This window comes from Amblyraja radiata, chromosome 19 (genome assembly GCF_010909765.2).
Source record: "Amblyraja radiata isolate CabotCenter1 chromosome 19, sAmbRad1.1.pri, whole genome shotgun sequence".
NCBI lineage: Eukaryota > Metazoa > Chordata > Chondrichthyes > Rajiformes > Rajidae > Amblyraja > Amblyraja radiata.
In genome coordinates this window covers 36056322-36200500 of record NC_045974.1, presented here as the reverse complement: position 1 = coordinate 36200500, position 144179 = coordinate 36056322, and the positions used below count along the sequence as shown (strand labels likewise).

General features: G+C 41.7%; 1 protein-coding gene across 4 annotated transcripts; it reads right to left on the bottom strand.

Annotated features, from left to right (window-relative positions):
* Nucleotides 1-29963: 29963 nt before the first annotated feature.
* msrb3 (methionine sulfoxide reductase B3) lies at nucleotides 29964-127317 on the bottom strand. 4 transcript variants are annotated; one of them, XM_033038236.1, is made up of 7 exons: nucleotides 127176-127317; nucleotides 108418-108544; nucleotides 92797-92905; nucleotides 90083-90160; nucleotides 79749-79777; nucleotides 32483-32580; nucleotides 29964-30729 (listed from the first exon to the last, which is right to left on the bottom strand). In XM_033038236.1, the coding sequence occupies exons 2-7, from the start codon at nucleotides 108491-108493 to the stop codon at nucleotides 30574-30576; spliced, it is 546 nt and encodes a 181-aa protein (XP_032894127.1). In that variant the 5' UTR covers nucleotides 108494-108544; nucleotides 127176-127317; the 3' UTR covers nucleotides 29964-30573. The 4 variants fall into 4 exon arrangements, with proteins under 4 accessions (XP_032894127.1, XP_032894125.1, XP_032894128.1 ...); XM_033038234.1 differs by lacking the exon at nucleotides 108418-108544 and adding an exon at nucleotides 109269-109447 and having other exon boundaries at nucleotides 127176-127297; XM_033038237.1 differs by lacking the exon at nucleotides 127176-127317 and adding an exon at nucleotides 109269-109379.
* Nucleotides 127318-144179: the final 16862 nt, after the last annotated feature.

Sequence of the window (144179 nt, the reverse complement as noted above, 5' to 3'; positions counted from 1 at the left end):
CAATATTCATTCCTTGGTTCATCATCACCAACATTGGAACTGATGTGGCACCTATGGAGGTCATTCGGCCCATCAAGATTGTGCAAGCTCTAATTCTAGATTATAAGCATGGTTTGGTCAAATTTATCTTCCGAATTGGTGAGGAAAGGCAGCTCAGCAGGTCCTTTTTCTTGATCAATGCAAGTGTCGGAGGTGATGGGCAGAAGGCAGGAGAATGGGGTTAGGAGGGAGAGATAGATCAGCCATGATTGAATGGTGGAGTAGACTTGATGGGCCGAATGGCCTAATGCTACTCCTTATGACCTTTTTAGACCTAAATTAAGTAAAACATATTGTTCTTTTTATTGATGCAAATATTGATAGGTGATATGATCCAACATTGATGTTTGGATAAAATAGGTGACCAAGATATTCAGCCATATCTGAAACCACCATATTTAAGGTCAGAGCGAACACGGTTCACCTTTGATGAGAGGTTCATCACCTTAATAATAATAATAATAATATCTTTTATTGTCATTGCACGTCAGTGCAACGAGATTTAGTATGCAGCTCCACCGATGTACAAGAAAAGTAAAATAAATAAATAATCAAGCTGAGTGACGTGACCATCCGAGGGTGACTGTCCAGGGGGGTGGGTGGGGGAGGGGGGGGGGGAACTCAGCAGGGCCGGTTCAGAGCCACTATAGCTCTTGGAATAAAGCTGTTTCTGAGTCTGGAGGTTCGGGCGTAGAAGGCCTTGTAACGTCTGCCGGAGGGAAGTAGTTCAAACAGTCCGTTACAAGGGTGTGATGAGTCCTTATGGATGCTGACGGCCTTCCTGAGGCACCGTGTGTGGTAAATGCCCTCCAAGGCTGGTAGCTCTGTCCCAATGATCCTCTGCGCTCTGTGGACGACGCGCTGAAGAGCTCTCCTCTCCGCCTCCGTGCAGCTGAGATACCACACAGAGATGCCATACGTTAGTATGCTCTCTGTGGTACAGCGGTAGAACGTTGTCAGCAACTGTTGGGGCAGACCAGTCTTTTTTAATGTCCTCAGGAAGAACAGTCGTTGCTGTGCCTTCTTGACCAGCGCAGCGGTGTTGGTGGACCATGTGAGGTCCTCTGAAATGTGAGTGCCCAGAAACTTAAAGCTGGACACTCTCTCCACACTTTCCCCGCAAATGGAGATTGGGGCGTATTCTCCATTTGCAGAGGTCTTGCAGAGGCCTATAGGATATAATAAGAGTACATTAATATTTAATTCAAAAAGCCATTGTAATTTTAAAGAATTAATAACACGGAGGCAAGTGGTGAGGATTATTGAGACAGACATATTATATTTAATTAATAACATGCCAACAAATTCGGATGCACTGATTTGGAATGTATGATATCTTCAAACAATAGTGTCTTTGGCACCAAGTGTCGGCACGTCCACGTCTATCATCATAGCAAGCAGGACATTCATGAACATTCATGAAGATCCATTTGCTTTCATTGCCCAGTTTATGAGCCAAAGTCCGACACCCCTATCACTCTTTGTACTTATATGTTACAATTGAACAAGCATGGGGCCAATTCCTCCTTGCCAGCTGTAAGAGCAAGCTGTTTGTTAGCACATTGGGGAAGATGCTTGGGTCGATTATTAAAGATGTACTTACAGCACATTTGGAAGGCAGTGACAGGATCGGTCAAAGTCAGCATGGATTTATGAAGGGGAAATCATGCTTGACTAATCTTCTGGCATTTTTTTGAGGATGTAACAAGTAGAATAGATAAGGGAGAGCCAGTGGATGTGGTGTATCTGGACTTTCAAAAAGCCGTTGACAAGGTCCCACACAAGATATTATTGTGCAAAATTAGAGCACATTGTATTGGGGGTAGGGTATTGACATGGATAGAGAACAGGTTGGCAGACAAATAGCAAAGAGTAGGAATTAATGGGTTCTTTTCAGCATGGCAGGCAGTGACTAGTGGGGTGCCGCAAGGCTCAGTGCTGGGACCACAGTTATTTACAATATATATTAACGATTTAGACGAGGGAATTAAATGCAACATCTCAAAGTTTGTGGATGACATAAAGCTGGGTGGCAGTGTGAGATGCTATGAGACTGCAGGGTGACCTGGATAGGTTGGGTGAGTGGACAGATGCATAGCAGATGCAGTATAATGTGGATAAATGTGAGGTTATCCACTATGGTGCCAAGAACAAGAGGCAGATTATTATTAGAATGGTGTCAGATTAGGAAAAGGGGAGGAGCAATGAGAGCTGGGTGTGCTTGTACGTCCGTCACTGAAAGTAAACATGCAGGTAGTGAAGAAAGTAAATGGCATGTTGGCCTTCATAGCGAGAGGATTTGAGTATAGGAAGAAATAGGTCCTACTGCTGTTTTAAGGGCCCTGGTGAGATCGCACCTGAAGTAGTGTGCACAGTTTTGGTCTCCTAATTTGAGGAAGGACATTCTTGCTATTGAGGGAGTGCAGCGTAGGTTCATCGGGTTAATTCCCGGTATGGCGGGACTGACATATGATGAAAGAATGGCTCGACTGGGCTTATATTCACCGGAATTTAGAAAGATGAGGGGATCTTACTGAAACATATAAAATTCTTAAGGGATTGGGCAGGCTAGATGCAGGAAAAACATTCCTGACGTTGGTGGAGTCCACAACCAAGGTTCACAGTTTAAGAATAAGGGATGGACCATTTAGGACTGAGATGAGGAAAAACTCTTTCAGCCAGGGAGTTGTGAATCTGAGGAATTTTCTGCCACAGAAGGCAGAGAAAGCCAATTTACTTCAAGAAAATACATCCAGTGAATTATACTCAGAATTAAAGGATGTTCTTTTAGGAAGGAATTTATTTCGTCAGAGGGTGGTGAATCTGTGGAATTCTTTGCCACAGAAGGCTGTGGAGGGAAAGTCAGTGGACATATTTAAGGCAGAGACAGATAGATTCTTGATTAGTATGGGTGTCAGGGGTTATGGGGGGGAAGGCAGGTGAATGGGGTTAGGATGGAGAGATAGATCAGCCATGATTGAATGGCAGAGTAGTCTTGATGGGCCGAATGGCCTAATTCTGCTCCTATCACTTATAACATGTTATTAAATGGTTAAGCATGCTTTGGGGACTAAGTGACCCATTCCCGCTCCTAATTTGTGTGTTTGTATGCATGTTCACATCAGATCTGTCTATGTTGCCCCCTCAGATCAAACAGCTGATTCGGTTTACGTGTGAAGATGACCATTTCATTGAGAGGGGAAAGATAGAGTAAAATCAACTATCGTTAGGCACTTGCTATTGACTTTATGATGAAAAAGCAAAATAATGCACTTATTTATGTTTTAGAAAATGCTGAAATACATTGCATCTGGAATGCATGAAGAAGAAAACGTCTGGCCAGTTACCAACATAAAAAATATTTTACATTTTAGCAGCATAATGTTATTAACACTGCATAGTACTCACCTGTGCCTTTTGAGAGTTAGAATCTCTTTGGACTGTTTTTGAAGAATATAATTCCCCCTCGGATGTTTCTTTATATAAGTTTTGAGCTGCAAAGAGCTGCTGAGAGATGTCCTTCATGTGTGATTATATGTATTAGGCTTGTTGTTTATTTGAATAAAGGAATATTTGCTTGCAGGAACCTCTCCTACTGCCACAAGAAATGATGCAAAGGAAGTTTCTGGATCTAATGCTGAAGAAACAAATCAAAATGGCATCACCATAATTAGTTTTAAAAAGCTCTCCAAGCAAACTTCTCCTTTCTGACACTGGTACCTTTGTTCTGTTCTTGTACAAATCTTACAAATGACTCTGATCAATAGAAATGCTGGACTTTGTAAATTTGTATTTTGGTCCCTTGGGTATAAGTAAGGCCAACTTAAGTCAAACGCCCGTGAACTTCTTTTTGGCTCGGCTTTTTAAACTATTTATTTTTGTTTGGGATTGGGTCATGGATGCTCACAGATCTTTTTACTTCATTTCTTCTTCCCCCTCCTCCCAACCTCTTCCTTTGTGCTGATCAGTAACTACTTCTTCTCCCCAGAGATATACAAAGCAAACTACTGATTTGTTTTATCATAATTTAATGCTTTTTAAATAGGTTTTAAAACATCTTCCCGTTTTAACTGAAAGCACTTGCTCATGGAAGTGGGACACAACATTGCTGGAAGTAGGACACAATGTGCTGGAGTAACTCAGTCGGTCAGGCAGTATCTCTGAAGAAGATGGATAGGCAATGTTTCGAGTCGAGAAACTTCTTCAGACCCATACTACCACCTAGCCATGTTCTTCAGAGATGCTGCCTGATCTGCTGAGTTACTCCAGCACTTTTTGTCCTTTTTGAGTAAACCAGCATCTGCAGTTTCTTGTTTCTTCATTTCTGGAAGTACTGGTTCCATTTGCATTTTGCCCAACAAGATAGACACAAAATGCTGGAGTAACTCAGCGGTCAGGCAGCATCTCTGGAGAAAAGGAATAGGTGACGTTTCTGGTCAGATGAAGGTTCTCCACCCAAAATATCACCTATTCCTTTTCTCCAGAGATGCTGCCTGACCCACTGAGTTACTCCAGCATTTTGTGTCTATCTTTGGTCTAAACCTGCATCTGCAGTTCCTTCCTATGCATTTTTCCCTATGTCAGGGAAGTATTGTACTCATATGTGAAGCCTCATTTAGTAAAACATCTTACCAGGACTCACTTGTAGCTACTTCAACAAGGTGATTTAGTTGCTCTGTTCCTTTGGGCGTGTGGGTTTACAACGTCATTAAGTCAAAGTCATATCGCATAGAAGAAATATCCACCTCAACCATCCCTTCACACCAGCCCTACACCAGTCCCATTTTAATCTCCTCACATTCCCATCAACACCCCTCAGATTCTATCACTCACCTACAAACTAGGGCAATTTTCAATCTATGTTTTTTGGCACGTGGGAGGAACCCAGAGCTCCTGGAAGAAACCCATGTGGTTATAGGGAGAACGAGTAAACTCCACACAGACAGCACCCACTGTCAGCATTGAATTCAGGTTGTTGGAGATAAGAGGTAGCGGGTCCACCAGCAGGGACTTGGTGCTGACATAAAAGGTGTAAAAGCTTTCATGATAGGAGAATGGAGAAGTTAATGGGGCATAAATAGGGACAGCAGCAGAACTGGAAGCTACAAGTTCAATGGGCGGCGCGACTCTCGTCAGCAGCGGCCTCTGCAGTCCGTCTGTGTTTTATTATTTTTTGTCTCGTTTTTATGTAGTTTTTGTTATTTTTGTTGGGGTATGTGTGTGGGGGGGAGGGGGTAACTTTAAAATCTTTCCCCTGCACGGGAGACCCGACCTTTTCTTTGTCGGGTCTCCGTTGTCGTTGGGGCTGCAACGTGGAGCGGCCTCCAATAGGAACGACCTGGGGTTCCAGCTGCGGAGCTGCCGACTACTCACCGTCACGGGGCTGGCCGAGTCCGGAGCGGGTGGAGCTGTGGTGGACGCTGCTGCCACCCGACCCCCGGAGTTTTGGAGGCTGCAACTGCGGGTCTGGCAGACGGCGGCACCGGGAGCCCGCGGGTCCCTGCTGGGAGACCGCTTTTCGGGGCTTCCGCAACGGCGACTTCTCCCGCCCGAGCTGCGGGGTTGAAGAGCACCTGGAGCGAGGCCTTACACCATCGCCCCGCGCGGCTTGGAATGGCCGCGGGATTTTGCGAGCGCACACCGGGGGCTCTAACACCAAGACCCGGTGCGCGACCTTGCATCACCCGGCGTGGCTTTAATGGCCGCGGGACAATCGCCATCGCCAGCCGGGGGCTTTGACTTTGACTCTGACATCGGGAGGGAGAGTGCAGTGGAGAGATAAGTTTTTTTTGCCTTCCATCACAACGATGTGATGGATGTTTGTGTAAACTGTGTTGTGTCTCGGGTCTTTTTGTTTTGTAATGTATGGCTGCAGAAACGACATTTCGTTTGGACCTCAAGGGGTCCAAATGACAATAAATTGAATTGTATTGTATTGTATTGTAAACAGAATGTCACCTGTTAAACGACATCTCAAATCAAATGTAGTGCATCAACAAGTTGTTTGATTATTGAATTAAATATAGTCTTTGATGTTGTACATGTTCATTTTGCAAGAGCGGGATTTGGTTCAGGGATTAGTGAGGAGCAGCTGTATGAGTTTTCCTCTGATTTCTACACTGTGTGGTGTGGGGTGAAAGGCTAACTGGTGAATGTACTCCCCAAAGATCTAGATTTAAGTCTGTAGTTAGTGCAGATCACATTCATTGGTGCATATATCAGAAGTAGTTTTGCATTTAGTTTAGAGATACTGCACTGAAAGAGGCCCTTCGGCCCGCCGAGTTTGCACCGACCAGCGATCCCCGCACATTACCGTACACACGCTAGAGACAATTTTACATTCCTACCAAGCCAATTAAACAACAAACCTGTTCGCCTTTTTGGTGTGTGGGAGGAGACTGAGGATCTCTCAGAAAACCCACAAAGGACATGGGGAGAAAGTACAAACTCCCTACAGCCAATTACCCGTGGTCAGGATTGAACCCGGGTTTTGGCGCTGTAAGGCAGCAACTCTACTACTACACCACCGTGCCAACCTAGTATTAAGGGCTAAGATAATAAAAGCATGGTATTGCTTCTCTGCGTAATAAGCTTGGTGAATTTATATTGAAGGGTATAGTTGGGTTTTTTAAATCCCAAGTTCCCTCGTCCCCGACTGAAGGGATTTCATTTGTCCTTGGTTTTGCAGGTACCATCTGGTCAGTCTTCACATGCACGCACAATGTCTCACCAGAATATTTAACTGCAACAAATATCACCGCTGAAAGTAATCCTGTAATCATTCACACATGCAGTTTCAGCAGAAATGACTGAACAGCAATCAGGAGTGAAACCCTGGCAGGTTGTTAAAGCAATTGCAGTATATTTATCATTTTCTGATCTAAGGTTGGGCAAACTTTGCACCTTCCTAGTACTAAATGATCATCCACATGCCACCTTAATTATCTGAGCTATCAAGAAACCCCACGCGAGTCTAGGTCAGTTAATGTATTGAAATAAGAACAATGTGGAACAAAAGGCATGTGAACCAACATGATCAGACTGTTTGAACATTTTAACACTGGAAATGAAGATATAACTGGTTTTCAAGAGCAATTTCTGAAGATCTTAAGATCATAAGTGTTAGGAGCAGAATTAGGCCATTCGGCCCATCAAGTCTACTCCACCAATCGCGGCTTCACTATCTCTCCCACTAATCCAATTTTCCTGCCTTTTCCCCATAATCTGAAGACCCTTGTTGAAAACCAGGGTTGACTTGAAATTATTATAATTGGGCTTTGAAGTTTCTATAATATAATTTAAATTAGTTTAGTTTAGTTTAGTTTAGTTTAGAGATACAGTGCGGAAACATGCCCTTCGGCCCACCGAGTCTGCGCCGACCAGCGATCCCCGAACACTAACACTATCCTACACACACTTGGGACAATGTTTACAATTTTTCAAAGCCAATTAGCCGACACACCTGTACGTCTCTGTCGTGTGGGAGGAAACCGTAACTCCTGGGGAAAACCCACGCAGGTCATACCAAAAACATCCATTCAATAGAATTAATTAGATTAGATTAGTTTATTGTCATATACAACAGTGTGCAATGAAATTCATTGTTCGCATGAATCTCACAGAGTACACAAGATACATAATCATAATAGATGCAACTACATGACAAATGCAAACCAGCGGAATAATGAATAAATTATGCAAAGATTGTTGTGCAATCTGAGTAGTGCAAAAATATATTGAAGTGCAAGGGCAGAATAATGTGGAGGAAAGAGTTAGGGTGCATGGCAACATCTCCTAGAAGGGAGTACAAAAGAGGTGATTGTTCAGGAGACTGAAGGCGGTGGGGAAGAAGCTACTGTTTGTCTGGGCATCAGGGGTTGCAAGATCCTGTATCTTCCTGCAGAAGGTAGAAAAGGGAAAAGGGAATGACCAAGGTGGGAGGCATCCCTGACCCTGCGTCCAATCTTCCCAATGCAATGCACCTAGAAGATGGAATGGATGGAAGGAACTGATGTGCCTGAGATAGACTGGGCAATGTTCACCACTCTCTGCAGGTTCAGGAGGTCAAGAGCAGAGCAGAAACCAGACTGAATACTAATCGCAATATTTTCTGAAGAAGGGTCTCGACCCAAAATGTCATCCATTCCTTCTCTCCAGAGATGCTGCCTGTCCCGCTGAGTTACTCCAGCTTTACTGTGTCTATCTTCGGTTTAAACCAGCATCTGCAGTTCCTTCTTATATAATATTTTCTATAGTGAATCTGGAGAAGTTTGAGATTCCCCATGGACATGCCAAATTTTCTCAGACACCCAAGGAGATGAATACACTGAAGCACTTTCTTGATCACCGCATCAGTGTGAAGTGACCAGGTTAGCTTGCTGGTGATATAAATGTCCAGGAACTTGAAGCTGTCAGCCATCTCTTCGGCAGATCCATTGAAGAGAACAGGGTTGTTTTCACACCTCGCTTCCTTAGATCAACAACCAACACTTTTATCTTGCTAACATTAAGGACAAAATTGTTATTCTGACAGCAATACTAATATGCCTAGATATGCAAAACAACGCATCTCATAGTGGCTGGTAAACAAAAATGCTGGAGAAACTCAGGGGGTGAGGCAGCATCTATGGAGCGAAGGAAATAGGCAGCGTTTTGGGTCGCGACCCTTCTTCAGACTGATGTGGGGATGGGGGGGGGGGGGGGGGTGGCGGGAAGAAGAAAGGAAGAGGCGGAGACAGGGGGCTGTGGGAGAGCTGGGAAGGGGAGGGGAAAGAAGGAGAAAGCAAGGACTACCTGAAATTGGAGAAGTCAATGTTCATACTGCTGGGGTGTAAACTACTCAAGCAAAATATGAGGTGCTGCTCCTCCAATTTACGGTGGGCCTCACTCTGGCCATGGAGAAGGCCCAGGACATAGAAACATAGAAAATAGGTGCAGGAGTATAGGCCATTCGGCCCTTCGAGTCTGCACCGCCATTCAATATGATCATGGCTGATCATCCAACTCAGTATCCTGTACCTGCCTTCTCTCCATACCCCCTGATCCCTTTAGCCACAAGGGCCACATCTAACTTCCTCTTAAATATAGCCAATGAACTGGCCTCAACTACCTTCTGCGGGAGAGAATTCCACAGATTCACCACTCTCTGTGTGAAAAAGGTTTTCCTCATCTCGGTCCTAAAAGATTTCCCCTTTATCCTTAAACTGTTACCCCTTGTTCTGGACTTCCCCAACATCGGGAACAATCTTCCTGCATCTAGCCTGTCCAACCCCTTAAGAATTTTGTACATTTCTATAAGATCCCCCCCTCAATCTTCTAAATTCTAGCGAGTACAAACCGAGTCTATCCAGTCTTTCTTCATATGAAAGTCCTGACATCCCAGGAATCAATCTGGTGAACCTTCTCTGTACTCCCTCTATGGCAAGAATGTCTTTCCTCAGATTAGGAGACCAAAACTGTACGCAATACTCCAGGTGTGGTCTCACCAAGACCCTGTACAACTGCAGTAGAACCTCCCTGCTCCTATACTCAAATCCTTTTGCTATGAATGCTAACATACCATTCGCCTTCTTCACTGCCTGCTGCACCTGCATGCCTACTTTTAATGACTGGTGTACCATGACACCCAGGTCTCGTTGCATCTCCCCCTTTCCTAATCGGCCACCATTCAGATAATAATCTACTTTCCTGTTTTTGCCACCAAAGTGGATAACCTCACATTTATCCACATTATACTGCATCTGCCATGCATTTGCCCACTCACCCAGCCTATCCAAGTCACCTTGCAGCCTCCTAGCATCCTCCTCACAGCTAACACTGCCCCCCAGCTTCGTGTCATCCGCAAACTTGGAGATGTTGCATTCAATTCCCTCGTCCAAATCATTAATATATATCGTAAATAGCTGGGGTCCCAGAACTGAGCCTTGTGGTACCCCACTAGTCACTGCCTGCCATTGTGAAAAGGACCCGTTTACTCCTACTCTTTGCTTCCTGTCTGCCAGCCAGTTCTCTATCCACATCAATACTGAACCCCCAATACCGTATGCTTTAAGTTTGTATACTAATCTCTTATGTGGGACCTTGTCGAAAGCCTTCTGAAAGTCCAGATATAACAGCATCCACTGGTTCTCCCTTATCCACTCTACTAGTTACATCCTCGAAAAATTCTATAAGATTCGTCAGACATGATTTACCCTTCATAAATCCATGCTGACTTGTCCAATGATTTCACCACTTTCGAAATGTGCTGCTATCCCATCTTTAATAACTGATTCTAGCAGTTTCCCCACTACTGACGTTAGACTAACTGGTCTGTAATTCCCCGTTTTCTCTCTCCCTCCCTTTTTAAAAAGTGGTGTTACATTAGCTACCCTCCAATCCTCAGGAACTACTCCCGAATCTAAAGAGTTTTGAAAAATTATCACTAACGCATCCACTATTTCTGGGGCTACTTCCTTAAGTACTCTAGGATGCAGCCTATCTGGCCCTGGGGATTTATCGGCCTTTAATCCATTCAATTTACCTAACACCACTTCCCGGCTAACCTGGATTTCACTCAGTTCCTCCATCTCATTTGACCCCCGGTCCCCTGCTATTCCGGCAGATTATTTATGTCTTCCTTAGTGAAGACAGAACCAAAGTAATTATTCAATTGGTCTGCCATGTCCTTGTTCCCCATGATCAATTCACCCGTTTCTGACTGCAAGGGACCTACATTTGTTTTAACTAATCTTTTTCTCTTCACATATCTATAAAAGCTTTTGCAGTCAGTTTTTATGTTCCCTGCCAGTTTTCTTTCATAATCTATTTTACCTTTCCTAATTAAGCCCTTTGTCCTCCTCTGCTGGTCTCTGAATTTCTCCCAGTCCTCTGGTAGGCTGCTTTTTCTGGCTAATTTGTACGCTTCATCTTTTGTTTTGATACTATCCCTGATTTCCCTTGTTATCCACGGATGCACTACCTTCCCTGATTTATTTTTTTGCCAAACTGGGATGAACAATTGTTGTAGTTCATCCATGCAGTCTTTAAATGCCTTCCATTGCATATCCACCCGTCAACCCATTAAGAATCAATCGCCAGTCTATCTTGGCCAATTCACATCTCATACCCTCAAAGTTACCTTTCTTTAAGTTCAGGACCCTTGTTTCTGAATTAACGATGTCACTCTCCATCCTAATGAAGAACTCAACCATATTATGGTCACTCTAGCCCAAGGGGCCACGCACAACAAGACTGCTAACTAACCCTTCCTCATTACTCAATACCCAGTCTAGAATAGCCTGCTCTCTCGTTGGTTCCTCTACATGTTGGTTTAGAAAACTATCCCGCATACATTCCAAGAAATCCTCTTCCTCAGCACCCTAGCCAATTTGATTCACCTAATCTATATGTAGATTGAAGTCACCCATTATAACTGTTTTACCTTTGTTGCACGCATTTCTAATTTCCTGTTTGATGCCATCCCCAACTCCACTACTACTGTTAGGTGGCCTGTACACAACTCCCACTAGCGTTTTCTGCCCCTTAGTGTTTCGCAGCTCTACCCATATCGATTCCACATCCTCAAAGCTAATGTCCTTCCTTTCTATTGCGTTAATCTGCTCTCTAACCAGCAACGCTACCCCACCTCCTTTCCCTTTCCGTCTATCCCTCCTGAATATTGAATATCCCTGGATGTTGAGCTCCCAGCCTTGGTCACCCTGGAGCCATGTCTCCGTGATCCCAACTATATCATAGTCGTTAATAGCTATCTGCACATTCAACTCATCCACCTTATTACGAATGCTCCTTGCATTGAGACACAAAGCCTTCAGGCTTGTTTTTACAACACTCTTACCCCTTATACAATTATGTTGAAAAGTGGCCCTTTCTGATTTTTGCCCTGGTTTTGTCTGCCTGCCACTTTTACTTTTCACCTTGCTACCTATTGCTTCTACCCTCATTTTACACCCCTCTGTCTCTACGCTCACACATTTAAGAAACCCTTTCCCTTTAACTCCATCCTCCACTATCCCATTCGACACCCCACCCCCCTTATTCAGTTTAAAACCACCCGCGTAGCAGTGGCAAACCTGCCTGCCAGAATGCTGGTCCCACACCTGTTAAGATGCAATCCGTCCCTTTTGTACAGTTCCCCCTTACCCCAAAACAGACCCCAGTGATCTAAGAATCTAAATCCCTGCCCCGTGCACCAGTTCCTCAGCCACACGTTCATGTCCCGTATCTCCCTGTTCCTGCTCTCGCCAGCACGAGGAACTGGAAGCAAACCGGAGATAACAACCCTGGAGGTCCTGCTTTTCAGCATTTTTCCGAGCTCTCTAAAGTCACGCTGCAGAATATTCATCCCCTTCTTTCCGACATCGTTTGTGCCGACATGCACTACCACTTCCGGATGTTCACCTTCGCCCTTGAGGATTTTCTGCACTCTGTCCGTGACATCCTGGATCCTGGCCCCAGGAAGGCAGCACACCATCCTCGCATCCCATCTGTTGCCGCAGAAACCCCTGTCCGTACCTCTCACAATGGAGTCTCCCACTACAATGGCGTTGCCTGCCTTAGGCTTTTTTGGTTCTGGCTCAACAGCCCTATTCGCATCGCAAGCCAGTCCGCCGCTCAGTGTAAACACCTCTTCTGTCCCGACAGCTTCTAAGTGGGTGAACCTGTTCACAAGAGGTACAACACCCGGGGACGTTGGCATTCCATGCTTCCCTCCCTTTCTCACTGTCTCCCATCTTCTCTCTTCCAGCACCTTAGGTGTAACAATCGTACTGTAGGACTTGTCAAGGAACGACTCCGTTTCTCAGATGAACCGGAGGTCATCCACTTGCTTCTCCAGTTCCCCAACACGGCCCTTCAGGAGCTCTACCTGGATGCACTTCTCGCATTTGTAGCAGCCAGAGGCACCAGCGGTGTCCTTGACCTCCCACATACTGCAAGCATCGCACTGAATCAGCTTGCCTGACATCTTCTTTCGTCTCTACCTCTCAAGCGTATTGCGTGGTCTCCTCTCCTCAGCCTCCTCGCCGAAGACTCTCGAGCCAAAGACTCACACTTTTCTCACAGAGCACTTCGCTCACTCACTGCCGCTCGCTAAGAGCCGTCTTGCTTAAATTGACTGATAAATTGCCTGATTTACCAATTTACAAACCTCAGTTTATAAATTCCTCAGTTTTCAACTGGTTTCCCGGCACTGACTCATTTCTCTCCTCCCACTCGGGCTAGAGCCAATCAGTCGTATCTCTTGCTAAACGCCTGCTGCTGTTGCTCTCAAATCTACAGCAGTTCTGAGTAAAGTCTGCCTGTGCTTGGCTACTACTTTTCAACTGTTTTCACCCCTCTGACTCACTTCTCTCCTCCCACTCGGGCTAGAGCCAATCAGTCGTATCTCTTGCTAATCTCCTGCTGCTGTTGCTCCCAAACCTACAGCAGGACAGAAAGGTCGGATTCGGAATGGGAGGGGGAGTTGAAGTGCTGAGCCACCGGGAGATCAGGTTGGTTATTGTGAACCGAGTGGAGGTGTTGGGCGAAGCGATCGCCAGCCTAGGCTTAGTCTCACCAATGTAGAGCAGCTGACACCTAGAGCAGCGGATGCAATAGATGGGGTTGGAGGAGGTGCAGGTGAACCTCTGCTGCAACTGGAAAGACTGCTTAGGTCCTTGGATGGAGTCAAGGGGGGAGGTAAAGCGATAAGTGTAGCATTTCCTGCGGTTGCAAGGGAAAGTGCCAGGAAAGGGGGTGGTTTGGGTGGGAAGGGACAAATTGACCAGGGAGTTACGGAGGGAGCGGTCTCTGTGGAAAGCTGAAAGGGGAGGCGATGGGAAGATGTGGCCAGTGGTGGGATCCAATTGGAGGTGGCGAAAATGTCAGAGGGTTATTTGTTGTATGTGACGGCTGGTAGGGTGGAAGGTGAGGACAAGGGGGACTCTGTCCTTGTTACGAGTGGAGGGATGAGGTGTGAGAGCAGAGTTATGGGGTATAGAAGAGACCCTGGTGAGAACCTCATCTATAGTAGAAGAGGGGAACCCCAGTTCCCTAAAGAATGAGGACATCTCCGATGCCCTGGTTTGGAACACCTCATCCTGGATGCAGATGCGGCGTAGATGGAGGAATTGGGAGTAGGGGATGGAGTCCTTACAGGAAGCAGGGTGGGAAGAAGGGTGGTGCAGATAGCCATGGGAGTCAGTGGGTTTATATTAGATGTTTACGAAGGAACTGCAGATGCTGGAAAATCTAAGGTAGACAAAAGTGCTGGAGAAACTCAGCGGGTGCAGCAGAATCTATGGAGCAAAGGAAATAGGCAATGTTTCGGGCCGAAACCCTTCTTCAGAGTAGATGTTGGTCAGTAGTCTGTCACCTGCGATGGAGATAGTGATCTCATAGTGGCTTGTCACTTGTAACAATAAAAAGTATTTAATCTAATCTAATCTAAGACACAAGGTTCCCGATCTATTTCCTGTATTCCATTGCATCACTTTTGTTGATCCATCAGACCATAGTGTATAATTGGTGAACGTAAAGATGGAGTTGGCGTTATACTTGGCCACTCGGTTGCGGGTGTGCAGGGAGTCGAGCAGGGGGCAGAGCACATAATCCCGAGGAGCACCGGTGGGGAGGGTCAGGGTGGAGGAAATGTTACTGTACATTCAATTCGAACTGACTGAGGTCTGCCTTCAAATAGTCCAGAAGCCAGTTGCAGATTATTTGGTATTGTGTTGTCAAAGGCTGAGCTGCAATCATAGAGTCATAGACTCATAGAGTGATGCAGTGTGGAAATAGGCCCTTCTTGTCCACAATGGCCAACATGTCCCAGCTGCACTAGTCTCACCTGCCCGCATTTGGTCCGTATCCCTCCAAACCCGTCTTATCCATGTACATTTCTAACTGTTTCTTAAATGTTGGGATAGTCCCAGCCTCAACTACCTCCTCTGGCAGCTTGTTCCATACACCTACCACCCTTTGTGTGCAAAAGCTACCCCTCAGATTCCTACTAAATCTTTTCTCCTTCACCTTAAACCGATGTCCTCTGCTCCTTGATTCACATACTCTGGGCAAGACACTCTGTGCATCTACCCGATCTATTCCTCTCATGATCTTATACACCTCTATAAGATCACCCCTCATCCTCCTGCGCTCCAAGGAATATAGTCCCAGCCTACTCAACCTCTCCCTATAGCTCAGACCCTCTAGTCCTGGCAACATCCTGGTACATTTTTTACTGTACCCTTTCCACATTGACAACATCTTTCCTCTAATATGGTGCTCAGAACTGACCACAATTATCTAAATGTGGCCTCACCAACTTCTTATACAACTCCAACATGACATCCCAACTTCGACACTCAATACTCTGGCTGAAGAAGGACAAGGTGCCAAAAGCCTTTTTGACCAACCGATCTACCTGCAGCCTGACATAGATGTTCGTCTTGTCAAGGTGATGATCCAGAGGAGGTATGGCATCTTCTGCAGACCTATTTTTCTAATACTCAAATTGCAAGGTGTCTAGATTGTCTGAAAGGCTGGAGCAGATATGGGCCATGACCATTTGTTTAATGGTTGCCATTAGAGTTAGTAGATGATAGTCATTGACAAGTCACTTTACTTTTTGGGGGGGACTAGAAAGATGGAGGTTTCCCTCAAGCCGATGGGGACAATAGACAGTTGAAGTGGAAGGTTGTAACTGCAAAGGTCGTTGATTTAAAGATTGACTACAAAGATGCCCTCATTGCTGCAAAATCTGCCTACCTCTCCTCTATATTCACCGATCCCTGCCTAAACCACAGAACCCTCTTCTCCACAGTGGGCAACCTCCTCAAGCCTCGAGCCAACACTCTCCCTACCTCTACTCCGGTTCTCTGCAACTCATTCCTCCACTTTTTCGCTGATAAAATCAGCACCATCTATCAATCTTTATCCCCTGTACCCGACTCCCCAGCATCTACTCCACCACCTACCAAGGCCCCTCCTTTCAACATCTCCACTGACCTCCTTACCCCTCCTCCACACTGCTTCCTCTCCCAGTTTGACCTGGTCACCCCTACTGAAATCTCCAAACTCATCAGCGCTTCCAAACCCACTACCTGCTCCCTCGACCCTCTCCCCACTCCTCTGTTGAAGTCCTGCCTCCCCGTTCTCTGCCCCTACCTCACTAATCTCTTCAACTCCTCATTGTCCCAAGGAATTGTGGTCTCTGCTTTCAAAACTGCTGCTGTCACACCAATCTTAAAGAAACCTGGTCTTGATCCCTCCTCTCTCATTAACTACCGCCCAATCTCAAACCTCCCCTTTCTTTCAAAAACCCTGGAGCGTATCGTTGCGTCGCAACTTCATTCCCACCTCCATGCGTATAACCTACTTGAACCCCTCCAATCTGGCTTTCGCCCCCTCCATAGCACAGAAACTGCTCTCCTCAAAGTCCTCAACGACCTCCTCACCTCTGCTGACACTGCTTCCCTCAACATCCTCATCCTCCTCGACCTGAGCGCAGCCTTCGATACAGTGAACCATAACATCCTGCTCACCAGACTCAAAGACCTCGGCATTGAAGGCTCTGCACTCAGCTGGCTCCGTTCCTACCTTTCCAACAGATCCCACTTCATCTCTCTCCACAACCACACCTCTGCTACAGCCACAGTCACTCAAGGCGTTCCCCAAGGCTCCGTACTCGGCCCCCTCCTCTTCATCATCTACATCCTCCCCCTTGGTCAGATACTCCGCCACTTCAACCTGGACTTCCACTGTTACGCCGATGACACCCAGATCTACCTCGGCACCAAATCCCCCCACAACCCCCCCCTCTCCCATATCAACTCCTGTTTGTCAGCTATAAAAACCTGGATGCAACATAATTTCCTCAAACTCAACAGCGATAAGAGAATTCCTCCTCATAGGCTCCAAAGCCACACTCAGCAAAATTAATAACCCCACTCTCACCATCGACGGCACCACTGTCTCCCCATCTCCCCAGGCCCGCTACCTTGGCGTGATCTTTGATTCCACCCTCTCCCTTGAGCCTCACATCCGCCATGTCATTAAAACCTCCTTCTTTCATCTCCGCAACATCGCCAAACTCAGACCCTCTCTCACACCTCCCGCTGCTGAAAGACTCATCCATGCCTTCATCTCCTCCCGACTGGACTACTGCAACTCACTTCTCCTTGGCATCAGCTCCACCTACATCAACCGACTCCAACTGGTCCAGAACACAGCCGCCCGACTCATCGCCCACACCAAATCCTGGCATCACATCACTCCAGTCCTCAAACAACTTCACTGGCTTCCCATCTCCCACCGGATCAACTACAAAATCCTGATCCTCACCTACAAAGCCCTCCACCATCTGGCCCCCCAATATCTCACTGACCTCCTCTCCCCCTACCAACCCTCACGGTCCCTCAGATCCTCATCAGCCGGTCTCCTCTCCATCCACAAGTCCAACCTCCGCAGTTTTGGGGACAGAGCCTTCTCCAGGGCAGCTCCCAGGCTCTGGAACTCCTTCCCCAAACTGATCCGCAATTCCGCGTCCCTCACCATCTTCCAGTCCCGCCTCAAGACCCATCTCTTCACCTCTGCCTATCCTTAGCCCCACGTCCCCCTCCCTTTTCGTCTGTGCATTAATTGCCTCATATTGTGTTTTGTATTGAATTCTGTCTTTACTTTGTGTACTAGTCATGTCTCTACTATTTATTTTATTCCCCTTACATGTTTTTCCTCTACCTGCTAAATTTTTGTAAGGTGTCCTTGAGACTCTTGAAAGGCGCCCATAAATAAAATTTATTATTATTATTTATGCATGATTACAGAACCCGGGCAGGAAATCCATCCAGACGGCCTGCATTTCCAAGAGTTTACCTGAGATAGACACAAAAAGCTGGAATAACGCAGTGGGACAGGCAGCATCTCTGGAGAGAAGGAATGTGTGACATTGTGTAATTGTGTGACATTGTGTAAGCTTAGTGGATACAAGTCTATGCCGACCATCGATCACCCATTCACGCTAGTTCTACGTATGTTATCCCACTTTCACATCTTGCTCGCTACACACTCAGGGAAACCCACACCAGCTAATTAACCTACAACCCCGCACGTCTTTGGGATGTGGGAAGAAACCTGAGCACCCAGAGGAAACCCACGCGGTCACAGGGAGAAACGTGCAGATTCAACGCAGACAGCACCTGAGGTCAGGATCAAACCCAGGTCTCTGTCACTGTGCACAGCCTTTGAATATTTTCATGACTCTGGTGGATAGATATTTGATAAGCACGGGGTGAAAGAATAAGAAGTCAAAAGGAATGCTTAGTTAAGGTTACAAAGAGACCCACCATGATATTGAATAGCGGAACAAGTCACCCCTCACTCTTCAATGCTCCAGTGTGTGCAACCTTTTTCTCATAAGGCAACTTGCCCATTATGGGTATAATCTGGTAACTATTTTCTGAATTGTTTGTAATACATGTGAAGTATTTGTTAGATCAGGAGGTTGTCACTGTATTTGCTACTCCTGATGTAGTCTCACCAACTGAAGCATAAACTGGTTACTTCTGTATTTAATTCCCTTAATAAAAAAAGGGAATTAGACTGAGATTCGTGGCCTCTCCCTCGCCATCTTGCAGCGACTGAGCCATGTTCGCACTTCTGGGTTTGATAGTCCCTCACCCCCCCCCCCCCCCCGGAAGTGCTGTGTCCTTCATTGCGGTGATTGACAGGAGAGAGTAACACTAATAACTCTTTTATTTTTCATCGTGGTGTGCTGGCCTTTATAAATCAGAGCATTGAGTATAGAAGTTGGGATGTAATGTTAAAATTGTACAAGGCATTGGTGAGGCCAATTCTGGAGTATGGTGTACAATTTTGGTCGCCTAATTATAGGAAGGATGTCAACAAAATAGAGAGAGTACAGAGGAGATTTACTAGAATGTTGCCTGGGTTTCAGCAACTAAGTTACAGAGAAAGGTTGAACAAGTTAGGGCTTTATTCTTTGGAGCGCAGATGGTTAAGGGGGGACTTGATAGAGGTCTTTAAAATGATGAGAGGGATAGACAGAGTTGACGTGGATAAGCTTTTCCCACTGAGAGTAGGGAAGATTCAAACAAGAGGACATGACTTGAGAATTAAGGGACAGAAGTTTAGGGGTAACATGAGGGGGAACTTCTTTACTCAGAGAGTGGTAGCTGTGTGGAATGAGCTTCCAGTGGAGGTGGTGGAGGCAGGTTCGATTTTATCATTTAAAAATAAATCGGATAATTATATGGACGGGAAAGGAATGGAGGGTTATGGACTGAGTGCAGGTAGATGGGACTAGGGGAGAATAAGTGTTCGGCACGGACTAGAAGGGGCGAGATGGCCTGTTTCCGTGCTGTAGTTGTTATATGGTTATATGGTTATATGGATGGGAAAAATCCTCGGGGCCTGATTATCGGAGGAGGACTCCGAGTAAGAAGGCCAAAAAAATCACAGCCATATATGGTAGCGTTTTTTCTAAAATCAAACAACAGAGCAAACAGGAAGTAGTCAAGATGAGACTATTAATTGTATAGAAATTTTGTCATTGGTCCTACACAGGTGGATAATTTTCCACATCATTCTCGATTTGACAAACCTTATTTAATACCAATGTCACTTTGCAGTTTCCTAATGTCCACTTCACAACTTATTTTCCGACCTATCCTTATGTCATCAGAAAATGTAGCAAACATACTATCTGATCCTTGGTCCAGGTTCTTTATGTAAATTGATAAGGCAGCAATACTGATGCTGTGGTGCATCACTCAATACATCTTGCCGACTAGAAAATATTATTTCCTGCCAGCCACGACGTTGATCCTGTTGCCTTCTGTTGATCTCATTTTACAAGATACACATTAATATTTGACCTAGAAATTACTCAGGAATACCTCTTTCTCGAGGTGTTATATGAGTTTTAAACTAATTTTGGAATTATGAGGCAAAACAAAATTTGCTGGAAATCTCATATGAATTCAAAAAATGCTACAGTATAAATGCAGAGAGAAAGAGAATTAAAATTTCCAGTCAAAGGCTTTCTTCCATCAAGAGCTTAATTTTCCAGTCTGAAGAAGGCCCGAAACGTCACCCTTCACCAGAGATGCTGCCTGTCCCGTTGAGTTACCCCAGCATTTTGTCTATCCATCTATCTTCGGTGTAAACCAGCATCTACAGTTCCTTCCTACACAATAGTTTGTAATTTTCTCTCCATCTCCAGGTGTTCTTATTCTTTTCTTCATCCATATAAAATATCCCGTTGAACCAAGATTAGTCTTTCAATTAACACAAAATGCTGAAGGAATATAATGGGTCAGACAAAAGCCATGGAGGACATGGACCAGCTGCATTTCAGGTTGGGATCCTTTTTCAGTCCCGGCCCAAAATGTCGTCTATTCCTGACAGATGCTGCCTGACCCACTGAGTTCTTCCAGTTTTTGTCTTCTTGTTTTGCTCAAGATTCCAGCATCTGCACTTCCTCGTGTCCCTGTCTTCTTGGTCCTTCAATTGTTTTTCGGTTCATAGTAGAACTCTGAACCAAGGATCTGAAATTCACTTCTGAATTTTTGTCTTCATTGATAGAGAAAAAATATTGACGCCGATTTCCCTAGAGGCAGAAAAGTGTTGAAGAATCACATGGTTGAACAGAAGTCTTAGTACTCATGTTTTTCTATTCAGCATGCTGGTGAATATTCTATGCCTTCAGATCTGGGAGCACAAACATGGAGAGATGAGAGCTCAAGGGTAGAATGTGGTAAAAGGTGTATAAAGGAACTGCAGATATTGGTTTAAACCAAAGATAGACACAAAATGCTGGAGTAACTCAGCGAGACAGGCAGACTGGAGAGAAGGAATGGTGACGTTTCGGGTTGAGACCCTTCTCCAGACTCAGGGGAGAGGGAGTCTCGAGATATAGGTGTGAAAACAACAGATCAAACATATAATGATAAGGAAAAGTAGAATGGTTCATTGTTAGCGGAGGGGAAGGAGACATCTCAGAACATTGACATAGAACAAAACATTATGCCTGCACCTCGAACACTTTTGTCTACCTTCGATTTTCCAGCATCTGCAGTTCCTTCTTAAACACCACTGCGAAATCTCCTCAAGGTATGCCTACTTTGAAGAAGTTCTCCTCCTCCCTCCGAAGTGAAGAAGGGTTTCGGCCCGAAACGTTGCCTATTTCCTTCGCTCCGTAGATGCTGCTGCACCCGCTGAGTTTCTCCAGCACTTTTGTATGCCTGCACATAACCCAGATCCTTCCATTCCCTAAATATTCGTATGCCTATCTGAGAGTATTTTAAATGCAAATAATGCATCTGCTTCAACCACCACCCCTAGCAGCGTTTTGAAAGTGCTCACCACCTAAAAACCCTGCCCCCCACATTTATTTTACATGCTGCCACTCTCACCTTAAAGCCATATCTTCTAGTGTTTGATTATTCCATCATGAGAAAAAGATTCAGACTATCTACCCCATTAATGCCTCATCATTTTATATACCTCTATCACGTTTCCCCATAACCTCCAGCAGTCCAGAGTAAACATTCCAACTGTTCAGCCTCTCCCTGTAGTTAATACCCTCTTATCCGGGCATCATTCTGGTAAACTCCTCTGGACCTTTTCCACATTCTTCCTCTGATGGGGTGACCAGAACTGCACACAATACTCCACGTTTTCTTCAAGAATCGTTACAATGTTGACAGCATGAATCTGGAATATTTCATCTCACATGTGCAAGAGGAACTGAGCAAGATTTGAATGCATTTTAACATAGCAGGGTGTGACAATACATACTGTCGCTCATTCTATCCCTCACAAGCACTGGTTCAACTATATCATCATGAGTGGTGCCAGGCAGTGAGAGAGAGGACTTGGTTAACCAGGATTACAGGCAGTGGGCAGGGAAGTTGATCTCAAGGTGCTAACCTTTGCTTGCCAGTGTGCCAGACTTCATAGTGTGTAAGAAGGAACTGCAGATGCTGGTCTAAACCAAAGATAGACACAAAAGATAGACTCTCGTCAGACCCTTCTTACACATTTCGTCTGCTCCACTGCAAAATCTCCTCAAGGTAAGTCTACTTTGAAAAAGGTTTCCTCCTCTCTTCGACGAGAGTTCTGCAACATCCTCTCTCGCTGTTCACCACCCATATATCTTGTTTCCCTTTCCCAAACCAGTCAGATGAAGGGTCTCGACCCGAAACGTCACCTATTCCTTCTCTCCAGAGATGCTGCCTGTCCCGCTGAGTTACTCCAGCTTTTTGTGTCTATCCCCAGGGCTGCCAACTCTCACGCTTTGAGCGTGAGACTCACGCCCTCAAGCAAACTCTCACGCCCTCACGCTCATCAGAAATTTCTCACGATCAACGAAAATGTCAAAACTCGGATAAACTGCATGGTCCCATGGTGTTGGAGAGCCGGGGCTGCGGGAGGGATGGGAGCAGAACCAGCGGCGGGAACAGATGCGGGGAGCCGGGACTTTCGAGTGTTTGCGGCGCTGTCGAGTGTTTGCGGCGCTGCGAGTCGCTCGCTGCAGCTCTGGCCATGGAGCGCCCCGGACAGTGCGAGTGTCCCGGGCCGCGGAGCCGTCGGATGCGTCGCGCCGCTGCTGCGAGAGTCTCTGTGCCGAAGGGACAGACTATCAAAGGGTGGAGAGAGAGGGGAAGGAGACAGGGAGACAGTGGGGAGAGAGAGAGGGGGGTGAGAGGAGAGGGAGGGGAGAAAGAGGGGGGGGGGGGGGGGAATGGAGAGAGAGAAGAGGGAGAAAGAGGGGGGAGAGAGAGGTAGGGGAGAGAGAAGGGGGAGAGTGAGGTGGGAGAGGGGGGAAAGAGAGGGAAGAGAGAGCGGATGGAGAGGGAGGAGAGGGTAGGAGAGAATGGGAGAGAGGGGGAAGAGAGAGGGGGAAAGAGAGAGAGATGGGGGGGGGGGAAGAAAAAGAGGAGATAGAGACAGAGGAGAAAGAGAGGGGAGAGAGAGCCAGGGGGGGTGAGGTGAGAGGGAGATATAGGGGAGAGAGAGGAGGAGAGAGATGAGAGAGAGAGAAGGGGGAAGAGAGAGAGGAGAGACAGAGAGAGGGGAGAGTGTGTGGAGAGGGAGAGAGAGGGGGAGATAGGGAGGGAGAAAGAGAGAGAGGGGGAGAGAGGGGGAAGCGAGGGGCAGAGAGAGGGGGGAGAGAGAGGGGAGCGAGAGGGGGAAAGAGAGGGGAGAGAGGGGAGAGAGAGGGAGAGAGGGAAGAGGGGGGGAGAGAGAGAGGAGAGAGGGGACGAGAGAGAGGGGGAGAGTGAGGTGGGAGGGAGAGAGAGAGGGGGAGAGGGAGAGAGGGGAGAGAGGGGAAGAGAGGAGAGGGGGGGGGAGAGAGAGGGGGAGAGAGAGGGGGAGAGAGAAGAGAGAGGGAAGAGCGGAGAGTGAGACGGGGGAGACAGAGGGCGGAGAGGAGAGACAGAGAGGGAGAGAGGAGAGAGAGAGGGGAAAGAGAGGGGGAGGGGAGAGATAGAGGGAGAGAGAGAGAAGAGAGAGCGGACGAGAGGGGGGAGAGAGAGAGAGTCTCTGTGCCAAATTTGCCCAGGTGATCGGCATGGATCAGGCTGCGGCTCGGTGCATCCTGGAGGACAACCAGTGGCTGCTGGAAGTAAGTACCAAGCACTGGGTAGAAACGGTGGAAGGTAGTGGACTTCAAATGGGGGTGGTTGGTGAAAGCATCCTGCTTGCCTGCTAGAATTTCACTTACTGTAACTGCAGGGGAAATGTTCCCGATGTTGGGGGCGTTCAGAACCATGGGTCACAGTTTAAGAATAAAGGGGGGGGAACAGTTAGGACTGAGATGAGAACAAACTTTCTTCACGTAGAGAGTTGTGAATCTGTGGAATTCTCTGCCACAGGAGGCAGTGCAGGCCAATTCACTGGATGTTTTCAAGAGAGAGTTACATTTAGTTATTGGGGCTAACGACATCAAGAGATATGGGGGAAAAAACAGGAAAGAGGTACAGATTTTAGATGAACAGCCATGATCATATTGAATGGCAGTGCTGGCTTGAAGGGCCGATGGCCTATTCCTGCACCTATTTTCTATGTTTCTATGCTTGAGTATATGGCAATAAAACTCGATCACTTGATTTTGAAGCATTCATGCATGGTGGAGGTATAATGTAGTCATAGAGTGATACAGTGTGAAAACAGGCCCTTCGGCACAACTTGCTCACACCCACCAACATGTCCCAGCTACGCTACCTGCTTTTGGTCCATACCTCCAAACCTGTCCTATCCATGTATTAGTCTAACCTTTTCTTAAATGTTGGGATGGTCCCTGCCTCAACTACCTCCTCTGGCAGCTTGTTCCATACACCCATCACCCTTTGTGTGGATAAAGTTACCCCATAAAAAGTTACCTCTTAAAAATACTTCATACAAAAAACATTGAAATCATACTTCTACAATGCACTATAACACGATTTTAATACCTCAAATTTCAAAAAGTTCCTACCCTGGGAGGGGGGACACCCTTCTTCCACACCCTCTCCCCACTCGGTTGCTCCACTCCCTCACCGGGTACCCCCAAGGCCAGTGATCAGTGATCGCACAGCCTCCCCCTTTCAAAAACGCTCCAATTTAAAGCATATATATTGTATTCAAGTGTGTTAAACTACTCGCTATAGTATGCACCATATTGCACAATTTCAAGCTGAAAAATGCAAATGTTCCGTACCATCTCCCTATGCAGATAAGAGCTCAGGGTGTTATCATACACACTGGGAAAACAACGATAACATTCTTATTTGCCATAATTTTACAGGTACATTAAAGCAATAACACAACAAATAAATATTGAATAGGTAACTGGACCATTATGCTGCAAAACAAAGTATGTTATGCAACCAATAGAAAATCCCATTGTAGATTTTGCTGAGGTGGCATTGTGGTAGGGATGTAGTGGGGATGTGGTAGGTTGTCGTACAGCTATGGTTCAGTGTGGTTCAAGAGCTTGATGATTGTTTGGAAGAAACTGTTCTTGAACGTGGAGGTCATGGTTCTCAGTGGGTGGTGTGGGCCTTACATTATATTAGCTGCTTTTATGAGGCAGCATTTCCTGTAGATCCCTTCGACGGTGGGAAGGTCAATAACCGTGATGGTGACAGCAATGATCGGCTCTTTCTGCAGCTGCATATATTCATGGGCATTTGAATTATCCAACCAGGCCCTGATGCAGTTAGTAACCTCTCTACCTGCACAAGTTTCATGGAGCATTGATTTATGGGAAAGGGGATCTCCTCTGTCATGAGCAGGAGCGCTGTTGGGATTGTTGTCACACTGTGCAGTGACATTGAGCAGCTGGGGAATTAATGGAACCATAATGAAGTTGATACACAGCTTCAACACAGCTACACACCAATACCCTCCGGCAACCCATCTCACAGACTGCACCTGATAGGACTGACAACAAACTTTGTCTCGCATATTTTCATATCCTGCTGAGGTTATGTGTTGAGACTACAAAACATGAGAAGCCATTTTCCTTGTGAAAAATGTACAATCAGTAGATCCTGTCAAGTGAGTGAAGGGAGTTGAACTATTTTGAATGTTAGTCTTATTTTAATCTCACCGGTTAACTGCTCACCAGACTGGAAGGCTCGGACATTGGTCTGACTGATGGATGGGCCTCAGAGCTTACATCCATGAGGAACAGCCCACCTACAGAATGTTCATAGACTGAAAGAACTGTGTCAGGACTTGCATTGTGACACCTTGACCCTTATTGATCTATTCTCAGTTAGATTTAGCTCTTAGGGCTAACGGAATCAAGGGATACGGGAAAAAAGCAGGAACAGGGTACTGATTTTGGAAGATCAGCCATGATTATATTGAATGGCGGTGCTGGCTCAAGGGGCCGAATGGCCTACTCCTGCACCTATTTTCTACGTTTCTGTATTCCTCATATTGCATCAAAATGTAGCAAGATTATCTGCTTCATGGCAACATAACCCAGACACCTGCAGAAAAACAATGACTTACCATTTGGCTCATTGTACTTATACTCGATGCCAATATTCCCATTCCATCCCCTACTCCCAATTCCTCTGTCTATGCTGCATCTGCACCCAGGATGAGGTGTTCCACACCACAGCATCGGAGATGTCCTCATTCTTCAGGGAACGGGGGTTCTCCTCTTCTACTATAGATGAGGCTCTCACCAGGGTCTCTTCTATAACCCGTGACTGCTCTCACTCCCCACCCCCCCACTCGTAACAAAGGCAGAGTCCCCCTTGTCCTCACCTTCCACCCCACCAGTCGTCACATACAACAAATAATCCTCCAACATTTTAGCCACCTCCAACGGGATCCCACCACTTGCCACATCTTCCCATCTCTTCCCCTGTCTGCTTTCCACAGAGACCACTCCCTCCGTAACTCCCTGGTCAATTCTTCCCTTCCCACCTGAATCACCCCCTCTCCTGGCACTTTCCCTTGCAACCGCAAGAAATGCTACACTTGTCGCTTTACCTCCCCCCTTGACTCCATTCAAGGACCCAAGCAATCTTTCCAGGTGCGGCAAAGGTTCACCTGCACCTCCTCCAACCTCATCTATTGCATCCGCTGCTCTTGGTGTCAGCTGCTCTACATCGGTGAGACCAAGCGTAGGCTTGGCGATCGCTTCGCCCAACACCTCCGCTCGGTTCGCATTAACCAACCTGATCTCCCGGTGGCTCGGCACTTCAACTCCCCCTCCCATTCTGAATCCGACCTTTCTGTTCTGGGCCTCCTCCATGGCCAGAGTGAGGACCACCGTAAATTGGAGGAGCAGCACCTCATATTTCGCTTGGGTAGTTTGCACCCCAGCGGTATGAACATTGACTTCTCTAGTTTCTGGTAGTCCCTGCTTTCTCCTCCCCTTCTCAACTCTCCCTCAGCCCACTGCCTCCTCCTCATCCTTTCTTCTTCCCGCCCCCCCTCCCCCCACCCTCACATCAGTCTGAAGAAGAGTTTCGACCCGAAAAGTTGCCTATTTCCTTCGCTCCATAGATGCTGCCTCACCTGCTGAGTTTCTCCAGCATTTTTATCTACATTCCCATCTAATCATCCCTTGCCATCTTGTCCCCTATCCCTCTCTTCTCTTCCTCTCCATGTGACCATCAAGCTTCCCATAAGGGCACCAGTGCTTTCTGTTTCAACCACACCACACTCTTGACAAATGTTTTGTTGGCTCATATTTGACAGGGCCACTTGTTTCAGAGTCAAGACTTAAGGGGTTAAGTTCACTCCATCTATATGTGACGCAAAATTGCAAACAGAGGCGAAGTGCAAGTGGAAGATTTAATGAAATTAAGAGATCTGTTGCCTAAAACAGGCAGATGTTCCAGTTGCCCAAGGGAAGGCTCTATAAAGCAGAGCTGGAGCTGATTAGCCTGGTGACCTCGAGTGTGTAAAAGCAACCCTTCCCATAATGTACAGAAAGTGGTTTTGTATCAGGAAAAGAGAGCAATACTATGCCTAGGTGTCAAAATTAGCCGCTGAGTTTCACTTCCATCAAACCATTGAACTGTGGATGCCTCATAGGCTGCAGAATTGGTGGGTTTTTGGAAAAGATGAGATTTCACAGGCAGGCTGGCATCAGCTCACAGTGTCACTGGGAGTCAGGGGTAAGCACCAGATTAAAGCAGATCTATCAAATCTTTCCAAATGAGCTCACATAGCTCCATCAAAGCATTGCTGCTCAAGTCACGGTACAACCATGATGGAAGAGGCATTGTCCTTTCCATTGAGTGCAATGCAAGGCATTCCATACAAAATCGCCAACTGCACTGAATTGTTGGGTGAAGAGAATTTTCGAGGTAGAAACAAAGAACTGCAGATGCTGGTTAATGCACAAAAGGACACAAAATGCTGGAGTAACTCAGCAGGTCTGGCAGCATCTCTGGAGAACATGGACAGGCAATGTTTCAGGTCAGGACCCTTCTTCAGATTGATTGTAGGGGGAGAATTTCTGGGGTGTTTGAATAAAAGCATATTTGTGGAAGGCTTGGGGAAAATGCTAAGATATAATCATCATATTTTTAACCCAATAGGATAACGCTTGCAACTAGCATTGTTTTTTCTTTCACCGTTTCTCCAAGTTGCACTGTTCAAAAACTCCGATGATTTGTGACAAGTCTTCTTTGCAGGACAATATTTTGCAGCATGCAGCGCACCTGCTATTAGATCCATCAAAGATCATTGAACCTTGATTGTGTTGAGACACGAGCTCTGTCCCGGTTGTTGAAGTCCTGTTTCAAAATGGCAAATGCATGCTCGACAATTATTGCAGTGGAATGCATACAGCTCAACAGCTGGCACCTTTAGCTCCAAATCCTTGGGAAAATCGCTCTTGGAAAAACAGGAGAGCAGCTGGAGGAACACAGTGGGCAGGTAGCATCTGTGGAGGGAAAGTCAGATGCTGCCTGATCTACTGAGTTCCTCCTGCCACTCACTTTGTATGTTACAGATTCCAGCATCTGCAATCTCTTGTGCCTCCTGGGACTTGTTACATTGGAGAGAAGGTGGACTGCTGTAAAATAGGCAGCACGACAGCCACCTGAAAATCAATATTTTGATGTAAATGTGTCGATCAGTTAGAATCCTTTAATATTCACATAGATCTTGGCACTATGAGGGAGCATGTAAGGTAATATAAATGTGATTTGTAATTCTTAAGCCTTCAGAAATGTTGCACTGTGATAAATCGCACAATAGCTTGCTGCTTTTGTAGGGGAATGGGGATAAATCTCTACCAAAACAAACTGGTCATCAGTCACTTTAAGAAAATTACACATGGTTGTTCAGCTAACATTCCTGTTATCCCCATTCATAACCTGGTACTTTTGATCTTGGCAGGCCTTGGCAATGCCAAGCCTGTGAAGAGTTGGCTGCAGACCAGGCAATGTTTCTTTTAAATTGAAGTACCTGCAAACATTGTTCCACTGACAAATGGCATGCATATGCCTTAGTCTGGCGTGAGGCGACTAGCAAAGATAGGAAAAGGGCACTTTGCACATGAAACACATTGTTTTGTTTGGGTAGTAGTGAATAAACGATAACGCTAAAATATCCAATTAGACACTCCTAAATAACTGAAGAGAATATTCTCCAAGAAATATGGGTAACATTTTCTTTTATCGCTAAGTCAGGGTGTATTGGTTATCAGGATACAGTAGAAGAAAGGTTGATAGGAGTGTTTCTCAAATGCTTTACTTAAATGAATTCTTTAATGCTATACTTTAATTGATCTTTCAAATTTTTGCAAAATACACGATAACGTACTTCTTGAATTAGATCAGATATAAAACTCAGAGTCTGTTCATTTAAGAAATCTAGGAATTTCTAGAAGAACGTTTTTTTTTTTAATTGGCAAAACCGTGGAATGCATTGCAGCATTTTTAATGGGATGATCTATGAATCTAAGACAACTTCAATAAATTACTACAAAGGTTTATTTTGTAGTCACTGATCCTTCATAGCATTCCAGAAGAATCCTTACACTACAGGATGACAAATTCTTCATGAAAATCTTCAAAACCCTCTTAAATTCCAGTGAAATTACTCCCATCCTCCTAAATGCACATCTATTGATTAGATTTTATGTGCTCACAAGCACATGCTAAAGGTGGAGAGTTTGTAAAGGTGAAGGTTGAAGCCTTCTATAAACGTCTGCCTCCTCTTGATTAGATTTCAAACCCCTCAAATATTTTCCCAGGAATGAGTGTATGCAGGGAATCTGAGCATGCTCCACTGCTTTGACCCCTGATTCAGGAGACTGCTTGAGATAAAGTGCTGGAAGTACTATATACAAAATGCAGACTGTCAGTAATGGGACCAGGTACACCGAGCTACTCTTGACATACTCCAGCTGTGAACCAAGTGACCTGTGGTCAGCCAGCAAGACACACACACACACACACACATTTTAAGGACTAAATCAGTAATTTTTTTTTATTCGGCAATTGTTTTTTTTTTACAAACAAGTTCGTAGTGAAAGAAATAGGAAAATGTACAATTTACATGTCCATTTCAACAAAATAATTTTTCAGAGTTGAGTAAAATACATAGATTTCAAACATGCAGCAGCTGTCCTGATTTTGTCTGCTCAGGACATTATGACCTGTGCTTGAACTTTTCTTTCTCCTGCCATTGCATTTCATTGTCAAACATTCCTGACAGTCTCCAAATTACATTATGAGGAAACTGCTAATGCCTTGCTTTTCCTGACTGCCCTGTGCCAGGCTATGCTACTCTGGGAGAGTACAATGGATTTTCTATGCTACTTGGTAGCACTCCCACAGTTTACAAAACCCAACCACACTGACTTGCTCCGCAACAATCTACATCCTATGAGAGAAAAAATTACAAGGATTCTCTTATCCACGCTAAGTAAGTTCAATGTTTTATGCAGTAGAGCTTTTACTTGTGTGTATTTAAATAACTTGTTATTTTATTACTTTAAATGCACAAAGATGTTTGTCGTTGGTGCCCAGGCTTGTGAAGTAATAACCCCATTCATCAGCCTTCTGTAGCCTAAAGTTCCGTCTTGCCAGATGGGGCAGGAACGCTGCCTTCATCAGTGGAGTTCTGGCCCGTGGGTATAAAGGATAATGAGGCAGAGTTTATACAATACCGTTTACCAGTTGGACGGGGCCCATCATCAAAGACGTGTCCCAGATGTGCTCCGCACTGAAATAAAATAGCAAAAGTACTTGCTTTTTTGTAACAAGATGGATATTTTAGATTGCTGTTACAGTCGACATCATTCATCACAAGGTTGTAAACTTGAGATAACATCTAAATATTCGTTCAGATCTAACCTTTCACCCATCAATAGCAGCTATTTACTGCGGTTAAAAAGTACTCTCCCAGCAACTTGATAAAGTGATGCAGATTCAGAAATATTAATTATGCTTCCCGCACACCCACCGGGGCAGCATTTAAAGATTTCAGAAGATTTCAACAAGAATGATTATTTTATACCCAAGACCACAGACCAATTCCACAGGAATGTTTTAAACAAAATCACCTTTGAAATGATCACCTTTGTCAGCAGACACTGGAAACAATAAAAGTCATGTTTTAAAGATTCTGCTTGTGTACGCGCATGGGAGGGGGGTGCTGTCAAAGCATGGTGTGCACGCCGCATGCTGAGATCAGGCTGTGTGTCGGTGAAAACAATGGCAGTGTTGTTAAACTGCGTTATGCTACTGTGTCAGCAGTGTGGACCATCAGCAGCCTGACAAGTTAAATCCTCTTGATAGACACAAAGTGCTGGAGTAACTCAGCAGGTCAGACAACATCTCTGGAGAAAAAAAGGTTGATTGAGTTTTCGGGTCAGGACCCTTCTTCAGATGCTGAGTCTTCAGAGGTCACGAGGCGAAGAGTCTCCCATCCTTTTCCTCCAGAGATGCTGCCTGACCCGCTGAGTTACTCCAGTACTTTGTGTCAATCTTCAGTATACACCAGCATAAGCACAGGTTAAATCCTCTCTTTGCTACCAAGGATGCAAAGATTCCACTATTTCCTAGTATTACTAGATTTCCTCGATCAGCTTTAATATTCTGATCCTCGAGTCTAATAAATATTTGAACTCAAATGTTCCAATTCCTGGACAATCAAGCCTCTTTATGGATCCCTTTGTATTAAATGCATAGATAAATCAAGCTTTTTATATAATTTATTGGAGATTTGGAGGTGCAGTCTTGAAGACTCGTACATTCCTTTGTGAATAAAGTATGTTTTTCTTTGTTCTTTGTATCAACCTCCACTTAGACTGCAATATTGAACCCTTGCCGGGTGCATCTCCAGAAGTGCCCAAGTTCATCGATGCACACCATCAAAATAGTATTGCAAATCTTTAACTAAAGGTTTTGTGGCCAATGTGATAATATAACCCAGTCAAATTCCACTCTCATACCTGTACCATGGATTGTTGGTCATCAGGAATTGTTAAACCAGAGGCACTGAGGCTAAATCTGACTTCTCTTACTGCCAGCCTCACTGAGATCAACCGAGCGCAAACCAGATGTCTGATCTGGGATGTTCTTATTCTCTATGGCTCCACCAGTGAATAAACTCCGAGAGTAATTCAAGAAATGCTTTCCGCATTTCCATCTTCTGACCCACATAAATAATAGTTGGTGCACTGGAAACAATTAACAGACTATAAATAGAGCCAAACACAAAGAGCTGAAAGAACTCATTGAGTCAGGCAGTATCTGTGGAGGGAATGGACAGGTGACATTATGGGCTGGAACCCTTCGTCAGACCTGCTAGAATATGTGATGGCAGCTTAATTATACGATTGGCAACACAGTAATCACTGCTAACTCCACTGGGAATCAGCTTAACTGAAAATGATTAAAAAGTAAACTGGTTCCAGAGTAATAACATCCAGTAGCAGTATCAATGTAATACAAGTGACTGTTAATAAACTTACATTGCTGCAGCTTGTCTCAATCCTGTGCATTCCATGGGAAAAGTCATCCACCAGTGTTATTGCACCAGATTCCAGCGCATCGTGGAAAGCGGGCCAACCTGTGCAGCGATAGATTATCATTAATAGCTTGATTATACCTGCACAGCCGTTGTGCTGGTGGAGGTTTGCATTCACAGAATAATATCTGCTGCAATGACTTAGTATTATTATTATTATTAAAGCTTTATTACAGACACAGGTCCATATAACACATCAAACAGAAAAAAAAAAGAAGATACAAAAATACATTAAAAAAATTGCATATTAGCCTATAAAATATACAAGCTATTGCACCAATGCAGTCTTAGCCTAGAAGTGAATCTATAGCAGCTTTTCAGAGGGCTGACTAGGGCTTCAATTATATGGTTCTCTGACTTGTCCAGACGACACATAAAACTAAACATCAGCTGTCTTAAGAGTGCCTCACAGGTTGGCACTCTAGTGGACACAAACAATTGACTGGCACTATGCCACCTAGGGACACAAAGCAGCATCCTCATTGCATCATTGTATGCTACCTTGAGTCTTTGCATACTCTTTTTCTTATACTTCGACCACAATTGGGCTGTATACAACGGTGTGATGTAGGTTCTGAACAGGGAACACTTCACAGAGTCAGAGCACATATAAAACTTCCTTATAAGCATGTTCGCTTGAAGATAAATTTTACAGCGCTGTCGGTAAAGGTCTTTGTCATCCGTCCAGTCATCGGATATGACATGACCTAAGTATTTAATTTCCTCACACACAGCAAGAGGACCGTCTGACAAATAAAAGGTCGGAAAAGTTGATTCCCTGTCCTCAGCGCTCCTAACTACCATTATGCGGCTTTTCTTAGCGTTGTACTTAATGTCATAATCAAGGCCATACTGAGAGCACACCTTCAGCATCTGCTGCATCCCAGCACTATATGGACAGAGCAGGACCAGGTCGTCTGCAAACATAAGATGGTTAACAATAGTGTTGCCCACAAGACAGCCAGTTTTTAACCTATTTATCTGATTTGACAGTTCGTCCATATAAACATTAAATAAAATAGGAGACAAAATTCCTCCTTGCCGCACTCCGTTACTAACACAGAATGGAGCAGATACAACATTGTCCCATTTAACCTGAAACGTTTGATGGGCATACCAGAATACTAAAATTCTCACTAATAATTTAGGGGCACCTCTATCTAGCAATTTTACAAACAAGTGTTCATGATTAATTCTATCAAATGCCTTGGACGCATCAATAAAACATAGAAATACAGATGAATTCAGGCTTGTGTACCTGAACACAATCTCTTTAAGAGCATAGATACACAGGTCAGTTCCATGTTTCCTTTTGAACCCAAACTGATTGTCAGTGGTAAGGACAAGCATTTCCAGCTTTGTCAACAGTATATGACACGGGAGCAGAATTATTAGGCCATTCAGCCCACTGTAACAAAATATATGCAGGATTCAAGGATTTGGATCAATGAATGGAGAAAGCACATGCTAAAGAGCACAAATAATTATTTATTAACGCAAATATAAGTAAAATACAGAAACATTATCAATAAAGTAACAAAACAAAATAACAGGTCTCACGCTCACCTGCTCGTTCAAGTTGCCTGTCATTACACACTTACATTACACCCATCGAGTCTGCTCCGCTATTTAATCATAGCCGATCTATTGTTCCTGTCCCTCTCAACCCCATTCTCCTGCCTTCACCCCATAACCTTTGACACACTTGCTAATCAGGAACCTATCAATCTTCGCTATAATTAAGTCTGTTAATGTTAGTAATGAAAGCTACATGTGATTTCATTCCAAACCTCTTGATAGAAACAATGGATGGTTCCCAACTTTTTTTTAAATAGTCAAGAGTATTTAGTTGCCTAATGCACTGGGATCGGAACAATGAAATGGAGAACTGGTCTCGGGTAGGTAGATCTTGAAGAATTTGTTAAAAATAATTTTGGAAAATTTTATGCGACTATAAACCAATAACTCTCTAAGGCCAGATGACGTGCATCCAAAACTTTTGTAAATGGTGCCAATGGAAGTAATGGATACTGGTTCTTATCTTCCAAAGTTGTATAGATTCTAGAATAGCTCCAAAACACTGGGAGGTGGCAAACATAACCCTATTAGTTAAGAATGAAGGGCAGAGAAAATGGGGAACTTGAGATGAATCAATCTAATATCAGTAATAAGGAAAACACTGGAATCTATTACTGAGTCGTTACAGAGAATTTAGAGAATTATAAAATGATTGGGAAGAATCAACATGACATTACAAAAGGGAAAACATGTTTGACAATTTTTGAAAAAACGTTTTTGAATTTGTAATTTGCTGAACAGATGAAGGGGGAGCAGAAATCTAGTATATTTAGAGTTTCCGAAAACCTTCAATGAAATGCCTCCAAGAGGATATTGAACTAAATTAGGGAAGTTGGGTGTGGCCATAAAATACTAACATAATTGAAATTGATCAACATTTTTGAAGTTTATAACGTGTGAGGGTGCTACAAGGATCGACCTTGGGGCCTCAGTTGTTCACAATCTTTAACAGTGATTTAGAGGACAGTGCAGAGTGTAATATATCCAAGTCTACCAGCAATATAGAATGTGTGGCAATGTAAAGAAGATGCAGAGAGGACTTAAAGCATAGAGAAACATCAACAGAATGGGTACAAACCAGGCTAATGGAAAATAATAGGTGAAAAGTGAGATCATCCACTTCAATAGAAAACATGGAGCAAGGGAATTTTTAATGATCAAGATTGAAAAGTGTAAGAGGAACCAAGAATTGAAGGGTCTCGACCCAAAACGTCACCCATTCCTTCTCTCCAGAGATGCTGTCTGTCCTGCTGAGTTACTCTAGCATTTTGTGTCTATCTTCGGTGTATAACCAGCATCTGTAGTTCCTTCCTACACAAGAACTTAACATGCAGTTATGGAAGGAATTGGGAAAGTAAATGACCTTAAATGAAAGAGTACAAGCGAAAATATACCTTCCTAAAATCATATAGGGACTTGGACCTATAGCAGCTAGTATAATAATTGACTTTCGTAAGGAAGCAAGTACCTGAGAACAACAAAACGTCCTGAATCCTTGGTTCCTGAGATGGAATGAATCATCTAACAAGGATTACGAAGAGTGAGTCTTAACTAAGAGCAATACAAGGAACCACATATGCTGGAATCTTGAGTAAAACAGGGTTGGAGGAACTCAGTGGGTCAGGCAGCATCTCTGGAGGACATGGGGATGGAGTCTGGAGAGGGTCCCAACCCGACATGTCACATATCCATGTTCCTCAGAGATGATGCCTGACCTGCTGAGTTACTCCAGCTCTGCGCACTTTATTAGGTCTATACTCACATCAGTTTAGTAAAGTGAGAGGTGATCTTAATGAGATGTACAAAATTATTACAGGGCTTGACAGGATAGATGCAGGGACAATGTTTTACCTGGTTGGAGTGTCTAAATAACGTATCACTGTTTCAAAAAAAGGGAATAGCTATTCAAGTCTGGGATGAGAAGAACATTCTTTACCCAGAGGTTGGTAATGTAACTTTGGATATTTAGGAAATCAAGGGATATGGATTTTGTACAGGGAACGTGGATAGTGAGGTGGAAGATCAGCTGCCACCAAAAATGGAGCAGGAGTGCAGATCTGAGGGGCCAATTTATTTTACTTATGATGTTATGTCTCTGTACATCAGGTACTGGCCCAAAACAAAGGGAGAAAACGCCAGGGGCTGCTCCAACCACCTGTGTCAGTGTCCACAACCAGAGTCAAATCTTAATCTGGGCTTCATTTAAGCCGGCACATCTTGTCTATTGTGAGAGGGTGGGATATCAGCAGGGCACAATACATTCCCACATCGGATTAGGCCACGAACCTCTTGTGTGTATTTCCCTGTCACATTAATCCATAAATACCAGTAATATAATACTCTTGGAAATGTTCGAAATTCCATGGTTGTTTTTCCAATATTATTTACCATGCCAGTCCAATATTAATGGACATACTTCCAACCACAGTGCAACAAGGAGAATTTGAAGAGCTTTTGTCCATATTTCAATGATTAAGGTGGATAGTAAAAATGAACAACTTGTTAGAACAGAACAGCAGAAGAACAGGCCCTTTAGTCCACAATTCTGCACCAAACTCAATGGCAAGCTAAACTAATCTCCTCTGCCTGCCCGTGATCCATATTCTTCCATCTGCCTATACAAAAAGCCTCTTAAATGTGAGTAATGTATCTGTCTCCACCGCCGTCCCTGGCAGCATGTTCCACACACCCACCACTGAATGTGTGAAGTACTTGCACACCTTCTGTAAATATTGTCCCTCCCCCCTCTCAAAACTATGCTCTCTAACCATAAGAGTATTACAGCTATACAACATGGGAACAGGCCCTACGGCCCAACTTGTCCTTGCCAAAATGAGTGGCGATGCTGGGAATTGAACCCGCTGACCTGGGACTATCTACCTTATATATACCTCTCATCATTTCATCTACCTATCATTTATGCCTCAAATATTCTATCGTGCTGCAGCAAGCAAGAATTTCATTGTCCTATCTGGGACACATGACAACAAACTCTCTTGACTTGGCTTGAGGTTCTCCCCTCAGCCACCCATGTTCAAGAGAAAACAATAAATCTTTGCTAAAGACGATACCTCCAATGAAAGTTGTCACTGCACTGCTTAAGTAAGAAACTTGCTTAAAATTAATAATCCTTGGCCTTTTGCCACTTCTTAAGAACAATGGGTGTTATATGGTTGTACTTTTTTTAAACGGTTCATCGTGGCAACATGAGTCTGTCATCTTTGAAAAGAACACATGCCCGTTCTGGCTCTCCTCCAATCAGCGCAGGACTCCTTTTTAATCATAAATATCATATTTTGCTAACCCTTCCAGTTGTCTGACGACTGCACCAACACAGGCTCTGAAGTTTTGAATCCCCTGCAGCGATCTGCTCAAATAATGACATCACACGTTGCAACAGGATATTGTAGATAGGCAAATCAGATTTTAATGTAAGGTTCTCGGAGAAAGGTGGAATAATGGAGCGTTGGGGGTGGGGGCATTTGGCCCAGTGTATTTGTAGCAGAGGAATTCCCTCTGTCGCAGGAGGCTGGTATTTCCCATTGTCATGAACGTTTTTTTCCTTTCAAGCACCTGGCTGGTCCACTTTACTGAAAGTGTTTCTGCCACTCCTTTATCCACTGCATTCCAGATCACAACAACATGATCCTCACGTTGTTTGTGGTTTTAGTACCAATTAACCTAACATGTCTTCTTCGCCTGCGTCGGAAGGAATTGCAGACGCTGGTTTACACCGAAGATAGACACAAAATGCTGGAGTAACTTAGTGGGACAGGCAGCATCTCTTGAGAGAAGGAATGTGTGATTTTTCGGGTCGAGACCCTTCTTCATACACTCGACCTGAAACGTCACCCATTCCTTCTCTCCAGAGATGCTGCCTGTCCCGCTGAGTTACTCCAGCTTTTTGTGACCATCTTCGAGTCTTCTTCACCTACCAGTCTTTCCAAAACTGGAAACATTTTCTCCCAAATGAGATTGAAATTCTCAGAGATTTTTTAACACTTTTATCAAACCTATCTTGAACTGTTCATGTTCTGGGAAGAGCATCTCCAGATGTTGTTGTGTTTCCCTGCAAACAAAACCCTTCACTTCTTGGAACCATTTCAGTGAATGTCCTCTGCAGCCCACTCTTAATTTGTCTAAAGCATGTCGCTGAGAATTGGTTACTATTACCTTATATGTTGCTTTAAGGAACAGCTACAGTCGTCTTCATAACGCTGCCACGTTTAAAATTATATAGTGCGGCAAATCTGTTACTGAGAATGACAAAGATGTGCCCTTAACTCAGTTATCCCAGAACTGAAGCTAGAGTATGGCTTTCTGCTACGCAGAGCAATGCCTCTACACGCACCTGCCCCTGGAGTTCAACAGGGCAGTATGGACCTCTGCAAATTTCCTGGTTCTCAGGTTGGTAACTCCATCCATTGAACCTGCACCAGATTAGCCAGCCACAGGTACAGTGCACCCACTAAACTCAATCGGAAATATTGTCTGCTGTCAGAATGGTACATAATGCTTAATTTAATTAAGATACTTTAGAAGTAGTTAACTTGCTCTGATCTGTATACGTGTGTGTTTTTAGTCATTTAACTTCTATTTTAAAAACATTTTCTTTAACAGTGATTAGTCACAGTGATTTCTTTAACAGTGGTACAGCAGTACAGTTGCTGCCTTACTGTGACAGAAACCTGGGTATGATCCTGACTACAGGTGCTGTCTGTAAGGAGAGGGAACGTTCTCTCCAAGATAGTGTGGGTTTTCACTAGGATCTCCGGTTTCCTCCCACACTTGAAGACATACAGGTTTGTAGGTTAATTGGCTTCGGTAAAATTTGTAAACTGTCTCTAGTGTGTAGGATAGTGCTAGTGTTGGGGGATCGCTGGTCAGCGTGGACACGATGGGCTGAAGGGCCTGTTTCTGCGCTGTATCTCTAAACTAAACTAAACTAAACTAATGTTTACATAGCAGAATGCAGTGGAAGTCCTACAAAAGATTTTTTTTAAAATAGAAAATGCTGGAAATCTGAATTGAGAAACAGAAAATGCTGTAAATATTCAGCAGGACAGGCAGTATCTGTGGAAAGTGAAACAGGGTTAAAGGGCCAGTCCCATTGTACGAGGTAATTCAAGAGTTCTTCTGAGTTTTCCCCTGATTCGAACTCGGAGAATGTCCGTAGAAGTTCGTGGAAGTTTCGTAGCGGCTCGTACGAGTAAAAAGTAACAATTTTTTTCATCAGGAGTATTTTTTTATTCGTGGACATTTTTCAGTGTTGAAAAAACGTCACATGTTTACCGGATTTGCCGAGTACCTACCGTTACTCGCACGAGCCGCTACGAGACGTCCACAAACTCCTTCGGACCCGCTACGGGCATTCTCCGAGTTCGAATCAGGAGAGAATTCGGGAGAACTCTTGAATTACCTCGTACAGTGGGACAGGCTCTTAACATTTAAAATCTGAAACCCTTCGTCTATTTATCTTTCTGATGATGCGGCCTGACTTGTTGATTGCTTTCAACATTTTCTGGTTTTATTCCTGTAAACGGATAATTGGTCACAATGACATTAATATATAAATAAAAAACTAAGTATAGTGCTACTTTGTGGTGAGTGCATAGAAATGCCTCCATTCATAGTATCCCTTGTACAGACTACTCAATGCGGCAATTATTCAGCCAGCGGTTAAGAAGAAAGCTTTAATTTATTAAATGTTAAACAGGCTAGACATCAACTCAGATTTCAAGTGCAAAGTGCTCATAAAAGATCATTGTAATCCTTTACCTGCTGAATAATCGGAATTCCATGAGGCTGACATAATAATTTCATTTAGATCTTCAATGAGAATGGTGTAGTTGATGACTTTGGCTTGTTTAAATAGTTAAATTGCAAACAGCACACTGCTGAATATATTTTGTCTCTTTGGTATTGCAACAACATAAACAGCAACCGTTTGGCTTCCCTTCACCGGAAATTATTTAGCAATTTCTTTTTCTATATCCTTAACAATGCTTATGCATTCATTTGGCACAGGCTGTGCACAGTTAATAACAGTAGCTGTGTCTTTTACAATTCATGCACTGTCATTTTTTCTTCACCTAACAATCTACAACCTTCCATTACCACAGTACACCACAAAGAGATACAAATCAGCCATAAGCACTTTCTCCCCTCAAAGGTCTAGCTTAGTAATTGCCAATAAATTTGCTGTTCTCCAACAACAAAAGCAGTTGAAATACTTGTGGTTCACCATGACAGCCTCGTGACCTTTTGAGCTTCTCATTATTTTGTTTAGGACTCATTCCAAGTATGTTAAGCAACACCATGCAAACATGCGGTAATACAGCATAAAGGTGCCAGTAGTGATACTCTATATGAAATCAATGAAAATACAAATGTAATATTTATAACGAGTTTCCCAATTACCTATGGCAAGTGCTAAGAAACACTTTGTCATGATGATAAAATCTAAATGATAGCAATTTACATGCTTAAAATGACCCAATAGAGGAAAATAGACTGCTGATCTACTCCATATGAATTGTTATTTTTTTTAAAGGTTTTCTTCAAAAGTCAGTAAAAATCCAGATTGCAGTGGTGTCATCGTATTGCCTGTCAGTACTTTTTCATGATCGCCTGGTTTCTCTTTGCATTATGCAGGACATTGAGGTGTTAGACCCATTACTAACAGATAATAATAACAACTCATGTATATAGCCCCAAGGTGCTCAACCAGATGTATTGACAACATTTTTACACTGAGCCTGGTAAGGCAATATTAGTGCCGAAGACCAAAAAACGTGCTCAAGAGATGTAGAATTGAAAGAGTGGATTTTAGAGGAAGCAAAGGTGGTGATGTGTTCAAAAGGGAACTGCAGATGCTGGAATATCGAAGGTACACAAAATTGCTGGGGAAACTCAGCGGGTGCAGCAGCATCTATGGAGCGAAGGAAATAGGCGACGTTTCGGGCCGAAACCCTTCTTCAGACTGATGGGGGGTGGGGAAAGAAAGAAGGAAAAGGGGAGGAGGAGGAGGAGCCCGAGGGCGGGCGGATGGGAGGGTGGGAGGAGACAGCTAGAGGGTTAAGGAAGGGGAGGAGACAGCACGGGCTAGCCAAATTGGGAGAATTCAATGTTAATGCCATAAGGACGCAAGGTCCCCAGACGGAATATGAGGTGCTGTTCCTCCAAATTCCGCTGTTGCTCACTCTGGCAATGGAGGAGACCCAGGACAGAGAGGTCGGATTGGTAATGGGAGGGGGAGTTGAAGTGCTGAGCCACCGGGAGGTCAGGTAGGTTATTGCGGACTGAGCGGAGGTGTTCGGCGAAACGATCGCCCAACCTACGCTTGGTCTCACCGATGTAAATCAGCTGACATCTAGAGCAGCGGATGCAGTAGATGAGGTTGGAGGAGATACAGGTGAACCTTTGTCGCACCTGGAACGACTGCTTGGGACCTTGAATGGAGTCGAGGGGGGAGGTGAAGGGACAGGTGTTGCATTTCTTGCGGTTGCAACGGAAAGTGCCCGGGGAGGGGGTGGTGGGGGTGGGAAGGGAAGAATTGCCGAGGGAGTTGTGGAGGGAGCGGTCTTTGCGGAAGGCAGACATGGGGGGAGATGGGAAGATGTGGCGAGTGGTGGGGTCACGTTGGAGGTGGCGGAAATGGCGGAGGATTATGTGTTGTATTTGCCGGCTGGTGGGGTGAAAGGTGAGGACCAGAGGGACTCTGCCCTTGTTGCGTGTGCGGGGATGGGGAGAGAGAGCAGTGTTACGGGGTATGGATGAGACCCTGGTGTGAGCCTCATCTATGGTGGCGGAGGGGAATCCCCGTTCCCTGAAGAACGAGGACATTTCCGATGCCCTGGTATGAAATGTCTCATCCTGGGAACAGATGCGGCGTAGGCGGAGGAATTGGGAGTAGGGGATGGAGTCTTTACAGGGGGCAGGGTGGGAAGACGTGTAGTCCAGATAGCCATGTGAGTCAGTGGGTTTGTAATGTAAAACCCCTGATGTGGTGGTGGTGATGTGTCGGGATTGAATTGTAGTATTTGTTTATCTTCACAGCTGAAGCTATAGGTACTGCGGATGGAGAGAGTACATTAGTGAACAAGCAAAGTGTTTGAATAACTCAGCGGGTCAGGCAACATCTGTGGAGGGAATGAATAGGCAAGATTGTGGATTTCTTCAGACTAAGAAGGGCCCCGACCTGAAACGTCGCCTCTCCATTGCCTCCACAGATGCAGCCTGACCTGTTGAGTCACTCTTGCATTTTGTGCTTTGCTCACGATTCCAGTATCTGCAACTCCTTGTGTCTCTAAATTTGAAGGAGAGAAAGGTGGCAGGAATAAAAGCGGCACCGACATCTGAGCAATTAGAGGACTGGAGGAGAGGTAAGATCATGGAGGTATTTTCAAACAATGGTGTGAATTTTAAGAACGAGACATGACTTAACAGGAACCAATGTAGTTCAGCCAGCTCCATGTTGGGATACAGATAGCGGAGTTAATGTAATCTTAAGTTTCTAGAAACGAAGGATGAACACTGACTCGAAACTTATTGGAAGAGACAGGTCTAGACGTAACAAAATCATGGATGATTGTTTCCACAATGGATGGTGTGAGGCAGGGTTAGAGTGGGCTGATGTTTTCATTGATTGAAAGTCACAGCATGGCAACAGGCCCTTTGGCCAACCAAGCCCATGCCGACCATCAATCATAGACACAAAATACTAGAGTAACTCAGCGAGCCAGGGTCCAGGCCCTTCTTCAGCCCAAAACATCACCCATTCCTTCTATCCAAAGATGCTGCCTGTCCCGCTGAATTACTCCAGCATTTTGTCTCTTTCTTCGGTTTAAACCAGCATCTGCAGTTCCGACCAATGATCCCCCGTTCACGCTAGTTGGAGACATTTGTGTTCATGGGCATCCTCAAAACTTTGTACCTGTAACTTCTGCTCTTTCACAATTGAGAAAATACATTGATTTAACTTTCTTGCATTCAGTGTGGCTGTCCTCTCACTATCTCTCATTAAACTCCACCTGTCGTTGGTTCTGCCATTTAATTGGTATATATTTTCCCTTGTTACACATGGCCTCTGCCCATCATTGTGTTACCTTTGCGCAACCAGTGATGCTCAACTTCTTTATTCTTTGACCAAGTAATTGAAACACAGGGAACAACAAACCACAGCTTCTGTGAAAAACCTGGACAAACAGCATTTGTATCATCCCACCAATTGGAGATGCCTCACCATAACTCTACTGTGTGGCATCTTGGTCTTAACCAATTGATAACATGTGTGAAAAGGTTACTTCAACTCTGTGCTGTTTAATTTTTTATGGTAATCTCTTGGACAAAACAAACATGACCCCTCACATATACGACTCGTGACTCTTCTCTGGTACAGGTTGAAACACAATACAGCGATCGTCATCTCCACAAGAACTCTCAACCAGATAGAACATTAGATTGATGAAGTGAAGATGTCTTGGCTGTAAGGCCACACTTCCATCGCAATACTTTGCTCAGTAGAACTGAGCATGACGAGCTTAATGATATTGAGTTTGAAGGCTTCAAAACAAAATAAAAACAGAAAATGCTGGCGGTATTCAGAGGTAACTGGAGAGAGAAACAGATTTCGCTTTTCTGCGGGATGACTGAAGAAAGTTATTTCTTCTATATCTTTTGTTTGCCTTTCAGTCTTCAAAACTATCCTGGTGCTTGACAATCTGAGCAGCTGATCATTGATGAGGACATCACTTACACCATGCCTGCTTCTTTGTAGTAGGATCCTCAGTCTGAAGAAGGGTCTCGGCCCGAAAGGTCGCCCATTCCTTCTCTCCAGAGGTGCTGCCTGTCCCGTTGAATTACTCCAGCATTTTGCATCTATCTTCGGTGTAAACCAGCATCTGCAGTTCCTTCCTACACATCTATGTCAAACATTCTCCCTGTCAGACCTTCGTCCACTGAGCAACTTACTTATTGGCCAAAATGGAACATTAGTCTGAAGAAGGGTCTCGACCAAAAATGTCGCCCATTCCTTCTCTCCAGAGGTGCTGCCTGTCCCGCTGAGTTACTCCAGCATTTTGCGTCTATCTTCGGTGTAAACCAGCATCTGCAGTTCCTTCCTATACAGTGACAGCTAAATGTTGCACAACCATCTGATAGATGCTGGTCACATCCTGAGCACATAATATAATATCTATCTTTGCTTTCCCCTCAAACAAATCAGTCATTCTGCTCAATCTGGAGCCCACTTCTGTACTCTTAATTTTGTGCTGTTGCGGCTTGTCTCACAAAGGCTGGGTCACCGTGTACAAATGAACGCTGTGGCTCAGATACGGGCTCGAGAGATGACCGAGGTCCTGCAGGCTTCAGGAGCAAGTCCTGTTGCAGGTGGTAGCCTCTCGGCTTAATGTCTGACCGGCAAGTAGTGAAGTGCTTGTGCAGTTCCCGTGAGGATGGGCAACATATGGCTGTTGTTAGTCATTGCCACTGCTGCAGAGTTGCAGCAGAGCACTCCGGTTGTTCAGCGGAAGGGCCAAGAAAGTGATTGAAGCCTTTGACCACACATATATTTTGGGGTTCTCACATGGAAATTGTAATAGACAAAGCAATTCGTCAATCCAATATTCATGCAACTTGAAAATTGCTCCCCACAGACTTAGAAGTTTTAAATAGCAAAGCAACCAATTTCATGATTGGGCATCTTTTCTTCTTCATTTGTAAACCTGTAAAACATCAGTGCAGTAAACGGCAGTCTAAATTAATATAAAGTCTTGCTGATAAAGGCATAAAACCCTGCCCTTTCCTTTTAGGATCGGACAATCTCTTCAGTAATTCAAGGGAGAACATTATTTATTCAATGCACCAGACATAATGGTGCAGCTAATAAAGACATAAAACTTTTTTTTCTTAGAAGCAGGCAATCTTCCTTTTAATTCGATGTAGAACATTATTTATTCAATGTACCAGACATAATGGTCACTTTAAGGTTACAGGAAGTAAGTCTGCAAAATATTTCCTCTGAAACATCCCCTGTCAAACCTCTAAGGCCTACCACAAAATTGCTGCACCACATCAATAAATATGACAGCCTTAATGTTTTCAAAGTTTATTCAAAGTTCCTATATTCTTTATCTTTGCCTATCTTTATTGCACTGCAATTGCCAAGTTCACAAAGCTCTTGTATCGCTTCCTTGGATATTTATATACACTACAGCATGAGTAACTTAATTCACAGTTATGTTTTATCTCAGCAAACCTGGGCAATCCCTGTCAGCAGATCCGACACAAGGCAAGGCAAGTTAATAGGTGCAATCTACTGAGCACTGAGAACGCAATGCTGGGCATTACTTTTCTCTCAACCCCATTGTCTCATCACAAGGCAACGACTGCAATCCCGATTTTCACCCAGGTATTCAATCACGATGAGGGAGCACTGGGTTGTAAATAGGGGCAGCATTTCATGCACACGACGTATATATGTTTCCTGGATCTTTCTAACAGGGAACAAATATGCGTCAGACGAAGGCCGTGTCAACATTTAAACATAAATCCTGATGATGTATTTAAAACTAGATTTAGAACTTAGCTGAAAGTTGTGTGTTTGCACATTGTGACAGTCTCAGCAGGAGCACCAGAGTGGAAGGAACAGTATGGCCTGAAACAGCCAGAATAATTAAGCCTAATTTATTCAGAAAGGTTTTCTTCCAGGCCAGAAGCGGAAGCGCTCCTTTGCATCCAGTGAGGACATTTGTCAGTCCTACCTGCCCCATCGTTCCTGCGGGTCAACAGTGGAGGCTTCTTGGTGGGCTCCAACCATTCTGCCCGCACTCTCCACGTCTCGTATCTGGTTCACAGAGTGTGGGGCGTGAAGTGTTGACAGAGCCTTGCCAAGCTGGGGTGAGCGCAACACTTTCTCCAGCAGCAGCACCACCCACTTTGCAATCACAAGGCAGATGCATTATAGAAACATAGAAAATAGGTGGAGTAGGCCATTCGGCCCTTCGAGCCTGCACCGCCATTCAATATGATCATGGCTGATCATCCAACTCAGTATCCTGTACCTGCTTTCTCTCCATACCCCCTGATCCCTTTAGCCACAAGGGCCGCATCTACTCCCTCTTAAATATAGCCAATGAACTGGCCTCAACTATATTCTGTGGCAGAGAATTCCAGAGATTCACCACTCTCTGTGTAAAAAATGTTTTTCTCATCTCAGTCCTAAAAGATTTACCCTTTATCCTTAAACTGTGACCCCTTGTTCTGGACTTCCCCAACATCAGGAACAATCTTCCTGCATCTAGCCTGTCCAACCCCTTAAGAATTTGTAAGTTTCTATAAGATCCCCCCTCAATCTTCTATATTCTAGCAAGTACAAGCCAAGTCTATCCAGTCTTTCCTCATATGAAAGTCCTGACATCCCAGAAATCAGTCTGGTGAACCTTCTCTGTACTCCCTCTATGGCAAGAATGTCCTTCCTCAGATTAGGAGACCAAAACTGTACGCAATACTCCAGGTGTGGTCTCACCAAGACCCTGTACAACTGCAGTAGAACCTCCCTGCTCCTATACTCAAATCCTTTTGCTATGAATGCTAACAGCGCTTTCTTCACTGCCTGCTGCACCTGCATGCCTACTTTCAATGACTGGTGTACCATGACACCCAGGTCTCGTTGCATCTCCCCTTTTCCTAATCGGCCACAATCATGGAATTAATTTAGTTTTTTTTTAACAATGTACTGAGGTACAGTGAAAAGCTTTTTTTGTTGTTGCATGCTATCCAGTCAGTGGAAAGACCATACATGATTACAATCAAGCCGTCTATCATTTGCAGACACAGGATAAAGAGAATAATGTTCAGTACAAGATGAAGTCTAGTATAGTCTGAATCACTGATTCAAGGCGAATGCTGAATATTGCCCATGCAAAATTGCAATTGTCTTGATTTCTTTCGGGCATCTTTTCCAATCAGCTAGCCCTGTTGTTGAACCATATAATTTCCAAGTTTCAAAACAGCTTGCAAAAGAAGTTACAGATCTTGCATCCAATAAAAATGATCCACAGTTATTCTCTTTGACTGCTTCAATGATAATTCCCAAACCCTTAAATTCTGCTACCAGGAAAGAAGAGGGTAGCAAACAATTCACACACAATCCTGACTTGGAAAGGCATTGTCATTCCGTTATTGTCGCTGGATCTAAATCATCATAATCATAATCATACTTTATTAGCCAAGTATGTTTTGCAACATACGAGGAATGTGATTTGCCATACAGCATACCAATAAAAAGCAACAAGACACACAAAATACATTTTAACATAAACATCCACCACAGTGACTCCTCCACATTCCACACTGGATGATGGAAGGTGAAAAAAAAGTTCAATCTCTTCCTTTCTTTGTTCACACGCGGTCGGGGGCCTCGAGCCTGCCGTTGATGGGACGATATTGTCCGGCGGTCGGGCCCGCCGCGTCGGGGCGATCAAGCTCCTGCATCAAGGGGGGGGATCTCAGCTCCCCCATGCCGAGCGATCTGACCCACCCAGGTCAGGGCTGGTCAAAAGCTTCTGCATTGTTTGGAGCTTCCCGACATCGTTCTTTACCCGAGACTACGAGCTCCTCAATGGTGAAATCTGCAGGCCGCAGTTGGAGCATCGATCCCAGGCAAGGGATCAGCTCCGATGGTAAGTCCATAGCCTCGCGGTGGGGCTCAAAGTCAGTCCCGAGCAAGATGGTAGGCTACAGAGCGACCGGAGATACAAACCGGAAACAAATCGCATCTCCAGCAAGGTAAGAGATTGAAAAAATAGTTTCCCTGACCCCCCCCCCCACAAAACAAACCAGAGAACATTAATACAAACGTTTAAAACACACTATAAATAACAAAAAAGGCGAAAAGACAGACAGACTGTTGGCGAGGCGCCACCCGGTGGAATTATGGAACTCCCTACCCAATAGTACAATGACAACACCAGCACTTCTGCAACAGATTTTCTAATATTCTTAACTTCTTACCATTTCGCTTCGTTGGTATATAAACCACTGTAATTTCAGTATTTGCTTGTGTTTTTTGATGTCCTCCGTTTTATCTAACATTCTTTGGTTATTTTTGGTCTTCCCCATCCCCACCTAAATATCAGTCCATTTTGCAGAAGTTCTGACTATTTAAGCGATGCAAGTCAAGTCAAGTCAAGTTTATTTGTCACATACACATACGAGATGTGCAGTGAAATGAAAGTGGCAATGCTCGCAGACTTTTGTGCAAAAAGACAAACAACCAAACAAACTATAAACACAATCATAACACACATATACCTTTACATAATAAATAATGGAAGGAAAAACGTTCAAATACCATAATCAGTGTCAATATAATCAAATCACAAATGAAACAATTGTTTTTAGGACGGTGTTATTATACACTTGGTTTTGATATTTGATGTTGAGAAAGGCAGGGTGTAAATGTCAGAGTCTTTCCGGGTTGAAGTCAGAAAATACATTTGCCTGCTGACAGAGGTGGAAATTTGTAACTAATCTACAAATAGATTTATTCAAGAGAGAGTTAGATACAGTGACTTGCAAAAGTATTCATACCCCTTGAACCTTTCCGCATTTTGTCATGTTACAACCACAAACGTAAATGTATTTTATTGGGATTTTATGTGATAGACCAACACAAAGTGGTGCATAATTGTGAAGTGGAAGGAAAATGATACATGGTTTTCAAATTTTTTTACAAATAAAAAACTGAAAAGTGTGGCGTTAAAGTATTCAGCCCCCCTGAGTCAATACTTTGTAGAACCACCTTTCGCTGAAATTACAGCTGCAAGTCTTTTGGGGTATGTCTCTACCAGCTTTGCACATCTAGAGACTGAAATTTTTGCCCATTCTTCTTTGCAAAATAGCTCAAGCTCAGTCAGATTGGATGGAGAGCGTCTGTGAACAGCAATTTTCAAGTCTTGCCAGAGATTCTCAATTGGATTTAGGTCTGGACTTTGACTGGGCCATTCTAACACATGAATATGCTTTGATCTAAACCATTCCATTGCAGCTCTGGCTGTATGTTTAGGGTCGTTGTCCTGCTGGAAGGTGAACCTCCGCCCCAGTCTCAAGTCTTTTGCAGACTCTAACAGGTTTTGTTCCAAGATTGCCCTGTATTTGGCTCCATCCATCTTCCCATCAACTCTGACCAGCTTCCCTGTCCCTGCTGAAGAAAAGCATCCCCACAGCATGATGCTGCCACCACCATGTTTCACAGTGGGGATGGTGTGTTCAGGGTGATGTGCAGTGTTAGTTTTCTGCCACACATAGCGTTTTGCATTTAGGCCAAAAACTTCAATTTTGGTCTCATCTGACCAGAGCACCTTCCTCCACATGTTTGCTGTGTCCCCCACATGGCTTGTGGCAAACTGCAAACGGGACTTCTTATGGCTTTTTTTCAACAATGGCTTTCTTCTTGACACTCTTCCTTAAAGGCCCGATTTGTGGAGTACACGACTAATAGTTGTCCTGTGGACAGATTCTCCCACCTGAGCTGTGGATCTCTGCAGCTCCTCCAGAGTTACCATGGGCCTCTTGGCTGCTTCCCTGATCAATGCTCTCCTTGCCCGGCCTGCCAGTTTAGGTGGACGGCCATGTCTTGGTAGGTTTGCAGTTGTGCCATACTCTTTCCATTTTCGGATAATTGATTGAACAGTGCTCCGTGGGATGTTCAAAGCTTGGGATATTTTTTTATAACCTAACCCTGCTTTAAACTTCTCCACAACTTTATCCCTGACCTGTCTGGTGTGTTCCTTGGGCTTCATGATGCTGTTTGTTTACTAATGTTCGCTAACAAACCTCTGAGGCCTTCACAGAACAGCTGTATTTATACTGAGATTAGATTACACACAAGTGGACTCTATTTACTAATTAGGTGACTTCTGAAGGCAATTGGTTGCACTGGATTTTATTTAGGGGTATCAGAGTAAAGGGGGCTGAATACTTTTGCACGCCACACTTTTCAGTTTTTTATTTGTAAATAAATTTGAAAACCATGCATCATTTTCCTTCCACTTCACAATTATGCGCCACTTTGTGTTGGTCTATCACATAAAATCCCAATAAAATACATTTACATTTGTGGTTGTAACGTGACAAAATGTGGAAAAGTTCAAGGGGTATGAATACTTTTGCAAGCCACTATAACTCTTAGCGCTAACGGAATCAAGGGAGAAAGCAGGAACGGGGTACTGATTTTGGATGATCAACTGATCATATTGAATGCAGTGCTAGCTCGATGGGCCGGATGGCCTATTCCTACACTTATTTTCTATGTTTCTATGTTTCTAATAGCAACTGATTCTGTGAACTGTAATTGTTTTATCTGTAAACTTTATATGTTGTAAACATTATATCCCAAATTGTTATTTATTTTTAAACTTAAGGCTGACTATAAGGGACAAAGAGAAAAAGGATCAATTCCGTATTAGTGCAACCATAACCCCCTTGAGCCTGGTGATTCAATGGCATGTACAGGTTCCTATATTCTGTGCTATTCTGGTTTATTTGTTTTAATTATTATTATGATGATCTTTAACAATATGCATTTTAATCGAGATCACCTATTATTACAAAATTCATTCTTTCAGATCGGATTAATTTCACATTACAAGTAATTTAGAAGCACGCAAAACCCAGAATAATTTATTGCAAAATTATAATCGTAAGGTATTCATGCACAAACGTGCAGGCAGACCGTACTTTGGACTTGGGAAATAGAGCACAAAACTTATAGGCACCCATGTGTAAATATGCAAAAGGAACTTCACTGTGCAATTGAATAAGTGACAAATAAAACACCATTGGACCATTGAAAAATATTTTCTTAATTCAAACGACACATACGTATTTATTGTACTTATGATAAATACAAAATAGTGCTCGATACCATTGCTACTGAATTATTAGACAGCAGCACAATAACCTGCGTACCCTTCCCCACTATTTGGTGTGAACTGGTCTGATGGGTAAAAAACTATCCCACTGGTGGAAGGTCAGAAAATAGTGGTGACACCTTGGCGATTTGGCATGGGAATTATTTGATCGTTGCACGGAGCAGTTGGAAGATTAGCAGTTTGGTGATTGGCAAGTGCCTTCACCGACTGCTCCAGCTATTTCCTAACAAAGCACAAGCAAAGATCAGCAGCTACAACAGCGTCTGCCAAATGGTAGGTCAAAATGGTCAAGCCATGGTCAACAGAAAGCTCACTTCTACCATATGGATCCTTCAAGCGATTCATGCCAGCAATCAAAGGCATACACTTAAGGACAACTTCACTTGACAGAAAGCCAGGATCTGTCCAAGGCTCCATCAGAGCAAGGAACAAGGAATTTTGTTATTGGAATATTGTTATTGGTACACTTATAACAATCCAAATTTTAAGCAATCCTAAGTTAATGAACATCAAAAAAAGATTCAGGATTGATCTGATATTGGTTATCGGGAAACAGCTGGTAGATTTGCAATGAATGATTTGCAATGAAATTCAAAATGAGGTTTAAACTTCTGGTTAGGCACCAGCTCCTGGACTTTTCAAATGGCCAATGCCAAAACACGAGGGTGAAACAGAGTGAAGTGGACCTAAACTGGCAGAAAAAATATCAACTGACTGTTACAGGGTGATTGCAACAACAGCAAGGTTTTAACTCGGAAAATGGTAGCTTCAGAGGAAAGGATGTTGGGCATTAGCAGTGGCATTTGAGGTACAGATCCTCCCCAGCTTATAGACTATAGACAATAGACAATAGGTGCAGGAGTAGGCCATTCGGCCCTTCAAGCCAGCACCACCATTCAATGTGATCATAGCTGATCATCCCCAATCAGTTCCCCGTTCCTGCCTTCTCCCCATATCTCCTGACTCCGCTATTTTTAAGAGCCCTATCTAGCTCTCGCTTGAAACCATCCAGAGAACCTGCCCCCACTGCCCTCTGAGGCAGAGAATTCCACACTCACCACTCTCTGTGAGAAAAAGTGTTTCCTCATCTCCATTCTAAATGGCTTATTCTTAAACTGTGGCCCCTGGTTCTGGAGTCCAACATCAGGAACATGTTTCCTGCCTCTAGTGTGTCCAAATCCTTAACAATCTTACATGTTTCAATGAGATGCCCTCTTATCCTTCTAAACTCCAGGGTGTACGAGCCCAGCTGCTCCATTCTCTCAGCATATGACAGTCCCGCCATCCCGGGAATTAACCTTGTAAACCTACGCTGCATTCCCTCAATAGCTAGAATGTCCTTCCTCAAATTAGGGGACTAAAACTGCACACAATACTCCAGGTGTGGTCTCACTAGGGCTCTGTACAACTGCAGAAGGATCGCTTGACTTATGAACACCTACACACGAATGAGCATTTGAGAGGTTTGTGAGATGGGTCTTCTGCCATGTGGGAACTCAGATTGTAGCCGTGTTTCTGACTTGCAAACTGTTCAGGATTCAAACAGTTCTAAGGACGGAACACTGGCGGAACCTGGGAAGGACCTGTACAGAGAGATTGGTAGAAAGGGAGTGGCCATTGAAGGGCTGTGAGATCGAAGTCTTGAGGTGGAAGTCAGAGTGCATGCTTTGGTGATTCCAGGTCAACTGTCAATGTTATATCAAAGGACACAAAGTGCTGAAGTAACTCAGCAGGTCAGGCAGCATCTCTGGAGAAGACAGATAGGTGATGTTTCGGGTCAAGACCCTTCTTCAGACCTTCTTCCGATCTGAACAAGGATCTCGACCCGATACGTCACCTATCCATGTTCTCTAGAGATGCTGCCTGGGCCTGCTGAGCTACTCCAGCACTTTGTGTCCTTTTGTGTATTAACCAGCATTTGCAGTTCCTTGTTTCTAACTGTTATTTATTTGTTAAGCAAGGATTTAAATTGACATGTAGGAAAGTATTTTGTGACAGAACAACCATAATTCCTTTGAACAATGAATGAGCGAATGATTTACTGATAAATGACTGACACGGGTTCCTGTGTTCTTGTGCTACACCAGGTTACTAGGTTCAATTATTGTGCGAACATTGAGTACTGATCAGACAAGATGTTTTTTTCTTCTCTTGCGCAGTATGAGGGACGGGGAATAAACATTCGAAGCTCGGACAGTGTAGGATGTGGGAGATCAGGGACATTTCTAGTGTTGCTGGTGACTTTTACCGTGTGTCCAGATGTAGCTCTGTTGAACAACATAGAGCAGTTGGAGCTGCTTTAGAGAATGCAGGGCACAGAAAATGTTGTAGATAGAATGTTTACTGGGTAATAGTCACGCTGAAGGCACAGTAAGAAAGAAGACAGTGACCGCCAGGAAAGGCAGTAAATGCAGGGAGGTGGTTCAGGAACTCTCTGTAGTCATTCCTCTATCAAATAGGTACACCATGTTGGCCACTTTTGGTGGGATGTCCTCTCAGAAGTAAGTAGCAGCAGCAACAGCAGCAGCCAAATTTACTGCAGTTGGCTCTGCTGCGCAGCAGAGGAGGGATCGGTCTTGGTAGAGTGTGGGGGGAACAGACAGACATTTCTGTAGCCATGAGCGAGACTCCAATGGGACCCTGGTGCCAGAGTCAGGGACGATTCAGAGCAGGCACACAACATTCTGAAGGGGGAGGAAGAACAGCTCGGAGCTGAAGTACACATTGGTATTTATGCCACTGATAGAAAGAGGGCTGATGTTCTGCAGAGCGAGTCCAGGGCGTTCGGCAGAAGGTTAATATGCAGCACATGGGGGTGGCACACAGGTGCAGCTGGTAGAGCTGCTGCCTCACAGCGCTAGAGTCTTGGGTTCAATCCTGACCTCAGGTGCTGTTTGTGTGGAGTTTGCACGTTCTCCCTGGAATTGAATCTGTGTTGCATGATTTTACTTTTCATCGAATAAACTTGCCAAGTTTTTGGAAGATCCAAAAAACCCTTATCTATCTGAAAACTATTTCAATTCACACAGGCAATCCTTAGTAATACAAACAAAAGAAATGTTTAATTCCTGGATTTTTATGTAAAAAAGGCAAAAACTGGTCAATGTTTCACCGGAACCTTGTCCTGGATTTTAGCAACACATCTATAATCAAAGCAATCAATAAATCATACCACACATTATGGATGTCACCAAACCACACTGATTTAAGCAGCATATAGTATTATCAAACTGCATATGGCTAAATGATATTTCTCATTAAAGTGAAATATGCCACACTGAGCTCTCATATTCTTCTGCAAGTGCATTCCAATACGCTTTACAAAAATGTTGCAAAGAATAATTAAAGCAGGCAGCCAGACCTCCTAGACATCGTCACTGGTTTCATGCACATTGCATAACACTTAATTAAAAAGAATAACTAAATAAACATAAAGTCTTTTCAATTTACCAAAATTCAATTTAAACCAGGATCACAAAATGTCTGGAATTCTACTATATCCCAAAATTCACCCCCAAAAAGATATCCAATAGCATATTCTTATTAATTGCTAAATGGGCCAATATACCAGTAACTCTATCCCCCTTTCCTCTTCTGTGAATGTGATGAAAACCTGATGGATCAGCCTTCAAGCAAATAACCACGGAATAGAAAGAATCAAAGAAACATAAACATATATAAAGATAGAGACAAATATTGCTTAATCTACAGCTGTTTTCCACGTTGACCATGAGAACAGTAATGACGAAAAGAAAGTGGGAAACACTGTTTTAAAGTTGAAAAAAGTTACTGTAGCCAGTTTTCCAAAGAGATTAATTTTCTTGAAAACCAGGAGTTGGTAAGTGACCCAGCCATCCAGGTATCATGTGCAACCCAAAAGAACATGGTCATTTAGAAGTAACTGCTTCAAGGAATTCAGCTAAAACTACAAAGACTTGAAATTCCAGTCAGACACAGGAAATTCTTCAGGGAATAAAGGAATTCTATGACTCAGAAGAAGAAAATCCTCATGAATACGGGTTAAATTACTGTAATGAAGTATTGTCACCATGAACATTGTAAGGTAAATTTATACTCTGTGCAGCAGGGCTTAAAAAAACAAACAGGAAATTGGACAAATCCGAGCCACGTTACATTGTTAGCTGTTGGGGTGGAAGCCTCCTGTTATTTGCTCTGCAGACCTGTACAAACAATGTTTTTTCTTGAATTGTGCAAGGGACTCTTTGGCAAAAAAAATGCAGTAATTCTGCTAACATATATTTACCAAACTGATGTAGAGATCTTGCTTACTGATTTACCAAATTGTCATGTTATTGAAGCACACTACTTGCAGACAGAAAACCATTTCTGTGGCAAAAATAAAACATGAAAGCTTGGGAGAGATACGATTCAACATGTGCTTTGCCTTTTGCAATTACTGCCTGCGATTTGTGAAATCAGAACCAAGTACATCGAGTATACGATGAGCAGCAAATAACTAATCCCATACGCTGCTAGAGAAATAAATATTCAGGACTGGGTTATTTTTGGTAAAGTCAGACACAAATGGCCAAACAGAACTAAACAAAGCCTGCTGGGTGATCGCTGTGTATACTCGTTTATGAGATACAAAACAGGACACACAAAAAAACTTGGTTGGAACAAAGCTGTGCTTAGTCTACTGGAAGTTTTCAAGCTCACCACATATCAGTTGTATCCTCCTAATTTAGTGCAATAGTGAACTCCACTTAAAATAGTAAATATTTATGTTAAAAATACAACAAAATGTGTGATGTTACCGAACTGTCAAAAGTGCTGTGACTCACAGCAGCTGGGAGAGAAGGCTTCAGTTCACTGCGATTATGCAGAGCTCAGGGATTATATGCCCCACAATCAATAACAAAAGCTTCACTGGCATGCTTGGGAGAAAAGCTGATAGGTTAATCATTCATGTGTAGGAAGGAACTGCAGATGCTGGTTTAAACCGGAGATAGACACAAAACGCTGGAGTAACTCGGCGGGACAAGCAGCATCTCTGGAGAGAAGGAATGGGTGACGTTTCGGGTCGAGATGCTTCAGACCCAGTCTGAAGAAGGGTCTTGACCCAAAACATCACCCATTCCTTCTCTCCAGAGATGCTGCCTGTCCCAATGAGTTACTCCAGGTTAATCAAAAATGTTAACCGACTGTAGCAGGAAAGATAGAGAACCGAACAGTGCTTTTGCATCTTTTATGCATTTAACATACTCAAAAACAGGCAAGAAGTTGGAACCAAATCCATAATATTCTCTATGCTTTTTACACCAACTGCAAAGAAGCACATAGTGACAAATATTAATCTATGTATCTGTTTGAATGTGGATGCTCCAGGATATATACATTTCACCTGTCTCCAACCCAAGGCAATTCCTCTCACAACTTCATGATTCTGCCTGTACTTCATCCATGCTAATTGTCCACAACCGTCATACATTACGGGCCCTTCTTTTGTAAAATAACTTCAAGCTGAAGTATTCCCTTTGATTTCAGTCTTCAAGAATTGCAATTGGAACCATAACATGACAGTTTTAACTCCAAAGCACTTGGAACCTTCACGATGGGAAAGAGGTATTTCAGTTTTCAATTTTAATTTTTGCTGATTTTGAAAATTATTAAAGAGACCGAGGAACCATTTACTCCAGCTGTTTACGAGAATAAATGGCAATCTAACTCAGAGAAAGGAATTTGCAGTGATTGCACAAATTGCAAATGACAGGACTATTTGAAAGAAGACCAATGCTTGAAAATGGCCATATTACAAATCTGCTCTTATTACCGTGCAATTGTTAACCACAATATTTTAATTAATTTGTAATATATTTACAATGACTAGCAGATCATCTGTGTTATTGTTCATAGTAAATCAAAGCTTTTACATGTGCAGGAGAACTGATTTATTAGCATCCAGGCAGCTTTAAGATCGGAAGTTATTGGGAAGAGGAAACAGGGTCTGGTCTTGTTTTTGGATGCTCTGTGCTTAGAATGGATAAGAGGAAAGACATCCTCTTTCTCCCCAGAGGTAGATAGCCCTCCAGAAGAGAGACGCACAGAACATGTGAATGCCAGGAGTTTACAGTGCCCTCCATAATGTTTGGGACAAAGACCCCACATTTATTTATTTGCCACCGTACTCCACAATTTGGGATTTGTAATAGAAAGAAATCACACGTGGTTAAAGTACACATTGTCAGAATTTATTAAAGGCCATTTTTATACATTTTGGTTTCACCATGCATAAATTACAGCCGTGTTTATACATAGTCCCCCCATTTCAGGGCACCATAATGTTTGGGACACAGCAATGTCATGTAAATGAAAGTAGTCATGTTTAGTATTTTGTTGCATATCCTTTGCAGGCAATGACTGCTTGAAGTCTGCGATTCATGGACATCACCAGTTGCTGGGTGTCTTCTCTGGTGATGCTCTGCCAGGCCGGTATTGCAGCCATCTTTAGCTTATGCTTGTTTTGGGGGCTAGTCCCCTTCATTTTCCTCTTCACCATATAAAAGGCATGCTCAATTGGGTTCAGATCGGGCGATTGACTTGGCCACTCAAGAATTGACCATTTTTTTTACTTGGAAAAACTCCTTTGTTGCTTTAGCAGTATGTTTGGGATCATTGTCTTGTTGTAGAATGAACTGCCGGCCAATGAATTTTGAGGCATTTGTTTGAACTTGAGCAGATAGGATGTGTCTATACACTTCAGAATTCATTATGCTACTACCATCAGCAGTTGTTTCATCAATGAAGATAAGTGAGCCAGTACCTTCAGCAGCCATACATGCCCAGGCCATAACACCCCCACCACCGTGTTTCACAGATGAGGTGGTATGCTTTGGATCTTGGGCAGTTCCTTCTCTCCTCCATAATTTGCTCTTGCCATCAGTCTGATATAAGTTAATCTTCATCTCATCTGTCCACAAGACCGTTTTCCAGAACTGTGGTTGCTCTTTTAAGTACTTCTTGGCAAACTGTAACCTTGCCATTCTATCTTTGTGGCTAACCAGTAGTTTGCATCTTGCAGTGTAGCCTCTGTATTTCTGTTCACGAAGTCTTCTGTGGACAATGGTCATGGACAAATCCACACCTGACTCCTGAAGAGTGTTTCTGATCTGTCGGACAGGTGTTTGGGGATTTTTCTTTATTATAGAGAGAATTCTTCTGTCATCAGCTGTGGAGATCTTCCTTGGCTTGCCAGCCCCTTTGCGATTAGTAAGCTCACCAGTGCTCTCTTTCTTCTTAATGATGCTCCAAACAGTTGATTTTGGTAAGCCTGATTGTGGAGGGAAGAAAGTGGGGGGTAGGGGTAGGGGAGAAAGGGAAGGGGAAAGGTTTGTCAAGGTTACCTAAAATTCAATGTTCTTATGGTAAGCAACCCAAATATGAGGTGCTGCTCCTCCTGTGTGGCCTCACTCTGGCAATGGAGGAGGCCCAGTTGATTCCAATTTTGGAAAAATTCGAAGGCCTGAATCGCAGCAATTTCAGACCTTTAGCATCTGCGGCATTTTGGCTTGGCCATCCTGTGTCATCATTATCATTCTGACTACTGATCTACTGACTTGCCCTCCTGCGTTCCCTCCACCACACTTTGCTGATCCCAATGCTCCTCATTCTTGCACTGTTGCTGCAACCCCCTCTCTCATTAAGTGACAGTTATTTTCACATTGTGGCCAGCTGCTCTAAACATCACAAATGTTTACCATAAATCTTGCCTAGTTTTCCTGCGGGAGGTCACACATGACAGGAGAAAGAGATGACTGTGGCAACTGCCAATGCTGAATTAAATGACTGCAATTACTCTGTAAAAACAACATGATCCCATTAAATAGTGGCTGGCGAAGGCATCTTAGATAGAAACATAGAAAATAGGTGCAGGAGTAGGCCATTCGACCTTTCGAGCCTGCACCGCCATTCAATATGATCATGGCTGATCATCCAACTCAGTATCCTGTACCTGCCTTCTCTCCATACCCCCTGATCCCTTTAGCCACAAGGGCCACATCTAACTCCCTCTTAAATATAGCCAATGAACTGGCCTCAACTACCTTCTGTGGCAGAGAATTCCACAGATTCACCACTCTCTGTGTGAAAAATGTTTTCCTCTATCTTATTGTCAGTTAATGCCACGCGGTGAGGTTTCATACATTGTGAATAGTGCATTGGTTCAAATGCAATGATGAAAGTGGCTCCTACAAAAGCAAGATTCCCCAACTGAGATCTCAACTTGTCTTCTCTCACCTCAGATGATACCTGACCTGCTGAGGATTTACAGCAGTTCCTAATTTTACTACATAACCCAGAAGCAACTAAAATATTCTGCTTCTTGCATAATCTGGGCCTACAATATTATAATTTTCAGCACATACTGGATTATGATGAGGTTACTTCAAGCCCGAGACATGGTGCTATATGGCCCAAATATCTCAGAGGAGGCAGTTGAGGCAGAAACTATAACAACATTTAAAAGACATTTGGACGTATATGGATAGGAATGGATTAGAAGGATATGAGCCAAACGCACACAGGTGGAACCAGAGTAGATGGGGCACATTGGTCGGCAAGGGGAAGCTGGGCCAAAGGGAGGTTTCTCTGCTGGATGACTCTATATATTTCAAGGACTTGACTTTCCGTGGACATACAGACTCAATTGAATAAACTAGAAACATTTAATAATATCATATTCATGCTTTTCCAACAAGATTATAGGAACAAGACTGAAAGAGAGAAGCAAGTAGGAAAATGGGATTGATAGGATTACTCTGACAATGGCATGGATTTAGGCTGAATAACCTCCTACTAGGTCTTAGAGTCATAGAGCACAGAAACAGGCCCTTTGGCCCAACATGTCCGTACCTTTATAAAAACATTCAGAAGCTGCCCATCATATTTCTCCAGTTTGGACGTGTACAATCCAGGAACATATGGCCCTGACCAACAGAATAACAATTCCTCAATGAGTATGTCTCCCCTGTTTTTACTGTGAACTAGGGACTAGGTAACAGGGAACTTGAGACAGGTAATAGTTGTGTTGAGGACAATCCATATTAAGGTAGAGGAGGCTCCGGAAGCCCTAAGGCGTATGAAAGTAGATAAATCTCCGGGCCTGATCAGATATATCCGAAGGCACTGCGGGAAGCTAGAGAAGAAATTGCAGGAGTCCTAATTAAGATAAATGAAGACACAAGGAACTGCAGATGCATAAACCAGCATTTGCAGTTCTTTGTTTTTACAACCTAACAGTATGACACAAAGTGCTGGAGTAACTCAGCAATCTCCAGAGAAGCTGCCTGACCCACTGACTTACTCCAGCATGTTGGTTCTTCTTTTTCCACTTAGGTGGGTAACTAGCATGAACGGGTGATCAATGGTCAGTGTGGACTCGATGGGCCGAAGAACCTGTTTCTGTGCTGTATCCTTAACCTAACTAAATATGAATAGGCGACAACGTTTTGGGTGGGGACCCTTCTTTGGATAGATAGTAGTAAGGGGGAGAAAGCTGGAAGAGGTGGGGAAAATGTCTCGCAAGTGATGGGTTGATACTGGTGAGTGTTTTTTTTAATTTGCAAAAGAATGTCTTGTAAATGATGTTTACATCAACTACCTCCTACGGCAGGCCATTCCACTACCCTCTATGCTACCTTCAGATTCCTATTAAATCTTTTCCCTCTCACCTGAAACCAATATCCTCTAGTTCTTGATTTCCACTAACCTGGCTAAAAGTATGCAATGATGATATCAATACCTCTCATGTTTTTTTACACCTCTGTAAGATCGCCCCTTAGCTTCCTATGCTGCTAAAAGACTTACAATGCCCAATCTTCCGCTATAGATAAGGCCGTCAGGTCCTAGCAACTTCTCTGTAAATCTTCTCCACACTCTTTCCAGTCTAATGACATCCTTCCTGACCAAAACTGAGCACAATACTCCAAATGTTGCCTTACTAATGTCTTGTGCAACTGTAACATAACATCTATACTCAATAAACACAAAATACTGGAGTAACTCAGCGGGACAGGCAGCATCTCTGGAGAGAATGAATGGGTGACGTTTTGGGTCGAGATCCTTCCCGAGACCCTTCTTCAGACTGAAGAAGGGTCTCGACCCGAATCTACTAGGGTCGCCGAATAGGTCGCCGAAATTTTCAACATTGTTGAAAATTCAGCGGCGACCAGAAAGACGCTACGAATCTTTGGAGACCTCTCACGACCATAGGAGACCTCTCATGACCATAGGAGACCTCTCACGGCCATAGGAGACCTCTCATGGCCATACAGCCTGTATCGTGTCTTTCTGGTCGCCGCTGAATTTTCAACAATGTTGAAAATTTCGGAGACCTATCACGGGTGCCGGCAGTCGCCTGTAAAGGTTGTGTAAGTGGGACAGGCCCTTTATCCTGTAATCACCCTCATCACAGCTTTTGTTCCACTATTTTTATTTTCCCAACGACTCTCATTATCTCACATCCCCAGGGCAAACCTGCAGTCACATTATCAGAAGTATTTCCTTTGTCCTATCTATTTTCTCCAAATTTCTCTGCAAACTTAAAACTAACTCCTTTTCTCTCTTTCCCGGTTCTAACAAAGGGTCAGGTAAACTGGAAACATTAACATAATTTATCATTCCACAGCTAGGGTGACATGGTGGTGCAGTGATAGAGTTGCTGCCTTACAGTGCCAGACCCAGATTCTATCCTAACTATGGGTGCTGTCTGTCTGGAGTTTGTACATTCTCCCCATGACCCACGTGGGTTTTCTCCAGGATCTCTGGTTTCCTCCCACGCTACAAAGACTTACTGGGTTGTAGGTAAATTAGTTTGGCATAGTTGTAAATGGTCCCTAGTGTGTGTAGGATAGTATATGTGTGCTGGGATCGCTGGTCAGCGTGGACTCGGTGGGCCGAAGGGCCTGTTTCCACGCAGTATCGCTAAACTAAAAATGCTCTGACCTCCTCAGTATTTGCTGGGTTTGAACTGCAGAATCTGCAGGGTTTTAAAAATGTTCTCTACAAGATACTCTCTCCCTACATACATACATATTACTTAAGTACCACATGATGACACTACTGCCCCTGACCATGTAACATTTACATAACAATACAGTTATATTTCATTACACTGCTTTCTCCCTTAGAGGAAAACAAATGCAAACATCTTTCAGTTCTATGTACTAATTACAGTACACATACAGTGTGTTGACATGTTTCTTTAAATCACTTTTATCTATTCAGCTGGAAAAGTTAATTTTTTAAAACTATAGATGCTGAAAATCTGAAATAGGTAAAAAGATAGTGGAAACTCATGCAGTTGTCAACTGCAAACATTGACTATATCTCTGCTGCCCTTTGGAAGTAGGATGATATGAAGGAATAAATGGTTCAACTGTATTCACATTCTGTAAGACTACAAATGAACTTGTCGCCAAGCACATGATTAAAAACTCACCAACAGTGCAATATCTTGAAGGTGCCATCATTCATGCCCTCGCGTGCTCCTGACTGCATGTGGCCAGTTTATAGCTCTCCACAATCTCAAATACCATATGGTTGAAATATTCTGCCAAGTTCTGAAGCACCAATGCAGATGAGAAATCTATAACTTCCTGGAGTGTTGCTGCATTTGTGTGTGTGTGGTATACTTCAGAGACGATTTCTGAGAGTAAGATTGCTTTCTTATGCTCTGTCACTGCCACATCCAATGCATCCAATTTTCAGCAATGACCTCTGGCTCAATAATATAAGAAGCCCTGCCAAGCTTGTTTCTTCTTTCCATGGTAGATGTGAATAATGTATCTACCATGCCAGGCACCATTTGAACCGTTTATGAAGCCAGCTTGTATTTGAACCATCATTTTCTTTCTTTACACCATGTGAACTTCCTCTAAATTTCACTCTCTAATCGTTCCACCATTTACCAACTTACAATGTCATCTTGGTTTAATTCTGATTATACATAAAACGTCGCTGCACCCTTTAAAATGTTGTATCTATTTAAGGATATAGATATGAGGGCCAAGAGCCATCTGGAACCATGGTCCTATCTCCCTGAGTGTCAACGTGCCCGGAACCTCAAAGTTTTCCAAGGAAGTGAAGGAGTTGTGTCACTTTCTCCAGCCAATATTCCCGCTCATGTTCGTCTCTTCCACAGACCAGGCCTGTGCTTGGACTATTTAATACATGTGATTTTCATGGACTCAATCTGCAAAATGACTTATAGGTCGGGTGTCAATTAGAGCTAGTTAGGTCTGGTTAGTTTAGACGAACATTCCCGAATTTCCTCTACTGTATGTAAAAGCCACTCTTCTGCAAACCACCAAGCAGGCTAGTTAGCATATTTTTCCGTTACTAAGTTTTAGTCCATTGCTACCAAACATTTTTAAAAATGGGAATTTTATGATTTTCAATCAATCACTCATTGAATTGCAAAGTCACATTATTATTTCAGAATGAAGTTGTCGCAAGACAGGACTTTAAATGTCTATTTTTTCTTACTAGTTATAAAAAACACTATTTTAGATTTCTTCATTGTCCTCATTATCATTCTACTATGTCAGATTCTTTCAATAACCCGTAAATCGTCCCCACTACCCCCCACCTCACCGCCTTCCTCATCATCAGTTATTGGAATGTGTAGTCATTTGTTACAGTCTAGGTTAACAGAATGCTTTTAAGATGACTGTTATCACTTCCTATTACTCCAGTCCCTGGAACCCATTAATTTTACAATAGTCTTACATAAATAAACCACAATGTTGAAATGTGATAACAGCAAAAGCTTTTTATAAATAAAACTTATTTTAAAAGGCTCTTCCAGTTTTGTGCTCTGCATGAAGGTTGGTCTGAGAGGTCATTATTGGAGTAACGTTGGCAGAATTGACTACACAAATCTAGGCTGTGTATTTTTCTTTAAACTGCATTAGAATTTATGAAAGAAATATACAGCTCTTGAATTGTTGTCAGATAAAATATAAAAAACAAGTTTGGGAAAGAACAAAAGTGACATTTTATGCACAAGAAGCTGTAATCTGTAACTGCAGCAATGTTGGAGATGCATTAGATGTTATTAATGTATCTCCAAGTCAGTGGTTGAAAATGCCTTGGAGATTGATCTGCCTTAAAAATCATATTCTAGAATAAAAATAACCCCAGCCATGTCGCAAGAACAGCAGATATTTTTAGAAGCCGTTATTTACATGATTACTTTCCTTAATAATTTAAATTATATTGGCTGTTAAAGTGCACATAAATTAGACTGCTAATGTTTAATTTCCTTGATCCATTGCAGCCCACGTGGTGAAGATACTCTCATCATGCTTTTGTGGAGGGAATTCCAGGATTTAGACGCAGTGACAATGAAGGATAAGTGATAGGAGGTAGACAAAAATGCTGGAGAAACTCAGCGGGTTTCTGAAGAAGGGTTTCGACCCGAAATGTTGCCTATCTCCTTTGTTCCATAGATGCTGCCTCACCCGCTTAGTTTCTCCAGCATTTTTGTCTACCTTCGATTTTCCAGCATCTGCAGTTCCTTCTTAAACAAGGATAAGTGATAGATTTCCACGGAAGGATGATGTGACTTGGAGCAGAACATGCAGGAGTTCCCAGGCACCTGACACCATCACTCTACTTATGATACAAGTTATGCATTTGAGCAATTCTGTTAGCCACAATTTTGTACGTGGTCCAGACTGCAGCCATGCTGAGTCATAATGAACAAGGTGCCAATGAACCCAGTCACTTTATAGAGTTATACAGCATAGAAATAGGTGCTCCAATCCTACTCGTCCATGCTGACCAACATGCTTAACTGAGCTTGTCCCTTTTTCCAGAATTTGGCCCCTATCCCTACAAACCTTTCTTATCCATTCACCTGTCAAAATGTCTTTTAAACACCTCTATGCTTCCTCTGGCGGCTCATTCCACATACACACTGGCTCTCAGGCTTCCTTTAAATATTTCCCCTCTCAGTTTAAGCCTATGCGCTTTAGCTTTAGACTACAGTATCCTGAGAAAGAACATGTGACCATTCACCTCATCTGTACCCCCCCCCCCCCCCCCAGCCTAACCCCTCAGCCTCCTTTGCTCCAGGAAAAAACAGTCCCAGCCTATCTAACCTACCCTCATAACCCAAGCCCACGTCCAAGAAATGTCCTTGTGAATCTTTTCTGCACGCTCTCTAGCGTACCTTTCTATGATGTACTCAACTAGTTGGTGCATAGTGGACACGGTGGATTGATCCCCGAGCTTGAGAGAATTGTATACTGTGAAGAAGGAGAACAAGTGGCTGATACCCCTGAGATACCCATGAGATCTGGGTCTGTGAAGTGGTCCAACTGGTTTATTATTATCACATGTACTGAGATATAGTGCAAAAATAATTTCCATGCTTTCCAATTAAATCAGATCCATCAAACACAAATACCATCAAGCCATACACAAGCACGACAGGTAGTACTGCAGTTTGGCATGATGTTGACCTTTGACTGGTGTCGGAGCTGCACTCATCCATGCGAGGAATTTTGACTTGAGCACTGGGACTGGCAAAAAGAGAGTTGCTGGCCTGTGGAATTACTCATTTTCTGACCCCCCCAACCAATCTCTCAAGTCTCTCCAAGGGTGTTGATGGTGTAGTTTGGTAATGTTAAAAAAGTTGAATGTGAGAATAAGTGGCTAATATATGGATAGGACAGGTTTGGAGAGATATGGGCCAAACGCAGGCAGGAGTGACTAGTGTAGATGGGACATGTTGGCCAATGGTCATTGTCTGACACAAATGTTGCCACTTAGCAGCGTGTGTTTAATTTGTTGTTTTATTTTCCAAAGATGCCAATGGTATTGAACAATGAACAGCCTGCATTCATTCCAATCTTTAGCTGAAAAATTGAGGGAAAATCTTATTTATTCCATAGAAGGCTTTGTGGGCCATATCTGTGATTGAAGTTGGATATTAGAATTGCTTTAGTTTTCCTGAGCCCTGTTCAGAGACAGATCTGGCCAGGGCTTTGAATCTTAATGCAATCCAGAGACTGCAGTCAAGAATGTGCATTCATCAAGTTAAAAGCCCGTTTAGTTGAGTAGAAAAGTTAAAGAGGAAAATGTATTTTTTTCCTTCATCAGGTAAAATCTGCTAGTTCTTCTGCTCTTCCTCCCCATGTCAAGGGCCGTGACTATTTACACAGACGGTTTCATCTACATTGGTAAACCCAGATACAAGTGTGGATAAGCTCATTGATCACAGGGGAAATTGTAACCAAGTTCAGTGGATTTCCTCCCACATGTGCTTTCTCAGGACATAGCTATAATCAAGTGCATGAGTCTGGGCGATTTCCTCCTTCCTGAGATATAGAGGGAAAATTCCTAGTACCAAGCCAGCTTCATACTGAATAGGGATGACATTTTCTTATTTAAAATTTCTCCGACTGCAACCTCTTCCACCCCCAGTCCCACTCACTAAGCGTCATGTACAAAATGATCAAATCATTTCTCCTCTTTGCTTCTTAATTCTCCATCTTATTAACAGTACATTAAACTGACAAATTGGAAAAGCACACTTAAGAAATCGGGGAAAGCGTTACAGGATATTGTAATTATATTACAATGAATGCGGAATTGTTGGATGCACTTAATTGTGCAAAGTAATGGCTAAATGACACGAACAATAACAACAACAAAGAATTGGACAGAGCAGTATTTTCTAAACGATGAAAAAACACAAAACTCCAAAAAGACTTGGGAGTCCATGTTTGGGGATCATTATGACATGCACAAGTGTGAAAATCAATCAAAAAAGCAACAGAATGGTGGTCTTTACATTTGAAGGTCTAGAATACGGAGGATAAAAAACCGTTTTTAATAATTTAAACAGAACTGCAGTATAGAAAGACTAGCATGTATAAAAAGCTGATGGAAGATTGGGAATCTTTTCCATAAATGAAAAGTGAGGTTGGATTAAACGCTCATTTGAAATCCATGAATCACAGATATGTTTTAAAGCCTAATTATTGTGGGGTAAGCAATAAAGGCTGATTTAGGTCCTAGGTCACAGATCAGCCATCATCTAGCAAGCTTGAAGGGCTAAATAACCTACTGCTGCTCTGCATAGTTAGACTCAAAGACAACATTACACAACATATGAGCCTACAAATTAGGAGCAGGGATAGGCCCTTCGGCCCTTCGGCCCTTCAGATAGGCTCTATTATTTAATAAGATCATGCTTGATCTGATGGTAACCTCATCTGGGGACTAAATTCTACTCACGGTGGCCTTTCACCAAGATTCCAACTCCCATGACAATGCATAACCATGTTCTGAGTATAAATGGTTGAGTGCTGCCAATGTCAAGGAGGAAACTTTGCTGCATGGCATCAAAATGGTTTCACAAAACAAATGTGAAATTGTTTAGTATTAAAGATATCAAGCGTCCTTCCTCCTGAACCCACACATTAATCAAGGAGGATGCATATTTGTATATATATATGTATAAGGATACAATGTTACAATTTCAATATCCCAACTCCCAGAGGCACACTTGTGAAATGTAACTCCTAATTAGCAACTGTGAACTAAATGCGTCACATAAATATGTATGGAAGTATTTAAAAAATAAATACTTGAGTTTTAATTTGCACATTTAATTTAGCACATCCAGTCACCAAATTTGTATCAGTTTACAAATTAATTTGATATTTCAATGAAATCATCATTACCAATAACAGATATTCTTTCAAATTGTTAAGTTTTAATATTCGTATCAAATTTTTTAAAATGTTTGAAATAATGCACAATGGGAGTGTTTTGATGTCTTTATTATGGAACAAAAGAGAGGTCATATTATTAACGGAACAAGAACCTGTAGTAACATTTTATATTTTGACAAGTTTATCAAAGTTCAAATAATTTTATTAAAACTGATTTTTTTTTTTACAATAATATCTACCAGCATTCATCAATGTATTCATATCTGGATGATTATAGAAAGTTTGATCAAAATGAGCAAAGACTTTTATTAGATAAATATTACATCCTTCCTGCTTTTAAATCTGAGAAACAGAGTTCATGGGACAAAGCACAGCCTAACACTAAGGTTGAAAAGATTAGGAAACAGGACTCGTTAAATTCTGAATTCCCATCAGCAGTTGTTCGGGGAAAATAATCTTTTCACTGAAGGGCTTTAGGGGCAAGTCTTATTTTATCATTTACAAATTAATTATTTACTGTAAATTATAGAGATGCAAGATGAAGGCAACCTCATCTCTGAGTAATCTAAAATTAACATTGACCACTTTCATGAAAACAACCTATTCAGTGTAATTTATATTGCATTGCATTGAAAGCAACAAAAAAAACTTAAGATACAGGGGGAAAAAATGGAGCACCTGGAGAAAACCCACGTGGTCACAGGAGGAATGTGCTAACTTGCTACACGTTCTCCTCCAACGTCAGGGTGGTATATTGCAAAGTTTACTTGTTATTCACCTGTGTTCCATCATAACTCACAAATTTGAATAATAACCTGGATAACATGTTAGAATGAGCATGTAACAAAGGTAATGCTACGGTGGTTATGGGAGATTTCTACATGCAGGAAAACTGGGAAAATCAGGTTGGTACTGGACCCCAAGAAAGGGAGTTTGTAGAGTGCCTCCGAGTTGGATTCTTAGAGCAGCTTGTACTGGAGCCTACCAGGGGGAAGGCAGTTCTGGATTTAGTGTTGTGTAATGAACCAGATTTGATAAGGGAACTCAAGGTAAATGACCCATTAGGAGGTAGTGGCCATAACATGATAAGTTTTAATCTGCAATTTGAGAGGGAGAAGGTAAAATCGGAACTGTCAGTATTGTAGTTGAACAAAGGGGAGTATGTTGGCATGAGGGAGGACCTGGCCAAAGTTGATTGGAAAGGGACCATAGCAGGGATGACGGTGGAACAGCAATGGCAGATGTTTCTGTGAATAATCCAGAAGATGCAGGATCATTTCATTCCAAAGAGGAAGAAAAATTCTAAAGGGAGTAAGAAGTGACTGTGGCTGACAAGGGAAGTCGAGGACAGTATATAAAAATAAAAGAGAAAAGTATAACATCGCAAAGATGAGCAGGAAGCCAGAGGATTGGGCAACTTTTAATGATCAACAGAAGGTAACTAAAAAGGCAATATGGGGAGAAAAGAAGAGCTAACGAAGAATATAAAGGAGGATGGTAAAAGCTTTTTTTAGGTATGTGAAGAGAAAAAAAATAGTTAAGACAAATGTGGGCCCCTTGAATTCACCAGAAACAGGTGAATTTATTATGGGGAACAAGGAAATGGCAGACGAGTTGAACAGATACTTTGGTTCTGTCTTCATTAAGGAAGACACAAACAATCTCCCAGATGTACTAGGGGACAGAGGATCTTGGGTGATGGGGGAACTGAAGGAAATTCACATTAGTCAGGAAATGGTGTTGGGTAGACTGACAGGACTGAAGACGGATAAATCCCCACGCCCTGTTGATCTGCATCGCAGGATACTCAAGGAGGTGGTTCTAGAAATTGTGGACGCATTGATGATCATTTCCCAATGTTCTATAGATTCTGGATCAGTTCCTGTTGATTGGAGGGTAGCTAATGTTAGGACAAGGGAGAGCCAGTGGATGTAGTGTACCTGGACTTTCAGGAAGCCTTTGATAAGGTCCCACACAGGAGATTAGTGGGCAAAATTAGAGCACATGGTATTGGGGGTAGGGTATTGACATGGATAGAAAATTGATTGGCAGACAGGAAACAAAGAGTAGGAATTAACGGGTCCCTTTCAGAATGGCAGGCAGTAACTAGCGGGGTGCTGCAAGCTTGGTGCTGGGACCGCAGCTATTTGCAATATACATCAATGATTTAGATGAAGGAATTAAAAGTAACATTAGCAAATTTGCTGATGACACAAAGCTGGGTGGCAGTGTAAACTGTGAAGAGGATGCTATGAGGATGCAGAATGACTTGGACAGGTTGGGTGAGTGGGCAGATGCATGCAGTTTAATGTGGATAAATGTGAGATTATCCACTTTGGAGGCAAGAACGGGAAGGCAGATTATTATCTGAATGGAGGTTAGGAAAAGGGGAAGTACAATGAGACCTGGGTGTGCTTGTACATCAGTCACTGAAAGTAAGCATACAGGTACAACAGGCAGTGACAAAGAAAGCTAATGGCATACTGACCTTCATAACAAGAGGAGTTGAGTATAGAAGCAAAGAGGTCCTTCTGCAGTTGTACAGGGCCCTGGTGAGACCACACCTGGAGTATTGTGTGCAGTTTTGGATTCCTGATTTGAGGAAGGACATTCTTGCTATTGAGGGAGTGCAGTGTAGGTTAACAAGGTTAATTCCCAGGATGGTGGGACTGTCATATGAAAGAATGGAGCCACTGGGCTTGTATTCATTGAATTTAGAAGAATGAGAGGGCAGCTTTTAGAAACATATAAAATTATTAAGGGATTGGACTCGCTAGATGCAGGAAATAATGTTCCCGTTGTTGGGGCAGTCCAGAACCAGGGGCTACTGTTTAAGAATAAGGGGTAGGCCATTTAGAACTGAGATGAGGAAAAACTTTTTCACACAGGGAGTTGTGAATTTGTGGAATTCTCTGCCTCAGAAGGCAGTGGAGGCCGATTCACTGGATGCATTCAATAGAGTTAGTTAGAGCTCTTAGGGCTAGTGTAATCAAGGGGTATGGCGAGAAGGCAGTAACGGGGTACTGACTGTGGATAATCAGCCATGATCACATTGAATGGTGGTTCTGGCTCGAAGCCTCCCCTGCATCTATTGTCTGTGTATCTATGTATAACTCAATTTCAGAATTCAATGGCAATGCATTCAATGCACTCCCAAGTTTCCATTGTATATTCAATCCCCTACTGCTCCAAAAGATACAGGCTCGGACTACCACCCATATTTCTACGTTCTTTATAGCCTACAAGGGTTTGGGAGTTTATCTTGAGAAGATTCCAAATTTATTTCATACAGTACTTATCTGAGTAATAGAGTCAAGCGATCACAGCTAATTAGTATAGATGGTTGGAACATAGCAATTTGATGCAGAGAGCACTAATTTCTTGACTTTTTTTATCGAACCGTCACCACTTGGGTGAGATATTAGAGAATGGTGGCATCAATAGAATTGTATACCTCTGAGAAAAATCTAAATATTCAGCTGAACGGAAGATATTGAGGAGACTTCAGGAAGCGAAGCTGTTCACATACCCTGGTATACATTGATGGCGCTGAAGTAGACTTGGTCTAAAGCATCAAGTTCCAGCAATAAATGTCACCAGCAATTTGTCCTGGACCAGCTACATTGAAGCTATGGCCAAGAAAGCACACTAACACCTCTACTTCCTTAGAAGGCAGAAGAAGTTCAGCATGTCCCAACAATCTTCACCAACTTTTACAGATGCGCTGTTAAAAGCATTTTATCGGGATGCATCACAGCATGGTTTGGGAACAGCTCCATCCAGAAACGCAAGAAATTGTAGTGAGTTGTGGACTTAGCTCAGACTATCATGCCAACTAACCTCCCTTCCATCGACTCCATCTACACTTCATGCTGCCTTGGCAAGGCTGCCAGCATAACCAAGAACCAGGTTCACCCTAGTCACTCCCTCTTCTCTCCCTCTCCTATCATGCAAGAGATCTAGAAATTTGAAAATATATACTTCTAGATTCTGGGAGCATTTCTTCCCAACTGTTAATGGGCAACTGAATGGTCCTCTCATCAGTCAGAGTGTGGACTTGACTTCACATCTACCTCATTGGAGACCTTTGAACTAATCTGATTTTAATCAGACTTTATCTTGCACTAAATGTACCCTTTATCCAGGCACTGTGGACGGCTTGATTTTAATCATGTATAGTCTTGTCTTTGACTGGAGAGCATGCAAACATGAGTTTTTCACTGTGCCTCAGTACACGTGACAATAATAAACCAAACTATATTGTTCAGGGGTGAAAAGGTCATTATTACTAATCAGAGTACTTCTGATTCAGATTAGTTTATTGTCATATACACCAGAGTGCAATGAAATTCCTGGTTCACAAGAAGCTCACCGAATATACAGAATACCTACAGCAATGATAATCACAATGACAAATGCATATCAGCAGAATGGTCCAAGTTTGCAAACCAAAGTGGTGCAATAAAATTATTCAAGTACAGTCACAGAATAGCCCAATAAGGTAGAGTTAAGAGGAAGAGTATGTTGCAGCTGCTCTGGCAATGGGGTATGACTATCTTTTATCAGACTTTACTGGACTTTATCTTCCACTAAACGTTATTCCCTTTATCATGTATCTGTACACTGTGGACGGCTCGATTGTAACCATGTATAGTCTTTCTGCTGACTGGATAACACACAACAAAAAGCTAATCACTGTACCTCGGTGTACATGACAATAAACTAAACTAAACTGAAAGAGGTGATGTAGGAAGGAACTGCAGATGCTGGTTTGAACCGAAGATAGACACAAAAAAACTGGAGTAAGTTAGCGGGACAGGCAGCATCTCTGGAGAGAAGGAATGGGTGACGTTTTGGGTTGAGACCCTTCTTCAGTGAAAGAGGTGATTGGTTCAGGACTCTTATGCCCGTGGGGAACAAGCTCTTATATCCGGATGTTCTGGATGTCCTTTAATGTTAGTGAAGGGACTAGCATTAAAAATAGAAAATTTGGTTAAAAAATTGCCATCACGGAGAAAAAACTATTTAGTTTTGCCTTCTGATAAAGAGTGATGACGAGTTCATTTTTTGAGCTCAAGAAAAGGGGTTCAATATTAAAGATCAGTTACATGATTTGGAATTTCAGCAATAGAAATGAAAAGACAATTCAGAAGAGTAGGAGTTTTTTTTTAAAACGTTTTCCCCCTTCCTTTTCCCACCTCAGCTTTGACAAATGGGCAATTCTCCCCAAATCCATGGTGGGCATGGTGACATGAGCCAGGCAGTCGATAATGTACCAGAGTCGGAGTATGGGAACCCCAGTCATGACTGTTGAACAAATACATAGGAGGGGAATATCATTAAGTTGTACATTTTAACATCTAATGGGATTGAGAATGCCAAAACCCTCCCTGCGCTAGAATAAAAAGGTCAGTGAACACATATCAAAAGCTTTCCTGTATCCTGTTATTCCTTTTTAAAGATATACTGACTCATTCTTTACTACAATTACTTTATTCCTCATAAAAGTTTAAGTGGACCGTACACATTAAACCTTTGCGAGCATGTTGTTGAGGATGTATAATTGGCTATTACTATTGATAAAAAGATCAAAAAGTTATCTTCCAGATAGTTATGTTACCAAAGGCAGTAAAATACAAATCAAAAGAAACCAAGAGCTAAATGACCACAAAATGTTCTTATTGCACTGCATTCCACAGTATGCAGGACTAGAAGTACTGAACGGTTTATTTCAAATTTTTGTTATTTCAGTCACATTTATTTTCTTGTTATATTCCCTTAGAGATAATACAGAGGGAAATATTTGGTGGGTTTCTAAGTCATGCAGGCTAATTCGTTCTCAATTTTGGGTGCTATCAGCTGTGCAGCAATAGATGCACCTCAATTAGTCTCAGTATTACTGAGTTAGAGAGGACTGAGGGGAGAAAACAGCTGTGTTTCCCACATCCATTGACCCCCTTGCCTCCACCACCCCTGCCTGGCCTCTGGAAAGTACACATGCAGACAAGATTGAAATCAATTGTGATTCTCTCTTTGAATGCAAAATCTACTCTCACTCCTTGTTTAGACTCACATATGAAGAACGGCCAATTGTTTGAAATACTGAAGGGCCAAACTGATGATTAATAATGTGAAAATTAATTTAACCTACAGGCACTTCAGACTTGCAATAAACTTTAAATTAAGTTAAACTTTCCAGTTTGCTACCAGAGTACTCTCCCACAGGAGTTCCTCGCAGTACTTTCATCTGATGAGCTGGGATATTGGAGGCAGTGGTTTATGTTTAGTGTAGTTTAGAGATACAGCGTGGAAACAGGCCCTTCGGCCCACCGAGTCCACACTGACCAGTGATCCCCACACAGTAACACTACCCTTCATACTCTAGGGGCAATTTTTACACTACTCCAAGCCAATTAATTTACAAACCTGCACGTCTTTGGAGTGTGGGAGCAAACCAAAGATCTTCCAGAAAACCCACGCGTCAGGGGGAGAACATACAAACTGCATCCAGGCAGCACCTGTAGTCGGGATCGAACCCGGGTCTCAGGCGCTGCAAGCGCTATAAGGCAGCAACGCTACCGCTGTGCCAACCTGCCGCCCGTCACATAAAATATTGCATTTCAAAAGATAGATTCCCATATTTTGAGCAAATATCAAGCTTACAAGCTGCAAAATCAGGGAGATACAGGACTAGGTGTAAGAAATACAGCCACATTTTTCACCTGACTGGAAAACACCAAGAGCCTCATTAGAGCAACAGTAAGCATTGAGATAATCTGGAGAACTGCACCTCTGGTTCAATACTAATTTTGTCTCACATATTGTGACAACTATAAAGTTATGCAAATTTGTAATGATGTGGCTTTATCTACGTGCATTTATATAAACATTGCTCCAATATTCCATGTTACAAATTGCTCAAGATTAGTTGTCTTCGAGAAAATAGTGGTGGACAGCCATCTCAAACCATTGTAATCCACTCTGGTGAAGATGCTTCCATCAAGGTACTGGGCCCGCTTGTGCTCACCTTGGTCCTGCATCCTACATTCCCTATTCCGCTCGTCTCCAATTTCCACAGCAATGCACTGAAAAGTGGCAGTCAGAGTTGAGCGCACCCTGAAGAGGACTTCCTGATCTGCTCTTGGAGGTGCCAGACTCCAGCAGCAGATCACAGATGCAAGGAAGTGTGGGAACTGGGTGCCAAGTCCCTCCCCCCCCCCCCCCCCCCCCCCCAACCTTAGCTTTACACCAGCCATCAAACGGTGTTGCCGACACTGATTAAAAAACTAACTGCAGATTCAAGTACTGTCTTCAAGTACCTTTAAAAAATACTCATATTAGTACTTATATACAGACAATTAAAAAAAAATTAAGTCTGCTCAAACAGTTTTAAGGCTCGGTTTTTAATAAACGAGGTCCATTCCACTTTACTGAACAGTTTTCAGATGTGGAGGAGGACTTGGCTTATCCTGCATGAAATGAGTTGGTGCAAGCAAGCATGTACGGCAGCTCACAGGCTGGTTCCAACATGATCTGACCTGTTAGATAGTGATTTGGTAGCAACAGCTCCATACAAACTTGCTGCCCTTGTCTTTTAAGTCATATATTTAAGAGGCACTGCAGTAAGAGCTGAATTGCTTTAGCTTTTCTTATAAAGAGTGCAGTCAATGGTCATGGAAACACATAAACGGTTATGCCCCTGTCCCACTTAGGAAACCTGAACGGAAACCTCTGGAGACTTTGCACCCCACCCAAGGTTTCCGTGCGGTTCCCGGAGGTTGCAGGTGGTTGCCGGAGGTTGCAGGTAGTGGAAGCAGGTAAGGAGACTGACAAAAACCTCCGGGAACCGCATGGAAACCTTGGGTGGGGCGCAAAGTCTCCAGAGGTTTCCGTTCAGGTTTCCTAAGTGGGACAGGGGCATAAAGGTAGATGTTTAGAATAGAGGATGAAATGCCAAGCAAGCAGACCACTGTCTCTGGATAATTCTGAGGTTCGGGTGCAGAAACTTTGAAAGAGTTGAAGTTATTTCCAGTTATTTAAATCAGAATCTTCCATCAATCTTCAGATGTTTTTTAAGTGGTAAAGAGGCTTTCGGGAGCAAGATATTTGGTGCAATATATCTACTCTATGGTTTACTCCAGAAGCCATGCTTTTCATTTTGTTGAGTTTTTGTTCAACGATCATTGCCAAGATAGTGATGGCAGCCTATTTGCCAAGTAAATGCTACAAGATCTGGCCAATATTCAGGCTTGATTTGATAACTGGCAAGTAGCAAACGGGCCACACAGGTTCCAGCCTTTTACCATGAGCAACAAGGGTGTCTTACCACCTCTCCATGGAATAACCAAAGCCAAATTAGCATACAACAACAACTAGGGGATCTTCATTGACCAATATTTTAATGTAAGTGGCCATATAATTACTTTGGCTACAAGCTTGAAAATATTCTATGATGAGTTACTCACTTTCTAAATCCTCAAAACGTTTCCACTATCTGCAAATGTGCAAGTCAATAATAAGATGGAATACTCCCCACTTGCCTCATTGCACAGAGATATGATGTAGACAGACCTCATGTTTAGATTCCACTAAATGTCAGTCAACTTCCTTACCCCGTACCATTCCAGGTAGCCATGCCTGGCAAGTACCATACTCTCTACAGTGCTAGGAAGCTCAGCACAGCAGTGTGGCAAGGTGGTGCAGTGGTAGAGTTGCTGCCTTACAGAGCCAGAGAGCCAGGTTTGATCCTGCCTACGGGTGCTGTCTGTACAGAGTTTGTACGTTCTCCCCATGACCTTCATGTGTTGTCTCCGAGATCTTCGGTTTCATCCCACACTCTAAAGACGTACAGGTTTGTAGGTTAATTGGCTTGATATAAATGTATATTGTCTCTAGTGTGTGCAGGATGGTGTTAATGTGTGGGGATCGCTGGTCGTCACAGACTCGGTGGGGGAAGGGCCTGTTTCCACACTTCATCTCTAAACTAAAAAACTAAACGTAAGATGAGCCTAATCCAATGGGTGGAATTGTCAATACTGAGAGTTAAAGTTCAAGCAATGGGACAGTGCTCTCATGTGGCACTTCATAATTCAATGACCTTCGAGAATCACTTGGGCTTCTACTCATCAAACAATTCAGTCATAATTGCCATGAGTAGATTCTGCTCGTGGTCCAATGCCAGCTCCCCAGGATGCTCAACATCACCACTTTACTGTGATGTCCATTTTGCCAGCCTTCCTGTGGGGAAAGAGCTACCTGCTACTTCATCAATTTAGAATCATGGCGATGCTCCATCATCTCTGGCTCAGCAATGCTGCGATGAAATCTACAGCAATACCAGGACATTGGCAAGGAATGGCCGGCTCAGTCACCCTACACTGGTCTAGAAGTGTACTGTGGGACATTCCAAGTACACCTCCACACTCATCACCTGCTACACACCTGCACAACATAACCAATCCGCTTTGCACCTTAACAATGCCATGGAGTAAGAGAAGAAGGTGGCCATGGTGGCGCTGTGGTAGAGTTGCTGCCTCTCAGCATCAGAGACCGTTGTCTGTACAGGTGCTGTCTGTACGGAGTTTGTACGTTCGCCCCGTGGTTTTTTTCCGATATATTTGCCTCCCACACGCCAAAGATGTACAGGTTTGTAGGTTAATTGGGTTGGTAGAAATGTAAAATTAGCCCTCGTGTGTGTAGGGTAGCGTTAATGTGCGGGGACGCTGCTTGGCGTGGACCCGGTGGGCCGGAGAACCTGTTTCTGCGTTATATCTCTGAACTACACTAAATTAAAACTAAACTAAGAGAACAGCATCCAGCACAACAAGTGTTAGTGCCTGAGTAGGGGAGAGGCACTAACTGGATGTGCAACCAGGAACAATTTAATTGCCTAGTCAGATGTAGCCTGCGATACTTTACTTGTACAGAAGCCTGCCTCGTGGAAGCTCTTAGAGCCCTGCACTATAGAACTCAGTAAACTATCTAAAACCATGGGCCTAGCACGTTGAAATCATTCAGTTCAGTTGCACTGTGTAACAAAGATCCACATGCTCCAAAAACAAACCATTTGAATTTTCGGGCACAAATCTTTAATGATTTTGAATGCCTGCTCCTGACCGCATTCTACTAAATGTTGATTGCCCTCTCCAAACCAAAGAGTTGGTATTTCAGGTAGACAAAAATGCTGGAGAAACTCAGTGGGTGAGGCAGCATCTATTGAGTAATAGGCAATGTTTCGGGTCGAAACCCTTCTTCAGTTGGTATTTCAGAAAATGTTCTCCCCTCGGGCCTGAATTTATATCAGAACTTAGATGGAAGTGTTCATTTTCACGGGATTTTCCAACTAAAACTTCAATACATAACAAAACATCCAGCATTCTATCACAGCAACCGCTGACATTTTGAGATCACTTTGCAGGATCCTGATGATGGAATATGCTGATATTTCTATTAATTAGGTCAAAATATTAATGCAATTAATTATCACCACTCCATCTGCAAAGCTGGAAGCTCTACTGAATTAACTGAGGTACTAGTTACATTAGTAGATTTGAAATGTGACCAGAAACCTTGTGTAATGTTTTCAGTGCAGTCATCAATCATGATTTCATTAACGATTTGTTGATTTTGAAACTTTTTAATAAGTGTAAAATTGCACACAATTCAGAAGGATAAAAGTCAGTAAGTAACTTTTTTTTCCTCTCTCCGATTTTTTTGTGAATGGCATTCATTTAAACAAAAGTATGGCTGGACATCAATTGGCAGCCCTTGTCCAATGGTTCGGAGTCAACGCATTTAAATATTTTTCTAGTGCACCTCAGGTTTGGAAGGATTAAATTAGGTTGGAGGATTGAATTTCGCACATCAGTAGCAAAGGACGAGCAACTCAACTCACTGACTGTAATTCAGTAGCTCTGATAAGCTGCAATACTATACTGAATAATGTGCTGTGAACTCTGACATAGTCATCAACACTACACGGTATCTGCTAGTATATTTATAATGATACACATTAAGATACTGTGACAAAAGATTTTTGTGTTATATTACAGCAATTAGTAAATGTGGAATTAAAGAGTTGCAAAAGAGACTGCTGTGCATAAGCATTTCAAATTCTGCAGATGGATTCTTTGGTATACTTTCACACTTCCAAAACAAATGAAAGGACCCTGGATGAATAATTCTGTTATCCTAATCTGCCACATATAAATAGTATATATATTGCATGCGAGGCTAAATGAAATGTGGCAATGGAAATACATTTGAGGCAATATTATTGCCTTCCACAAAAACATGTTGATGTCACATCTGCACTCATTGGACAAAATTATACCAAATAAAATTCAAAGTATGTCACAGATTTTTGGGTGAGGTTCTTCCCATCTTTCCCGACGATATCAATGACAATGGAATAAAGTTAAATGGATAGAATTCATCGTCTTAAACCTTGACCACAAAATCCTGATTATGCGATAGCTATATACCCCTCTTACAAATTCCCACAACGAAGACCTACTGTACCATTTCTATCAGCAGTGTGGAACACCAGGAAACTTGGGCCCTTTGTGATCATGGCTGTACAACAGCTGTTTTTACTTACTTTGAATGAGATAAACGTTTGTGTGACATCTAGCCAACACTATACAAAGCAGCAGTCAGGCTGAATGTTTGACACAATTTTGTACGTCAAAAAATCAATGCTTTAAATGTTTAAATATTACAGTAAATCCTGGCAATAACAGACCTCTATATAAAGGTGGCGTGAGCTTGTCCCTGGCACGCCGCGTGTGAAACCGGGTGTTCTGCAGCTTTCCGGCGAATTTCCGCTTGTCTGACACCCCTAAACCTCCAATGCCCCCTTTCCCTCTCCCCCGCCCCCCACCCCCCATCCCTGTGGTCTGTTATTGCATAGCTTCACTGTCTTGCTTTTCTCTAGTTTAGACAAGAATAAAATTGACGTCGACTCACAGAATTATCAAAAAATTATACATACCGGACCCAGAGTCAAACTTGGTCTCAGACCTGCAAAATGAAATAAAAATGACTTCATTTTTCAACGATGAACACTATATGCACGTATAAATATATGTACAATGGCCAGAAGTTCGGAGCGAGAGCAGCCTATGGAATGCACACATGCACATTTAATTGCGGAAACTCAGAAATTAATGCATTTGATTTCTCTGTTCTTCCACGGGATTCCTGCTGGCAACAAAACATAGGCCAGTGTAGTTGCACAAGTTCTATTATGGAAAGGAACAGCAGGCAGCCACTAGTCAATTGTGGCACATCTATTCACATCCCAGCTAATTCACATGAAGGGAGTGAAAATGAGTTTTCTGCTGTCATTATACACTGCATTCAATGAAACTACCTTTCTTTACCTGCTCAACTTTCACTGGTAGTACAATGAAAACTAATAGAAGATTTGACAGATCCCCTATCAGTTTTCATACCATGGTGACATCATGGTTGTCTTAAGCTCATAGCACTGAATCCCAGTAACAGTCAACATCCTTACAAGATACCACTGAGAGAATGAATTGGCAAGATTTAAAAGCAAGATTTGATGATGTGATTCTCCTACCTTACCACCTAAGAACTAATCAAAAGAATAACATGTTTTTTATATGTAAACTTTTATATATACACACACACACACACATTTTATAATATATATAAAGGTTTAGTTTAGTTTAGTTATACAGCACAAACAGGCCCTTCGGCCCACAGAGTCCGTGCCGACCAGCGATCCCCACACACATAAACACTATCCCTCACACACACTAGGGACAATTTATACATACACCAAGCCAATTAACCTACAAACCTGTGTCTTTGGAGTGTGGGATGAAACCGAAGATCTCAGAAAAACCCCACACAGCGGGAACGTACAAACTCCGCACAGACAGCACCCGTGGTCGGGATCGAACCCTGGTCATGTAAGGCTGCAACTCTACCGCTGTGCCACCGTCTTTTTCAAATATTTCCCTTGAACTTCATCCAATCCATAGAGTTTAGAATTTCATTGTATAACTATTTTTCATTTGTTACCTTCCACTTATGACAATACAATATCGCTGATCCATTTTTTAACTGGTATTTTGATACATTAGTGAACTGCAGGTTAAAATCAGACTACAAGCACAAACCCTCTGAAAACTTGCTAATTAGTTGAGTATGTTAAGAATTTTTGTATCTTGAAACTCAGTATCTCAAAACCAGATGTCATTTCCAACCCCCTCACTACTTGTTGCATGGTTAACTGGCTAGGCAATTTATACATTAAAAAAAAAATTCTGCCCTTGTGGGAACATCATGTTTCAGATATAAGTTAATACTGGCTGTAAATTCAGGAGTCTTTGAAGCTCTCCATTCAGCTGTGGGAAAACTGCTGTTGGGTAATTACACTCAAGATGCTGCTGATGTGCTGTCAAGCAGAATTAACCCTCAGACTAGGCCTATCCATGCAAGCTGTTATAAGACAGCATTGTCTGTATGAGACTCTCGAACCAATTAGTGAGCATGCTCTGGTCAGATTTATATCACACATTAACGCTCAGTTGTATATCTGTCCACAGCTGCCACTGCAAGATACAAGAATTGCTCAGCAGGAACCCAGTTAGAGGATGTTACACGCATAAAGGCTTTTCAATAAAATGTATTAAACTACCTGAGAATGAGGCATTAACCTCCTTTCCCCTCAGTGATAGATAAAACCAGAGTGCATTCAAAGGTTATAATAGTATTCCATACAAATTTTGAGCTTCAGCCAACCTATGTTTCCCCCCTGATCTACAGCAAAAATAACAGGATTAATTTCCAGAAGTCCAACTTTGCCACAATTTTATTGCATCTCCACTTACAATGTAATAAAATGTTACCTTTTTTTAAATCAAGTGATGTATTATTAAAGATCTTGGAGCAAATGTTTCATAGTTACCAGAAGCATAAAGTTAATGGAACTACATAACTACAGCTCAAACCAAGCATTTTGGTACAGTACATTACCATGTTGGAAATGAACACCAGGGGTATGCTGAAATAAAGCCACATTCCTAGAGAAAACTCAAAATGGATATGCATGGTTTGAATCTGAAAAGATTTTCTAAATTTAGAAAAGGACCTTCAAAATAACCACAGAGTTCCGTAATACCAGCAGCATTTATGTTTCGGTCCTTTTAAATTTCTTTCGTGCAAGACTTTACTCCAATATTGAGAGTCAATTGTGTACCAGATTCTGAAATTCCTTTCCCAAGCCACACCAATTACCTAACCCTTATCAAATTTCACAGAATCATTGACCAAGCTCTTAGATACAAGGGTTGGAAATTTGAATACATGCCACTGGTTTTCTTCAGCACAATACTTCTGGGATGTGGGATGTGTGCAAAAACAAACAGGCAAAATAGCTCATTTCCAAAGTTCAATGGAAAGTGCAAAACGGTGAATTTCAACCAGGCACGTGGCCTCTTTTTGCAGCAATGCCTGGAAGAATCAAATCACCTTTCTCTTCCACTTTTTATAGTATTTATTTGAGCACAAGGTCAAATAATCAGAGGTGATGATCCATGGTTAACATAGCATTTCAAGGAACCTTTACATTTTCCCTTGTTACTGTCACTGATGTTTCATTTCTTCTTGCCGGCACCAACACTAGAAAACTTTCTTCATTTAATTCTTTCATTCAGTACTTCCAGGAAACTACTCCAATAGACCTAACCTTGTAAAAATTTATTTTGGTGTGCTCTCCTTAGCGCAATCCAAGAATCTGCAACCACCAAATTGTGTGCTTAAGCCAAATTTTGGACACAACATCTGGTGCTGTCTTGTATATTTTTGCCTTGCGTGTTTCTGTATTTTAGTACAATGGGCCCTCCTTCAAAACATGCAAATCCATTGGACTCCTTTTTCTTGTCATTGTGAACCTTATAGGCCTAAAAGAGGACCTTTCACCATGTTTTAGCTATTTATGTGCTCCAATGACCTTGACCTGGTACATCCACAACGTGTCTTCATTGGTAGGACGGTGGTGAAGATGGTCAAAAACCTAAAATTCCTGGTCGTTCATATCTCTGAATATCTGAAGGGCAGCCACGGTGGCGCAGCAGTGGAGGTGCTGCTTCACATTGCTTGCAGCGCCGGAGACCCGGGTTCGATCCCGACTATGGCTGCTATCTGTACGGAGTTTGTACGTTTGTATATGGGGAGAACGTACAAACTCCAAACAGATAGCAGCCGTAGTCGGGATTGGACCCGGATTTCTGGCGCTGCAAGCGTTGTGAGGCAGCACCTCCACCACTGTGCCACCGTGGTCGCCCTTCAGATATTCAGAGATATGCACGACCAGGAATTTTAGGTTTTTGACCCTCTCCAACACCGTCCCACCGTTTTCAGTCTTGCCATCCTGGTGAACCTGCGCTGCACTCCCTCAATAGCAAGAATGTGCTTCCTCAAATTAGGAGACCAAAACAGCACACAATACTCCAGGTGTGGTCGCCACTGGGCCATTACAACTGCAGTAGGACCTCCATGCTCCTATACTGAAATCCTCTTGCAATGAAGGCTAACATGCCATTTGTGTTCCTCACTGCCTGCTGTACCTGCATGATTACTTTCAGTGACTGATGTACAAGTGCACCCAGGTCTCGTTGCACCATCCCTTTTCCTAATCTGACACCATTCAGATAATAATCTGCCTTCTTGGTCTTGCCACCAAAGTGGATAACCTCACATTTATCCACATTATACAGTATCTGCCATACATCTGCCCACTCACCCAACCGATCCAAGTCACCGTGCAGCTTCAATAGCATCCCCCTTGCAGCTCACGCTGCCACCCAGCTATTTCATCTGCAAACTTAGAGATGTTGGAGACAGGGTCATGGAGATCCCCAACACCTACAAAACGATAGACACAAAGTGCTGGTGTAACTCAGCAGGTAAGGCAGCATCTCTGGAGAAAAAGAATAGGTGATGTTTGGTCTGATGAAGGTTCTCGACTCGAAACATCGCCTATTCCTTTTCTTCAGAGATGCTGTCTGACCTGCTGAGATACCCCCAGCACTTTGTGTATATCTTCGGTGTAAACCAGCATCTGCAGTTCCTTCCGACACCTAGAGTCAGGCACTCCCAGCAGGAGGTTTGCAGATATGTCTTTGTAGAGGAACAAGGGAAATCTGCCAATGCCTAGACTTTTGCCGAGCTTGCCATGCAGACAAATGCCTTTGCCTGGTTCTGATAGATAGATATAGATAGGTGGAGTTTTCTCTCCTTGAGTTTGCATGCCCTCACTAAAGCAGTAATAATAATAATAATAATAATAACTTTATTTATAAAGCACTTTAAACAACTACAGTTGCCACAAAGTGCTGTACATGAGAAATCATGAACAAAAAGCTATTACAAACAATTAAAAACCATTAAAAACCGTAAAACGAAGGACTATAAAAAACACACTAAAAATTAAAAGACATTAAAAGCACTAAAAACAGGAGCAATGCCTCAGCCAGTGTCGAAAGCCAAAGAATAAAAATATGTTTTTAGGGAGGATTTGAAGATGGACAGTGAGGGGGCCTGTCTGATGTGCAACGGCAAGGTGTTCCAGAGTGCCGGAGCAGCAACAGAAAAGGCTCTATCCCCAGTAGCGAGCAGCAAGCTGGGATATGGAAAGATCAGCAGCAGCCTGCAATAAGCCAAGCGTTGAGAGCTTTGTGACCTGGACATTGACCTCTGCAGACAGAGTAGTTTAGGCACACATATCCCAGCAAAGAAAGCAGCCCCAGCACTGATCCTTTAAATAGCAGTGTTCGAAGGGGATGATATAGTTTTGTTGCTCTAGTCTATACAATAACTGTACTTTCCCAAACCAACACAATGAAAAACTCAGTGCAGACAATATTCTGTATTGCAATACTCTTGAGCCGATTTGGAGGGAATTTAACCCTGGGGAATAGAAGCAGAGCGAAATGTCTCAATGGGCACCTAAACACCTGAAAATCATGCAATCTACTGTTCGAAGACAATTCTTAACTGCACGGCATAATTTATCTCTAATGATGAGTAAATAACATTCGATGCTAATCTATATTAGTGATATTGATTAAAGAATAAATATCAGATGAAGTACAGGGTATCTCCACTTTACATGGACACAATTCCTTTCATAGTATTATTCACAAACTTATAGTTCCCTAGTGGTAGCACCTCCCAAACTATCTACCAATCCCTAATACATACTCATGTGTATTTTCCACCTACAGACAATGTTCATACTAACACAAGTAATCTTGCCTACTTGTAGATAAATATAAATGTTATAAATGATAAAGAATGACTCCAGCATAGCTCTCCTGCCACACCAGTACCAGCAACCTGTCAACATGTATCGGTTGTTAGTTTTCCGCTGCTGTCTGCTTCTTGGCAATCGTCAAAATGAGTATCTCTTTCATCTTCCTTTGCAAAATAAAACCGAGTTTAAATCCTCATTAAGTATTTCTGTAATTTCCCAGCCCTTAATGGGGTCCTCAACAATCGTTGACAACTATTTCTACTGACAGATCTGCAATTATTGTGCAACAAATCTTCATCAATAATGGCAAAAGTGTTTTTGTCTGTGTGCAGGCTTTTCAATCTCATTTCCTTCCCATTTACTATATTTAGAAGCCTGTCTTATCCCAAGTGACAAGATTTGAGATAAAGTGATTGGAGTTTGTTTTGACTTGTGCTTAGATAGTTATAAGTGGGTAAATAGGTTTGTAATGGAAAGAATAACAGATAGCTAGCTAATGAGTTTGAAACATATTGAAAACACAGGCATAGACGCACATGCTCTCCAACTGAAATGTGTGTGGATCCAGACCAAACAAACTCAGCAATATATATCTAAGATATTCTAAAAATTATATTGCATAGGGATGTGTCATCATAAAATCATGATACAAGAAGTTCAGAAAGTAGAACATTTCATTCTAAAAACCAATGGAAACCCACATTGATTAATCGGCATTTGGAATGAAAGGTAACAGCCAATGTGGTTGATCTATTATTTTGGAGAATTGGAAGCCTATGGTTTCCTAATTTAATTGAGTTCAATTCCTTTCCTCCTTGGGATATTAGTAGTAGATCAGGAGGCATTTTAAGAAATTAGTTGTTCACAGGATGAGGTTGTCATTTACTGCACATCCCCCAATTACTCACCAATAAGACTACACAATAAGACTAGCTATTAAAAAAAAGTCTAGAGATGTTTAATCGGATGCTGTGGGGAGATTCAAAGTTGCACCTCTGGATTAATAGGACCAGTACTGTAACTTAACTATTGTGCAATTGTATAAGGGTCGAGGCTTCTTCAGACTGGTTAGGGATAAGGGAAATGAGAGATATAGACGTTGATGCAGCGAGATAAAGAACAATGAATAAAAGATATATAAACTGCAGATGCTGGTTTAAATGGAAGGTAGACACAAAATGCTGGAGTTACTCAGCGGGACAAGCAACATCTCTGGAGAAAAGGAATGGGTGACGTTTTGGGTCGAGGCCCTTCAAGAACCCGGCCCGAAATGTCACCCATTCCTTCTCTCCAGAGATGTTCCTGTCTCGCTGAGTTGCTCCAACATTTTGTGTCTATCTTCCATTTAAACTTTCATAACACAAGCAGTTATCAGATGTTTGGCTGTGGAGGTCACTTATCTGCACTCGTGGCCTTGAGAAATAATGACGGGGTGCAAAATAAAATACTTATCAACACCAAAATCTGATGGAAGATAGCATGTGACATTGCAGAGTGAAATGTAAATATTTGGGCAGTTATTATTACAATTTCAAATAATAATTTATGCCTTCGTATCACTGAAAATATATCAGATTCTGGTTGGCAACAGCAATTTAGAATGTAGCTTGCTGCATTTTTATTTTCATAATGAAGAACTGCAAAACTATTATGGTAACTTAATTGAGGTTTCGGCAAATTATTAATTACAGGAAAATCGTCAAGTTAGCATTTTTGTTAACTTAATTACACCATACCAAGGTGTTTCTGTTTAATCAGCTATATCGTTTGGCACCACAAAATTGATATAATTATACTCATGTGTGTGTGCCTGTGTCTGCATGTGTGTCTGTCTCGCACAATTCCACAAAGGAGAATCTTTGCCATCCCTCAACCAAATTTAAGTATGTTGTGATACCTCAGATCCAGTTGGTACAGTGTTTTTTTTTAAATCATACATAAAGGCATCATGACTGCTGCTAATGTACAGTGCATCGATCTACTGGATCCAATGTCAATGGATATACACCAGCTAAAAACGTAAATGAATGGAATCTTTAGTTTAGATAAAGAGCATTCCAGACAACGTGTAGTGCAAATCATACCACGCATGTGAGTGTACAGATTTATGGAGCTCCAGGGACACTTGGCATATTCCCCCCCCCAAAAAAAACATAGGGGCATTCATGATCCCAAAGATGACTTTCAAACGGAAACATACATGAAGATCGTACAGAAGAAGTGGCTGATTCATTGCTCGTACTATGCAAACATAATAGAAAGGTCATGTCAAAAGTCAGGCATATCAAATCCAAACCACAAACATTACTCATACACAAGCATATTATTTAATTGAGCAAAATACAAAATGCTGCAGTAACTCAGCAGGTCAGGCAGCAACTGTAGATGGAATGGCTAGGCGATGTAATCGGGTCAGGACCCTTCTTCAGTCTGATGAATCAGACCAATCAGTCTGAAGAAGGTCCCGATCAGAAACATCACCAATCTATTCCTTCCACAGATGCTGCTTTACACGCTGAGTTACTCCAGCACTTTATATCTTGCTCATGATTTCAGCATCTGTGGTTCCTTGCATCTCCATATTATTTCACTGATAAATCTTCTCAGCAAATTTGGTGAATACAGAGTGCAGTTAAAATCTAAAGGCCAAGAGCTTTTAAATGAAAAGATTTTATATATTACTAAATCAAGATAAATTTCAATATCGATTAAACTCTTGCTGCTGAACCCTTAATATTTGAAAGGGGAAACAGCAATAATCCAGACAGTGTTATTCTCAACCTATAACATTCCTTTCAACTACTCCATGCATTTGAGAAGCAGATGGAGATGCATTAGGTAAATACTACATCCTTTGCCCGCTTTTGTTTAGCGTTAATATTTCTTAATATATAATTTTGTTAACTTGTAGTATTGTCACAATAGGTCCACAGCAGAAGCCATCTCCCTGGCCCTAAACACATCTCTGTAACATCCACAAAGCAAGGCTCCTATTTGTGTAAGAAGGAACTGCAGATGCTGGTTTAAACCAAAGATAGACACAAAAAGTTGGAGTAACTCAGCGGGACAGGCAGCATCTCTGGAGAGAAGGAATGGGTGACGTTTCAGGTCGAGTCTCTTCTTCAGACTGGTTAGGGATAAGGGAAATGAGAGATATAGACGGTGATGTAGAGAGATAAAGAACAATGAATAAATAATATGCAAAAAAGTAATGATGATAAAGGAAACAGGATATTGTAAGCTGTTTGTAGGGTGAAAATGAGAAGCTAGTGCGACTTGGGTGGGGGAGGGATAGAGAGGGAATGCCGGGGCTACCTGAAGTGAGATAAATCAATATTCATACCACTGGGCTGTAAGCTGCTCGTGAAATATGGGATGCTGTTCCTCCAATTTGCATTTAGCTTCACTCTGACAATGGAGGAGACCGAGGACAGAAAGGTCTGTGTAGTAATGGGAAGGAGAATTAAAGTGTCCAGCAACCGGGAGATCAGGTTGGTTCACGTGGGCTGAGCGAAGGTGTTCCGCAGAACGATCGCCCAGTGAGACTCCTGTTTATTGGCTGTAGCTCTGCCTTCAATACCATAATCTCATCTAACCTCATTTCCAAACTGCTGGACCTATGAATCAGCACCTCCCTCTGCTGCTCGATCCTTGACTTTCTGATCCACAGACCACAATCAATGAGGATAGGTAACAACACCTCTCCACAATAATTCTCAGCATGGTGCCTCACAAGTATGCGTTCTCATACCCCTTACTGTACGGTCAAATTCATGTTTAACTCCATCTCCAAGTTTGCAGATGATAACACCTGTGGTGGGCTGAATCACAAGCAATGAGAAGATAGAGCACAGGAAGGAGGCAGAGAACTTAGCAACATGGTGTCAGAACAATTACCTCTCTTTCAATGTCTACAAGATTAAGGAACCGATTATGCCCCAATCGGCATTGATGGGGACGAAGTGGAAATGGTTGAGAGTTTCAAGTCCCCTGCATTAAAATAACCAATGATCTGTTTTGTACCAACCACAAGGTCCAGGTTCTAGGTCCAGCAGTTTGGAGATGAGATTAGATGAGATTATAGTAATGTAGGCAGAGCTATTGCCAATAAACAGGAGTCTTGCGACAGCAAGAAGGTAAACCAATGCCTCTACTTCCTGAGGAGACTGAGGAAATTCCAATGACTCTTACAAACATCTGTAGACAAACCATAGAAAGTATACTGTTGGGTCACATCACATCTTGGTTTGGAAACAGCTCTGCCCAAGATTGCAAAAAATTGCGGCTAGTTGTTTATGTAGCCCAATCCATCACACAGACCAGACTTGCCACCATTAACTCCATGCACACTTCACTATGACTCGAAAAAGCAACCGACATAATCAAAGACTTATCCCACTCCAACCACTCCTTTTTCTCATAGCTCCCATCTGGCATAAAGTGCAGCAGCTTGAAAGGATGCATCACCAGACGCAGGAACAGCTTCTTCCCCATTATCAAGCTTCTGAACAGTCCTTCCATAGACTAGGGTACTGTCCAATTCACCACTACCCAATTGTGGGCATTGGACTTTGTGGAACTGATGCACTACCATACTGAGAACAATATTTCCCCCTTTGCTCTCTCTATTACACGTGTTTGACTTGAATGTATTTATGTATGTGTGTGATGTTTATGTATTAGTGTGTTTATCTCCCAAGTTGCTCTTGTGCACCACAATTACAGCCATTATCCTGAATGTGGGATCAGAGTAACATAAGAGCACAATCATTGCACAACCGTTCAATGTAATGTGTGGGAAGGAACTGCAGATGTTGGTTTACACTGAGGATAGACACAAAATGCTGGAATAACTCAGCAAAACGTCACCTATTCCTTTTCTCCAGAGATGCTGCCTGACCCGCTGAGTTACTCCAGCATTTTGTGCCTATCTTTCAATGTAATTGTTGGTTTCATCACATGGTGCAAATTTACTGTAAGGTTTTAAATAATTAATTTGCCTAATAAATACAACATAGGTACATTTTTGTACTTACGCAAATAGGGGGGTCCCACAAACAACACAATTGTAGGTCCCTTTGTCTTTGTATAAAGTGTACTCTCCTGTAAATGCACTAAAAGGGAAAATATAGTGAATAGAATTAATAAAAATGTTATTTTATTACAAACAAGTATACATTTTATTTGAAAAAGCTATAGATTGTGCACCCACCATTGTTTCTTTCTCCACACCTCTCCTGCAAGTTTCCATTTTACAAATAGATTTAAAAAATACCTAGAAGTCTTTGCATTTGTACAGAATCATTCTGCCAGTTTGCTGTGTAGCAAAATGTTATTTGGTCGAGAACCCGAGAGTAAATGTTAAGGACCTGTGCCAATGCACTTCTGGAGTTGAGGGGCTGTCCTACATGGGCGACCTAATTGGCAAGTTTAGATGAGTTTGAAAAATGACATGTTGAAGACCTCCTTCGACTATGTAGAAGACTAACTTCGGGAAAATTGGACACCGAATAGTGGAGAGTGAAGACGACCACCTTCGATCTCCTTCGACCTCCCTTCGACTATGATGAAGACTATCTACGACTACCTTAGACTACCCTCGATTACCTACGACTAACATGCCGACCTACTACCACTAAACCTACGAGTAAAAAAAGTATCGATTATTTCCATGGCGACCTTTTTTAACTCATTTTTTAACATATTGAAAAAAACGCCGTAACCTAGCTGAGGCTTCGAGTACGTTTAGACCACTCTCAAGCATGAAGGAGAGTTACGAAGACCTCCTACGACCTCGTGTCGACCATGCTGCGAGTATGAGTTGAGGGCAAACTCGCGGATTTGGTCTCCCAAGTGGGACAGGCCCTTTACTGTGTCGATGATTCACTTTCAGTAAATTCAAATCATATATTGTGACAGGAAGAAAGTATAGTCCATTAACTGGGACCCCATGCATTGTAAAGAGTTCTTTGAAATGGGAACAAGCAGTTACATCACTAATAAATTTGGATTTAATGTTCCAGAAGGCATGTGCCAGGGTGTACTGTATAAACTTGACAAAATGGTTATCCTTAGCTTGTCAACTCAGCACTAAAAATCAGCTGAGAGGCTCCATTTATTCTCCAAATACTGTCTTGGACGAGAGAAAGGTTTGTAAAAAGAACACATTGAGGGCTAGGTTCCAGGGACTAAAGACATGCGCGGGCAGTTATTGAACATTTTTGACATTCCAACCGCAAATGAGCCAATAAATACTTTCTCCATATGTGCTTCAAAAAAAAAAAAAAAGGTCTTAATTACACAACCTTCTTTTGGCAGCCCAGCTTCTGAACACACAATGATCACCTTCAAACTGCTCTGGCAGTGGTCCACTTCCCCCAGTGTTTAGTTTATTCTAGTATCTAGAGAGAGACTTCCAAAGACGCAGTCAAACTACTACAGTGCTTCGTGTACACGAGGTTTAAAAACACAGCGGAGGACATTCTCAAAATAGAAAAGACTTGGAAACATGATTCTAAACATGATTTGCTCTCTATTTTGTGTTTAAACCGTCAAATTAAAAAGGAGGGGGGAAAAAAGGCTGATGTTAAACACATCAACTGGGTGCAAATATTCAGTTGTCCTCCAAAATGTGTAAATGGAAGAAGGGCCACAACCCAAAACCATGTTCTCCAGAGAAGCTACATAACCTGCTGAGCTACTCCAGCACTTACTCTTTTTTTTGTAACCCCAGCACCTGCAGTTCCATAAGTTCATAAATTGGAGGAGCAGAATTAGGCCATTCGGCCTATCATGTCTACTACACCATTCAATCATGACTGCTCTATCTTTCCCCATTCTCCCACCTTCTACCCATTACCCTTGACATCTTACTAATCAAGAACCTATCAATCTCAACCTTAAAAATATCCATTGACATTCTCCACAGCCTTCCGTGACAATGAATTCCACAGATTCACCACCCTCTGACTAAAGAAATTCCTCCTCATCTCCTTTCTAAAGGGATGTTCTTTTATTCTGAGGCCATGGCTTCTGGTACAAGACTCTCCCTCTAGTGGGAACATCCTCTCCACATTCACCCTATCCAGGCAGATATAGATGAATATTAGTTGTACCGTTGGGGAAGGTATGGGTGTATAATGAAAAAAGATCTTGAAGTGATTAAGTGTTGATCTCAGAGACCCCATCGTTTAATGTGGTCAGGAAGAGCTGTATCTACAGAGATTAGACGTTTGTCTGCTGTTTACTTGAGTAAGTGGACTACAGTGCACATGGCACGTGCCTACAAACATTGGAACTATTGATTAGATGCCAGATTTGTAGAGGGAGTAGAGAACGTAGCTTTACGGTGAGAGGGGCAAAGTTTAAAGGAGATGTATGGGGCCTTTTTCTAAACACACAGAGGGCAGTGAAAGTCTGGAATGCACTGGCAGGAGTGTTGGCAGAGGCAGATACAACAGTGGCATTTAAGAGACTTTTAAATATGCACATTGATCTGCTGGGGATAGAGAGATATGGATCATGTGTAGGCTGATGAGATCAGTTTATTTTAGCATTATGTTTGGCACAGACATTGTGGGCCAAAGGGCATTTTCCTGTTCTGCATTTTTCTAATATGGCATATACCTTCAAGCTAATGTGAAATGGAAGTGGCCAAACCATATTGGTCCCTTCAGCACCCATTAATCATTCAAAATACAGACACCACATTATTCAGGCTCTACATTTTTTTCACTCTGTTAAGTCATACCTCTCCGTCCCCTTTTCTTGAGTCACGTGGTACTGCTGGGCTGTCAAGCGTTTCCTCAACTCCTGCTGTGGGAAGGCCACCTTGCAGCTCTTTTTATCCCTACATGAACCTGGAGAGGGAGGATGTGGGAGAAGGAGCGCTCCAGGTTAAAAGCTGAATAATTACTTTGGCTAATGGCCACAGCATAGCGACTGCACTCATTTTTCAATTGCCAAACTAGTCCTTAAAGCAATGCGGAGTTGAGCAGGAGAATATTGTTGGTTATTCTTCAATTACAAGTCAAGGCTGCTGCAAAAGAGCGATGTGATCCCAGTGTTGTGACAATGTGTAGCAGCCAAAGCTTTCACTGTGTGTACATCGATCTTGCGTGAGAATATAACAACAGTGCAAAACTGTGAACTACACATTAAAATTAAAGAGTGGAGCTCGCTTGGTTGTAAGCAGACTATTTTAACTTCCTTGTTCCAAAATCACCAAAGCATCTCTTGGTCCCTGAAGAGACTGGTACAAAATAATGAGTTCAAAGTGTTACGGCGAGGTGAGACAAAATGGATTAATGGTAATATTTCAAATTTATCAATCCTTGTGGAAATTAAGACACAAATGGGATAATGGTGTCACGTGACATCGTCTGTCAGCATCTTGCCAGGTCTCACTGAGTGAGTTTGAACAAAACATCACAGAATTGGACTTTCCTGGTCAAGCAAGCACGAGAGCTTCCCACTGGATTGAAAGATAAATGGATAAATGTATATTATTCAGCTTGGATTGCAGGACAGGTCTGCCTTCATTTAGGAAACCAACCAAGCAACTTGGGAGCAGTGCGTAGGTGCTTTAGGTTTATACACAGAACATTAGATAAAAACAATGCTTCCAACTTTACATATTTAATAACTCAGTCAAATTACAGGTCAATGGGCAAATGATACACCACACAGAATAATCCCAATGGCAGAATGATTGCGGGCATTTCTTAAAAAGTGCAGGCATATAATACAAAACTGTTCAAAATATTAAAAAAACATTTTCCTTGTAGTTTTATGATTAGTTGTAATGAATAGAGAGAGTTCATTCTATACAATAAATATGAAGTTTTAATTTACTTCCATTAAACTATTCGAATAAATCTTTGTAGCTGCTTAATGCCAAAGCCAAAGATATCTGAGCTGCCTTTTTACATCATAATCTGGTATAAACTAAACTAAACTGTGCTCTTGATTTTTCCCCAATTTCTGTCAGCCCCAGCCACATATACCAGAATTCTTAAGATTTCACAAAAATCAAGCAGTAAAGAACAAACAAAGTTTTAAGTAGGAAATAATTTTTTTTAAGTGATAATGGTCATTCTAATTTTTTAATAATTCTCCCTGGGATTTCATTTTTTCTATAATAACACAATGAATTGGCTCAAATTTTTAATGTAACAGATAAAATCTCAATTATAACCTGTCCTAATATTTCTTTAGTCCACTTCATCTTTTTTGGATTTGCCTAGGATGCTGCCTGCTTCCCCCATTTCCACCAATTTTTAATCCATGCAGAATGTCAACAGATCTCATCCAAGCGAAGCATTAATGCCACTCTCTTCTATTTTTGCTTGACTATATATAACACCACAAGACCTTGAAATTCTAATGCCACCAAATTAAATCTACTATTTTTGCAACGAGGCAGGGACATCATCCAAGTAGTAATTTTATTTGTATGGTGCCTTTAAAATGACAAAGATTTCATACACTAATAGGGAGAAGTTGTTTTATTGCAATGGTCCACCTCCTCCACACACTTTCTACATACATTTGGCCTCAAAAAATCTTCATTTCACCTGCAGCTCCAATTATTCTGGGAATATTTCTGACCCACTACAAATCGTACTTTTAAAGTGGCTTTTAAAGGGATACATTTAAAAATAATGTGGCTTGTATCCACAATTCATGAAAGTCAATTAATGAGTGGAGCTCACTTGGCTGATTGAACTGCAATGTCCATTACTGTTATGTGAATACCTGAACATACAACCATCATCTACATTAGATCCTGTGGAAAACTTCATGTCCAATTACTCAGCAATAACAATACGTTTGAATACAAATGTGCTTTGTATCAGGCCACCCTAGCAGACAGAATGATATATAGACAGATTGAAAAGGAGCTGTTTAGTCAGTTACAGCAACGTAAAGCCACACTAAACAAATGTTTCCTTCAGATATCTTGTCCCCAGTTTTATTTTTATTCTAACTCTCCTTAAGGCAATAATTCCAATTGTTCCATCTACACTGCCAGTCTTTCAATGTTAAATTGCCAGTTCTCGTAAAATAAAGTGTTCTCTGGCTATTCATCTATGAGTGCATCACTTAGCTGTGTCCAATTCTCTTCCCATCCAAACCACATACGCCTTCATAGTGTGGTCACTGACTAGCAAGCTGCACAAGGAACCCTGGTTGGCTGGCCTTTCCCCAAATAGCCATTACTGATTAGGCATGTTTAATGGCAAACAGAAAGTTAGTGAATCCTACAGCACTGATCAGTGCAAACACTCACATGCAGAAATGAAAACTTTGAACTACTGTAAAGAAAACATAGATTTTGAAATATCATGCTACGTCAGATTGCACTCCAATCCTTACACCATTCTGCTGTTTTGTATCCATCATTGTATCTATTGTTGTATCTATCATTTTCATGTATGCTGTGGACTCTACGAACTACATCCAAACAAGGAATTTTATTGCACCCGGGGATATACAGCAATAAACTTATCCAAATCTGAATTAATATGGAAAATACAAATCAGCCATTATTGAGTTCTAACTGTAAATGTCAGTTTCCCAAGCTTGTATTTTACATGCAATTAAATGGCACAATTTCTATGTATGCATTGAAATAATTGTAATTACTTTAGTGTATCATGCTGCTGAAATAGATCATTGAAGGAAAGTTAGAAAACAAAAAATATTCAGTTCGTAGCTCATGTTGGAGCTCTGCTCGGGCAGCGAAATTTTTGTTGTATGTATTTACAATGGCAATAAAGTGTATTATTATTATTATTATTATTAGTATTATTAACTAGGCAGACCTTCCTTCTCTGCATGAAACACTGAATTTAGATACACCCAGAATATGTCTATATCACATTTATTCAAGGTAACATAACATGTACTTTCAGAATTCTGCTTGTTTCCACATGAAATATGCAAGAATTGTAGCTTGGTGCATCTCTTTAATATAAGAGGGAATGAAAAACCAAATTTAAAAGTATTTATTTTTGTAACTGAGTCAGTGCTTGGTGTTTATCTTCTGAGATTTTAGTTTAGTTTAGAGATAATGCATGGACACAGGACCTTCGGCCCATCAAGTCGGTACCAACCAGTGATCCCCAGTACACCAGTGCTATTTTACATACTAGGGACAATTTATAATTTTTTACCAAAGCCAATTAACCTACAAACCTGTACATCATTGGAGTGTGGGAGGAAACCAGATCACCCTGGGAAAACACACGTGGGCATGGGGGAAACATACTAACTCCTACAGACATTACCCGTAGTCAGAATCAAACCCGGGTATCTGGCACTATAAGGCAGCAGCTCTACCGCTGCGCCACCATGATGGCCTCAAGATTTTCTCTTGACGTTTTCCACAATATCAACTACAGGAGGCATGGGAGTTACCCTCGATCTTGTTGCCAAATTTATCATCTACTCCAGCTTTTCTCAGTCCAACTGCATATACGTGGCTACGAAAATCATTCCACATAGCGATAATTGATCCGATCCAATTTCACAGCAATATACACTTTTGCTCAATACACACTGGTGCATTTGACAATAAGACTTGATTTATTGTCAACAAGACAATAAGCTTTGAACACATCTCCAAAGTGAACTCCTGCTTTAAAGTCAAGGCTCTACGATGCGAAGCAAAGTGAGATACTTGATAATATTAGTGACGTTCATAAAAGTAAATATTAAAATGCCTGATTGTATTCAAAGTTGTGGGAAAGTACGAAGAAAAAAATCATATTGATCCATGACCTGCAGTCAAACCCGACATTCATTTTCCATGATCCTGGAGCAGAGTGCTTTCCTTAAAAAGCAGCATTCATCAGCCTGACTTGACAATATTTTACTGCTTAGGGAAGGAACTATAAATTTCCTGCAAATGACGTTTTTTTTGTCAATGGTGTGGTTCCTAAGTGATCATGGACTGAGTAATCTGCAATTACTTCTCTTCTCACCTCTTGCACCAAAACAATGTATCCCTTGATCCCTTCCACTTATATATATGCTGCTCCTTGAACACACTATCTAAAAAACATGGCACCACTTTCCACACAGTGAGATTTGAATGGACGAATTGTCACGATGACGTTGCCAGCCTGAAAAGTTACAGACCAAGAAGGTAGATGAGGGCAGGGCTAGAGGCGTAATCTATATGGATTGCAGCAAATCTTTTGATAAAGGTCTGCATGGTAGGCAGCTTTAGAAAGTTAGATCAAATGGGATCCACAGAGATGTAGCTAACTGGATGTAGAATAGGCTTCACCATAGGAAGCAGGGGATGGTGGTGGAAAGACTGGAGATTGTTGGTGAGTCTCAAGTTACCAAATAGGTCTATGCAAGGAGATGTCAGGAAAGAATGAACAGAAGTTAATTGGAGTAGCTTCATAATGGACCAAGAGGGAGCAGATGTGGATTAGGCAAGACATGCTAGAAGTCAGGACATTGACAGCTGAAGGCAAGGCTAACCAGTATGGAACAATTACATTCAGGAATGCTCAGACATCTCAGACATAATTGAAGGAGCACAGACACCTCACTTGGGTAAAAGTCTGGAGATCATAACGAGAATGCTCCATGGTGGATTGTGAGATCTGGTGAATGCACAAGGTGAAGGAATCGAGACCCATAGGACAGGAGGAAAGATTTAATGGGAACCCGAGGGGCAACTTTATTTTCACACAAAGGGTGAAAGAAGTATGGAACAATCTGTCAGAGGAGGTGGTTGAGGTAGGTACTAACACAATATTTAAGTAACATTTAGACAGGTACATGGATAGGATAGGTTTAATGGGATATGAGCCAAACGCAGGCAGATGGGACTAGCGTAAATGGGGCATGTTGGCCTGCGTGGGCGAGCTTGAGGAGATGTTGCTTACATCACCAAACACACACGTGATATAGACTAGGGCAAAGGACAGCAGAGCTTTAGATGATCAAGTTTATGGAGTATAGAACAAGGCCAATGAAATATGCATTGAAACAGTCTGGTCCAAAGTAGCAAAGTCACGAGTCAGCAATCCAGATAAGGTGGCCAGATCCTAATAGGCGACCTCAGCAAAAGCACAGATTTGATGCTAAGGCCTACTTAAATTTAACAGTTGCCAGGGGCAGATATGGAGTCACTGTTTTGGAAGCAGAGATTGTTACTGGGAACTTAATACAATGGTTCCATTATATTTCAATATTTAGTTGGAAGAAACCTCTGATTATACAGAAAAGGATGCCAGTCTGAAAATTTACAGACCAAGAAGATTGAGGAGGGCAGGGCCATAGATATCGTCTAATTGGACTTTAGCAAGCTTCAAATGGCAAGCCGCTCTGGAAGATTAGATCACATGGGGTCCAGGAAGAGCTAGCTAACTGGATAGTGAATTGGCCTCACTTTAGGAAGCGGTGGAAGGTTGTTTTATGGACTGAAGGCCTGTGATTAATAGTGTGCCTCAGGGTTTAGTGCAAAGTCCATTGCTGTTTGTCATCTATATCAAAGATTTGGATGAGAATGTTAACTGATAAGTTTACAGATGATACTGAAGTAGATGGTATCATAGACAGTAAAGATAGTTATCAAGAATTACAGCAGGATCTTGATCAGCTGGGTAAGTAGGCAATAAGAATGGCTAATTAAGTTTAATTCAGATAAGTGCAAGGTGTTACATTTTGGGAAGTCAAACCAAGGCTGGACCTCCAGTGTGGTAAGGTCCTGGAGAGTGTTGTAGAGCAGAAATATCTAGGAGTACAAATAAATAGTTCCCTGAAAGTGGCATCACTGGAAGATGTGGTAGATGGTAGAAGGCTTTAGGCACAATGGCCTTTATCGGTCAAGGAATTGAGCAAAGTTGGGAGAAAATGTTATAGTTGTATGAGGTGTTGGTGAGGCTGCACCTTTTTTACCACCCTACTGCAGGGGCAATATCATTAATCTAGAAAGGGTGCAGAGATTTATCAGGATGTTGCCAGTACTCAAAGACCTGAGCTGCATGGAGAGGATGGACAAAGGACAAAGGACATTTATTGTCACGTACACCAATTGGTGTGGTCAAATTTGAGTTGCCATTTACACCAATAAAAATAAGACACAACATTAAAAAATAATTGAACACCAAACATAAAAACATCCCCCCACAATGGTTCCCACTGTGAGGGAAGGCACAAACTCCAGTCCTCTTCCCCTTGTTCACCCATTGTCGGGCCTATTGAGGCCTCCACAGTCGCGGCAACTGCGGCCCGATGTCCAGGCCCTCTCGCCGGATGATGGAGCTCCGGCGTCGGGAGAACACTCTTCAGCGGCTTGGAGCGTCTGGAACGTCCGCTTGCTGCCAGAGGCCACGGCTCCTGAAGTCCACAGGCCGCGCTGGTCGGAGCTCAGACACTGGCGATCTCGGCGAAAGATCCCAGGTTCCGCGGTGTTTAAATGTCAGCGCCGCCCACAGCTGGACGCTCCTCAATCACAGCTCCACGATGTTGGAGTCGGCGGTCACAGCACCTCGGAACTTACCACACGGCGACCCGGGTAAGGCATCGCCCGCTACGTGATGGTGCTTCAGCGCTGCGCCGCCGCCGAAGCTGAAGTTCTGGCCGTTCCCGGCAGGAAACGCCACTCCAGACCCGTTGGTAGGCCGCAAGGAAGGGGCGAAGATGCGGCTCGGAGGAAAGACACATCTCCGACCAGCTAGGGACTAAGAAACACAGTTCCCCCTCTTCCCCCCCACCCCACCCCCACCCCCCACATAAAAAGACAAAACAACACTTTTTAACATACTAAAAATTTTAAAGGGTGAAAGGGCGGACAGCTGCAGGCTGGGCAGCCATACTCAACGGTGCCCCCACTCGACAATCTAGGACTTAATTCCTTGGAACACAGGAGTGTGAGGGGTGATCTTATAGAGGTGAATAAAATCATGAGGTGAATATGTAGGATGAATACAGACCTTGTCCCAGTGTAGACAAATAGAGAACAAGCGGTCATAGGTGTAAGGTTATAGGAACCCGAGGGGCAATAATTTCACACAGAGAGGGGTTGGTATATGGAACAAGCTGCCAGAGGAATTAGTGGGGGCAGCTATAATAACAACATTTAAAATATACTTGAACAGGTACATGGATAGGAAATGTTTAGAGGTATATGGACATAATCCAGGAAAATAGGACTAGCTTAGATGGGGCATTGGGGTCAGCACGAGGTGGTCCAAAGGACCTATTTCCATGCTGAACGACTTTATGAAAGAGGGAAATTGTGGTGACACAGACTTGGACATCATTTGCATTCATTTTTTTGTTAATATATTCTGTTTTCCTTATACCATGTCCCTCTTCATTTCCAGTTCCTACTTTGGGCAATCTAGCCTCTCAAACTCCTACCCAATCCTGCAGCATTCCTTGGGTGAAGTTTAGCTTCAAATATGTCTTAAACCTGTCCGAAGGATATGTGTATGAGAAAGAACATTGGGGGGGGGGGGGGGGGGGTTCATTTGGATGTTTCAATTTAGTACTTATATGCGTTCTAAATAACATTTAATTATGCCAATGTTAACTTTTTAAAACTGTAATTTGAGGCAGACACATTTCCAGCAGTTGTCAATGGGATTAACAGTGATAATGAGTGAAACACAGTAGGATTTTTATAGTTAGCTTGTTATCTGATAACTTAATTTACAATGTTTCAGAAGCTAATAGTCAAGATAATTGCACACCTAAAAATGAATCAGCTCAAAACAAAGCTGTTTTTTATATCTCAATATATTTCTTCTCCGTAGTGATTTGTGATATTTTATATGCCCACACGCTGCAGTTGATAGAATTGTAAAGAAGCCTCCAGATTCAGAGACAGTTTCTTCCCAGCTGTTATCAGGCAACTGAATCATCCTACCACAACCGGAGAGCAATACTGAACTGCTATCTACCTCATTGGCGACCTCGGACTATCCTTGATCGGACTTTGCTGGCTATATCTTGCGCGAAACGTTATTCCTTTATCATGTATCTATGCACTGTAAATGGCTCCATTGTAATCATGTATTGTCTTACCGCTGACTGGATAGCACGCAACAAAAGCTTTTCACTGTACCTCGGTACATATGATTTCGGCCCAAAACGTTGCCTATTCCCTTTGCTCCATAGATGCTGCTGCACCCGCTGAATTTCTCCAGCATTTTTGTCTAAATAAAGCGCTGAATGTAACATTTACTCATCGGGTCCACTTAGAATTTTCCATATATTTAATGTTGGCAATATATAATTTTAATATATCCTTGCAATGAAATTCTGAACACAACCAAAAAAGAACCATCTGATCAAATATTCCCAGGTCTATAGTCTGTTACGGTAAATTTATCATGCAATATTCATATCCCCAAACTTAATCTTATGGAAGTACAGGATAGATTAGCACATACATTTTTGATTTAATTTGCTATTAAACTGATCAATTAAATCCCAAATTTGAAACATAGAATGTGTTGGCTTAATTGAGCAAGACTGCTCAGGGTGTTGGAATTGGTTTAAACACCCATTAGGGAGAACAGCAGGAATCCCACCCCTGTTCACAAACTGATGTATGTATATTTTAATCCAGTTTGACTGTGATGACCACTACAGTACAATAACCTGATATTTGGATAATATTAGTGCATAAAAATGTCCAGATTTTGGTGAGGTACTAACTGACCCAACATATCAAGTCACAAGAAAATCCGAAATTCTGCCTTCTCAAAATGGAGTGGCAAAATGTTCAGGGGTAAAATTAGAAAGTAACCACAAGAGGAAAGCCGTTTGATTTTCCTCTTGTTTTATTTGTTGTAAAAGTTTTTAACATGTGCGCAAATTGTGTGACAGAGGCAGTTTGCACAAAAATTAGCATCAGCAAAACGTGTGTAAAAAGGGAAAGGTGTACAAAAATAAAACTGTGTCAAATAATACTTTTGTTACTGAGAAATGTGTATTTATATAAAAAGGCCAATTGTGCACACAAGCTACAAGAATCAGTTGCCCATCTGTATGTCATTTACCGCAAGAGAAGCAACTGCAGGTTTAAATTACATGGTATTGGATTGCAATTTCCTAACATTGAATGCTTTTCTACTTTTACCTTGAGTCATTACTACAAAGTATTCATAAAAACAGCTCCAAACACAGTTACTGGCAGCTCATTTAAGGAATGTGGACTCTTATTTTAAAGTCACATTGTTTAACATTGACTAAGCACCAAAATATTCATTGACCAGAATAAAAGGTTTTTTTTACAAAGTTTGATTTTGAAGTTGAAACCATTAGTCTCACTGGAAAAATGGGCTTTAAATTCACTCTAAATTTTGTACAAATGCTTTTGATGTGACTGCTGCTCTGACCAATGTTTGCATTCAGTGTGACACTGCTTCATTTCTATACCAGGCTTTGAAAGAGCACTGCCATATATCTTTGCTATCTGCAGTCTTATTTAAAAGGAATAAAGATTTAATTCTTGGTTTCTTTGTTAGTCTAACAAGAACTACTAAATGAATAATCGCACAATTTTCCCAGAATGTGCTTCATATCATGCTTTAAATGTGTTGAGAACAAATCATTTGTAAGACATCAGTTTCTAATTAGCAAAATTTCTTCAACATTTTAGAATTTTAAACATACAAAAACAACTTTCTACTTGGTTAAACCCTAGTGGATTGACTGTACAAGAATGAATTAGACTGTCTAAAGGAATCCAATTAGCCTTAATTTATTAACTTTTTGTTAACTTCATTTACTTCTTTTTTTTTAAAATTAAGAGATAAATAAGCCCTCTATCCTTACTAATATGAAGCAACAACTCATTGTCAAAATATTTCATAATCCCTATATCAGTTTCTGGTACGGAATACTCAGAAGTTCTATTCTGTTAATTTACCCGTCTTACAAGGAAATTGAAAACCTGTTAGGGTGGGAGAAGAAGGTGGGGGGTGGGGGGGTAGGTTGAGAGGAGAGCAAAGAGAAAACAGGCCATTTGGGTTATATAAAGAAAAACAGACCTTGCCGTTCTAACAATACTGCTTCTTTAGTCACAGCGTAGCATAAAGGTTTGAAACTTCTAGAGTCAATTCTGCGTACAACATTCTAACCGTCTGACCAAATAAAGTCATTTATTTTTTGGTTTACATATAGATAAAGATTGATTTTTTTTGCCTATGTTCAAGCATTTTTACATATTTTCATAAATAAGAAGCAGATTACCTTGTCAATCACCTAAAGCCCATTTCCTCTTTTATTCATTCCTATAGTACTGGGTCAATAACAAGGTTAACCAAGGTTTCCCCCCTTAATTAGTAAAATACTGACAAGATTTGATTTTATGCAAGTACTGAAGTTTTGTTGTGAGCACAGGAATGCTTAAGTTAAACAACTCTCAAGCAATTTCTTGCAAGAATAACATTTTATTAAAGAACAACACAAAAGAGGAACTAATCTCCCCTGGTTTTCAAAAAGGTTTACCCTCTTGAACTCACCTGCCGCAAGGTGCAATGTGTGAGGGAGATAATCCTCACTAAGTATGCAAGATAAACAAAAAATTATTATAAATAAAATTTGTTTTTATAAATAAAATATGTTTTTATTTATTACAGTTTGTTTCACCATGTTTATTAAAGATTTATTTCAAAGATTATTGAGCATGGCGATGGCTGTTTGTAGATATGGGTACAGTTAGCATATTTCAGTTAACTGTGATGTGTACAGAGTAATTTTTCCCTATACTTTTAACACCAAGTCAACCGTATCTTTCCAGAAACTATTATAAATAAACTTATTTGACTTTCTCAACTATACTCAATCCTATTTACCACAGAAGTCAAACAATTTTCAAAAAACAAACAATTTTTTGGTCAAAATCATTGGGAAAGTTAAGGCAACACTTTTCAATGAACATTTGTGTAAAGCAGCTTCAAGGATGTTTGGAGGGGAAACACAGGATCATTTGTGACTTTCAAAGTACTAATAAGCAGCCATAGTTTTTTCAACAATACGCATCTGCAGATTGAAGGTTTCCACAATGGAGAACCATTTTGTGCTTTGCAATTAAAAGCATAAAAATAGCTTCTGTGTTGGAGGATTTAAATCAAAAGTACCTAATTTCAAAAGATTAAAAATTATTTTTTTTTTGCAGAATGCAGCATTTTGAAAAAGTTAACTGCTAATTACAATAGTTTTAGTATCAGGCAATGCAGAGCATCAATACCATTCTGCCTCTTTTACTGTGCAGTAGTTCATGTGCCCATTGACTAGTATTTACAATATAATGCCAAAATATCCAGACAAATTCGAGGTAACAGGAAGTTGATTGTTTAGATAAAGATTGGGATTTCTAAAAATCTAATAAGAAACATCTTTGAGGAAAATTTATATGTACCTGCTGTTTACCTGGTGTAAGAAAGAAGGGATCATTTGAGAATTCATTTCATAATGTTAATAAGTATAATAAGACAAAGATTCAGTTATCAAATCATTTTTATGAATAATTTACTTTGCTTTTCCTCCCCTCCCCACTAACAGGCTGCTCACCATATTAAATTATCTGTGCAAAGTGTTATATATGAGGAAACGGGTGTTCCCAATAGCAGCATGCAATTAATTAGCAGAATATCAAAGTAGTAAATAATTTAACAAATGACTGGAGATAATTGTAAAAGCAAAGCATAATATATAGGAAAAGCAATTTAAGCAGCGCTGCATTTACAGCAGGGTCAGACTGCTGCAGAAAATCCTTCAAAATAACTTTACAGTGTTCACTTCCCTTTACTGAGCTCTTCTGAGTTTAGATCAAGGTGGTGTTTCCTTTTAGCAGCCTACTAAAGATTCCAGCATTGAAAGCGGCTTGCTGGAGAGTTAATGATTCCAACTACTGATCAACGCATTTTTTTACAACTATGTGCTCAGACTCCAGCTACATTCTTGTAAAGTATTACTTTCCCCACAAAGAATGTGTTTTGTATCATAATAATTTAGTCATATTACTCATTCATCTCTCTCTCGTCAACGCATGACTTGGACACAGATAACAAACTGAGGCATAACAGAAATCAAATAGAAGTACTCTTAGGACTAGTGATGGTAATTGAAGATAGCAGCTCATACAACAATGCTTAAATGAGAAAATAAAAACCTGTAGTAAATTATTGGGAGTGGTTGAATGTCCACTATTTTCCAAATCATTCCAATGCTGCAATTTATCACTGGAGCTCATTCCGATCCATTTATTTTATATTTACTGTGCATTGTAATGAACAGCTACTTTTTGATAAATGCCTGAATAATCTCAACTAATATTCCTGAATTCGATAATATCGTATAATCACATGCGCCATCTGCTGGATTTGATAAAGTTTCATCGGATCAAAAAAAATACATGTTTGTTTTGCTTTAATCAGTTAAATGTAAAACTACAACGTAGTATTCAGTGGGATTTTCATTAAGAATGAGATTGAAAAGTATGGCCCTGGAATGCATTATTGACCAACAACGATTTAATTGGAAGCTGTGATCAGAGTGAAGGAATGCAGAAGATAATGTGAAGTTTAAAGTTAACTCAGTTACTGTACTGTTTGTAATGTGATATGCACTGGATGGAGTTGATTGTATAAGCAAACCTCTGTATTGCTGCCATTTATGATAATATATAGGTCAATGTACCCATGAGCTTTAAAGCACAGCATAGTGGTTCCCTTGACGCATCGGTTGGTTAAGCAGGCGGTTTGCTGAATCAAAGGTTCAGAAATGTCATGGGTTCAATTTCCAGTCTGTGCAGATCTGCTAGAGCAGCAGTAGTTGCTTCTATAATTAGCCTTAATATCCCCTGGGTGGGAGGGGCAGGAAATTGGGTTCCACCTTGTGATTGCCATTTAGTAATCCTTACTGGTAAATTCATGGCCCTTAAATGAGACCATAATCTGGATCAGCTGTGCTGGTTTCAAAGTCAAACGTCTTACCAAGACTCGCTGTCCACATTTAACATGAAGAATAGCCCCTTGGAGGAGTTACTGAATCCTGGAAATTGACTCAAACAGCATTAGTGCTTTCGGGGGGAAAAAAGCTGAAAGGTCCTTATTGACCTTCCAAAATAAGGAAATTACATGTGAAAAAATCATAGTAATTAATGAATGTCTTAGAACTATCTGTCCATGTTCCAAACAGTTCCACAGGTGATGGGATGGAAGAAGGCAAGTGAAAGAGATGCTGCAATTATTTTTCTGATACTTTATTTTAATAGGCAGCATCAGGATATCAGTTAACACCTTGAAGCCCTTGAACTTGCATAAACAAGTCCATGGCAAGACTTTGGCTCCAGGTAACTGATTTGTAAGCAGTTGTCCCTTTTTAAAAATTAATTTTTTTGAGCCCAGATTTGCAGGGAACTGTGCACTGTGTAAAATTCATGGGACCAAGGAAGTCAAATCAAAGGAAGACAGGTTGTCAAGTTATTTCACACAGCAGGGCTGGATTCAGTTGTCGTGGGAACATGCATCTAGGAGATTTAAAACTCGTCAGGAGTTCTAGATTTAACTTGGCCTTGTGGTTGTAGTGCATGAAATGGAGTCATACATAAACCAAACAACTCAAGTCTAGGTAGTGGCACGGACTTCACAGTTCGCTGCTGTGTTTGCCTTTCTCCATGTGCCAACTGGTGTTTACTGACACTGCTGTCTTCGAAAGTTGCACTATTCAGGAGGAATGGAATGAGATAATTAGATCATATTTAGCATGTTGACCAGTCAATGCCACTGAACTATGGTTGGGAATGAGAAGAATATCCCCGGGTTACAACCCTATTAGTCTGTGTCGAGCGAATCCTTAACTGCATCTTGCTTGTCTGTGTCTGATTTTGAATATTTCCTCTGCATGTGTGTGTTCTTCCAAATCAGTGGGCTGCGCTAATGGGCCAGTTTTACCTTTGCGTTTTTGTTAAAATCAATTTCTGCCTGTTATTTTAAGTGAGAATACACATTTTAATTTCCTCGTGGTAAGGACACGTTCATACCCAAACTGTCTCGTCTGCCATCTCCCCAGATACTGTCTGACCTGCTGAAATGGTTCCAGCTTTTCTTCCAGATTTTTAAAGCCCATACTATTCAAATGCTTCAAAATAATTTTGGTACTGGACATACATTATTATTTTTGCACACAAGTTTTAAAAATCTGCTACCCCGATTGTTTTGCTACTTAAACTGAAACTGCTCACATTCTCTACAGTGGAACAAAATATACTTTTGACTGCATCAAATTACCTCCAGTGAATAATTCCTAAGCTGTGTCATGACAAATAGCACATGCACAAATGAAGATGATTAAAGCTGTTTCTTTGCCTTTATATTAGGCATGTGCACACATGCGCACACACACATCCCAATTTTTCAGAAATGATTTAAAGTATTACCAGCAACTTAAGTAAATTAGTGCATTTTAATATTATTTTACATTAATTACAGGAACTATTGTGATGATATTGCTTACTAAAATAAAAATTGGACAATGTTGGTGGCAATCACTCAATTTGATGAGGATTTAGCATAACCCTGCACAAAATTACAGTATACTGGACATTACAGTGCTTTTGTTAGTAATGAGTTGAGTTCAGCGTACCTCGTGACAGTGAATGTATATGTTTAGCTTACATTGATGTAAAACATAGAAACTCAAAACTTATCTTAAGATTTTAACTTTGTAAAACTGTAAATAATTTTATATTTTTACACTGCCCCCTCTGTGATTCCCCCTATCCTCCAACTCCACGACCCCCCCCCCCCCCCCCATCAGTCTGAAAAAGGGTCTCGACTCAAAACATCACCTATTCCTTCGCTCCATAGATGCTGCCTCACCCGCTGAGTTTCTCCAGCATTTGTCTACCGTATATTTTTAATGCAGATTTGTCACTAAATGATTGTTCGTGGCATTTGACATTATGGAATCTCAATGTACAAGTGTCCATCACTTTAAAATGAGAATGCTAACACAGTCACGATGCTGGTAGGATAGGGAAGGGCATCTCAAGTAGCAAAGATGATAACAATTATGTTTTCTCAGGATCTGAGAGCTGTCCTTGTATCACAGAACAGTTAGATAGTATGGGGAGATAATATATAGACAAGAGGGTTGCTGGTAAATGTTACTTTGGATTTTTTTTTTTAACATAGCGATAATGTACATGTTTAAAGCAGTGATTTATTGCTAACTTCCGCCTTCAAAGTCAAACTCTGCTAAATTAAAAGTAGGGTCAGTGTCAAAACACTAAGCCGGATTTTTTTCTGCAGCAGTCACCTTCTCCTTTTTGCCAACAGCACGAAAGTATGCAAGACACACAGCATGCAGCACACACACATTCAACCTGAGGGAAGCCCGCAAGCACGAAGGGCTACTGGCTGGCTCTTTGTCACCAAATGCAGCAGGTTGAATGCGGACATCACTGGGGGACTTCCACCAAGAAACAAGAGGCAAGAAGCAGGGAACAACAGCTAAGTAGGGAAACAAAAAGAAAGTTACGTTAAACATCAAAATGCTGACAGCGTGCAGGTTGTGTCAAACAATATTCTGACATTTCTAACATTTTAAAACCTTAACACATAATTTGGAGCTAAATCACTGGGTTTTTTTTTAAATGCATCTCCAGTTGACTATTTTTTCCACGCAAATGATGTTTATTACTTAGATATGACTTTGGATCAAGTTGATATAAACAGGTAGTAAAACTGAACATGGATCATTCATAAGCAAATGAATCTTCAAAGCACCGTTGATTCTTGTGCTTTTACAGACAAGCAGCAAAAGCATTTCAGGAGAGCCAGCACCTTCTGAAGAACAAAACAATGATTTACACAGTGAGCAGTCATTCTGGAGTGTGTCTGAAAGAAATATGCTTATGTAAAACTTTGACATCTTAAAAGTGACATTGCAGAACCAAAACAATTTTTCCTGTTTTTACAAGGAGAAAAAAAGGAAACAAAATTAAGTGTCACAACGAACAGTCTCAACGAGCCATTAAATAAAAGTAAACATGTCAACTTCAAAACGACTATATGCTGAAGGGGCATAGAGGGAGATTACATGATGGGAAATCTATTCATTTTTACATATAAAATTACATATAAAAATAAAACGGAAAGCTGTACAAGAAGATATTCTTGTCACTTTTTGCAGAGCTCGTTATGAAAATGAGAGTGTTCAGTGATGTCCAATTACCTAGCAAAACTGCATTCTTTCTCAGTCCACGCAGCTGATCATAAAAGGTCTTCCTATTCGGTATCATCAATTGCAGTACCAGGCAGCCTGTGCGCCTACCAATCGAAGCCATCTGGCTTGTGTCAAGCCTTTGGGTCAGGCAGCTCGAGTGCAACAGGAAGAGAGGCAGTGATGTCACTCTGCAGGTCAGGCAAAGAACAAGGATGTATTTTCTAATTAAAAGGCAGTGTGCCTCAGTACTGGGGCTCCAACATAGTTGAACTGTGTGATTTATGTTTAATGTAACGCTCATGCAGCTAGTGAAACAGCTGCCATCTACTGGTCGATTCAAGCACTGCAAAGCAGGATGGGTCAATTCTCAAGAGTTTAGTTTTGCAAATGTCATAGGGTCTTACAGCGTGAAAACAGGCCCTTCAGCCCAACTTGCCCACACCGGCCAATATGTCCCATCTACACTTGTCCCACCTGCCTGCATTTGGCCCATATCCCGCTAAACTGTCCTATCCATGTACCTGTCCAAATGTTTCTTAAGCTTTTCTATAGTACCTGTCTCAACTGGAATAATAAAGTCATAGTGTGGAAACAGGCTCTTCGGTTCAACTTGCCCACACCGCCCAATATGTCCCAGCTACACTAGTCCCACCTGCCCGCGCTTGATCCGTATCCCTCCAAACCTGTCCTATCCATATATTGTCTAACTGTTTCTTAACGTTGGGATAGTCCCAGCCTCAACTACCTCCTCTGGTAGCTTGGTCCATACACCCACGACCCTTTGTGTAGAAAAGTTACCCCTCGGGTTCCTATTAAATGTCTAATAACTGCAAATGGAGAGTTTTGCATAAATGTCATCAATGATGCACACATATTTAAACTCTACAACTAATCTTAAGTCTATTAAGCTTTCATAAATGGACTTTTTCTTCTTACATTATCTATCTTTGTTGCTAACATTGTCGTGAATATCAACAAGGCAGTTGAGAGAAATAACTGAAGGACCTTTGGTTTTCATTACATAATTGTAAGTAAATTGGCTCCCAGATCCCTGCCACGAGGTAACATGCACTAGACAAAAGCAGAGACACCTGTGCTTCAACAGAGGCACCGTGTGTCAAAATTATGTGTGAGGCAGAAGCGTAAAATCAGCCATGGATCCCTCACTATCCTGTATGTGAAGAGAAGGTGAAGGCAGGACCAAGCTGACCTATTCTGTCCCTCACTATCCAGCAGCCTGAAAACACTCACAATTGAGAGGTTGCCTTTGACTTGTGGGATCCGTATGCAAAGGTTGGGTTTGGACATCGGATTTGTGTTTGTCAGTTTCCTCGTGCAATAAGGGGTCTGCTGCCTATTTGATTCCTTCTTTACTGAGATGGTTGGCTGGAAGTAGACCAGCTGTGTTCAGGAAATTCAGGTCTGCATACAGCCAAGCAGGGTTGTTGTAGGCAGTCACCTGAAGGCTATTCATACCTGACTACAAAGCCCAGAGGAGCCATGATATTCCATCTCCCTTCAAAACAGATTCTTCATCTGATTGTCCAACAGTTACGATATAAATGGTTGTGCCAATGCATCATACAAGTTCTGAAACAAAGTACTGTGGAATTCTGCAAAATATTCTAAATTAAATGTAGCTCTTGTTCATATATATTATTTTAATTAATCGCAAATGAATATTTCTTTAATTTCTAATCTATAATAATGTCTTTTATATACAATCTGTTTTTTCTAATTAATAAAACAAATTTAATTTCAATTTTTAAATTGCACATCCGTATGGAATCAATTTTGCATTAATTCATTTGTTTTTAAACTAGCATTTAAAAAGCATCCAACTTAATAAAGATTCTATTTTAGAGCAGAAATGTGCTACGCTTTAAATAAAAGCAAGACCTCCAAATGACCATGGAAAGTGCCATGGGAGATAAGCCAATGTATGTATGTTTTACATCTGGCTCGTGTCGAATTCTCAAATGATTATACTTTGTCATAGACCCAAATATTTTTTCAATTTTCCCCTAATAGATGCACTCAGACCCATTCCCCGTGACATTCTGTGCTCCAATATCTCCTCATGTAAACCACATTGTTATAAGACCATAATAACTCGGAACAGAATTAGGCTATTCAGCCCATCACGTCTAATCTGCCATTGACTGATCTATTTTTCCTTCTCTCAATCCCATTATCTTGCCTTCTAGCCGTAACCTTTGACACTGTTCCTAATCAAGAACCTATCAATCTCCACTTTAAATGAATTCCACCGATTCACCACAAAATAATTCTTCCTCATCTCCATTCATTTATTCTTCGGCTGTGTCTTCTGGTTCGGGACTCTCCCAATAACGGAAACATCCTTTCCATCGCCACTCTATCCACCTTTCATTATGTGTGAGGGAGAAGAGTTTCTATGGTTTTAATGAGACTCCCTCTCATTCTTCCAAACTCATAATATTACGTTTCAGCTTCATCCAATGTGATCTTTTCTTCAAGAAGTTTACATCCAATAACTTTTGTGAATGGAAGGTTGTAAAATAAAAGGTCAAATATTGTGGGCTCTGGTAGTGTTTCCTGAATAGCCCCATGGTTTGCCCAACATCTTACCTGATCCGGAGGGAACAGGCACACTTTGGAGCACCCAGGACATCAGCAACATGGCCTGAGCTGCAGCTAATGAAGGGCAGCCTCCGTAGCTGCCCTAAAGCGTGGAACAATTATGGCTGTGTGAAGATAGACACAAATTGCTGGAGTAACTCAGCGGGACAGGCAGCATCTGTGGAGAGAAGGAATGGGTGGCCTTTCGGGTCGAGACGCTTCTTCAGACTGAAAAAGGGTCTCGACCCGAAACGTCACCCATTCCTTCTCTCCAAAGATGCTGCCTGTCCTGCTGAGTTACTCCAGCATTTTGTGTCTACCTTTTATTTAAACTATCCTCTGCAGTTCTTTCCTACACATGGCTGTGTGAAATCTGGCCAATTTCTACTGTTTGCAAATGATTCTGACAGTCCGGAGACATTTAAAAACTAGTACAACTAAATAATTTAACAGAATAAGGTTTTGGATCCTGTGCCAGGTTAGACATGGCACAAGTTCCAAGAGGTAATACCACAACATGAATACTGAGGAAATTGCATTAAAAATGGGCTCTGCTATCATGCTTCTTGTGGATACGGTGCTTCAAACTGGGCAGCAGGTCTACGACTTTGTATTTGACAGAAAATCTTAGACTTAATGGTTAAACAGCAGCAAATCAGTTTCAGACTCAGTGCATTGAGTCTATTGCTTTATCCCAAATATCACTGCACTGCCCCCAGTATACAATGCATTCAGTAACACACACTTCATAAATGGTCTACAACTTCCAATGTGAGCCATTGGCCATTGCATAAGTAAAAGTTTGGAAATATTAAGTTCAGGTTGGCAACATGAATTCCTACATGTTATTTTTTTTATAGAGGCGGGAGAATTCAAGAGTTCCTTTCAGCAATAGCAGGCACCCATTCTAAATACCAATGATTATACAATATGATCCACACAACGTATGCTGATACTGCTGATTGTGGAGTGTGTTTTGGCACTCTATGCCTGAGTTGGCAAAGGTTCCGTGTGCCATATTTGGGCCATTGCAGACGAATAATGTTCACTCATGCAAATTATTTCAGATGAAAATAAACTCTCAGAACCAGGTAACTATTCTAGATTGGAACACTAAATAAAAGCTGTGTTTGTATGATTCACAGCAGAAAATGCAGCAAATAATTAAAGTGTCATTAGTGCTGAAAAGGGTGTGGAGAAGATTTACAGGGATGTTGCCAGAACTCAACGGCATGAGCTAGTGGTTGAGCTATAGGGAGAGGTTGAACTATAGGGAGAGGTTGAGCAGGCCAGGACTTTATTCCTTGGAGGATGAGGGGTGATCTTATAGAGCTGTATTAGATGATGAGAAGAATAGGTATAGTAAATGCACAGAGTCTTTTACCCAGAGTAGGGGAATTAAGAACCAGAGGTTTAAAGTGATGGGAGAAAGTATTTAATATCAACCAGAGGGGCAACTTTTTTTTTACACAAAGGGTGGTGGGTATATGGACAAGCTGCCAGGGGAGGTGGCTGAGGCAGGTACTATGACTACGCTTAAAAAGCATTCAGACAGGTACATGGATTGGATATGTTCAGAAGGGTATTGGCCAAATGCAGGCAGCTGGGACTGGTGTAGATGCAGCATGTTGGTCAGCATGGGCAAATTGAGCCGAAGGTCCTGTTTCCATGCTGTATGATTCTATGGTGCTCGTGCTCATTAATTATTAATGTCAATACTGTGTGCGCTGCTATTGCATGGCAGGTATCGCTAATGGAACATTTGATGTAACTGTCAGAACAAGACAACAAGTGGAATTGTTCCGTTTCAGTGGAGCGGAGAGTATTGATTACTGCCTTTCTGTACCTTTTGTTTTGCTGGGTCTGCTCTGAACATGCATCAATAATGATCTGAAAAATCAGCAACTTCTGGTGTCCACAGTGCCGAGCTGAAAGAAACTGCTTCATCATGAGAGCATTAGATCTGTATTGCAATGCCTGTTTTTGATCCTGCTCCAAAGTTAGCAGACATCAGAATCCACATCATTCTCAACTTGAGGATGAGAGTTTACAGCCAGGTCTCACATCCCATATTGGTCCAGTGATATATGTTTAAACACTCTGTGACTATAGGCCCACCTCCATATCAGAAATCATGATAAGCAGCTATGTTACTTCCAGACTCAATGACATCCATCTAACTGGTCTCTATTGTCCATGTTGTCCCCATTTGTCTGAAGTCCTGCTGTGTCAATCCAGTCCTGGACTGTCCTCCAATCCTTCAAAGCAACAACTACAAAGACCTTGACCTTAACCCTTTCATAACTTGCTGTTCGATATTCCTGCTTTCCCAACTCTTTGACCCTGCCCCATTTCTACCCCCACTCTTAATCAAATCATGGTGATTTAGAGTCATAGACTCAGTGTCATACAGCATGGAAACAGGCCCTTTGGTCCAACTTGCCCATGCTGACCAACATGCCCCATCTACAACAGTCCCACCTGCCTGCATTTGGCCCACATCCTTTTGAACCTTTCCTATCCATTTACCTGTCCAAATGTCTTTTAAAATGTTGTGATAGTTCCTACCTCAACTACCTGCTCTGGCAGCTCATTTCATATACCCACCACCCTTTGTGTGGAAAAAGTTGCACCTCAGCCACCTATTAAATCTTTCCCCAGGAAACAGGATGATATATTTTGTATCACTTTTGTTAACTGTGTTGAAATTAAAGGCAAATGTTACATGTTTTACCAGCTGAGCACCAGTAGCACATCTGGTAGAGAACACTGCAATGCAACAACAAAGAGCCGGGTTCAGTCCTGACCTCTGGTGCTGTCTTTGTCGAGTTTGCAAGTTTCCCATGACCCCATAGGTTACGTCTAGATGCACTGGTCTTTTTGCCACATCCCAAAGACATGCAAGTTGGTAGGTTGTGTGGGAAGGAACTGCAGATGCTGGTTGAAACTGAAGATAGACACAAAATGCCACTGTAAATTGCCTCTACTGTGTAGGAGAGTCTGGCGGAAGGATGTGGTCGATGAGAATACGGAGTGATTAAAAGAATGGGAATACCATATGGTTGGTGTAAATGAGTGGTGGGGGTCAGCACTAACTTGGTAGGCTGACAAATCTGCTTCCGCGCTGCATCTCCCGATGACTAATATTCTATAAGGGCATTCCTGAATAATCAAAAAAACTTGTGGCCAAAATCTCTATACGGAAATTAATGATTGATCAATGCGGTAGAAAGTTCAGATGAGTCTAAATATAGCCACAGAACAATCTGTCACAAATATTCAACAAAGTAGTTTGTCTTTTTGCAATTGAAAGAATGCTTACTAGTAATTTTCAAATTAAAACCCATAAAAATGACCTAAAGGCACCATATTTCTTCACAGGTTCCCATGACAGCATTTAGTCAAAATTAATAATTTCTCTATTCCCAAGGCAGCCGTAAAATGTTGAGTATCAGATGTTGAGACACAACAGTAACTATATCTAAAGTGACACCAACCAGTGGTGCTGTCATTCATAACATTCTCCTATTATCAAAAGGCTAAAATGTGTCAATTCGAAAAGGTCAATATGGTTCCAAATAGGGAATAGAAATCAGATTTTTTAATACAAATTTTACTATGAGCAGAAATAATCTATCAAACAAATTTGACACCAAGCCAGATGGAGAGCTATTGGTCAGGAACGTGTCAAGCGTGGCTTGTCACTTGCATTTCCCCCAGGATATGCAAATGTCCCATGAGCACTTTGCCCTTTGTCCATCAGGATGCATGATCATGCGGAGACCCTGCGTGATGCCAGGGTTTTACATAATTCCAGCTGTGGTGAAGCCAGAACCCCCCCCCCCATCGCTACAAAATGCAGAGGACACCCTTGTGATGCAAGAAAGCTATGCTTCCATCTTTGCTATCCGTCAAAGAGGACCCTAACGTCCTGAAGGAAAACGTCAATTCAAAAACAAAGTTTAAATGATCACTAAAAGTTTAAAACAAGGTTGTCAAACACATAACCATATAAGATGCGGTTGTATAAAACCTCACTTCAATGGTTAGTTTGTGAGAATGGGCATGAGGATTGGTTGCAGGTATCTAAAACTGCTGATTTTGTTCTCCCAAAAATCTGTATCAAATAACTTGAGTTTGGCCACATTTGGCATATTGTGTGCAGTTCTGTTCATCACACTGCAGGAAAGATGTGCAGTCTTTGAAGAGGTTCATCAAGATGTCATTGAATTAGAGAGTAAATAGCTCTCCCCCCACCACTCTCTCCTTTTCTGCAGCCTTTATTGTCATCTATTAAGACTTTAATTTCTTCCACAGAAAGGAATGACTAGAAACTCCACATACGTTATACTTTTACGAGTGTTCAACAAGCGACCTTTAAATGATCACTCGATAATTAAGATTGGTCTATGTTAAGCTGCACTTTGACATTCCAGCTTGCATTTATATGATCCTGGTGGTTCATGCAATGCACAAAACTTAAGTTTCAGTTGCCTGGTGATAATATAGTGACCAAGATAAAATGCAAAAATATATTATTGGCCAGGAGAGGTCTTCCTCTTAGAATAGTTGGATCAATTTAAAAATGACTTTAAATGGTGTCAATATTTTATGCACATAATCATTCACAGGAAGTCTGACATCTACATTTTACATATATGCATTTTATATATATTAGTATGACTGACTTGGCAAATGAAACTCCTCATATGTTGCAAAACATACTTGGCTAATAAAGTATTATTGTATTGTAAAGTATTATTGTATAAACAGACAAAAGAACAGTCCATTATCAGGACACCACACAAATCCACCAGGAAGGAGAATACCATTAATATATGAAATGTACATTGGAAGTTCAGGAAGATAAGATCTACTGTAATTTTTCTTAATGGTAACACAAAAAAAAATCAGAATTCTTTATCTAAACTCTTTGAGAAAATGTAAACGGTGCCATGAATGAATCAGGTATTCTACTCCATTCATAAAAGCACAATTAACCTTCCTTCCCCTTCAAAGGCCACTTTAACTCCCTATTATAAAATGTTATGAACAGAATGACTCGGTGTTAAAAATATCCCAACTTTCAAGAGCCTCACCAAGCTGCGATAGGACCTCATCCACACAGACAAGGTCATTGCTAAGATATCTGGGCATTAACATTTATGTTAAGAATAACTTCCGAGCAAATGTGCTAAATGAGAGACACAAGAGACTTTAGATGCTGAAATCTTCAGATAAAAAAACTGCTGGAGGAGACAAAATGTGCAGGAAGGAACTGCAGATGCTGGTTTATACTCAAGGTAGACACAAAATATTGGAGTAACTCAGCGGTTCATAGAAACATAGAAAATAGGTGCAGGAGTAGGCCATTCGGCCCTTCGAGCCTGCACCGCCAATCAATGTGATCATGGCTGATCATCCAACTCAGTATCCTGTACCTGCCTTCTCTCCATACCCCCTGATCCCTTTAGCCACAAGGGCCACATTTAACTCACACTTAAATATAGTCAATGAACTGGCCTAACTACCTTCTGTGGCAGAGAGTTCCAGAGATTCACCACTCTCTGTGTGAAAAATGTTTTTCTCATCTCGGTCCTAAAGGATTTCCCCTCTATCCTTAAGCTGTGACCCCTTGTTCTGGACTTCCCCAACATCGGGAACAATCTTCCTGCATCTAGCCTGTCCAACCCCTTAAGAATTTTGTAAGTTTCTATAAGATCCCCCCTCAATCTTCTAAATTCTAGCGAGTACAAGCCGCGTCTATCCAGTCTTTCCTCATATGAAAGTCCTGACATCCCAGGAATCAGTCTGGTGAACCTTCTCTACACTCCCTGTATGGCAATAATGTCCTTCCTCAGGATTTGGAGACCAAAACTGTATGCAATACTCCAGGTGTGGTCTCACCAAGACCCTGTACAACTGCAAGACATCAGACATCATTTCTGGAGAAAAGGAAGGTGACGTTTCGGGTCACGATCATTTTTCAGTCTGAGAGTGGGACTGAGACTGAGAAAGGTTCCAACCCGATACCTTTTCTCCTGAGATGCTGCATAACCCAACTGAATTACTCCAGCATTTATCTAACTGTATCTAAACTGCTGGAGGAACTTGGCGAGTCAGCATCTGCAGAGAGAAATGGACAGTCAATGTTTAGGATGGGAATATTTCTTCAAGACTGGAATAGACGGGAGTTAGCTGGTAAAGAGGTGAGCGGAAGGGGTTGGGCAAGTGCTAGATGGATCAAGCTAGTGAGGGTGAGAGATGTGAGGTGGAGAGAAGGGTGAAGATTGTCCCTGAAGACTGGAGTGGATGAGTGAAGATGACACAAGGCTGCGGATAATGGAATCTCATGAAAAAGACGATGAGAAGTAAAAAGTAGAAACAGAGGGAGGGTTGGGGGTGAATGGGAACAGGAAGGTGGTGCAGGTGGAGTGGAAAATGGAGGACTCAGACTGGATGTGCTGCAGGAGGAATGAAAAGGAGTTGAGTGACTGCGGGAGGGGTGAGGTTGAGGAAGGGAAAGAATGGTGTGGATGAAAATACCTGTATAGATCAAGAGCCCATTGGGCTATTGCCAATGTGCTGATTGTTGACTTCAGGGAGGGACAGCTGGGAATCCATGAACCTGCCTTCATTGACAAGATAGTGGTGGAGAGAGTCAAAAGATTCAATGTGTAGGAAAGAACTGCAGATGCTGGTTTAAATCGAAGGTAGACACAAAATGCTGGAGTAACTCAGCGGGACATGCAGCATCTCTGAAGAAGGGTCCCGAACTGAAAACAGTCACCCGTTCCTTCTCTCCAGAGATGCTGCCTGTCCCGCTGAGTTACTCCAACATTTCGTGTCAACAGATTCAAGATCTTGGGTGTGTATACCTTGGCCCAGCGCAGTAATGCAATCACAAGGAAGCTCATCAATGCCCTTTGTTCCTTGGGAGACTGAAAAAATGCTGTAGGTCACCACTCTATCAATCTTCTACAGGTATAAGATAAAGACCATGTAGACTGGTTGCATCATGGCCTGATTCAGTAACTTGAACACACAGGAAAAGAGACCGCAGAATATGGTAGATATTGCCTGGACTATCATAGAGACTGACCTCCCCATCATCTAAGGGATCAACAGATAGCTAACATCATCAATGACCCACACCATCTTGATCATGCTTTCATCTTGCTAATATCATCAGAAAGAAGGTACAGGGTCCTGCCGTGATCTCCAGTTTCAAGAACAGCTTCTCCCTAGCAACCAGATGTTTGAACACTGCACAACTTGAACCTCAATATTTACCTCAGCAACTATGACTGAATATGGACTTTGTTTTGGTTACACTGCGGACTTTTGCCTTGCACTGTTATGGCCTCATTACCAAGTATTACTGATTGTTAATTAAATGTATCATTGATTATTGTTTATTTATTTTGTGTTGTTGCATTAATGGGCTTGAAAAGCTGCAGCAAGTAAGAACTGTTCCTCTATATTGTTGTTCATTGACTCAAAAAGCAAAGCTCAAAAGGAATAAAGAATGGACCTATAAATGTTTTAAAAGGTCTGTAATTATTCTGGTTAGAATAATTAATACACATCCACCAGAAGTTCCAAGAATTTTAAAAGTAGAATTTTGATTTAAATTTGACAGGCCATACAAATTTTGCCAGCAAAGAGCCAAGTGGTAATGATCAGATGTGTAAGAAGGAACTGCAGCTGCTGGTTTAAACCGAAGATAGACACAAAAAGCTGGAGTAACTCAGTGGGACAGGCAGCATCTCTGGAGAGAAGGAATGGGTGACGTTTCGGGTCGGGACCCTTCTTCAGATTGGTTAGGGAAAAGGGAAACGGAGATATAGACGGTGATGTGGTGAGATAAAGAACAATGAATGAAAGATATGCAAAAAAGTAATGATGATAAAGGAAACAGGCCATTGTAGGCGGTTTGAAGGGGGAAATGGTATTCTCTCTCTCTATCCCTCCCCCACCCAAGTCACACTAGCTTCTCAGTTTCACCTGCACCTATTTTCTATGTTTCTCAATGGCCTGTTTACTACAGAACTTACTACAGAACATTTATGTAATAGCGTCATAAAGTACTACAGCAGATAAGCAGATCCTTCAGCCTATCACGTACAGAATTGTTTGCCCATCAACATTAATCTCATTTGCCTATATTAGGTCTGTATTTGTCTGTACATTGTCTATTCTGGTGCTTGTCCACATCTTTGTTTAGCAGAGTCATTGCATCCAATTCCATCACTTTCTCTGGCAGTGTTCCACATATCAACCACTCTCTGGATTATGAAGCCGGATACAAGATTTTTTCTCTCATATAGCCCTTTGAAACTCCTTCATCCCACCTTAAAACTATACTCTCTTGTTTTTGATATCCCTACTATAGGGTATCGTGCGTCTACCCTATCTATGCCACATAGAATTTGATATACCTCTATCAGGTAAGCCATCAGCCTCCTTTGTTCCAGGGAAAACAAACCTGACCTATCCAATCTCTCCCCACAACTAAAGTCCTTCTATCCAGGTACATTCTGGCAAATCTCCTCTGTATTCTCCCCATCACAACCACAGCATGTGGCAACCAGGACTGCATGCAATGCTGCAAGTGTGGTCTGTGTTTTGTAAAGCTGCAACATAACATCCCAACTTTTATATTCTTTGCCCTGTCTATGAAGGCAAGCGTGTCTTCTTCACCAGCCTATCTACTTGTGTTGCCACTATCTGGGAAGTAGAGACTTGAACCTCAATGTCCTTCCAGCGCCCTAGGGACCAGTTACCATCTATGTCCTTACACTATTTGGTTTGTTGTAAAGTTAGAAAACAAATGTTACCGTGTTAAGTCATGAGAGAGCATTTTGTGGTACTATTTTGCATAAACACATTGCATAAATAAATGTGTTATCAGAAATATAAGACTGGATGTTGGCAGGTTATGATCCACCCCTCTGAATAAACTGACATAGATTGTGAGCTCTTAATTAAATGTTTAAAAGAAAAGTTATGCTGTGGGATTGAAATTGCTGGTGGCTCCATTTCAGCTAACACGTGGTGTTGATAGTGCTTCGACTATCACAGTCGAAGAAGCACTTTCATTTGGCATTGTTTTGCTGGTGAAAATCCAACAGCAGAGCCAGACAGCACATGACTGTTCCAGCTGTAATGTAGGTGTAACCTGACCCACCCAAACTGAATCATATGTAGTCAAATTGTTCCATGAATTCCTTCTCATTACAAACCAAAGCTCGAAATATCAGCAGGGACAGGGCTGGGAACTAGGGCACTAAAGTCACTACAGTCAAACTAAAGGCAAGAAATACATAAAATAAAGCCTTTTTCTTTTTACTACTAAACCCGAGTTACAGACAGCATTAAATGCTTTTTTTCTTTTAGAGAAACACAAGTATAACTATCACAGGCTATTAATTCACTCGTGGAACAGAGAAGCTCAAAACAGGTGTGTGGTTCTTCAGTAATCTTTTCAGCTTTTTATAAATTAAACCCATTTCAGCCATTTTGTACGATAAGTAACTCAGAACTTGGTCCAAACTGTTTGGTAAAATGATATCTCAGATAGTATCAGGGCTCTTATTGTCTTATGATTGGTTGAATTATTAAATAAACTCAGTAAGAATCAAGAACTCCATTAAAGGAGACTGTTTACTCCAACGGCTCCTCCAGACTGATTCTGAAATGTTCTACAAATAACATTGCAACCAAAGGGAGAGGTTAACCATCAGATGATGCTTTAAAGGGGTAAAAGCCTTAGAGCAGTTATTACCCTTTTACTTTCAACATTTTATTCCCACAATCTAGCCACCTGGAACATCCCATTATGATAATACAATCAACCAACAAAGGTGGATCAATCAGGCTATGAAGTCTGTTTTGCCAATCAGGTCATGACTGAACTACGCCTTCATGCATTTACCAATATTGGTCCTGTATCCTAAAAATTGGTCATTTGATTTTATTTTTTTTCAAAATAGAGCTTGTCCAAGCTTTTGGGGGAAGAGAGAAGTAGATTTCCACTCCTCTTTGCCCAAAGCAATGTCATCTGACATTTCAACTGCCTCTTTATTTTACAGAAAAAATTATCTCTTTTAGTTAATCGTCATGTCACCAAATCAATATAATGGCCATTCAAATCAGGAAAACTCCCCAAGATATTTGCATTTCTTCAGAGACATAAAGAGTAGAAGAGAGGCAATGGTGGACACATGGAAAATGGCACTGGAGAAGTAGTAATGGTGAATAAAGAAATGGAAGATGAATTGAATACGTTCTTTGCATCAGTCTTCGCAGCAGAAGAACCAGCAACATGCCAGAAATTCAAGACAGTGGGCAAAGTTAATGGAGTTGCTGTGACTAAGAAGTGCTTGGGAAGGTGAAGGTTTCATGTATTTTGTTTGTTTCATGTATTTTTGTGTTTTTGTGTTTTTATTACTGTTGGCAGATCAATTTCCCTCTTGGGATAAATAAAGTTCTATCGTATCGTAGGTAGATAATAATAATAATACTTTATTGTCATTGTAAATACATACAACGAACTTTCAGGCGCACTGCCCGAGCGGAGCTCCAATGTATCAAATAAATATTAACGACAATGGAAACAACAAAAACGGCAAGAAAAACGTTGTCAGAATGTGCAAAATTCCACAGTATAGTGTTGTGGCAGTACAAAATATTGGCTATGGGGGCTGTGTATTCAGTGCAGAGTTCAGAGTGGTGATGGACTTGGAGTAGAAACTGTTTGTTAATCTAGTGGTGTGTGATTTGATGGACCTGGAACGCTTTCTTGAGGGCAGAAGGGCAAACAAGTGATGTGCGGGATGACATGAGTCCTTTAGTCTGCGTGATGCCTTCCGCAGGCAACGAGAGATATAGATCTTTTGCAGACCAGGCAGATGTGTGTTCGTGATCTTCTGGGCTGTATTGATGACTCTCTGCAGTCTTGTTCATGTACAAGTCTAAGTCATGTACAAGACTACATGTACCACACCCCTGGGTTATGAAGGAGGTAGCTTTAGAGTGTGGAAGCAATACTAGTGATCTTTCAAGAAGTCAGGAATGGTTCCAAAGGACTGGAAAATTGCAAATGTTACCCCACTGTTCAAGAAGGGAGCGAGGGGAAATTTTCGGCCAGTTAGCCTGACTTCAGTGGTTGGTAACATTTTAGAGTTCATTATTATGAATGGGGTTTCTGATTATTTAGAAGCAAAAGTCAGCATGGTTTTGTGAAGGGGAGATCTTGCCTAACAAAATTGTTGACATTCTTTGAGTGAATAAATAGCAGGATAGACAAAGGAGAGTCAGTAGATATAGAAACAAAGAACTGCAGATTCTGGTTTATACCAGGGAAGCTACCAGCATGGATAGAAGATTGGCTGAATAGCAAAAGGCAAAGAATAGGAATAAAGGGGGCTATTTCCCGTTGGCTGCCAGTGACTAGTGGTGTTTCACATGTGTCAATGTTGGATCTGCAAATTTTTGCATTATATATTCATGATTTGGATGATGGAATTGATGGCTTTGTGGCCAAGTCTGCGGATGATACGAAGATAGGTGGAGGAGCAGGTAGCACAGGAAGCATGGGGTCTGCGGAAGGACTTGGTTAGGTTGGAAGAGTGGGCAAATAAGTGGTAGAAGGAATGTACCATAGTGTGCACTCATGCTTATTTTTTCCGTGATTTATTTTTTCCATGATAAAAGTTCACACTTACTTAAGTCATAAGAAAGTCGACATATGGTGTTCCCACTTCTATCGCCACTAATGCGTTTCCCCAATGCATTTTCTTGTAAAAGCAAATGTCTAGTAAAACAGCTTGTTCTTCCTGGTTTGCTTAATTCTTAAATTTAATTGGCTGTCCAGTGTGCTTGGTGACATTACTGTGGCTGGAACGAGCGAACCCCCATTGTTGGCAAAGTACTAAATTAACATCAAGAGAGGAGATTGCCGAACCTTGACAAGCAGCTTTCCTTGAAATCACTGCCAATACTGGCAGCAAAGTACTGGCCATCATTTTCACAATTTCAGATTCCTTGGGCATTGACATAGAGTCATAGAGTGATACCGTGTAGAAACAGGCCCTTCGGCCCAACTTGCCCACATTGGCCAACAAAGTCACAGCTACACTAGTCACACTTGCCCGCACTTGGTCAATATCCCTCTAAATCTGTGCTATCCATGTATCTGTCTAACTGTTTCTTAAAGATGGGATAGTCCCAGCCTCAACTACCTCCTCTGGCAGCTTGTTCCATACACCCACCACCCTCTGTATGAAAAAGTTACCTCTCAGATTCCTATTAAATCTTTTCCCCTTCACCTTGAACCTATGTCCTCTGGTCCTCGATTCCTCTACTCTGGGCAAAGGACTTTATGCATCTATCCGATCTAATCCTCTCGTGATTTTATACACCTCTAAAAGATCTCCCCTCATCCTCCTGCCCTCCATGGAATAGAGACCCAGCCTACTCATCCTCTCCCTATAGCTCACACCCGCCAGTCCTGGCAACATAAATCTTTTCTGAACCCTTTCAAGTTTGGCAATATCTTTCCTATAACATGGTGCCCAGAACAGAACACAATATTCTAAATGCAGTCTCACCAACGTCTTATACAACTGCAACATGACCTCCCAACTTCTATACTCAGTAGTACTCTGAAGGCCAAAGTGCCAAAATACTTTTTGACCACCTTATCTACCTGCAACTCGACCTTCAAGGAGCCAGGCACCTGCACTCCTAGATCCCTTTGCTCTACAACACTATCCAGTGGCCTACCGTTCACTGTGTGGGTCCTGCACTTGTTTGACATCCCACACTTCTCTGTATTAAATTCCATCAACCATTCCTCTGCCCACCTGGCCAATCAATCCAGATCCTGCTGTGATCTTTCACAACCATCTTCACTATCTGCAAAACCACTCATTTTTGACATCTCGGATGACCTATCCTAGACCCAGCACGTAGATGGAATCATGAAGGAGGCACCACAACTCTGCTTTCTTGTACGTTTAAAGAGATTTAGCATGCCACCCAACAGTCTAACAGACTTGCACAGATGTACTGAGGAAAGTATCCTGCCTGGTTGCAACATGGTTGGCAAGGCAATTCCAGCCTTGTTGCAGGAAGGGATGAGGCTCCAGTGAGTGATGGACTCTGCCTGGTCCATTAGTTTAGTTTAATGTCATTTAGTTTAGACATACAGTGCGGAAACAGGCCCTTTGGCCCACCATCCATGCTGACCAGCAATCCCCAAACATTCACACTATCCTGCACACTAGGAATAATTTACAATTCTTACATGAAGCCAATTAACTTACAAACCTGTATGTCTTTTGAATGGAGCTCCCGGAGAAAACCCACATGGTCATGGGGAGAAGGTGTAAACTCCATACAGACAGCACCCATACTCAGGGTCAAATCTGGGTCTCCGATGTTATAAGGCAGCAAGCAACTCTACTGCTAATCCACCACTGCACAGCTCACTCCACCACAGAAAGCACTTACATGAGGTGGTGCCTCAATAAGTTAGCATCTAGCATCAAGAATCCTAACTATCCAGGGCACACTCTCCTTCTGCTGCCACCATCAAGTAGGAAGTACTGAAGCCCCACTACACCAGCTTCAGGTACTTCCTACAGTCATCTTGAACTGACCTGCGCAACCCTAATCCTACCTCAGCCAAGGAACACTATGAACCATCTCTTACACTTGCATTCTAATTGTGTTTTGTACTAATGTCCTGGTTTTTTGCCTAGTCTTTTTCTTTACGCTATATTACAGATTTTGTATAATTTATGTATGACTGATGTTTTTGTGTGTTGTCCGAGTCTACATCCTTACGATGCTGCGGCAAGCAAGATTTTCATATTCCCTGTATCTCACTGTATTTGTGCATACGACAATAAACTGAGTTTGAACAAAAAAAATTACTGACAATAGACTCAACTTTGCAAATTAAAAATGTAGGTGCACTCTTTTACTAACAATTGAATTGTGGTTAACATATCAGATTACAGCTATATGATCTCATTCGCTTCCACCCTTTAAAATATCTCGGTGGTATTCTGTTGTTGAGCTGCAGTACATAAGCAGAGGTCATACAGCATGGAGGCAGGCCCTTCGGCCCAATCTGCTCATGACGATCAAGATGCCCCATCTACACTAGTTCCACCTGCCTGTGTTTGGCCCATATCTCTCTAAATCTTTCCTATCATGCACCTGTTCAAATGCCTTTTAAATATTGATGTAGTACCCGCCTCAACTACCTCCTCCGGCAGCTCGTTCCATATACTCATCATCCTCCATGTAAAAAAAGTTGACAAGTAGGATTGAATAATTTGGATCACGTTATAGGAACAAATATATCACAGAGGGGGGAGCAATGGTCTCATAAAACTCCTGTCAGAGCGGAGGAGAACTAAATATCAGAGAGGAGGGACAGTGAGAGGAGCTCACAATACAATATCAGTGAGAAAGCGAGTGTGAAGACTGGTCTCGACCTGAAATGTGACCTATCCAAGTTCTCCAGAGATGCTGCCCGACCTGCTGAGTTACTCCAGCACTGTGTGTCCTTTTGTGGAACTGGCTGTTAACTCAAACTGTATGCTTAAAGATAAAATCCAAAATAATTAATTTTATTTCCAAATACTTTACAGCTAATCTACGCTTCTCACGTCGCCTGCAATTCTGGCAGATCCTAATCGTTATCGGTGACATATTTAAATACTTCGGATGATGAGGCAATATTGAAGCAACTAATAATGAAACGCTGCTTGGGTTTGATGGGTCCTGGGTTTTAACAAAAAATGCAAGAGATTTTATATCAGCTAAGGACGGCTACTACAGAGTCTGCAAAAAATAAATAGTGTTAGTTGCTACTTCTGACAATCGCAGCAAGTTTGCAGTGGTTTGTTGCGGTTTGATAAGTGCATATCGAGCACCATGAAGCGACCTTTCCGTGGCGTTGCGCAGTTGATTGAGCCCGGGGCCGCTGGCAGCATCCAGGGTGGGATGAAGCGGCTCCAACAGCGGCCCTCCTCTAACTGCGGGGCAGATGCCCTTCTGAAAGTTACAAACTTTTCGCGTCATGACAGAGAGAGAGAAAACAAAAGCCGCTTGCAGATTTGTCCTCACGATCACAACGCCGCCTGGCTGTTTTTCCCCCCTCTCTCTCATGTTGTGTATGTTGTAGAGGCGGGCAGCCTGTGGGTGCGAACACTACAGCCGCCGCCAGCCCTCGCTACACACACACCCCCCAACCCCCACCACTGTGTTTATCTCAGTCAGGGGGGACCCGCTTACCTGGCGCCTGTCGTGCAAACAAGGTCAGAAGCAGGAAAACGATGACAAATGGATCAAGGCGGCCGCTCTCTCTCCGATACATTGAGTTCCTCCTCCGTGGCTTAGATAACACGTCGAGAAGCACTGTGGGAAATTCCTCTGCCCAACAACTCCAAATATGACCATTGGCCACCAGTCATCGTCAGTATCCCTCTTCTTTGCCAAGGTTCTGCTGCTGAAGTACTCTGACATAGAATGCTGTTTAAAAAGTTGGTTGGTCACAATTTGCAGAGGATGAAGCCTTGGTATCAGACAACTGGCTTGACTTATTGTAGTATATGCAAATAAGATGTGGATAGTCCATCCTTCACCCATCTGGTGTATACGGTTTTTTTGTTGCTGAATTTTAAAAGTGTTTTTTAAATTTTGAATTACAGCAGGCAGCATGCCTTTTTTTTTAAACATAAACCCAAATTTAAGCAAAACAAAATTAAGGTCACTGCAAGTTCCTGGTGTTTGGAACGGCTGTTTTTAGAGTTCAATTTTGAGGACATTGTAATGAATAATGGAGGAATATGGCTCCACGAGGCAGCGATATGATTTAAAAATCATGTAAAAACTTGTATTGCTGTAGCAACTTTGCCATCTCATGGTCTTTTGCAGTGAAGGCAACAATTGGCTCCAAGCCAAAGAAGGATCCATTAGACCAGGTGCACAAAATCCTAGTCCAGCTTTAAAAAAATGTTATAAGGATGATGCTTATGGATACATGGTAGTATCTGAATATTCAAATAGTGTAAACAGTAACGGCAGATAGAACAGAAGAGTACGGCACAGGGACAGGTCCCTCGGCCCACAATGTCCAAGCCAAACATGACGTCAAGTCAAACTAATCTCCTCTGCAAAACAATCCATATCCCACCGTTCCCTGCATTTACGTGTGCCTTTCTAAATGCCTCCACCACCAACCCCTGGCAGCACGTTCCAGGCGACCACCACTGTGTGATGAAAGGGTTAAAGAGATACAAGAAGACACAGTGTGAGAATTACAGTGTTCTCATAGGATGCAGATTTAGAGGAGGTCACAGAAATGGGACAAGGTTGAGGAGTAATTTAAGGAGTAATTTAAACATAAGGATGAAAATGTTCACATTTGAAGTATTCATCATCTAAGAGCAAATGCATGTCAACAGGCAAAGGGAGCATAGTACCTGATCAGCATAGGTTAGTAACAGAGTTTTGGATGAACTTGTTAGTGAATGTTAGGGCCTTTATAACAAGAGGAGTTGATTATAGGAAAAAAGTGGTCCTTCTGCAGTTGTGTAGGGCCCTAGTGAGACCACACCTGGAGTATTATGTGCAGTTTTGGTCCCCTAATTTGAGGAAAGACATTCTTGCTATTGAGTGAGTGCAGCGTAGGTTTACAAGGTTAATTCCCGGGATGGCGGGACTGTCATATATATGCTGAGAGAATGGAGCAGCTGGGCTTGCATACTCTGGAGTTTAGAAGAATGAAACATATAAGATTATTAAGGGTTTGGACACGCTAGAGGCAGGAAACATGTTCCCGATGTTGGGGGAGTCCAGAACCAGGGGCCACAGTTTAAGAATAAGGAGTAAGCCATTTAGAACGGAGATGAGGAAACACCTTTTCTCACAGAGAGTTGTGAGTCTGTGGAATTCTCTGCCTCAGTGGAGGCCGGTTCTCTGGATACTTTCAAGAGAGAGCTAGATAGGGCTCTTAAAGGTAGAGGAGTCATGGGATATTGGGAGAAGGCAGGAACGGAGTACTGATTGTGGATGATCAGCCATGATCACATTGAATGGCGGTGCTGGCTCGAAGGGGTGAATGTCCTACTCCTGCACCTATTGTCTATTGTCTATTGTGTATTGAAAGATGAGAAAGCAGCATTGAGAGTATTGGAATAATTAAGGCTTATAACATGATTGTTGCAATTTTATAACAAACCCATGGTTTCTCCAGATAAACTGAGGTAGGATAAAATAAACATTATGATGGAAATGGTAACAAATGGTCTTTGTACTGTGTGTACAGGAGTGAAATTCCAACAAAGGTTGACACACAATGGAAAAATTGCAACAATCATGTTTAGTTTAGTTTAGAAATACAGCATGGAAACAGGCCTTTCAGAGTGAGTCCATGCCGACCATTGATCACCCGTTTACACTTGGACAATGTTATTCCATTCTCTCACCCACTCCCGAGACACTGGGAACAATTTACAGAGGCCAATTAACCTACAAACCTGCACGACTTTGGGATGTGGGAGGAAAGTGGAGGAAACCCATGCGTTGTACAAACTCCACACAGACACCACCCAAGGTCAGGATCGAAGCCTGGTCTCTGGCGCAGCGAGGCAGCAGCTTTCCACTGCACCATTTGCCACGCTATAAACAATTATGTTCAGCTTGAGCTGTTCCTCAAGCAGCATGCCTTTAAATATTTTAGAATAAACAACATTGATCTTTATGTGACTCCTCGTCACATTCATGCTCACAAAATTATCATCAGTTCCTTGCATGGGCCTCGTGTATTTAATAAGACTTTATTCTAACTTCACGTAACCCTGGCATTCCCTCTCTCTCTATCCCTCCCCCACCCAAGTCACACCATCTTCTTGTTTTCACCCAACAACAATGACCTGTTTCCTTTATCATCATTTCTTTTTTGCATATCTTTCATTCATTGTTCTTTATCTATATCAACATCTATATCTCCCGTTTCCCTTTCCCCTGACTAGTCTGAAGAAGAGTCTCGACCCGAAAAGTCACTCATTCCTTCTCTCCAGTGATGCTGCCTGTCCTAATGAGTTACTTCAGCTTTTTGTGTCTACTTTATTCAGCCTCTGGCTTGGTCAGAATTATCATTCGTCCATTGGCATCAGCATCAATGTTGTATCTCCAATGTGCCCATAGTTTTTCTGCAATTTCTACCTTGTGCATACATTCACCCCAAATCAGTCGAGGGATGAAGACAGTCTCTTCATTTTCAATCCACTGAAGCTTAATAAGGAATTTTCACTAAACTCTTACCTGCAGCATTTTGCATAAACCCTCTCTCCTGAGCACACCCAAACTTCTGTGTGTGCTTCCTCACCTGTGCTGATCAGTTCATCATCCTTGCTGTGCGTGTTAATGTAGATTTGTTCTTCCACTGTTATATTTTCAAACTTGTTTCCAAATTACTCCTTGGCTTTGCCACCCACTGCAATTCATAACTAATTCTGAAAATGGATGGCTCAATTAGTAGTAAAAAATGCCAAGTATCTTAACAGGAAAATGATTTATAATTTGCAAATTGCATTCCTAATGAAGAACTGCCCGAATATTTGTATTGATCAACATATTTTGTTGATTAGATAGTCCAGGTGCTACAAAAAGGAGTGACTACTTACTATATTTACTGTCTTAATCTGACAGATTGCTTTATTGGCAACTAACTAATGCTCTTTAAGTGCTCAAAGAATGATAAACTGTGTGCTTCTAGATGATCCAGGGAATGAATGTAAGACTAAAATACTTAGACAAACGAGACAGATATGTTGAACCGCTTGACTGCTTTTAATTTTATTGATTTTAGGACCTTGCAAAGCTCTTTGAAGGACCTTTTAATTGTATCTTTGATTTTTTATTCCACTTTTCTTCAGTCCAGCAAAACATATGGATCTGTCATTATTATTTTAATCCAACACAGATAGATAGATTCTGCCTAAAGCCCACAGTCATCTTAAATAAAACCCTTTCATTCTAAAATAAACACATTTTTCTTTATCTCAGGAGAATGTTATGCTCGGCAAGATTTAATTCCAAATGTTGTTCTCATTTAATTGTGTCTCAGCATTCTATTAGTGCTTATAGTGACCATGTTTTAGGTAAAAATTTCTCTGCACCCCAGGCAAACACAGGGTGGTGAATCTGTGGAATTCTTTGCCCCAGAGGAGGAGGCCAAGTCATTGTGTGTTTTTAAAGCAGAGATGGATAGGTTCTTGACTAGAAAGGGCATCAAAGGTAACAGGGAGAAGGCAGGAGAATGGTATTAAGTGGAAAAATAGATCAGCCATGATCGGATGGCAGAGTAGACTCCCTGGGCAAATGGCCTAATGTGCTCTTATGTCTTATGATCTTATTAAAAGATTAAAAATGATCTTATGAAAGTGTAAATTTATCAGTTCAAGTTTTTCTACTTTATCTTATGAATCACACATTGATATATGAACTTTTCAGTAACAGTATTATTTTTTTCATTCTTTAGAACTAAGAAATGATTGATTGCTGATATTTCTATTTGAAATTATGTTGCTACGATTATCTGTCGAGTACCAATTAAAATACTTTAGAAAACAACATTTTTCCAGTTAAGACTTTTATACATTGCTGGCTCTCTGGTTAAATATGGTGATCACTTAATAAAGGGTATGTTTGAAGATGCATCACAGTCTAAAATGTTCATTATGTGTATTTCAATTTTTTCTCATCATACAACAACTCATTTCTTGCGGTAAACTGAAATAATAGGCATACTGAGTGCCTACTGTTAAACAAAACAATAATCTTTTAAATAGTTTGAAGCAGTGGCTTGGTTTGTTTAACACATAATGTAGTTTAAAATATTTATTTCTTTGTAAATCCATTAACATTTCATTTGATTCACTGTATGTGATGGCTTCAAATTAAGAATCCTGCATAACCCCAAGCATGGACATTAACAAGTAATACTATTAAAACAATCTAGTGCATAACTCATACCTTTGCTTTGGAAACTTTTGGTGAAACACTTATCTTGGGTTTGAAATATATTTGGACATTTCCCTATATATTTTTGGTCAATTGTGTAAAAATATCACCTCCTTTAATTCGTTCAGTAATGTATTATGTTGTACCTTTCAATATTATTGCTTCACTAACTTTATTAAAGTATGACCAGCCTTGACATTACAAAAATCAATCAATAGTTTATGAAAAATGAAATTGGACTTCTTCCAAACATAATTTTATACGATTAACCCATACTGTGTAAATCCCACAAACATATGTCCACCAACAATTTTTACCCCTTCAAACAAATATCCAGAAACGCGACGTGTACAGCATTTACTGCAGTTCTTCTCAATAAAGATTTTTTTTTCCTTTATGATTGCCTGTTAAGAAGGTTAATTGGGCATATGAACAGTATCAAACTGCAATGCATGTTACCTTTATTAGGTTGTGCCAGCTGCTACTAAAGAATTAACAATGTGCTTGTCCTCCATGTTGGTGTTAAAGGGCTTGGACAGTAAATATTTGCAAAGTGCACATATTTATCATTGAAAAGCCCTTGCCATGTGTTAAATATCATCAGCAGAAGATTAACCATCCATTAGTGAGCTAACTTTAAATATATAAATTTAACCACGACTGCCAGAAATTAGCAACGTGGAATTTATTTTGAACATGGTTTTCATGCAGAAGGTGGAAATTTTGTTTGCAGGTTTAAATAAAAACTGTTTTTAAATTGGAAAAGGAATTGCAATTAATTGAAAAGGGGAATCTTAAAATCCCCCCCACCCCCTCCCCTCCCTTTAACTGTTGAAACTCCTGGAATAGACCAAAAAGGAGCAATGATAGATCTTACTACCAAGGCAGAATGTATACATCTCTGGAGGAAATTTGTATAATAATGATATTAGCATAGTCCACTCAAAAGTAAAAGAGTAAGATATAGTATACCTATGGATAAATATATGGTGATCAGTGGAGAACAGAAGGGAGGATGGAACTAATATGAGAGCTGGTGTGAATGCAATGGACCGAATTGCCTTCTATGATCCAGTAACTGAAATAAGATGTTGTAATTTATATGATATGGTTCTCTATGAGTATGGTTGTTGCTTACAGAAATGCTAATAACATTTTGAGAGAAGTAGAAACCATAAGACCCATTGGACATCACACAATAATAACATGTAGTCACTGAATACATTAAGGGCTGAGATTAATGAGATTAATGTAGGATTGACGTAAATGGATGTTTAATGGTTAATGTGATAGTGGGTGTGCTTTATGTACATGATAATGTTACTTTATTTGGCATACATTTTTTCCTGAGCATTGTTTTTGGAATTTTTAAATACAAAGGTTGGTGTGCTTTTATTTACAGAGAACAAATGATGCTTTGCAGAAAATCTTAATTCATTTAATGTACATGAATATTTGAATTAGCAGTCAAGCTAAATTGCAACGTCTCATGAAACTCACAATCTGGATAGATCAAGACTACAGGAGGGGGGTAAAGTCAGTTTGGGAGATCTCATCCTGAGAAGCATTAAGAGACAGGAAAAGGAATTAACATACAGTACCACCTCTATTCTGTAAGCATCACCATAACCAAAAGAGGGAGGGGGAAACGCAGCGTTCTCAAGTGTGAAGGAACTGATCAATCATAGAAGTTGGGAGGAAATACCAGTCTGTCTTAATTTAGTCAGTTCCAGCATTCAATAATTGGCTTCATTGTTTTTTTGTCAATGTGTGGCATTTTATTACAACAAGATTTATTTGTTTGTAGTAAGAACAGAGCAGCAGTAACTATTCCATTACTGCTGGTGGGAACACACCACAAATGTAGTAAAATGTGCACAGCATGAGCTAGGGATAAGCATTAAAAAAAAGTCAGCATTGAGTGTATTCATCCATTAGACTATATCCAAATTATTTAATTTATATGTTAATTTAATTTGAAACGGGAAAATAGATCTATAATTAATATCTGCATATCTGAGCAAAACATGGGCTAAGGTGGTCCATTCTGCTGATTGCTCTCCATAGATTCTTGCTTGCAAGCTCAAGTATCTAGATATCAGATAAAGACACACAAAATGCAGGAGTAACTCAGCGGGTCAGGCACATTCTCTGGAGAAAAGGAATAGGTGATGTTTCAGGTCGAGACCCTTCTTCAGACTGAGAGTCAGGGGTGATCAATCACAAACATCATTTGAGTACGTTGTTTTAGCCTGAACATTTCAAAAATGGCCAGCAGCTTTCCTTGCTTTATTAGGACTTTTTTATTTGAATATCACAAGAAAGATCATTGGCCACTTTTGAAAAAAAGTTCACAAAATAGTCAGATTAAATTTCTTGCTAGGATCAAATCATTTTAAAGTTATTAAAATTGTGTTTCAATTCTAATAGATTCATAAATGGGATAGTTTTTAAGACTATTTAAAAGGAATGAAATGTCTAATCAGTGGAGAAAATATTGAACATGGGGAGAAACTATAATGTTGCTTTCTTGGAAGAAGTTATAGTACTTTGCTGCTTTGAAGATCCTTTCAAGACCATTCACCCACTCGGTTCATTTTTAGGTTCAGGCACAAGGAATATAAGGTAGAACATTTCTTGTTTTATATACATTTTCACGAGACACAAAGAGTGAAGCACACTTAACAGTAAGATTTTATTTAATTCACCCCTCCTTATTACCTGATGCCACTAAAACTTATTCTCTCTCATACATCCTCATAAATTCTTCATTAATTATTTTAACCTTTGTGGGGATAATTTACACTTGCATGTTTGTAGGATATGGGAGAAATCCCAGGTGATCACAGATGGTACATGCAAACTCCAAACAGATGGCACTCGAGTTCAGGATGGAAACCATGCTCCTGGAACTATGAAGCATCAGCATTAACAGCCACACTACAATGGTATCCTATCCAGGCATAAATCAAACTCTATCCATAACTTTTGCTTCATGTTAAAATTATGGAAGTGTCTAACTAGGTAAGAGAAAGGAAAAAAACGTAATAACATACAAAATAAAATCAAGAAGTGTCCTTCTGGTACCTTGTAAGTAAATTACAAAGACTAAGGTTTGGAGGGAGAATGTAAGAAGGATAATTGCATGTTCTAATGAGAGTTCTAGACTTCAATTCCTTGTCAAATTCCAATGAAGCTATCATAAAAGTTGGAGGAACAAAAAATATGTTAGCAATCAGGACTGACAAATTGTTTTGCATGCTGGAAACAATCTGAACAATACACAGAACTGAATGTGTAAAGCAATCTCTTTTTCTGGCATTCTGTTCAGGAAAGTAATATATCAATGCCCCTTTATTTCTGATAATGATTATATCTTAATTTAATGGCAGGGAAATGCTTTGTTTCATATTACACCAGTGACCTTGATATCAGTGTAAACTGTGTCCCACCAAGTATCTTCTGGTTGGTGAGAACTGCGCAAAGTGGAAAGGAAAAATGTCACACACCTGGAAACGCAAGCAACACTTTGGTAATTGAGTGATGTTTACAAGGTATTAAGGGGACTGATGGGGTAGACAGAGTAAATCTATTTCCGCTGCTTGGAGAATCTGGGTCTAACATTTCAAGGCAGGCCTTTCAGAAGTGATTTGAGCACATTTACGTGCAAAGGACACAATTTATGAAGTCATTCCACTAATGGCAATTGATGACAGGACAATTGTAAATTTAAATATAAGATTGATATTTTTATGATAGTGATAAGTATTGTTAGGTCACAGATCATCCTTGATTTAATTCAATACCGAGGGAATGAATATGCTCTGTTCTATTGAGCTTCTAATGGTACAAAGTGATATTCCGTGTGCATCAACTGAAAACCGCAGTGAACCGTAGAAATCCTTGACTGCCTCGGCAGGACCACCAGCACAATCATAGACGAGTCGCACAGTGGCCACTCCCTCTTCTCTCCTCAGGCAAGAGGTATAGAAGTGTGAAAACGCACATGACCAGATTCACGGACAGTTTCTTCCCAGCTATTATCAGACAACTGGACCATCCCACCGCCAACTAGAGAGCAGTCCTGAGCTACTGTCTACCTCACTGGAGACCCTCGGACTATCTTTGATTGGACTGTACCGGACTTTATCTTGCACTAAACGTTATTCATGTTATGTATTTGTACACTGTGGATAGCTCGATTGTAATCATGTATTGTCTTTCTGCTGACTGATTAGCACACTACAAAAGCTTTTCACTGTACCTCGGTACACGTAACAATAAACTAAACTCAAACTAAACTCAAACACGTCAAGTTGAGCTAAAACTACTAAGAACATAATAAAGTTGAAAGGATGCTAAAAGGCTATCGTACATCCAGTTAGATTCATCTTAGATGTGGTGTAAATCCAGCTGAGCACAAACATATTTCTGTGGTTCACGCAGTCCATTCAAATTCCCCAGACACTTAAAAATTATTTGTAAATTTATAGTGATGTGAAAAGCAAACATATCTACTCCTCTAATATTAAAATATTCTCCTCAAGCTCGTCAAGCAGTGCATCATATGTGCACTTTGTACTGATTTCAAAGTTACCTGTTGGTGTGTAATGATGTCCCTACATGTCTCCAAGTTTTATTGGAGTATGCTCATTAAGCTTCCTTCCCCCCCCCTTCTTAAAGGGGCAAAGGTAAGGAGCTCTCTGGAGTTCAAATAGTCATCGATGACCCAGCATTACCTTATTTTCGTAAATTAATCTCCAGGTTTGTATCTCCCACAGTCACCTCCAGACATTCCGATTTGGCTGGATGCCCAGTTTTATGGGTGTTTCCTTTGGGATTTCAATGACAAATGGAGCATTCAAAATATAAGTCATTTCATGGAAAAATAAGATATCGCCATTTCCCTAGTTCTTATGTTTCAATATTTCTTAAGCACTTTGAAATACTTTGCTTTACTGTTAAACGACTCCCATTAGTTCTCCCAATCAGTTTGTCTGGAAATATATGACCCAAGGTGGTATCTGATCATTCAGGGAGGGAGGACATCAGATGAGAACAGGAGCGACCTGAGATATAACTTGTCCCCATGGTGAAATAAATGCCAACACTTCCTGTCTAGGCTTACGCATGAAGAATGACTGTCCCGTCAACCTTAGGCAATTATCTTAAATCTCAATCTTTCTCTTTTTTTCCACGGCCGTGAAAGAATATCTTTCAATCAAATCTGAAAACACTGAGACATTGATAGGTTTCTACACTGAGCATAGTGGCTAATACAGTGGCAGAACCGTGAGTTTTCAAAGATCATGACTTTTCATATATTTGAAGATGCAATGTGACAAAGCTCAAGATGATTGTTTGGTTACAAAATCAGGAAACTGCAGATCTGTCATCTATTGAAGTGGTTAAGACCAAGCTGAAGAGGTGTGGTAGTAGGTAACCAAAATAGTTTATTCCTGGGAATTATAGTGGCTATTGAATTTTGGTCTTGGATAGATTGATCAACTCCCTTTTTATTTGATGAATCTGTTTGAAAAGCAATTTGTACATGTAATGAATATCTAAATTATGAATATCAGTTACTGTTCTTAATAAATGGCCACAATAAAAATAAGGAAGTGAAATATCTCTCTGAAAGAATAAACCAAAGAAGGCTTGTTTTTTCCCCACAGTTAATAACCTCATGAGATTTCATTTTTGCAGAAATATGATCATGCCTTCAGTATTAAATGCCGAGGGGGGGGGGGGGTGCACACAAAGAATGTGGCAGGCAATGGTTTTGCTAGCCCTTGCTGTCTCCTCCCCTTCCTTAACCCTCTAGCTGTCCCCTCCCATCCGCCCGCCCTCGGGCTCCTCCTCCTCCTCCCCTTTTCCTTCCTTCTCCACCCCCCCCCACCCCCCATCAGTCTGAAGAAGGGTTTCGGCCCGAAATGTCGCCTATTTCCTTCGCTCCATAGATGCTGCTGCACCCGCTGAGTTTCCCCAGCAATTTTGTGTACCAATGGTTTTCTGATATTCCTTTCCCCTAAAGTTTAAGAAAGCCATCCAAGGATCATTTTAGAGAAGAAGTGAGAAGAAGTTATAAAGCTCGTCTAAAGCTTTGCAGTTGGGATTTGCCTGGAAATGTTTTTCTTTTTTAATTGGAGCTTATGCAGCAAGAATTGCTTTATTCCTTCTGCCAACAACCTCTTGTCAAATGAAGTGGCTGCCTTGGGTAGAATGTCAACAAACCACCTCCTAAATGGTAACCAATGGAGGTAGATGTAATTGAGTGGCACAGTGGTGCAGTGGTTAATGTTGTCTGGGTTTGTTTCACAAGGCAGTAAAGGTGTGGTCACCAGATTACCATTCCAATCACTCATGTGAAATCTAATTCTCTTTTGTCCTCCTTTCCTCTGTCTGGAAGAAAAGTGAGGCAGGTACAATAATTTTAACAGCCACAGGCACTTTATAGTTGGTGTCCTGAATCTGGTTATGATTGTAGAGTTTTGGTCAAGTGAATGCACACTTGTGGTCGCTCCTAAGTAAAGTTATTTAATGTAGGAAAAGCATTTCTGAAATCCCTTCTCTTGGTTATCGCTCCTACATTGGAATGGAATACTTCATTGCCACATGTGACATAGCACAGTGACATTCTTTGCTTGCATACCCAATGTACACAAATAGCAGCCACCTACAGCGCTGACGAAGTTTCAAAGTATGCCGGCTCCTCCTTTGTTCTAATAATAATAATAATGGATGGGATTTATATAGCGCCTTTCTAATACTCAAGGCGCTTTACATCGCATTATTCATTCACTCCTCAGTCACACTCGGTGGTGGTAAGCTACTTCTGTAGCCACAGCTGCCCTGGGGCAGGCTGACGGAAGCATGGCTGCCATTCTGCGCCTATGGCCCCTCCGACCACCACCAATCACTCACACACATTCACACACATTCACACACAGGCAAAGGTGGGTGAAGTGTCTTGCCCAAGGACACAACAACAGTATGCACTCCAAGTGGGATTCGAACCGGCTACCTTCCGGTTGCCAGCCGAACACTTAGCCCATTGTGCCATCTGTCGTCTCTCCTCTCCCCCCCTCCCCCTCCCCCTCCTCCACCTCCCGCACTGCGGTTCCCCCCACGCCGGGTCCTCCATTGTTCTTCCCCTCCCGGCGGTTTCCCCACACTCTCATCGACCATCGACCACAGGTCGACCCGCGACGCATTGCTGCCGCTACTTCCCTCGTGCTTTCCTTCTTCTGGCAACAGTTCCTGTTCTGGTGTCAATCAATCAATCAATCAATCAATCAATCAATCAATCAATCAATCAATCAATCAATCAATCAATCAATCAGATTTATTCATCACATACATAATAAAGTGCAGTGAAATGAATTTGTCAGCAGCGGTACAATCAAAAAGAACACACAATGCACAATAAAAATTAAACCAAACATCCACCACAGCATTCTTCACTGTGGTGGAAGGCACAAAGTACAGTCAGTCCTCCTCCATTGTTCCCCAGTGGTCGGGGCCATAAACCTCCGCAGTCGCTGCTGCGGGCGGCCAGATGCACAGGCCCTCTCGTCTGGAAGGTAAGTCCCGAATCGGTGCTTTCCTACCAGAGACCACGGCTTCAGGTGTTGTAGGCCGCAGGCCGGCGGTCGGAGCTCTTCTCCAGGGATCTCCGGTGAGGGATCCTACTCCAGATGGTAAGTCCACGCCGCGCCCATGGCGAGAAGCTTCGCAGACCACGGATTCAAGATGTTGAAGGCCGCGGGCTGGCGATCGGAGCTCTTCTCCTGCGACGGAGGCGACATGGAAAAAGTTGCCTCTCCGTGGAGGAGGCGACCGAAAGCGGTTCTTCCCTTTCTCCCCTAACCACCCCCCACACAAGACACACCAAGAGACATTAAAACACACATTTGGACACACTAAAAAAACAAAAAAAGTAGAAATGACAGACACGCTGCTGGCAGGGCAGCCGTCTCGCAGCACTCCCACCGCCCAATCATTTTTCTCTGTTGTTCATCATTTAAAGCTAGTACAAATATACTACTAATGATTGCAGGCTGATTATTTATGGGGCAGGGACAACCAGTATAACACAAGCAAAATCAGTCTCTGTGTACGGCAAGCAAACTTTGAAGAGTGACACACCAAAAGATGTCCAAAGGTTAACCAGTCAGCCTGAAATATGAAACCAACTTAACTTCCTTAAGTACTGAATGATCCCTTCAAATAATGCTGACTAAACCTTCCTACTAAGTAGGATCCATGCCATACTGGATGGGTTCAGCTGGAGGTGAAGGAAACACTGATACATTCATAAATACAGAACAACTTTAACAAGGAATTGAACGTCCCAAGTTGAATAAGCTTTTTCTCCTCTTTAATATATTAGATAACTATGCTCATGCTTATCCAACAGCCCGAATGAAGCATATTTCCAAGCCACCATTTCCACACTTCAGTAGGCTGATATATGGTAATGTTTCCAGGACCCATATTCTAAGGATGCATTTCTGTGACTTTATTACATGGCCTACATCCAGTGTTTCTGTATTTTTCTCTGACAATTATACTCCATGAAGACCAGCTTCCAATAGGAGGTTCAAATGTGTGTGTTGGCATGGCCATATATTTGTTGTAAATATGGGCACATTCTTTAAAAATACATATATTTCCAAGTCTTCAAGTCAAAACGGCACAACAGAGGATGTACTTCCTGCGGCAGCTGAGGAAGCACAATCTGCCACAGGCAATGATGGCCCAATTCTATACGGCCATCGTAGAGTCTGTTTTCACCTTCTCCATCATGGTCTGGTTTGGCTCAGCCACCAAGCACGACATCCGGGGGCTGCAGCGAATCGTCCGATCAGCTGAGAAGGTTATTGGCTGCATCCTTCCCTCCATTGACAAACTGTACACTGCAAGGGCCAGGAAGCGAGCGGGTAAGATCATCTCTGACCCCTCTCACCCTGGCCACAAACTCTTTTAATCACTTCCATCTGGAAGGTGACTCCGGACTGTCAAAGCTGCCACAGCCAGACATAAAAACAGCTTTTGTTCCACGAGTAGTAGCTCTACTCAATAACCAAAAATCTGTAGCCTCCTTTTGCTCTGGTATTTTATTTAATTCACATGTTTAATCAATAATGTTTAATTATTAATGTTTAATATTTTCTGTGTCATTCCTAACTGTCACTGTATGTCGTTGTCACTTGCGGGTTGAGCACCAAGGCAAATTCCTTGTATGTGAATACTTGGCCAATAAACGTATTCATTCATTCAGAAATACATCAGAAGCAATGACAGCACCCCCTTGCTATCTTCCACAGCTGGGTTAAATGTAAATTACGTCATGAAGAATGTTCACAATATTCTATCTGCAATTTAGAACAAATTTAAACTACAGCGAAGAAACAATGAAACTTTGTCTTTTTGCTTTGAAGTGTTCATTATTCTTTTCAATCAACAGTTTCTGCAAAATTCAGGAGGTAGGTTTCCATTTGAGTCCAATCATAACCTGATCATGTTGGATCAAACATCTAATATCTGCCCACCCTGATCTCTTCTGGTCAAGTCAATGTTTTTACATGGGAAGGAGTAAAGTAGATATTGTCTGCACATAATATTTTTGCTTGTTTCATTCTGTCCTTTTTCATGAACTCCTAAAATATCCTGCACTCTTCTGCCCATCTCTTTCATCCTTCCTATTAGGTGTCTCTCTCCCTGTCTCTTTCATCTTTCTTTCTCTTCCATCCTCGACATGTAGTCCTCTTTTTTAATGTCTTGGTGTTCACTTTCTACCCTGTTTAACACCAAACGCAACTTTTTGTTTACATTCTCATCTCCCTGTACTATTCTCTATTCCATCTCTTTCCATCCTTTCTTGCTCCATAACCCTTCTCCCCTGCCTCCCTTTCACACACATCTTTAGAGTTTTAGAGTTTACAGAATCAGGCCCTTTGGCCAAGTCCGCGCCAACCAGCGACCCTCGCACACTGGCACTGTTCTACACATTAGTGGCAATTTACAATCTTTACCAGAGCCAATTAACCTACAAACTTGTACGTCTTTGGAGTGTGGGAGGAAACCGGAGCACCCTGGGAAAACCCACACGGTCATGAGGAGAACGTACAAACTCCGTACAGGCAGCACCCGTAAACAGGATCAAACCCAGGTCTCTGCCATTGTAAGGAAGTAACTCTACCGCTGTGCCACCCTGCCACCCCGTGTCTTCATGTTTTCCATGGCCCAGTGGATTCTGTTGTTGCCCATCCTCCAACCCAAGTTGATCTGGAAACTTAGAATTGGTCAAATGGAAATTGACTAGACATGTTGATGAATCAATGATGCTTCCTGTGTATGGCATGCACAGCCTAAAGTTGTAGACACCAAAACACTACATCTATTTGTTTGTGCACGTCGGGTTGATTGAATTTGTCAAAACAGGGTGGACCACGTGAAGATTGCAATCTCCCACCCCATCAATTATTCTGAATTCCTCTTGAAAATATAAAGCATTGAAATCAATTTGACCTACATGAAAGATTAAATGAAATAATTAAATGGGAATGTTATCATTTGCAACATAAAAGCCTATGAATTAAAACTGCAAGATCACACACTGAAAGTTTATAAAACAGACCATAAAATAGAGAGCTTCAGGGGAAACTCAATAGGCCAGACAGAATCTGTGGAGGGAAATGTACAGTCGACGATTCAAGACAGATTTTGTAACAAATTCCAGCATCTGTAGTCTCTTGTGCCCAAGTTTCCAATTGGTATTTTTGCCATTCCATTCTGTGGATTAAGTCTATCAAGGAGCAACAGTTCTTGAAGCATTTTAAGCTTGCCATCCCTGTAATGTCCAAATTGGTCAATGTGTTTCAGTAGGTAATGTGAATACTGGTGACATGCACACTTAATGAATATGCCAAAAGTGAATGGTTAATTGGTTGGATTTTGATGATAAAATAAATGTTTTAGTTTTCATGTATCCAAAGATATGTGCTGTTTTATGAGCAGATACCAACAATGCCTCTAAATATTGCTGGTTCAGCCACGAGGGCCTTGAATTTGTATAAACACTGTGGGATGCAGATTTTTCACATTTATGGAGCCTTGTGTCTGTTTCAGACATATTTAAGAAGCGGTGTACAACTAATAGGTATCCACATTAATGTAACATCTGGTGTACAGATTTTGAACAAGAAATGACTATGAAAAATTCAAAGTCCTAATCCCACTTTACAGAAGCAAACATAAAGAGGTGAGATGAAACTGTCTTTGAAAGAATTTTAATTTAATTTTAGACCAATTGTTGCAATTACTATACAGATATCGTGCTTATTCAGCAAAATAGGCGTTAACTGAATTGATTTTGTGTGGTTAACCATGTTACTGACACTGTCGCTAATGTTATTGTGATTTTTAATTATAGGAGGGAAGAGGTTGAAGGCCACTGAAAATTCAGGTAAATTCACCAAAACTAGAATCACTTGCAATTTGATACTATATTTTTCTTGTTCAACTTTACCAATGTCAATGTTCAGAAAGGTTTGAGCTTTTTAAACAAATAAGATTGATGTTAACAATATGGTACTGGTTTTGTTTATGTAACATCCAATGACCTCATTTAAAGAGTATATCCAAACTTTATTTTTATGTCAATCCAAACCTTTCATTTAAAGGAAACAAAGTGGGAAACCACCAAGATTAAGACAAGTGACCCTTTACCTAGAAATCAGGAACTAGTAAAATTCATCTTTGCTACAAGGAACTGCTGAAATTTAGTTTCAATACCAAGTTATTGCTGCAGAAGCAATAATTTTGCACAGATTAGATAATACATATATATTGTTGACATTTTCATTTTATTGAGTTATTGTCACATCATTAACAAGAGCTATAACCGTAAAACAAATTACTTTTAAGAATGGTGAGGTCAGTTCTGGTGGTAGTTGATGTCAGTGTCTCAAGACTACTGATAAACATGAGCGTACATAACAAAATAAGATTGTCCATTCAGATGACTGTCCCCACTGAAACATTGGAATAATTCTCCCTTCATGCAACGGGTAGCATTAAAGTCTATACCTGAGCCTGACAACTAAATGAGGCATAGATTTTTAAATATCAAAAGATCAGTCCCACTCACTTATTATTTATACCAAATATTAACGATTACAGTGCCATTGGATAATAGATTCAGATCAGATTCTGAAATGATTTGAAAATGAAAGTGAACAAACAGAAATTGCACTGCTCAAATAT

Coding starts and splice junctions, on each gene's coding strand:
- msrb3 (XM_033038234.1), bottom strand. CDS start 109,380: ATGGCTTCGATTGGTAGGCGCACAGGCTGCCTGGTACTGCAATTGATG. Junction 92,906..109,268: donor AAAGAATGCAGTTTTGCTAG/GTAATTGGACAT, acceptor CTCCCTCTCCAG/GTTCATGTAGGGATAAAAAG. Junction 90,161..92,796: donor CAAGAAAAGGGGACGGAGAG/GTATGACTTAAC, acceptor TTTCCCTTTTAG/TGCATTTACAGGAGAGTACA.